This window comes from Pangasianodon hypophthalmus, chromosome 10 (genome assembly GCF_027358585.1).
Source record: "Pangasianodon hypophthalmus isolate fPanHyp1 chromosome 10, fPanHyp1.pri, whole genome shotgun sequence".
Lineage (NCBI taxonomy): Eukaryota > Metazoa > Chordata > Actinopteri > Siluriformes > Pangasiidae > Pangasianodon > Pangasianodon hypophthalmus.
Window position 1 is genome coordinate 10142931 of NC_069719.1, and position 105000 is coordinate 10247930.

General features: G+C 39.4%; 1 protein-coding gene across 5 annotated transcripts; it reads right to left on the bottom strand.

Annotated features, from left to right (window-relative positions):
- Nucleotides 1-16833: 16833 nt before the first annotated feature.
- On the bottom strand, nucleotides 16834-71664 carry esrrb (estrogen-related receptor beta). 5 transcript variants are annotated; one of them, XM_026934394.3, is made up of 8 exons: nucleotides 70994-71186; nucleotides 62626-62676; nucleotides 52832-53253; nucleotides 46709-46825; nucleotides 36418-36528; nucleotides 35449-35610; nucleotides 22734-23003; nucleotides 16834-20285 (listed from the first exon to the last, which is right to left on the bottom strand). In XM_026934394.3, exons 3-8 carry the CDS (start codon nucleotides 53238-53240, stop codon nucleotides 20041-20043), a joined length of 1314 nt encoding a protein of 437 aa, XP_026790195.1. In that variant the 5' UTR covers nucleotides 53241-53253; nucleotides 62626-62676; nucleotides 70994-71186; the 3' UTR covers nucleotides 16834-20040. The 5 variants fall into 5 exon arrangements, with proteins under 5 accessions (XP_026790195.1, XP_026790188.1, XP_026790192.1 ...); XM_026934387.3 differs by lacking the exon at nucleotides 70994-71186 and adding an exon at nucleotides 66887-67345; XM_026934391.3 differs by lacking the exons at nucleotides 62626-62676; nucleotides 70994-71186 and adding an exon at nucleotides 71246-71664.
- Between the last annotated feature and the right edge of the window lie 33336 nt (nucleotides 71665-105000).

Sequence of the window (105000 nt, forward strand, 5' to 3'; positions counted from 1 at the left end):
ACAATAATAACTGAATTGACACAAATGAACCAGTTCAAAAGTTTACATACGCTTGATTCTTAATACTGTGTTGTTACCTGGAAGATCAACGAGTGTTTTTATGTTTTGTGATAGTTGTTCGTGAGTCCCTTGTTTGTCCTGAGCAGTTAAACTGCCCACTGTTCTTCAGAAAAATCCTCCAGGTCCTCCATCTTTTCACACTGAGGACAATTGAGGGGCTCATACACAACTATTACAAACATGCACTGATGCTCAAGAAGGCAACACAAGACATTAAGAGCCAGGGGGATGTAAACTTTTGAACAGGATGATTGGTGTAAATTGTTATTATTTTGTTTAAAGATCTTTTTTTTTTTTTCATTTAGTTTTTTTTAATTTAAATTAATTTTTTTTCCATTTACATGTTTCCCAGAAGACAAAATAATAACAATGTACACCAATCATCCTGTTCAAAGGTTTACGTCCCCCTGGCTCTTGTGTTGCCTTCTTAATGTTTGCACCTTTTGTAGTAGTTGTGTCCCTCAGTTGTCTTAAGTGTGAAAAGATGGATCTCAACATCATATAGCCACTGTTGGAAAGGGGTCAAATAAAAAACAAAATGCAATTTTTATGATCCCTCTTATTTTTTTTAAAAAATTATTAACATTTTGCAGATTCTACAAGTTTACATATGTAAACTTATGACCCCAACTGTACAGTTTATAGGTGACATTATTCACTAAACCAAGGCTGAGTCTTGGGGAAATGCAAATCTTTCGGGTATCCATATGGGACCATCGACAGCAGCAGAAGGTGAGTCCCAAGTGCAGTGGAAGATTGGAAAAGGACCAGACAATCTTCAACTGTCCAGTTTCAGTGAACCTGTGTCCACTGTAGCCTCAGATTCGTGTTCTTGGCTGACAGGAGTGGAACCTGATGTGGTCTTCTGCTCTTGTAGCTCGTCCACCTCAGTGTTCAGCATGTTGTGTGTTCGGAGATGCTTTTCTACTCACCATGGTTGTAAAGGGTTTTTTTTGAGTTACTATAGTCTTCCTGTCAGCTTGAACCAGTCTAGCCATTCTCCTCTGACCTCTCTCATCAACAAAGTGTTTAGCCCACAGAACTGTAGCTCACTAGATAATTTTTCACACCATTCTGTGTAAACTCTAGAGACTGTTGTGTGTGAAAATCCCAGGAGATCAGCAGTTTCTGAAATACTCAAACCAGCCTGTCTGCCACCAACAACTATGCCACGGTTAAAGTCACTGAGATCACATTCTGATGGTTAATATGAGCATTAACTGAAGCTCTTGACCTATATCAGTACCTTTATCTATTCATTGTGCTGCTGCCACATGACTGATTGGATAATTGTGTGAATGAGCAGGTGTACAGGTGCACGTTTGTAACTGTAAAGTCACATGGGTTTGACTTAACAAATGGAAGAGAAGGCACGCTCAGAGGGTGCATTGTAAATGACTTTAAGACTTCAGTGTAACACAGCTGCTCACACTGTAACAAAACACAGTGCTAATTCATACACAGCCAGGACATCCAGCTGCACACACATTCACACAGCATTTTTTTTCAGTTGGTACATTAGAAATAACTACATTATGTTGAAAATCATCAAACAGAAATGCATCTTCAAGCAGGGGCAAGATTTCAGCATGCACCAAGATATGGTGCCAGATGTGGCAAAGATAAAATCAGCAAAATATTGAGTGAAATATCTGGAGAAAAAAATGTGTTTTATTTTTAAATGTAATTGTGTATTGTTTTGGTACACTAAGTGAATGTATAGAAATCCCCTTGTCTCCAAGTTCAAGAACGACTATTACATTATCGTTTAGACATCCTGTATGCCTGTATACACAGCAGTGTAGTAGAGCGACAAGGATGCATGTCTGTGTGCGCACTCACTCTCTCTCACACACACACACACACACACACACACACACTCCCTTCAATCTCAGGCACAAGAATTGAAGCAAATGCTGAATGAATGACCGGCAAAGCATAATCACAATTAACAATTACATGTTAACAAAATTTACAGAATTCAGTGCACTAATAATGTAATCTGATTTCATTAACACATATACACTATATGACCAAAAATATGTGGACACCTTACCATTGAACATCCCATTCCAAAACCATTGGCATTAACATTTACAGCTTGGGGGAAACCCTCATATGGGTGTTATGGTCAGGTGTTCACATACTTTTGGCCATATAGTGTATATGTGTTAATGAAATCAGTAATTTAAAAAATCTATTTACATGACCATGGGTATATGAATCTGATTCCATGAAGTTCTAATTAAGACTTGCTTTGGTTTATAATAACATTACGTGATGCATTAGGCAGCATTTATATCTAATATCTAATAGATCATACGTTCAAAAAAATCCACCATCCAGGGTCAGACAATCTTGTCCAGAAAAAAAGCACATTTCCTCAGGTGGATAACTTATGTAACTCTCCACTCTTCGTTCCTTGTGTAACCTTCAATATCTACAAAATAGCATCAATTTTCTTTTCAGTTTTAGATTAAATGCACTATATTTCATTAAGATATCACATATTTATTTTTCAAGCATCCAATAATCATACCCTTCATCTAATAATCTTACACAGAATCATGCATTTAATCAGACTATGGGAAGGAGCCATTAGGCTACAAATCACTAAAGTCTAATCCATTGCTATTAAACATGACTACATCATCAATAAAGTATCCGGCGTATGATCTTGTGTTTAGGCATGCTAGATCACAGCTGAGCAAGCGAGTGCAAGTGTGTATGACGTGAGCTCAAGTGTCAAGATGTTATCTCATAAAGGAGCTTATAAATGTACAACTCTCTCTAGCCACATAAAGAGCAGCCATGATTTATGGCCATTGATTAGCTGCCGGAGGGTCTGACAGCTTTGTAGACAGCATCAACACCCTTTACACTGGCGACGTACAGATGCCTCTTTAACAGATACAAACAGAGTTTTGAATGGAGCCTCAGATGCTGAACGTCAGTGTCACTGTGCGTCAGTGTTCGGCCCAGAATCTCTCACTACATTCAATATGTAGTGCGAATAGATTTTGAATATTAATCATGCACCACAAAAGGTCCCTATTAAAAGCCAGGAGGAGAAGGAGAATTAGGATGATGATCATGATGATGTCATGTCTCCTGTTGATGAACCCTATCTTATTCCACCAACAACCACCACTCAAAGCTTCCTAATCCTTTAGCACGGTTTCCGCAGGCCAGTCTAAACTATTATGAAGAGAAATTCCTGCTTCACCAATGAAGCCTAATTGTCTCCCGTGAGAATGGATAGCACGTCCGTGGCGTAGCTTAGTTTAAAATGCAAAATGTGGACATTATCTGGCACGGAGATTCAGCAGCATCCATCACACTATGCTAATGTAGGTGGCTGGTTAAGATATTCTAATATAAGCCACCCTGCGGATGTAGAGGAATTAACACAAACAGAGAGGGGAGGCAGGAACATAGAGGGGTCAGGAGATAGAAAGGGACAGGGGAGTGTCGGGGGAGACAGGAACTCTCTTTCTCACTCACACACACACACACACACACACACACACACACACACACACACATTTAAACAACTCTGTATTTCTATGGACACATGTTTGACTGTCTCTTAGGTATGATTTCCAGTTTTCCTCTATTTGAATAAATAAATAAATAAATAAATAAATAAATCCATGCATTCACCTCATGTCTGTGAGCTCTACATGCTCTCCATAAACTCACCCAGAAATTGCCTTCTCAGGTATTTTCCTCCCCTGGGAAAGAGTACCCAGTTTCCCCAGTCCTCCAGTTCAGATCCAGCTCCTGCTTCAGCTCGCCAACGCTGCAAGGGAAGGTATTATTATCATTATATTAATGTGACATTAATTGCTTTTACTTTTTCACTCCATTAAGTGTGCTCTATCTCTTTGGGAGCCAGGCCAGATGGTTTATCACTTCGCTGCTGTTGCTAGCGCCATTAATTGGCTAAGACACTGGGCTATAAAATGATTGCGCTGCAGTGTTGAAAATGTTCATCGCACTAATTGAAAAGTAATTGTGGAGGTATAGTGCAACTGTCACTCCATAAAGGGCCTGATTATTGAAGAGGAGCGGCACTGGCACGTGCAAGCCTGTTGTTTGGCAGTAAGTTCAAAGTAAAAATCTCTCACCGGCTCACACATGTGACCTCCTACAAAATAACAGACTGAAAACACAGCTGTTTCACTGCTCCCTGTATGCAGTTCAGTTCCTTTAGTTCAGTGTCAGGCATATTTTCATCAAACAAACAAGTGCAGATTTCATTTCACCACAGCAGTTTTCCTAAACACATAGATATAATATAGATAAAAATAGTTAGATATAATATACTCAAGTCACATGAAAATCATGTTCATAATGCATGTACATACACAAACCTACTGTATCTCAGTCACCTTCACCACGAGGTAGAAAGCGCTACTTTCATGTCTGTTATGACGTATGTGCATAATTTAGATATTTCTGCCATAAAACGTCAGGGCAAAGAAGATCAAGATAATTAGAACAAATTTAATGGTTGCATTGTGAGCAGTAAGATTTGATTAATATCTAATGAACTTTGAATTATTATGTGCAAGACCAACACATTAAAATGTTCAAATTATATTGCAAAATACCATTAAAGAAACAATTAATCATCTGAAAGTAACTGAAAGCCTTTTCAAGAAATATCCCAAATGCTAGAATACACAGAAACTCAATAGAGTTTTGACTCTTGCACTGCAAGAGTACATCAGTTTTAACAGAGAAATGTAAGATCTAAATAAAAACAAAAAAATCTAGAAAGCTACATTATCTGTAACATTTGTTTAATGTCCCTGCAACAGTGCAGTTATGATGGTCACTTCTGACTCATATTTGTTTTAGTGTCTATATATACTGTCCCAAATGAATTGTTTAGATTTTCTAGATAGTAAATGAATTTATTAAAATTCAATCATTAAAAAAAAATCAGAGAAAGTAAGGCTTGTTAAGGACCTGCTGACACCCAGCATACAGATTAGCAACAAGGGCACTGCTGTTGGATTTCATTCGATTTCATATAAACCAGAGATTTTCCAAGCTTTTTGGGCAAACAACTCCAACTGAACATAATGACAACTTTTTGTGAACCCAAACCTTTGCATGTGGCTTCTTCTTGGTATTTCCCATCACGTTTGTAAATCCATATTCAATAAATGTTTCGGCATAATTTCATTTAATTTTCGTGGCATCTTTTATTCCATTGACTGGGTCACTCAGTGTTGTTAATGAACTAGTCAAGATAGACAGACAGAGAAATGTGTCCATTTTTATTGCTGAACTCCTAGGCTAGTGTATGTCAGGACAGCGAAAAGGACTAAGACAGAACATACGCTCTTCAGTTAAATATTGCTTGTTTGAATGCGACTTCCATAACATTTCAAAACAGCAAACAGCAAACAAAATTTGCCTGAATTGCGAGAACAATATTTGTGATATTCATTTGGTAAATAAATGAATAAAACAAAAGAAGAGATTGTGAATTTCTCTCACAACCCCATTTATAAATCAAGTGAACCCATATGGGGTCGCGACCCCTAGTTTGGAAGCTTCTGGTATCGTAAGAAAAGGTACAAACAGCCTGCTATAACCACCCCTAACTCTACCTCGCCTATTTTCAGTCAAATTAAAAATTTCAAATTTATTATAAATTACTGTTACACAGTGAAATGAAGGAAATCAGAAGTGCCAAATTCATCCTCATTCATAAAGTCAGTGAGGATGCAGTGCAGCCTGTATCTCTGTATCTATACTCATGTGTACTCTCAGTGAAATGCAGCATCGGCGTTCCCGCACACAGAGACAGCTAGCTTTGTTTCCACACATCTATTGATGTAAAATCATGTTTGAAGTGTTGCCTTGATGGTGAGAGGTATTTGTTTAAGCCGACATTACTAAAACAAAGCATTCGCTTGCTTATCAGCCCCTAATCGACTCTCTTCTCACCCATCCAATCCACCATATTGACACTCATCGACTGGTCTGTGTGAGAATGCGATGGTGAACTTGTTGTACAAGGATTGGGGTCAGGACATAAGGGGACCAGTGTGTGTGTGTGTGTGTGTCTATGTGTGCTGGTGGCAGGGAAGATCCTATATATTGGTGTATAGCTACCACTAATCAATGTCTCTGGGTGAACATGAAAAAGATTTTTTTAAAAAAAGGGAATCAGATTGTAAATTTTTTGCATTGCTGACTTCTAACAGCATTTGAGGAGGACACTAGGGTGTATGATGGAGGATATTTTTGAGTCCCTGTATCAGTGCTGATGTGTACGTCTGTCTAGGTCAATACATGCTTCAGATCAAGTTTCCATGATGCATCTTATGTTGTGTGTGCTTTTTTTTTGGACTGTGTTATCTCTAGGTCAACTCAAGCCTGAGTCTTTTCATCAGAGCGCTACAACCAACCAGCACTCTGCTCTTCCCCCCATCTCCCACTCTCCCCTACCCAAGGTCAATATCTTCAACAATTAGCCCAAGGAGGAGGAGGGGAATTTTAAGCATGGCCGCCCACCGTCCTCGGCCCTTCTCAAGGGCTCAGGGGGGCAGCAACAGTATGTCAGGCTCAAATGAAAAGTGTACCCATTTTCTCTTTATGTCTCCATTTGCCACCCTCGTTAGGACCATTTGCAGACACTTAGAGGCACCCTGCATATCAGGACGGCATCCTGCCCTAGCCAGGATTGTCCCCCGTTCCACCTTCAGCTACTTAATGACAAGTACACGGTGTCAAACCTGAACTGTGCTGGCGTCAGGTGCAGCATGAAGTGCGGATGCAAATATAGAGTGGGTTGAGTAAGGGTAAGATGATAAGGTAGGCTAAATCTAAATCAGAGAACTCATATTAACACACACATGCAATCTCATATAGATAAAAATGTATAAAATGCTGCAGCGTGCAATTTTCCTGACTATACCAAGGTTCGCATCTAAACTTAATTTAACTTCAACTCATGTAAATATGAACAAATATGACCACTACTTTTACGTCGCTGTTAATTATTTCTGAACCATAATTTCCTAATTTTATGCCATATTGTTATTTTGTTCCAATATTGCACAATATTGCACAAATACCTCACAAATGCATACACAGTCTAGAGTATGATTATGTAAAATACGCCTAACATTCTGATGGGTTTTTATTGCTTTTCAACGCTATTTTATTTGTTTTTATTTATCTTTTATTTTCGATTGCAACATCTCTGAGAATGCACAAACTAAGACCTTCATTGTACAAGGAAGCTTGTGCATATGACTAAGTTCTTCGATCCTGAATATGTACAAGCAATTTCATAAATTATAATGATTTAGGGGTGTTTGAAAGAGGACTGAACATTTTCTACAACTACTTTAATCAGCTACATACAGAAAAATACCATGTCATAGTTCAGGAGCTAGAGGTAGCTTATAAGGCTGTAAGCACGTGCATAAAACCATATGACAGCTCAAATAGCTTTGCTCAGTCTGGTTGAGCCACAGATAATACACTCTGCCCATTCTGCCCTCTCAGACAATAATGCTAGGCAGACAGAGAAGTAAAAAATGAAACATATACCTAAACTCAATTCCGCAGAGGTACATCCACACTCATAAATCTCTCCCTCACGCACCCCTACCCCCAGCCTTTTGCCACAAGCTTGTCAAACCAGCTGAGCTCTTCCTGTGGAAAATAGAGACTAGAAAAGAAAACAGAGGAAGAGGACAGGGAGAGACAGAGACACAGAGAGACAACACGCAGAGGTGAGGTGATTACAAGTGTTGAGCCAAGAACAAGCAGTCCCCTTGTGAGCGTCGGCATGGAGCAGCGGGGAAAAAACTCACGCTGCACACAGAAACACAGTCATCACACTTTACCATCTGTCCTGATCGTCACACACAATAATTCTACATAATCAAGTTACAATTTAACAAAAAGAACAGTTTACACAAAAAATTAGTTGACATTACTTAGACTGGGTCAACAGTGCCATGACTGATGTTATCCATCCTATTCATACCACAATAACAGAAGTACTTTTATGCATGAAAACAGAGCTGCCAGACATTTTGGAAATCATCTCTCTTGTATTGTTTCATGCATTCTAAGCCAAAGACCCTAACCTCCACTGAACACACAATGAGGGCACTGTAGTGCTGATGTCATGGATTCCTGGTGACTGAGGTAGACAGTAAGCCACCGTCATTTGTAACGCAGGACAGCTGTCCTCTCCTCTCTCTATCTCCCATGGCGAGCTTTAGTGGGCTTTAATTGGAAGGGGTTAGGAAGAAATCGACAAAGTTAAAACAGAGACTTAGTTTGACAAATGAGGTGGAGAAAAGCGGTGCGAGCCTGCTGGCTGCAATTAGCTTCCTCAGAACTTAATGTGCCAGGGCACTCTCCACTCAGAGGAGTGAGACGGTCCAACACCGGAGAAAGGAGGAGAGAAAAGCAGGGCCCACTGTAATTACAGGAACCTGATTTCATGAAAAGTCTGTACACAAGGTGTCTGCAGGTATCCTCTATTTAAATTTAATACCCCAAGGTTTTTCAGTGCCACTTCAAACACAGTTTAAGACTGCAGTGGTTATATATCACATATAAAACATAAACCACTCTTCAAAATAACACGAACATAAGAAAAATTGAATTAAATGCAAATTAGATCAATATATAACTGCTGCTTTTAGAATTACAATCTTTAAATGTAATTTTCTCCTTTTTCACATTTGGCGTAACTTTAAATTTGTTAGAACTTTACTCCAAATTAGGAATGCTTGTAGCCTTAAATTGCAAACACTGAGAAGTCAAATTTTATACAATTGAATATTTAAGGAATTCATAAAACGTCATTTGGAATGTCATGTCATTTCAAGCAAGACTTTCTACCTGCTGACATCCAGCATACAGAACGCAAAAGAGGGCACTGCTTCTAGATATTGCTCTATTTCATACAAATAAAATAGTAAGAAAAGGAACAAACAGTCCAAACTGAACAAACCATGAACCTCAGCATTAACAAACCCAAAGGAACAAAGCAACTAATACTTATTGATTTATGATTATAAAAAAAAAATAATAATAAAATAAACCAATGTTGAATCCATAAGTGAGTAAAATTAAATTATCAGTATGAACTTGAATGGATATGTTTGCAGTAACTAGCAAAATTTTAATATTTACCCGATCTAAGGAGACCAGAGTTCAGGAAGTTACCAACATTTAGGAACAAGTTTGAATAAACATTATTCAGTCCAGGAGTCTTTCATTACCATTAAAACAAATATCAATTAGACTAACATGTTAAATTACCTTGGTACTTTCTTAACATTAACATTAACATTAACATGTAAAACTAATGTTAGTTACCACCACCGCTAACTTTACATTTGTAACTGTCATGTAAATAGCTATACATTTGCAAATGGAAACCATTTTGAATTATTGAAGTATTTGGCCTGTCAAAATAGGTTTATATATTCATTTTAGGATGCAACACCACACAAAACCTTCCAAGTCTGTTTTACTGAGAACTAAGAATAAAGCTCCTGTCTGTCTGCATCAGACTGAACTTTAGGACAAGCTCCAGACAAGACCATCAAGTAAAACCAATTAATTCACTGTTTGAGGTAATGTGATTTACTGCACACACACAACAGGGTCACTTGCCATACAAGCTGCATGTCTGTTTGCCTCAAAGCAGGCACCCTGAAGCTCTGATTGAACATGGCGTCTCTTCATCTTCCTCATAAACAAAACGGAAACAGAAGACAAATGCTGCAGATACAACTTCTCTGGAGGCGGGAAGGATGAGAGTGAGCGATTTGCATAGAAAAGTTCATTGGGACATAAGGATACGGTCGTAAAAATGAAGCAATAAAACTTTAAGTATGACAGAATATTAAAGGAGGCAGTAAATTTAAAGCAGGCGGGTGGAAATAAGACTGTAGAAGCGACAGGCCACAGCTCGGCCTGCTAAAGCAGCTAATGCTCCTGTGCTGAGGGAAAGATGTTCTCTCACTATATACACACTGAATAAACCATTTCTCCATTTCTCCATTCAGACCACTGACACACATGGCTGTTGCTCACTCTGCCATAGCAGGATAGTTAAGATTTAGGATAATGACACGCCGACTTTGGACATTGAGTAAGAGGAGTTAAAAACCGCCCTTTTGCCGGAAACGGCTGTCACGCGTCCGGCTGTGAGGAAGTGGAATGGTGCGTTTCCTCCTCATCACAAGAAACTGTTCATAGCCCTGACTCTCGTACACTCTTTGTCTCAACTCATTTACCCCAACCAAGGTCTACAGATATAAATAAAAGGAAATGTTACTGGGACATTTTAACTCCGTGACCAGCCTTGAGAGCCGTAATGTAACCACATATCATCAAAAGTGCTGAATCTCCCTTTGTCTCTGCACGTGACACACAATTCCTCCAAAACATATTCACATTATGGCTGAAACGTACAAATAAGCTTACAAATAAAAGGAATTGTGTGTCATGTACCCTGAAAAAGCCAAATTCAGCACTTTAATATGATATGTGGTTACATTCTAACACAAAAAACAAAATTAATGATATTAAAATATAATTTAAACAGACCATTCATTTGTTTTTCAGCAGGGATGTTTGTAGGCCTACAAAGCGGAGTGACACTGGTGCAGTTCAACAGGTGGTCCATAGATGGAGCTCTTCTCATTAGAATACATTATACCCATCTGTCCTGCATACAATCCAGCTTCAAGATTCAACTTACCTGTCCTTAAGCAAGTGGGAGAAGAAATGCAAGCCACATACACCCATTCCACCCCAAACAGTTGTCTTCTTATTCTTTACTTAACACACCAGACTGTCACTAGTGAGAGAACTACAGTTGCCCATGATCCCCTGCAGCAGAATGACTTAATTTAGTTATCTAGGGAAATCTAATTATAAAAATACACTGTGTGGACTGGACTGTTCAGTGCTCCATCATATTTCTTTTCTTTTCTATATATTTTTCCTTGTGGACAGATGTCTACTTCACACTGGGTGTCAGAAGGGGAGTTAATACACACCCAAAGGCAGCAGTGACAGTAAAGGCTTTAATTGGAGGGGTTTTAATCAGAATTCACAGGCTTGTAAAGTTACAGAAACAGATGGGACAATATGGGCCCTCAGTTGTGTGAAACATGCTCTGTGATCAATAGAATGCTGTGATGGGTATTTTTCAAAACTACTGTGTTAGTATTAGATTTTGCATTGAATACATTTACAGCATTTAGCAGATGCCCTTATCTGTAATGACTTATAGAAGTGATCTGTAGAGTGCCCATTGAAAAAAAGGAATACTATTAAGATTTTTAAAAACCCTGTTAGTACAGCAATAAAAACCGTACAAGTCAAAGATTGTGTGCGTGCGTGCGTGTGTGTGTGTGTCTGGTACTCAGTTAAGTGTCTTCAGTCTTTATTTAAAGACAGCCAGTGACTCACTGTTTGAGGAAGTTCATTCCACCACAGGACTCCACCACACTCATCTTTGTATCTTGAGAGAAAGAATAAATTAATTAAATATATACACACACTCACACACACACACACACACACACATCAGTATATAAAAATATAAATAATCTAACAGGCAAGTGAATGCAATGGTCTAGTTTCAGACACATGGATGGTGACACTCCAGTGACAGACATAAAACTGCAGTGACTTTGAGAAAAGAAAATCACCCTTGCATTCTCTTTGTTTGTCTAATTGATATTTTCTGGAATAATCTATGCTCCAACCATTCTCAATTAGCTGAGAAGTGACAATGCTAATTCTCCATAAAAGAGCCCCAAAATGCCTGCCGATATGTGAGCTTTAACTACACAAAGCCATTAGGCAGACACAGCAGCTGCAGGAGCCTGGTATTGATCAGTGTGAGGGACAGACAGAGGTATTCTCTGTACCTCTGTATTGTGCTGTGGCAGACTGACATTGTAAAAGACACTTTCGACTGCATTCTCCCTTTATAAAGCACAACGAGCCTTCAAATGTCAAAGTAAGTTTTACTGTGATACTACAGTTGAGGGTTGACCGACCCGTTCACAATCTTGGTTGGGCTACAAGAGTGGAATAGCTTAATAGACTTAGTGTATATGCATTTTTTTTTTTTGTATATGTGCCTGCTGGATAATGTCCAATTTTAAAAAAATAATGCATTCATGGGTGTATTTTTATGCACCTTTCCTTATAGCATCCATATTGACTCTGGGAATGACCTCTCAGACTGACCCAGAATGCATTGCTCCATGCTTTATAGACAGAGAATGGGATTTGGGTGTAGGGGATATGCGCACAGCATAGTGCAGCCTATTTATGAAAGTCTCACTCTCAGAAACAAGGTCGTCGCGGACAGCGAGGAGACAGAAGCAGTGCGCCCAAGGCCATTCCCGTGCAGACGGCGATCATATTGAAATTAGCAAATGGACCGCACACTTCAGCTCTCTGGCCCATTTGTGGGCCCTTCCCTTTCTCAATGATATGCTGACATGAACTGTGACGGAACATCACCATTTGCAGGACATCAGTGTGAGGAAGTGGTGGTGGTGTGTGTGTGTGTGTGTGTGTGTGTGTGTGTGTGTGTGTGTGTGTGGGTGGGTGGTAGGGTGTGGGGTGTCTAACCTCCCCCCACGTCCTAAAATAAAATGGATTTGACTCTTATTTATTTACAGCATGTTTTGCACTCATCCCATAACACTGTAAATTACCTGCATGGTCAAGGTTCCGTTCTCAGGCAAGGCGAGTGAGAGAGGGGGGGAAACGACATAAACCATGTGATCTATAAGACATTTAATCCAGGAATCACATATGATCTGTCAATTTCCATATATCAAGCTTAATAGGTCGTATTTTAAATACAAAATCACATTTATGAATATAAATGTGTGAATTATGGCTGGTCATATGCATTATATGGCATAAAGTATGTCCATGAGCTCAAGACAAGCAAGCGGGCCAGTATTTATGATTTTTGATCTCTTCTGTAAAGACAAAGTGCGCCACAGTGTTTTCAGCTTTTCACTGTTAAATAAGGTCAGATTTACAATGACAGTATGTGTCTGGCTCTGTGCATGTTCACCTTTTGATGGTTAAAGAAAGCAGCATGGAACAGATTGTGTATTTATAAAAAAATGCATGCTCCAGCAGTAGATACACAGAGCTGTCTGTTAGTCACTAGATCAGTATAGCTAAAAAGCTGGTGACTTAACGCATACATATACACACAAAGTTATTTTGACTGATCACCTTTATTTTGTGATGAAATTTCGGAAATAATGAGAGTGGTCTCTTCCAGGATGACCCTGGCTCCAACCACAGGGCACGAGAGAACAGTTTATTGAGGATGAAAATGATGTAAATCAAATCTTGGCCTTCACAGTCACCAGATCGCAGCCCAACTGAACACCTATGAGAGATTTTAGAGCGAGATGTTAGACAGCACTCTCTACCAATATCATCAAAACACCATTTGAGGGAATATCTTTTGGAAGAATGGTGCTCATGTCTCTAGTACAGTTCCAGAGACTTGTAGAATCCATTCCAAGGCGCACTGAAGGTGTTTTGGGAGCGTATAGTGGCTCCTCACCTTACTAAAGCACTTCGGAAGACTTTTTTTCCCTTTAATTTGTCACCCTTCTAAATACATGTATGTGCTTTTGTCATCTATGCAGTAATACTTTAATTATTTAATTGGTGATCATACTGAAACTGAAATATTGTATTGTTTATTATTGTATATAATACTGAAGTATATTATTCAGAAATGTCAAATTCATTGAGTGAAAGTGCAGGAAAGAGACAGAGCTTGTATGCACACCAGAATGTCATGCAGCCTCTCATGGGATCATCCCTAGATTCCTGCTCACTGCAGTTAGGAGGATCTCCAGCGTAATGGCAAACATGTGGATTTCCTTTACGGCCAGTGGAGATTTCTAACCTTTGGTTGACATGCAGAAAAGGTCAGGTCCATCCTGAGCGTCGAGCCCTGAGCGGTCCTCACCAGTTCTGCTCCAGCAGTGCGTTTGTGCATCTCTCTGCTTCTACTCCCCTTCATCTGGACACATGTTCTTTCTGCTTAATACATTAAAGAGCAGAACACCTTTTTAACAGGTTGGGAAAATTTTAATTTAAGAGAAAGTAATATATATTCATTTAAAAATACTTTCCTACTTGCTTTTTTTTTTTTAACCATAATCTTTAACATGAGTCATATAAAGCTGTGTGCATCATGAAAACATTTAGAGGTCTAAACTGTGAATGCGATGTGTTACATGTTTGTTTATGCATGATTTCAGCTGTGTGAGTGTTTTTTCATTGATTTATTGCATTTTGTTGAATATATGCAATTTTTAATTGTGCTATGTAAAATGTGTTCTAAGTAATTTTATCCCATCAGTTTACTTCACTCATTTAGACTAAAACTCCCTTCTAATGCATTTTAATGAGTAATTCTTAATATAGGAATATGGTTTAAACTGGCTTTCCATGGAATTGTTCTAGAATATCTTATGTTTTTCATACTTCCGTATTTTTTATCTTCTTGTAAAGAATTGTGAGGTTCTCTGATTTTATTATTTTTTTTACTGTTTGTAAAAATCTTAAATTTAATTAAAATATCATACATGTGGATGTAAGGTCATGTTTTTCCTTTCCTAAGATAGTGTGGCAAATGTTACTTTATATAACATCTTACATTTTTTCTTTTATTCATCAGTTTTCAGTAACTGCTTTCTACTTTCTCCAGAGCCTATCCTTGGAACACTGGGTGCGAGGTGGGAAACAAGCAACACACAAATACACACCTAGGGGCAATTTAGAGTAGACAATCCGCCTACCTACGTTTTTGGGAGGAAACCAGAGAGCCCAGAGGAAACCCACGTGGACAAAGGGAGAATATGTGAAACTCCACACAGACAGTAACCCGAGCTCATGATCAAACCAGAGACCCTGGAGCTGTGAGGTGGCAATGCTGCCTGCTGCACCACACTGCGGTCTTGGCTGTATCCAACTTACATCCTTACTTTCAGTAAAAATAATAGCATCCTCTTCTCAGTCTACTGGGATTTTACTGTACCAACTATTTATTAGTGCAAATATTAGTACTAATATTATATACTATATACAACATACTCAGTGTGCTCTGTCATGTATTTGTATTCAAGAGCTTATTGTATTCAATTTTAGTACCAATATTTAGTAGAATATAACAGAGAATGGATAAAAACATTAAAAAGAATAGAAATGTGGCAGGGATGCAGAGACAAGGAGGAGAAAAGCAGGAGACTGATGAAGGAGTGAGGCTTATATTTTATTTCTGTGCCACAGGCTCTCAGGGGACGTTCACACACTCCGTTTTCAATCCTAAGTGTAATTTGAGCCATTCCTTTATGCAAAGTGTATACTGCAGCTCAGTTCAAACCCAATCACTCACACTGACATGCAATTCTTTCTCCGGCCATCATCAACACTGAGAATAATGGAGCTCAGTTAGGAAGTATAAAGGCCTTGAACACATACTGATGGGGACTGCATCCTGATGAATGGTAATCTATGAGTGGAACAGAGGGAAGCCCTAACACTGCAAATGGCTCACACAGACACACACATACACACACACACTGTATATTACTAGTGAAATATGGCCCCGTTTGATCGTTTGATAACTTGCATTTGAGTTTTTGAACCATGTTGTATTTTTTTAAACCATATGTTTGATTATTAGTTGTGATTCTACAGTACATATCCAAATTCCACAAAATAACCTGATGGATAAGCACACGACAGTGTTTATAATTAGAACTGCTGCTGTAAAGTGCAATATACTTAGTACTGTTTGACTTTACAGTATACAGTTGTAGAAGAGTAATGATTTATAATGCTACTACACAGTGCCACCTTAAAGAAGAGGAATCCTCTCAATATTTCTTCTTTATGCCATCTCAGCGAGTTTTTCCTTGCCACTGTCTCCTCTGGTTTGTTTAATATAGATCTAAATCTCCATCTGTAAAGCTTTCTGACAATGTCTATTATTAAAAGCACTACACAAATAAAATTGTATTGTATTCTTATTTGTTAAGCATGTTGATGAAAGTTGATGAAAGCGAATATCAATATTAAAGAGGGTAAAGATATTAAAGAGATATCAATATTAGTAGACATATTAGTAGACAATTGCAGATTAGTTTTAGTTTTACGCTAACACAAAAACTAGCTGCAAACTTCAAGTGTTCAGCTGCAAAGCTGAACACTTAAATATAAATGTTTTGCCTGACAATATAATTTCAGATAAGCAGGCCACTAACTGATAAATTTTTATGGTAAAGAAAACAAAAATGAATTATATAGTTTAAGGAATGAACTAATATGAGGAAAGTCTTTATACAGGCATTAGGTAGACTCCAGCACACGCACATAGGGGGTTTGCTGAATTTTTCTCTATATTATTTTGAATATTTTTCCTCTATAATTTCCTGAAAGCATTTTGCATAAGATTTTAATTACTGCATAAGCCTTATATGTGTGTACTTATTCCAAAAACTGTTATTTATTTTTTTTTATCTTACTATTATATAACAGCCTTCCCTATACATCAAACACTTCTGGTGAAGAATTGTACTGATGGTGACAAATACATTCAAATATAAGGTAAAGTAAGATTACAAAGAAAAGTAATAATGGCCGTGACAAAATACATAAACAATTATTTCCTCCCAAACTGCAATGGTGTCTGGAGATGCAGGTTTTAAGTGGTATACATAATTTACAGTTTCTCACTTCCTATATTTTTTGAACAGAGAGATGCAGTAGTGCGGGCCTGCTTAAAAATTTTAAAATAAAAACTCCCACTCTTGATCTTCCTCCATTCATACAGCATCTGAACCTGCAAGTCATGTTCATTCTCAGAGCCTCTATATTGAACGGACAAGCTAAAGGCCGTCACCACCTTATAAAATAGTCAGGCTCTTGTTGATCTCTCAGTACATGCATGAAAGGTGAATTTTCAGGAATGCTAGGCTGTAGCAGGAAAAGTAGGAATCTCTGGACCTGAATCTATAGCCAGGCTGGAGTGAGCTGCTTTAGACAACGGTAACTGCGCTGACATATTCAGTTGTCCCTGGAGAGCCCACTGATGCTTTGAGGACAGTCTCAGGCCTTTCCATATCACCGAGCTTGTGTTGCGCTATGTACAGTGTCTGGTGTGTACTCAAAACAACACGAGAGAAAAACAGCCACAGTACTTTGGGAGTATATCTTTTCTTTGTTCCTTTTTCTCATTTTTTGACATCAAAACAAAAAAAGAAATGTGACACATGAATTCTTAAATGAACAATCAGAGATATTATTGTACAGCGTGACCAAAGTGATATAATACACACAATAAATATATTTTAGGAGAAAATAAAATCCCTTTTCATTTTTGACATTTTGAACACAGTGGACCAATTCTGACTGGAGCATGCTTAAAGGGCTTAGAAGAGTGGGGACTTTTTTTGTTTGTTTGTTTTTCACATAAAAATTGTTCATATACAAATAACTGTCTAACGTGAAGGAATAACTGAAGTTTACAGTGAAGGTACAGTGAAGGCTTTCAAAATTGATGTGCTGATAACATGACTATTCAAAGAGACTTGAATGGTGAGGTGGTTAACTGGATGGTACATGTAATTCAAGTAAGTAGGGTACATACAAATAGACCACAAAAGTGTTTATAGGAATAGCTGTCTTGCCAAACCTGGAAGTGTTAAACACATAGAAAAGTCAAACTGCATGCTGAAGTCACAAATGCACAACTTATGAACTGCAGTATGGAAAAAAAACAAAACAAATCTACAGTACTCAATAATTTAGGAATAGTAACAGCATGATTGTAGTCAGAATTGGTCCTTGTTGTCACCCACATCGTCTGCACAATAAAAAGAAAAATGCCCTGTATTACATTGTCCTTATTTGCTTGGCTGAGTCTCTTCCATACACAGGACTGTGGCCACTTCAAGTTTAGACAGTTTTATTGAACAGGTGCATGCCTATTCTTCATTAAGTAGCCAATGAGTGTACAGCAGAATTCTCCTTGGCCAATGATATAGTGAGTGAGCTGGCCACCATCACCCTTCACTATGTCAGTTCCTTTGATCACAGTATCAAATTGTGACAGCGCCACAATTTACAACATCACATAAAATGACATCAGTAGTATAAGCCATCCCTTTCCGTCTAGACTCTCTCAAATGGAGGAAAATAGGGGTGACAGAAATCTACAGTACTGAACTACATTTCCAATCATGCACCACAAAGGTCAAACAAAACAACATGGCAGCTCTCTTTCGAGCACAATTCACACAGTTGCTCCGATGTTGCTCTCAGACAGGAGTAGAGTGATGCCGGTGGTTTCTAGTCATCCTTCATAGCCACTCACATAGTTGGAAACCTTCGATGGGGGAGGTTTAGGAGGGTAATTAGCTGTTTATGCTCCAAAGCCCTTTTTAGTAATCAATGCGTCAGTGCTGTTGTATCAACATGGGGTCAGGAGCCCTCAATGTGCACACACTATTCTTCAGGCTTCTGCCACCTTCGCAGGCCTAAAAATATCGCTGGTGTGAAAAACCTGCACCTGCTGTTCACCTTCATTTGGATACATTGCTATAAAAGCGCCGCGACTATAAAAAGTCGTGGTCACTTCTAAAACGGGCTGAGCAGATGCTGGGCACCTTTCTTCCTCTGTGCGGGACGGCTTTACCCGCGGCTTAACGCACCCAGAATAGTTCCTTTGACGTATAGACCTCTGATTGTTTGAACATGGAATCTCCTGGACTTATGCCACCTGGCATAAATCATTTAATACCTCCTCCTCTGAACCTCATTCCCCTCTCCACAGCCTACCCCCTACCAATCCCTCACTCATCTTTCACTCTGCCCAAATCAGGTCTGTTTGTCAGCCTGCCAGCTAACATTTAGCACCAGCTTATGCCGCTGACCAAATTTGGGCTGGAGGAAACATCAGCAATGCTAACGACCATCAGCAAATGGGCACAGTGCAACAGCCAAGTGGTGCGATTTATTGCTGAAATGCACTCACTTGTACACATAATGTATGAAATGTAATATGAAATGTGTTCTAATGGCAGCAGCATTGTGAAGCAGTTCGATTAGATCTGTACCATCAGCTCCCTTTATTGCTGAGTTACTACACAGTAAGACGACTGACTACCTGGCTCAACTAGTTTGTTTAAACATGTTTACCAGTTGTGTCACTTTCTGTACATGGTATGATAAAATCCTTGCTGCAGGTTCACTGTTCTGAAGAGGTATATTCAAGAACATTTAACGTGAAAAAAGCTCACATTTTATGATTTACACATCTTCTCATCCCTTTGAGCAGAGCAAGACAACATGGCTGCCATTTTCCGCCGACGTTTGCCAGTCATTAATTTATCGCCCTGTGATGAATATTTACAAGTCCTGGACGAGTCCTTGGGGCTGAACAATCACATGTGTTTGACATGCGATGCTCCACATGTTACATACTGGTTCTGATTTAATCATGACATGTATAGAGTTAGATTTTCAAAAACTGAAAATAAAAAAAATGCCTGACCACCTCATTGAGAACACTCCGACTTAGAGAGATTTCTTTCTTCGTACATAATCACAGACCATAAACAACAAAAAATCATTACTGTACAAGTACATAGGATTTGTTATATATTTTTAAACTCTTCATCATTTATATTTATACTGAGTTTTTCATTTTGCTTATTTTTTTATGGTTGTTCTTTAAAAACATCTCATGTCCGTGAGAGAGATAGAGGGAGACAGAGATTTGAAAAGACAGAGAGGGAGAGAGGTGAGTCTGTAACCTGCTTGTCAATCAACAGTTTGTCTCTCCTCTTGTCTCTCCTCAGTTAGTGTGTCTCTTAACGTCCTGGCCGTCGTAGCTCGGCCTGTTCACACCTTGGCCTCCAGCATTTCCAGGAAGAGTTTGTGCATGGGCACTTTGCCCTGCACCTTGATGCTGTAGAAGTGTTGCACAGCCTTGGTGGCGGTCTGCCGCAGCAGGGGCAGGGTCATGAGCAGCTTGCCTGCCCGCCGCGGGTCCTCTGTGTGCTGGCTATTCTCATAGTCCTGCAGCGCTTCATGGAGAGCGTCCTGCAGCTTCTGAACCGCCTCCACATCCTCTATGTGCATGGAGTCTAACGACAGAAAACACATGTTCATTAACACTACTTTCCATACACCACAGTGATGAATTTCCTCAACATCACAAACATGAAATGACAAATTTAATGTATAAAACAAAATAAGTAATATTTATTCATCATAAACAAAAATGACATATACAATTATACTCATTAACTCACCCATAGTATTTTTATGTCACATGTGACAAGTTATTATTTTCTACAACAGTTTAGACGGTTTAAGTCCAATAATAATTTAAATTAAAACACCACATTGCCCCTGCCGATAAACTTTTTTAAATCAAAACACTCTCCTCATAAAGAAAATCATAATTTACACTCTATGATCAATTTTGATTTATATTTCCTGTAGCTGTCTATATAAATATATAGTCTCAAAAATTTTTAATTTTTAAAAATATTTATTATTCACAATGTGAAATGCTGTGGCACAGGAAATATTGCAATTAACATACAGAATAAAGAATCTATAAGAATATGCATAATAGACCTGACCTGTGTTTCCAAGTATCAGCACAAAGGCCATCGTTAAATAAGCATCACATGGAACACTACCTCTACCAATTAAGATTTTTTTTTAGATTATTTTTATAGGAAACTGGGCTCTGAGTAATACATAACTGTTTTATCCAATATTCTCTACTGTTCTGTACTGTTCTTTAATTATTTTATATAACTAAATACACACAGGCAGGATCATCAGCTAAACCCCTCTCTGTATCACCTCTAACACACACACACACACACTCTCTCTCTCTCTCTCTCTCTCTCCTAGAGAGAGACACACAGAGGGACACTGAGACAGCAGTTGTTAACGGGTGTCTGACACCTCAGATGAGGGATGTGACTGGCTGCCTGGCTGATCTCACCTTGGTGAATATTTCACCATGTGGGACAATAAAAAGGAAAACAGATTTCAAAATTCTAAAATTCATTGAGTGGAACAGCTGCATTCCCAAGACCTTGAGATATTTCTCACTCTGACCATTTGAGACACTTAGTGACTGTTTTTGAAACAAGAGAATGAGGTGATGACAGTCAGTGGGAGAAAAAACTGTGTGTGAAAGTCCATGAATTACGCAAATGAAAAATAACTGTTCTGAGAAAATGATTTTATACTGTTACTCTTGCCAAATTTGTATATGACAATGACATTCACTGGCTTTAAATGGCTTCAAATGTGAGGACTAAACACATCTCATATAATATTGAGCTTGTGCAATTTGTCTTGATATAAATATTTTACAATGTCTAAGGGTTTATTCTCACATGCATTCCCACATGTGCTTTGTTTGTGTGTGTGTGTGTGTGTGTATCAGAGCAGGACAGATAGAAATAAAGGATGGAACATTCGTATATTTGTGCCCAAGAGATAGAGTGTGTATGGGGAGCATTAAAAAAACAACTTTGAAGAAACAATTTCCTTGCAATCCATCAGAGAGGCCGAGTCGATCCGATTGATAAACTGCTAATTACAAAATCAATCGCTATGAATTTTCACAGCTGTCAGACAGAGGCACTCCCATGAGAGCCTTTGCACAGAGCCCTTGTTCGAGCTCTCGGCACGCTCGGCTCTTCCCCCCACCCTGATCCTCCCCGCCCCACCTCTCTGCAAAAGGTCTGTCATCCGAAAGTAAAGCAAAGCCCACCCTCAGCATTTTTCATTTTTCCAGCAAACAAAAAGAGGAATAGAGAGAGAGAGAGAGAGAGAGAGAGAGGGACGGAGGGAGATAGAGGGATAGAGAGTGCTTGCTTGCGGGCTCTGTCCAGACATTGATCAGAGAGGGACAGACCGTGCCTTCTGAAAAGCATGCTGTCGATACGGGCGCCTCGTCTTCTCCCCCGGAACAAACGAGGCCCATCACTCCCTGATACTCATTCCATTCGACTTAACACATTTTATTGACAGCCCCTGTGCTCCTAATGAAATGCTAAATTTATCTCCTGTGGCTGCAGGGCCCCATGGCTACTGTTATGGAGATAGAGAGAGAACGAATGGAGGAATGCCACAACACGGAAGGCGTTCAATTAAAAGCTCTGCGCTCCCTCCTCCCTCGCCCGCTTTCTCTTTCTGTGTGTCCTTCATGTTTATCTCAGCTGTATCAATTTAGAAGGCCACATCAAGATGGAGCAGATTAGGGAACATTCAGGATGGAGTCTATTCTTGGGTTATTTTGTTCAATTTGGTGGATCTCTCAGGGCAGTTTTAGAGTTTAAACAACCATTCAACCACTATTTTCTCACAGAGAAACAAACATGAAACAAACATTAACAAAATACATGAATTCATAGAAGTATTATTATTATAGCCAAGATAGATTGACTGCATCAAACTGAAACTGTAAAATATCCCCACATTTTCTGGATTTCTCTGTAATATTAAAGCTTTCTTATATAATACAATAGTATTGGATGTCATTAGCATGGCCTCGGCTGTACCTGAGTTGGCGAGAGCAATGGCCTTGAGTGTGACAAACTCCTCCTTCTCAACCTTCAGCTTCTTGTACTTGCGAACGAGCTGTAGGATGGAGACAAAGAGGTCCAGCAAGCCGGTGAGCCGGGAGTGCTCTTCGTCCATCACGTAGTCCTCGGCATAAACCAGCTCGTCCTCGTAGGGCAGTGAGCGGAAGACGATACTCAGGATCAGAATCTCCATCCAAGCGCTTTGCAGTAGACTCATCTGATCTCCCAGAGACAAGCTGGAAAAACCTGAGGCCCAGAAGAGAGATGGTGTTCATTTTGTCATGCCTGCTCCAGAGTTGTCAACATTACTAACAAGAAAGTTTTAGTCGGCACAGAGAGAAAAAAAAAATTTTACCACAAAAACCCCTAGCATCGGTGGATGAGTCAGCCCCATGCTAACAGAATAAATGATCAAATGCATTGCATGAACTCATATTTAGTCATGACTAGATGCAAATGCGCCTTTTCACATCCCTTGTCATTTCCCCTTCTATAATTAAATTTTATTCGAGTTTGGTCTGACAGCTGCAGTAGTTGAGAAAGCATAAAATCATAGTTTTCACGTGTCTCCCTTATCACTGTAGTAAGGAGTCAAAAACTGTGAATGCTACAGCTAAACCATAAATGCTGCTGCTCTGTCATATATTTTTCTGTTATTATTTTTTACATTTATTTCTTTTTTTTCCATCATGTGATGCTGAGATTATCAGTTCATTTTTCCAAAAAAGTATATCTGCTGTAAGAGGCAGAAAAGGATCAATTTAATGATCTAATAATTTGGAAACAATTGAAACAAATCGATGCACCAATCATAAATTGATTCTCTATTATACTTGATTATAAATCGATTATTATTGAATAAAGGACAAACAACTGGTGTATAAAAAAAATAATTAATATTTTTAACTGATGTCTAAGTAATTTAAATAGGCTAGCAAGGTGATTTGCCCATAATTCTGATACTTTTAAAATAGATTCACTGGAATCATCAAATATTGAATCGTTCCAGAAGATCTGGAAGAGCCAAAATTGGCAATTATTTTGGAACATCTTTTTTGAAAAGCAATAGTATCTGAGCACTACAATGAATTGTGCAGTTAAAAAAATGAAAACAATGCCTGAGTGAGGCAAATCACTAAGCCCTGGCAAGCTGACTGATTTCAAAGTGGCTAAAGACACAGTGTGTCATGGGGATGCACTGATAACCATCTCATCCCTTTTTTCCTCTGCCCTCACCTGTCGATAAACTCTTCGCAGCCCTCTGCCAGCATCGAAACCCCCTCCCTTCTTTTCTTTCCCCTCACTCAGTGCCTGCAAGGCATCTCCATCTTGACAGTATATTAGCGCTGGTTGCAGCATCTGATGATTAAAATGATTGCTTTTACAAGTTTACCATTGCAGTTCTGTCTGCCCCCACGTGATTAGGAAGGCGATAGATTACAATATTGACTGGGTCACATGGCATACCTGCCTCCAATGTTTTCCCTCTTTCATATAAATGATTTGATTAAGGAAGAGTTCAAGAGGGTGATGTTTATCTGCTCGGCATGTGACACTTTAGAGTGGTGGCAGGGTGAGTGAGAGACAGAATGGAGGAGAGAAGAAGAGGCAAAAGGAAAAAAGGGGGTACCTGAGTGTTTAATTTCCCTTATCAGAGGGGCGAACACTGGCTGCGTGTGCTGGGGGATACATTAATTAACAGATTGCGATCAGCACTGCAGGGACCCTCACAATGTGAAAGGGAATCAATAGGGCCAGAGTGGAGGTGGCAAAGAGAAAAGAGAAAAGACAGAGAGGAAGCCTGACAACAAACTTAATGCATAAATCCGCCCAACTTACTAAAGACTAACGATTAAACACTTAATACGCCTAAACGGTTGCTAAGCATAATTTATTATCTGCTCTGCTGTAATATAAAACATCTGTTTATGTGCAGTGTATATGCATATCGGGGATGTAAACAAATGTGAATACATTATTTGAACTGAACAGATAATCAGAGAAACACAGATAAGAACAGCAAGCACACTACTGTCAGAAAGGTTCACAGATGTGTGCATCTAAACTGATTCTATCGCAGACAGGTAGAAACAAAAATAATGTAGTGTAACATAGTGGTAGGCTTCATAAAAAAAAAAAAAAACAAACAAACAAAAAAAAGAACCCTTCCGGTTTAGGCCCCACCCACTTTGGGTTTAAATCCAAATCTTTGGAGCACTAAACAAATAAAGATACGGATAGTAGTATTGCGTTACACCTCTAATGCATATGCAACAAAGATTTTTTAGCACATGAACTTTGCATGACAATCGCAAAGACAGCTTATCAATGAGCCATGCTTCTCTCCTTGGACCTGACAGGATAAGCAAGGGTGTGCAATGTTCGACATGCACAAAAACACAACAAAACATCCTCCAAGCACCACACATCCTCCAACTCTACACACCCATCAGACTTGGATGCCAGCAATTACACACACTGAAAGGCCCCGCATTTAATCGTCTGTTACGGTTTGTTGTGAGATGGTGAAATGCGGAACGGTGTGTGTTGCCCACCCAGTCTCTCTCTCTCTCTCTCTCAATATACGTATATATATATATACACACACACACATATTTATATATATATATATATATATATATATATATATATATATATATATATATATATATATATATATATATATATCCCCATCTCTCTCTCTCCTGCTCTCTTCCTTCCACAGTACTGAATTATCACTCCAAATGGGATCTTGTGTTTTTCCTCTCGCCTTTTTCCACTCAATTTAATCAAGTAATGAAGTGACTTTCGGACTCTCTAGGTCAAATGGAGCTAGGGCCTTGGCACTTCTGCAGAGCCTTGCTGAAGTGCACAAGTAGCTGGTGATTCCTGTGCTAATGAAATATCAATATTTACATCTTAATTTCCAACCAACTGCCCCTGAGTGCTTTGACAAAACATGACACAGTATTGACCAATCTGGAGAGCCTGGCTGCTGTGTCTACGTCTTTGGCACATTCGCAAATAGAGTGCTTAGTCTCGATGGGCATTAGCATTATAGACTATACACTGATGTGATGTTCATCATCTCAGCTTTAGTAGCAATTTCATTTTGTCCTCATGTAAAGTTAAGGAAAAATGTAAAGAAAACAAATGTTTTGTAGCCACCACTGAGGGTAATAACACAATTATATAATGTCACACATCTCTGAAAGCTTTACTGAAATTTATATCTGACAGATATAAATAAAAGTATGCAATGCTTGTAGCATTTTAGTCATGTAATTGAAAGCAAGCCATTATCAGAAAAAGTACATCTGGAACATTAAAAGAATTCTTGAAGGTTTTATGTGTGTCAGATATTACGGCAGTGTTTACCTATCAGAGAGGCCTCCATAAAAAAAAAAAAAATCAAATTTAAAATTAAAAATTGTATGACAGTGTGTTTGGTGGAAAATGACTGAACGTGATCTCAAATGAATGATTAGTCCACGAGGTTTTCTTACTTCAAAACACAACTAACTCCATTTATACTGTTTCTTATACTTGGCTTTGCATATTTTATTAATAATTAATTTCCTGTGTTAATTATACATTTATGTGGATCAAAATCAAGTCGATTGTAGGTAGTTAAATTATTTTTGATAAATGTTTAATATTTTTAACTTGATTCCACACAATGAAAATGATACAGCTCACGCAAACACAGCAAGCAAAATGTATCTGAGTCTTTCAGTTTGCGAGACAGCCGGTCGATATTGGCCTTTAATTTGATTCTGACTAGTCAGAATTGAACAAATCATAGCTTGAAATGCAGGTAAGGCCCTCTCCCAATGACTAAGACTAGTGATCCATTGGTTACACTGACATAGCTGCAAAACCAGTAAACCAGTGAACCAGTAAAATATATACTATGACCTTACGGTAGATCGGCCGTCTGACTTGACCTATTATTATGCCTAGTTAAGCATTCTTTATTATTACTATATTGAACTGTTGGAAAGACTTTTTAAAAATATTATTCTGCTTTTAGTATATTTTTAAAATGTATTAGTTGCCACCAAAAAAAAAAAACCCTGAAAGGCATTTTTTCTAACAGTGTATCTTTGTGTTCAGGTGAGACAAGTGGAGCTACCCATATACTTACCAGCACATTTTCATATCCAGGCTGAAATGTTTTTGAAAACTCAATTTATCAAGTCTGTGAACAAATCCCCTGTGTGGTCTGTCTTCAACACTAGTATAAAAAGTAATCAGTTTTTAGCTTGTTTTTATGCAGCTCAATAAAGCTCATCGCTCGAAACAGCCGCTATAACAAAGACAGGCTTGGCTGGCTCTCAGTGACATATTTCATGCCCGCTGACTCAAAGTCAACGTTTCTGAAAAGGGGTAAAAGCCTCAGCTCTGCAAAAGAAGAAGGACTTTTATAGCCCCAGAAGTCCTTTATAAATAAAATAACAGCAAAACAGCAAGTTTTAATCCTAACATGTTTACAAGCTTATATATGAAATTGTATTTCCTCCTTGACCTCATGCCCTCCTGAGTTTATGTGGAATCCAGTACTGCTGATATTTATTTCTTTTCAGGGTGATAGACTTACTAACTACTGTTTAGTACAACAGCCATCCACGGCCATTAACGTAAACACAATGTGCTGTATTACCATGTGGGATACAAAGAATAAATGCTTAGGTGAATCCAAATCTCATCATTCAAACTACTTGTATCAGATGTAAACGCTCCCAAAGATATAGGAGCCATGATGTGGCATTTGCACATATCTCTCGTCCTGTGATCAATCAGCAGGATGCGTTTTGTCATTTTGTCCACAAGGAGAGGAGCTGAAATTAAGTACTGCACATTCGTGGTGAGCGGAACTTCATATTCATATTAATTTATTATTGTTTCCGTATCCCTGAGGGCCATTAGCAGTGCTCATAAAAAGAGATGTAATTACGAGGTATAGTGGCCCCCTCCAGCTGCACCCCCTCATATTTCACCCTCAATCTGATGAGAGAGTGAGTGTGCGAGCAAGACAGAGAGAGAGAGAGAGGGAAATGCACAACACATTTCAAGAGCTTCACCAAAAAAAAGGAAAAGCAAAAGAAAAACAAAGCAAACAGATAAATTACAGAGAGGTAGAGTGACAGAAAAGGAGCCATAAAAAAAGAGAAAAGGCTTCACTTCCAGCACTTTAGACAGAGAACTGCTCTATCACGGCTCCTAATCAGACAAACAAGCCTTACAGACTCTTAGCCAACAGCTATCAAAGGCATAACCAGCCGAGGGCTCTTCTCCGCTGTTGTGTTTCCAAAAGTAGCCTGCTGTCTGCTGAGCTTCCCCGGCTTCGTCCGCTTGTCATTGCCGTGTCGTGCAACTTGTTTATGCTCTGAATCTTTTTTACTTAAACAAGCCTCTGTCATTTCCACTGACCTCAAGTTAAGGTCACATTCTATATAAATGTATATAATATAGGAGCACTGCATGTCTGTGTCATTGAGCTGGGTAAGAGTAATGTGTAAACAAGAGGAAAAAAGAGACATGAATAACCACAGAAATCCTAAAGACAGAGAAAGAGCATAAATACAAAACATCATCTTAGTAATGTTCACAGTTCTTCAGGAATTTGCATGACCATATCATTAATGCTGCTTGAGATAAATAATTTGACACGAGTCTGTTCGGAGAGTCAGTGGAAGAGCTAGACACACAGTAGATTTGATATCAACCCATATTAAATGCAACACATTCAGCTTGATGCTAAGATTTTAAAGTACTATAAGAACAGCTTCAAAATTATTTTCAATCTGATTACTAAAATGCATAACGTGCCAAAAAACCATTATATTTAAAACTCTTGGTTTTCACTGAGCATTGTAATAAAACAAAACAAGGCATTGTGCAAATTTCATATTTAGCTTTGACATACAGATCTGTTCGAACAGAAAAAATTAAAACAGAAAGCCTCTTCAAGCTGAGATCTACAGTATCAATGCTTTAAATGGTAAGAAGCCCATTAGACATGAGCACATGCCAGGATGATGGGTCATTTGGCCAGTGGAGTGTGAACGATATGAGGTTTTGTAATGTTAAATACAGTAATCCCCTTGTCTTAATCTGCTGTTTCTGACCTTCTGACCTGACTCCACTGCTACTTAGTCCTCCCCAGAGAGCCACTGCCTTCACTGGACATTATATATCTCTGTTTAGCTCAGTGACAGGGAAGAGACGAGCCTTAATCAGTCATGTAATTACACTTCATTTATTTCTGCTGCCGAGCAGATTCACTGGTTAATGAGTAGCCATGTCCTATTGACTACTGCATAAAAGGTCTGGCCAAAAAAAGACCCAATGCAATGTGTTGATGTTTTGTTCTCAATAAAAAGAAGAAAAAAATCAAATTGATTTGAAAATGAATACAAGTTAAGCTTATTTTACAGAACCCCAGGGTCCAGGGTTCGATCCTGAGCCTGGGTTACTATCTGAGTGAAGTTTTGCATGTTCTTTATACATATGGGTTTCCTGTGGGTTCACCAGTTTCCTCCTACCTCTAAAAGGTTTACTGGTGACTCTAAATCGCCCCAAGGTGTGAGTTAGTATGTGAATGCATTTGTGCATGGTACCCTGTGATGGACTGGTGTCCCATCCAAAGTGTATTCCCACCTCACACTCAGGTTAGGGTGGTTAGGGTATTAATCTACCGATCAGAAGGTTGTGAGTTCAAATCCCAGCATTGCCAAGCTGCCACTGTTGGGTCCTTGAGCAAGACTCTTAACCCTCAACTGCTCAGTTTTATCCTGTCTCTGCTGTAAGTTGCGTTACATAAAAGCATTAGTCAAATGAGTAAATTTAAGTGACTGATGGATGAGAGAGAAGTGTTTGATTTTGGGAAGGTTTTTACAGGACAAATGTGTACATACACCCACAGACTAGCCCCCATGCACATAAACAAACTCTGCTTTGACAGCGCTAACACAACAAAAATAGATCTTGCCCTTTCTCTGAGTGTAACCCCGCCCAGAGCAGCAGATGTCCCTTGCATGGTCCCGGAAGCCCCCCTTCAAATCTCCATCCCTGCATGCTGCATCTCAAGTGTGGGGCGTCAGGCCTGGGCCTACACCTGATTGCTCCATCCATCTTGATCTGGGCTGCTAAAGCCTCCGTCAGTGGGTAAATTGAATATACTAAGGCCTGTCTGTTGGTGTCTATATTTAATAAAGGCCTCTGATGAGGTGCTGATTTATCGGCCGGCAGTATTCACACTCCATTACAAGGAGATTACACAGCTTGAGAGGGATCAGCCTCGGCAACACAGTAAGGAGATTTCACAATTTAATGGCAAAGAGAAAACAGCAAGCTTTGGGTGGGTGGGGAGAACGGGGGGTAAGATAGGAGTAATCTTGTGCCATACAGTGTGTGCTGAGATATGATAGCTGTAAGCTTTGAGAGGTGATCATTTTCAATACTTTCGTATATTAGGTCCTCAGCTTTCTATACCTGTGAAGAATATGGTTAGCTGATTTCACTAGATATAACTTGCCTTTTCTAGAAAGCTTAAAATTTTGCTATGCATTTTAACCAAATTTCCAATTATTTAGAAAGTATGAAGCATTCAAAAAATAAAAAGGTTCACAGTGTGTACGCTCATATAAAACTCTTATAGATGCCGCTCATAAAATGAGAGGCATCACAGGACAAGAATAGCTACTATGTGGCTGCGGCAAGATCATGTGGGAAACAATTCTGCAGACTCTCTCAGCCCAGAATTCCCTGGTGGAAAAATCCTGCCCTCTGAATCTGGGGCTTGGAGGCAGGTGACTAACAGCTGTCTAATGTGATGAAGCAACTGGGTTGCACAAGATGCGGAGTGTAAAGCCTTATTCCAAACCATGGCATATGACATTAATATTCAGTGTAGCACTCCACCCACAAAAGCTGACTACTGACACTGTGATAAGTTCTTGCAATAACAGCATTGCCACTATTTTCCATTTTCCATGCTTATTATGATCACCATAGCAGAGCAACGTACTTGTACCTTAGAGTGGTTTTATTTTTTCAGCTGTTGACTTTCTTTGTACTTTCTCCAAATCGGTAATCAGATTGCATTTTATAGTGTGTCAGGCTGTAAGTAACTACAGTAATGCTTCTGTCAGTTGGACACTGTGAAATTTGAGATGGAGAAGAACAAGCAACGACTGTATGTATGTCAAAGGTCTTTAGCACCTCGGGAGTAAAAAAGCCATCTGTCAACATTTCCCACACATCGACCTTAATAAGCACAGCCATGCCCGACGTCACTCAAACTATTTACAGAGTGCACTCTCGCATTGCCAGGTCAACCAGTGCTGAGCTGTTCAACTCGGGGATTAATTATCAATTCAATTTGTGGCAGAACTGACAATATATAGCGCCCATCCAGGATGGTTAAATGATCCGACAGACAGAACTGTTTACTGAAACCTATTTATATAATAAATGTGACAAACATAGAGCACTGTACATAAGCTATGTATGACGTCTAGTAATGACCATTCATTTAATAATGAAGTGCAACATATAAGAGACATGAAAGAGAGAAAGAGTATAAACTTATTTAAAGATGTAGGCAGTCATTTTAAAACAGCTAGCAATTTTAAATTCAAACTAACACAGACCTTCGGTTCAGCTTTTCTATAAAGCCACACTCCAAAACACAGAATACACACTGTGCTAGAACTCCTGAATGACAGGCGAGTTCAGATACCTCCTTGTCCTAACTGGTTGGTTGCTGGTGAAGCTCCACACTTTTTTTTTTCCTGTTTACACAACCTGGGTCATGACACACACACTTCAGCAGAAATTCACAGAAATTTAGCTGGAATTAGGAAAAAAAAAATTCAACTGCGCAGATACCACTGACCCAGTGGTGTAACCAGGAATTTCAGGAAATATAGAAAATAAATTCACAGCATGACCTGTACAATCAATTGCAATGCACTCATGTACTTTGGGTGGACGCCAAACAGTAGTAGCTGTAGAAATTCGGTTGATCTACTTTCAACTGATTTTGCAATATTAATATTGTTGCTATAAAACACCTCCACAGACCCACTGAACATGATTAAACTAACATGTTAATAACAGAGGGAAATGACTTTCTCATTTTTTATGAAAATAATATAAATTCTTAACTTCTTAATTGAACTTCTTTTTCTCCTGCTGCAGTAAACCTCCAGTACTTCATCAACTGTCATCATGATATATACTCAGAGTGTAGCTGGCTAGTAGTTTTCAAACAGAAATGTTAAATTCAGATTGGTTAATTCTGTTTCTTGTTTATTGTTATGGTGAATAGTAATATTAGCAATATTGCGGATCATACTGCATAAACTCTCAGACCCAGTATATGTGAGGATGATTACACACTGCTGTTGCCCAAGTGCACTCTAGAGAAATTTGCAGCTTTTTTCATAACCCGTTTTCTCAAATGTTATCCTCACAAAACGGACAATGAAAAATCAATTGGGGAAGTTAAGTGTCAATTTTCTTGACATATAAATTGTTACCTCTGGACACTGGTCAATGGCCATCTGTCAACGTCCTAATCAGTGTTTCCGACTTTATAATGAACTGTTAATCTTTTTTAATTCCATTGCCAAAGGGCTGAAAATCTATCAGAACGTAATCAGTAGCCTCGCAGTGGGGAGGAGACACCGCCTGCCTGCTCGCTGTTGGGGTTGAATCATAGCGATACAACAGCGATACACAAACTCAATCAGCCTCCATATGCAGCATGATGTCACAGGGGAGAAGACTGAAAGTACAATGTAAATTTAACTCTAACCATCTTTTCCTTTTGGCCAATTACTGCAACCATATTACACCAGTTTAAGATTCGCAGAAACTGCATAAGGCTCATTTTCCACTCAAATACATCAAATACTGAATTACATGCAAAAATAAGTAGTTATTAGAGATATAGATATAGAAAATTTGAATAAAAATTACCTAGGTATTAATTCCAAAAGCTGAGTATCAGTATGAGGTTGGATTTCTGTGAATCATGCATGAGTGTGTGAAGCTAAGCACCCTGTCTCTCTATGCAGAAAACTGAGTCTTAGGGTTTTTGGTATGGAGATTTCCACTGTGTTTTCCGGTGTGTTTTTAGCAGTTCATTGCTTGTGTCTAGAAACTGAAGACTGAAGACATACTATATACTTTCACTATACATATATATATATATATATATATATATATACATATATATATATATATATATGTATGTAGTACTGGCAAAAGTCTTAGGCACCCCGCAATCTTTTTAGTGCAAACATTGTTATAGATTTTTACTTTATGACTTCTACATTATTGATTCAGTACAAAAACATTTTAGATTTCCAAGCATTAGTTTTCCAGAACAAAAATGTTACAGAAGAATGTTTGTATGTCAGTAAAGAAAGCAGCATATTACATAAGAGACACTTTTCAGACAAAAAAAACATAATGAAGGCTGCTGGGTTTTGCTGCAAAAATAAGAAGCAAGTGTGACAGTCAAAGTCAGCAGAAGAACTGTGTCTGCTTCTGCAAGATGCTCAGTAACACTTACAGCTCATTTCCTTATAAAACTGCACACATTGTACCTGAGTCTGCTATTTTTTTTAAAGCAAAATGTCGCATGCCAAATATTGACTTTGTTTCATTTATTACTGTTTACTGCTCTTTATAGTATTTTTTAAATGTAGAAACATTTACTTTCATTATTTTTGAAGGCATCTTTGCTCTACAGCATTTCTTTGCATGTGCCTAAGACTTTTGCACAGTAGTGTGTGTGTGTATATATATATATATATATATATATATATATATATATATACACATATATATATATATGTAATGTTGAACAAGTAGTTAAGATAAAATTATTGATGAGGAGCAATTCTTCTGCATGTATAAGCAAATGTTTAAAGAATTGCAGGTTTGACAGGATAAATAACTTGTGATGAGTATGGCAGGAGGAGGGGACTGTGTTACTGGGTCATTAGTGATCTAGATGTGGCTAAGCTTCTTGCTAAAGTCTTTCTGCGCTGACACAGCACTGCACTTTGTGTGTATGTGTGTGCATGTGTGTGTGTGTGAGAGAGAGAGAGAATGACTGAATGGGGATCAAAGTGTTCTTAATCTTCTTACTAGATAACATTTCACTGAGCTTCTGATTACCATCTTCCCCAAAATCGTAACTGAGCTGTGTATTGCTGGGTCTTTCTGTTGGTCAGTTTCACATTTTTAAATCTCACACAGAGAATTATCATTATTGATATGAACTATATGTAGCCGGAATGCATAAATGGTAACAGACCCTTTTTTAATGTGAATTCTAGGTGATATATCCTTCTTATATATAAAATATATTAAAATTACTTTGGGCAATGTGGACAGGTGCAGAAACATAAAATGTGGTATGAAATATTGGAGCATTCTAACTTCACACAAATTCACTGTAATTCATTCATTCATCATAATGTCATAATTACAAGATACCCTGCTAATCTCTTCCTTTCTGAAGTAAAAGAAATAACTGATTCAGTCTGGGTGAGGCAGTGCTCATATTTTGAATTTTAGAATGAGTGGGAGACTGCTAGACCAAAAACCATGCCTAGTGGTACATGCCTTGCTAGGTAACACACTAATACCTAATCATTCATAGCTGCCAGTGCTTGCAGCAAATTTGGTGTTGATAGTGACATAACAAAATACAGAATTATGTCACAACATCTAATATTAGATGGAACAACTAGCCAAGGGTAAATGTTGATCCCTGGTTAAAGCTAGCTGACATTAGAAAAAGCTGACATTTTTCAGTATGAAAGCAAGCATTTATTGCTGTGTTCAGTGCTGAAATGTTTATCTGCATTTTTTTTTTTACTGACAGATCCCAAAATGGCACCATCTTCACATGTAACTGCATTTATAGATTTGAATAGACTTTTCTTCTGTCATTTTTGGCAGTTAGACAAAAAATATCCCATTTTTTTTGTGTGTTGTATTTAATGTCCTGTGTTGTATTTATTTTATTGTCCCACTGTTTATATTTATTGCTCTGTCCACCTTATTGTATTTACAGTTTTGTCTATTGTACTGCCACTCTGTCTTCTGTGATCTCTGTAATGTCACACCGAGGCCATGGAGAGCGCTATTTTGCTTATACTTGTATATGGCTAGAATGACAATTAAAAAATCTCTAAACTAAACACTCTAAATTCTAAACTCAGTAATCTTCTGAACCAATGTAACAACAAGATGCTCAATTCCCAGAGCCAGTAAGTATCCAGTGTAAGCATCCTGCTGCACTGTGCATCAATATATTAGTTGCATACACGTCCTTTAAAATCCTTTAAAATCTGTAACATAATCGTTGGTTCTTTATAGGACCAAGTTTTTGCACCAGCCATTTCATCTCCAGGTCATGATTTAAATGCACACATTCTAGAATATATGCAAAGATGCAGAAGTAGAAACTTACATGACAATAGTCCTTCTATTTAACATACTAATAAACGGCTGAACCACCTCTTTTTATTGAACAGAAAGTTTATTCGAATTGACCTCTGCCTAAGGTTTATAAATAAACACTTTTAATTCTGATTGAAGTATCAGTCTAACTCTTTGCAGATTATTTGTCTGCATGTAAACACAGCTAATGTGAACTCACCTGGGATATGCTTGGCCCAGCCGATGATGACGACCAACTCGCGGTCAGCGAGATCACACAGCGTGGTCAGTGCCTTAATGTCACTCTCGGGCATGGTGGGATCTGGCATGGCATAGATCTTCTCTGGCTCTGCTACCAGCAGATGGGACACGATCTTTGTCACTGAGGAAGAAGAGTAGCAGAGGAGACACAGATGTATATTCTGATTAGCTATTGATCCAAATAATCTTTAAAGGAGCAAAAAAAAGTGAGCATACATAATCACCTCATATGAAACAGCACTTCGATACATGATCATGTATCTGGAAATTTTATGAACTATACTGCCATCGTGTGTGTTAGTCAGTAATTATGCAAAGAGCTGAATTGTAAATATTAAGGTCAGGTCAATAAATGGAAATGAATTTATTAATTTCAAATGAAAATATTACTTTAATATTATATTAATGTGATGATTTCTATTTTACTCTGCAGAAGTCTCAACAGGTCATTAGTTTAAATCCAATCCAGGCAGCACAAAGAGAATGAAAAAACAGCAACAACAACTGTGTATTGATTCAGGAGACTTGTAAATATGGAACAATGTTTGAGCCTGTGAGCTTTCTCTGATGAGAAAAGAGGCAGTCAAACAGAAAAATATCACTTACTTCCATGTCTGTGTTGTGCTGTTGTGAAAAAATGTGCATTTGTCAGTATTACCAGGTCTGTGTAATGGAGTTTTTCTGAGTGTAAACTGTGTGTATATGAGACATTCACATTTATTCTTTATTCAGATGAAAATCTGGTGTGTGTGCATATATTTATCTCTTTGTAAGGACACAATGAAAGGACAGTGTCAAATGTCCTTGTAATGACCCAGCCCTTACAAAATTACAGTATGTTTGCAGCTTTTATTTTAAAACAGCCTGAAGATAGCCTTCTAGTTACTGAGGTTAAGGTATGAAGTGCGTGTGTGTAGAGAAATCCTACATGGTTTCTTTGCTGGGGGTGGCAGGGTGAGGCCGAGGTAGGCGCTGTTCTCTGTGTCAATCCTCCTCTTATACTTTTGTCTGCCTCCTCGGACACGATCCAGACGAACACCTGGATAAGCACAGAACAGCGGGTTATACACCGATCAGCCATAACAATAAAACCATTGACAGGTGAAGTGAATAACATTGATTATCGCATTACAATGGCACCTGTCAAGGGGTGGGATATATTAGGCAGCAAGTGAACAGTCAGTTCTCGAAGTTGATGTGTTGCAAGCAGGAAAAATTGTGATGGCTAGTCGACTGGGTCAGAGCATTTCCAAAACAGCAGGTCTTGTGGGGTGTTCCCAGTACACCGTGGTTAGTACCTACCAAAAATGGTCCAAGGAAGGACAACCGGTGAACTGGGAACAGGTTCATGGGCGCCCAAGGCTCATTGATGCATGTGGGGGAGCGAAGGCTAGCCTGTCAGGTCTGACCCCACTGAAGTACTACTGTAGCACAAATTGCTGGAAAAGTTAAAGCTGGCTATGACAGAAAGGTGTAAGAACACAGTGCATCGCAGCTTGCTTCGTATGGGGCTGTGTAGCCGCAGACTGGTCAAAGTGCCCATGCTGACCCCTGTCCACCACAGAAAACACCTACAGTAGGCACGTGAGCATCAGAACTGGATGATGGTGCAATGGAAGAAGGTGGCCTGGTCTGATGAATCATGTTTTCTTTTACACCATGTGGATGGCCGGGTGCGTGTGCGTCACTTACCTGGGGAGGAGATGACACCAGGATGCACTATGGGAAGAAAGCAAGCCAGCGGAGGCAGTGTGATGCTCTGGGCAATTTTCTGCTGGGAAACCTTAGGAATCCTGGCATTCATGTGGATGTTACTTTGACAAGTACCACCTACCTAAACATTGTTGCAGACTAAGTACAGCCCTTCATGGCAACAATATTCCTTAATGGCAGTGGCCTCTTAAAATCCCCAGATCTCAATCTGATCGAGCATCTGTGGGGTGTGCTGGACAAACAAGGTCCATGGAGGCCCCACCTTGCAACTCCCAGGATTTAAAGGATCTGCTGCTAATGTCTTGGTGCCAAATACAACAGCACACCTTCAGAGGTCTTGAATGAGTCCATACCTCAACTGGTTAGAGATGTTTTGGCAGCACAATGGGGACCCACCCAACATTAGGCAGGTGGTTTTAATATCATGGCTGTGTACATACACATACACACACACACACACACACACACACACATTATCTTTCCTACACACAAATAAATTCACTCAGAATGTCTACAGAGCACAAAATTGTATGCACGATAATTGTAATGATAAAATGTTATATTACCAGACTAAATTCATGAATAAATTCATGAAAGATTGACAATTTATTTAAAATATCTTCATTTTAATCCTATTTGCAGGGAATTTAGAGACAATTTGTGTGATTCAACAGTTTGTGAATCCAGAATTCTCTCTGCACACATTCTTTCTCACACACACATGCAAACACACTTAAAATCCTCTTAGGTAACACGATCAGAGTGTAAATAAATCATTTCATCTCCTTAACAGTCATTTAAAACCAAAGAAAGACAGAGAAAGCAGAAGTACAACAAACACACGCAAACAAACCCTGACCCGTGTGTGTGACAAGTAGAGAGGGATGGAGAAAGAGAGAGGCAGTGTGCAGAGGCAGGCTGGTGCTTGTTTTAGTGGAGTGTGTCACAGGAGTGGCAGTGCTCCATATGTGAGAGCAGTCTGCTGCTTCTGCTCCACTGTCCACTGCACAACAAACACATGAATATTTAAACGAAGGTCAATGATCTCACAGACCGGCCTTCTAATTATTTAGCTTTTCTGCAGAGCCGCTGAGCATGCTAACCACGGAGCTGAGACACTTACTCATTTCATATACACACAGCTCGGCCAGCACCTATACACCCAAGCACACATTACTATGCTGTGCTGTACACACACACACACACACACACACACATACACACACACGGTCCAATAAATCAGCCTGGTTTTATTTAACTAACTCTAGCAGGATGAATGTAGAAGCTTATCAGTGCATTTCCCCTGCTTCCCTACTGGAGTCACTTCAGAGCTAATGTAGTGCAGTAAATGCCACAATGCTCATCACAACATCTGTTATTTATTAGTCAATTATTTGATAAGAATGTTAATACACTTTTATATTTCACACCATGCAAATTCATATCTCTGTCATTCATGTAAATGCATACTGTTCCAAAAATCAGTTCTATTTATTTCAGATGAATTATTAACCTGAAAGTCAAAATTACATGGATGAAAATAAAAGCACTGTAATGTTCTCCTGAGTTTAAAGCACGGTTTAAAGCTCACTGGTTTGAAGCATGTCCAACTACTTGAGCTGTCGAATGGGGGAGCACTTGCTAAATGATTTCATCATATTAGAATCGCGGAGCTATGGGAAATGGGACTGGAGTGTTACTACTGAAAATTATGCTAATGTCATCCCACCATTGCCTTGAAAAAAAAAAATCAACACAATAATCACGAACATCTCGGAGAACGGCCTCGGACAAGGATGGGTGGGGAGAAATAGAGCTGGAGGAGAGAGAGAGTGAGAGAGAGAGAGAGCAGATAAAATGTTTGACTCTATTACGCTACCAATGAAATCCACAGCAGAGTATAGTAAGGTGAATGATGTACAGTTAACCTCTAGAGATTTTTGTTTTAAAAAAGTGCGCAGAAAAAAAATCACAAGATCAAAAACATCTATTTGTTCTCCAGAATATTTATAGTTCCTGTAAAATTGCATCCTAGACATTTTCCAACGTGGCCTGATATTCAGCAATCATTTAATTTCCCTTTGAGGACCAGTTTCACTTAAAATAATCACATACACAACAAAGGACAGCTGAAACAAACTGCATTATTGTTTTACCAGAGGAACGAGCTGATTTCTGCTACTTATATAAATTATTTGATTCCCTAGAAACAGGAATCTGATTAGGATTGTCTTTCAATTTCCTGACACTGACAACCCACTAACCTAATTACCCACTGGTCCCTATGGTACCTCCCTTCATAGCAAACACTGGGAAATCATTTGACGGTTGCTAAATCGCAGTAAAAATCTCATTTCTTCTAACTGAAACTTTAATTTCACTATGATAATCGTGAAGATGAGCATTGCAGCAGAGAGCAAAGAGTAAATTACAATTTACAAAGTAGATAATTACACTATTCATGACATCAACATCTAACATCTAACACACTGCACTCATTCTATATTAAATCTGAATTCCAAGCTTTTATACATAACCTACATAAAACGCATTTAGCTGATCTGTCAAAGCACTGATGTGACATATTTTGCACATGCTATGCTTTCTTGTTAAGCATGTGGCCCAGTGTGAGTCCAGCCCTCTGAAACATCCCATGTTCATCTCTATGTCACATGTTAGTGTCAGCCATGGCAAAGCCGGTGTGAAGATTCCGAGGTACATGGGTGCCTGTTTTAATTAGAACAGTGCCCGCCATAATTAACAGATGCTGACAGGAATTAAAGCTTGGCACTAGCCAGTCTCTCTTACACTCAGAGAGGGTCAGAGTGAGAGAGCAAGTTAAAAACAGAGAGAGAGAGAGAGAGAGAGAGAGAGTTCTCCAATGGAAAATTAGTGGCTTATCATAGGACTATTGTGATCTCACTGATACTTCTTTGAAGTGATACAAGAGATAGAAGGTAAAGGCAACTGGGCACTTGACTGTCAATACTCCATTCTGAGTTGGTGTTTGGCCAAATTAAAAAACAGAATAAAATGAGATATATTACTGAATAAAACATAATAACCTCATAGAGTATCATAAGTGACTATAATTAATACGATTAATACAACTGATTAATATTGAATACCAAGTTTAACAAAGTCAACCAAGTCCACTACAACTGTAGTGAAAAAAAAAAGTGTGGCAGAGAACAAATTTGGAAAGTTGTCATTCAACAGCAATGCAATAGAGGAAGTGATGCGGTAAACACTCCTGACACCAAAGATTACAACCGCAATGCCATAATGTGACTTTAGCCAATTCCCAGTAGTTATCACAACCAAAAAAAGCGCAGACAGCCAGGTCACTGATGACATGCAGAAATGCAAATGAGGAATTGAGCATGTCACTCTTTTCTTGTTCTTCAAGCATTGCTTCACTCAGATGAGACTACAGACACACCAGCTGTAAGCTTAATCAACAAACACGTGCATGTATACGTGTGTGTTGTACAGCTCTGACCACTGCTGTTGGTGCAGAGCAGATAGCGCTTGGCTCTTGGGTGTCAGTTCTTCAAAGCAAGCGGGGTGCCAGTGGAGAGAAGAAGGACTCAGTGCCAAAGCGTTTGGCATTTGCATGGGGATTATCCCCGTGCTTGGGGCCGGACAAGGGCCAGCTGACCCTAGGCTCCTCTTTCTTACAAAAACAATAATAATCCCTCTCCAAGCACAGCCCCTACAAAAGGGCCTGTCCCCACTCACTTTGTGTGGGCCGGACTGAGAAGGCCAGTGAGGGTTGGTGGGGAACCTTATTTTTGGGTCTATCACCTGTTCTGGGTGCCTGTCCCTTGGGAGAGGGGAAAGTGTCAGCATGGCTGGGATGGTTGGCAGTGCCAAGAGGAGCTTAGGCGGACTTGTTTTTAGCTGGGAAAAGCACAGGGCCATGTCCCAGGGCCAAACAAACCCTGCCTTTCATGGTTGCCGCCGCTAACCCCCTCGTCAGCACTATTTCACACAGCCCCTGACTGGCAGCTCCTGATGCCTGCAAGCATGTCATGGCATTCATTCTCATGAGTGACGATGAGAAGGAACTGGAGGTAATGGACAGGCTGACAGTCTGAAAGAATAACCACTGAATCTTGAAAGGTGTAAGACACAGCAAGTTCCCCATACTCTAGCAGGTTAGATGGCAATAGGATGGCTTTTGTCCAAACTGGAGGTGTGTTCTTCTGCCAGTGCTTCAGATGTTTGAGAGCGTTTCCATTCAGGATGACTGATCACATTTACATCTAACAGGTCTGGTTAACAATGAGCATATGGTATGATCCTGCCCAGAATCCATGCAGTTTCTCTGCAAGTTAACAACCTGTCAGCCTGAAATCTTTCAGAATCACAAACTGAGATGCACAAATGCATCACAAATTCACAGTCATTACTCATGCAAATGCTTATGTCAATGTATCTGTGATGCCCACTGTATCTTTTTCCTTTAGGATTGGAATACAACAGGCACTTTAAAACTGAAAAAAGATCACACCTACAAATACAAATGATGTACCAACCACCAGCTGGGTGGATGACGTCATGGGCTGCCGATGACCTGAAGTACCCACTGAAGACTTTTAGCCACTCTTGAGCACCCATTTGAATCCCAAAATGAGAAAACTGACACCCTGTGGCTTAGCGGCCCTCACAGGCATGAGCAAATAAGAACCACAAGACCACAATTGCACCATTTGGGACAGTGGCTATCTCACCACATGGCACAATTTTGCTGCTCTCTGAATTCCTGTTTATGTTCCTTGATTATTCTCTTGCTGAATTTAAGAGTGCCTGTGTTTTGTCTCTCTAGGGCATGCATGAGTGTATGTGAATCATGCAAAGCTGCTTTCAGTTGTGGTTGGGCAGTCATTCATATGTCTGTCTTCCAGTAGAGATGATATACAAGGTTTAAGGCCTCATGAAGAAGTGGGCCACACTGCCCGCTCCCCCCCAACCCTCTCTGGTGGAAAACATGTGTTATCGCCTGCTGTAATCCTCTCACCTGTTAGGCTGAGTAACTGGCCAACTTCAGGGGAACTGGCAGCCAGACAGTTGACAGACTCGTACACCTCTTTACACTGGGGGGAATGAACTGCTGAGGGTACTGGAAATCTTTTGCAAATATATCAGGTCATTTAATTCAGACTACATACTGGCACAATTTAGGTAATTAGAAAATTCAATTTCTGTATGAACTAGGGATGTAACCGAATACGTATACATTATTCGGAATAAATAGGTAATGTTTTCTAAACAAACACAAATACAGATATGAACAGGAGGTGCACTATTAAGAAAGCCTGCCAGTTGTGCAAGGCATTAGGCTGGGACTAGAGGTGTGCATCAGGGGACACAACAAAAATGTCATGGGAGCGTGATGAATGAACAATAGGTGAAGGCAGTGCAGTCCTGGATAAGACCCACAATGTTTAAAAAAAAAAAGTCAGTAAAGGAACAACACCTCTTAGGCTTTATTATGGGCTTCAGTATGGTGGTAGCTTCCATCAGTACCCCTCTTAAAGGTACATAAGCTCCTCTGCACTTAAGTTGGTGCCACAGCCATCCACACTCCCAAGAAAAGGTTTGCTTCAGCCATTTTCCTGAACCGTCCAGACCTCACCCAGCAATTTGTGGTAAAAGCAGATATCTCTAAAATGGAAGTTAGTTACGTCCACCAATATGCTTACATTTACTGTGCATACTGACCCTTGTCAGATAAATGCTCCTGTGATGGACGAGTGGTTACATCTGCTGGCAGTTTGCCATTTGTAGGTACAGGCCAATCACCACCGGAAACTGCAAATTATCCACCCATGCTTATCTTACCATGGACTGAGTTTATGATTAACCGAGCGCTCTTCTTGATCCTTAGGAGAATCATTTAGAGAATGAATGCTATTATATACTATGAAGTTCTCATGAGTCTTTTTAGGCTTGTCGTTCCTGGTCTACTTTATGAGGCAAGCTCTCTTTGCAGATCTTCTAAGAGTGCTGGACTGAGGATTCTCCAGCATACATCTTCTTTAACTCTTTGAATAGCTGTTGAATTCAGTATCTGTGTCCTGGGAGATTTGCGGTATTGGGGAGCCATCTTAAGCACTAGCCACAGACATTCAGGACGCTGCTCTGGTGTCAGTGTATCTCTGAGATCATCAAACAGACCTGCCTGTTTCTCAGCCATGGGTCACCATGTGGCTGGGGAAGACCTTCCCCACATCAGTGCCTGGCTTCCTCAACCTCTGTATGTGCATCACTTTGCTTTAGCTGTTATCCTGCGTATGTATCTTTTTTGTTATCAGTTTGGATTCTGTCTAGGATTTATATGCCTGCACATGCTTACTAAATTACTAAACTGGTGACTAAATTCTACCTACATGTACATTCCTGTTGCCTTACCTTTTTTTGTAGCATGTTCAGTATTTTCTACTCTAAATATCACACTCCATGTATGGATAAGAGACTTGTATGGATCTGCTAGTCAGTTAAAGGACTGTAGCCATTGGATTACATCAGTGTAATCTCTCAATAGAATCTTTTCCTATCATCTCAGCTCTGATCCTCCTCCATTGATCAGAGGAAAAAACTGTAGTCCTTGACATTTGAGTAGATCTATTGATCACTTCCTCTTTTATACAGACGGGAGGAAATGAAGCAATTTCACAGGAGTTTCAGGCCGACTTCTGTTGCATATCTCTAAGAACAGCCGCCGCATTACACTGTCTGACCACGCACCAAAACACAACCAAATATTGTCACATCATATGATTACTATGACTATTCTATAATTTTGAATAGGATAGATTTTTATAATGTTTAATGAATTCATGCAAATCGAAGACCAAATTGTGCATGTAAATTTGGAATCTTTCAGAAATTTACATTTGTCTGAGCCTATGACAATCCCTGGAATCTCAGAGGCTTAAAGACAGTGCAAAAACAATTAAGTACCAATGGAGGTTTATGGTCTATGCTGCACTTTCTACAAGCTGTATAGTTATAATTAGGCTTGATCGTATCCATTCACTGCATGACCTTTCCACTTCTAACCTACTAAAAGAGCCCAGACTGGAGGCAGCCTTCTCCTCAGCGGTTACCAAGCGACAGGAAGAGTTTCAGAGAGATGGACACGGGTCTCTGTTTTGTTCTTGTCTCCTTGAAATGCCTGATTGATTTCGCGCTCACGTAGCGTAGGCAGGAAGACAGACGCACGACCTTGCATTGAGGAGAGAGACCAAATGCACAGTAAGATGCCTTTCACGTCTTCATATTCATTTGCAAAATGTATTTACTTATTTTGATAGTGTTTGGAAATTATAGGTGAAGGTGGGAGTGTGGGTACACGCTGACTGGCCCGGCACTGATGTGGATGGAGCTTAAGAGCTTCGTGTTAAGTGCTACAAGTTACTTGTTCATAAGTAATAAGGGGTATGCTGAGGACAGAAGTAGAGTCACATTGAAGAAGAATGTAGGTATCTGCAAGCAGAATGAGTAAGGACAGGAGATATGACCTTTTCTAAATAATAGAGGACTAGAGGAAAATTAGAGAAGGTGTGCTGTGTTCTCCACACCGCACTATTCTCTGGCACAGCATCTATCCGGTATAAATCAACCACCTAAAAAGCTTCTATTAGCTCATGTGGTAATGTTTGACACATTTATACATCTGGGTCCTGTGAGCAATAAACTATTTTGAGTACTGTTTAGGGTTCATTTATAGACTACTCTTATTGAGAAATATCCCAGGGGCAAAAATAGTCTAAACAACAGAGAAGATATAGGTTGATATCATATGTTTGTTCACTCTTTCATTCATATGCAAAAGAGAACCACCAATTCTAAATTTTAACAACTGTTAAATAAAAGAAAAAGAAGGAATGTAATGTGCAAGGGAGAGACTACAATCATAATTTCATAGTCTAAGAATTATTTGAATTCTTTATGATTTTCTCTCAGTGCATTATCCACTGCTAGAGCATCCGCTGAGAGAAATGTCTGCTCGTCATTCCGTCTCTACCGGCCGCCTACTGTCATGTGTGGTACATGACTATGGGCATGTAGTCGACTGGCTCTTGCCTAAGCTAAGCTTCATTTTTTGCACTGACACTGGTGATTCATTTATGACCATCTCTCCCTATTTTCTAGTCTCTTATTCCTCTAGATAATATATTTCCATTAATTTTTCATCAGCTAGTAATGCGATTACTCCCTCATTCTCTCTCTCTCGCTCTCTCTTGCTCTCCCTCCCTCTATCTCAACATGCAGTTGAGAGATTTCGTTACCTCACTTAGGTCCATATAGATTGCTCTGTGCTGCTTTGAGGAAGAGCCATTTACAGACACTAAATGGATGGATTGGGTGTATTACACCACCACAACGGATATTCTATTCACCTGTTCTCAATGTATGCATGCAATATTGCCTACATATGTATGACTGTTTCGTAAAGCACATTATATAACATTCCTCTTGCATTTCATTAAAGTTAAGAGATAAATATGCAAAATATATTATTGAACCTGTGTCTGATCTCTGCATTAATGTTCACTTCTGTTTTCCATTTAAAAGAAATTTTACTTTATTAAAAAAATACACATTGCTGGTCAGGCAGAGACAAACTAGCAAACACAGGCCCTCCAGAGAGCTGAACTGGAGGAAGAGAGAAACCTGTCCAAGACAAAAAAAAAAAAAAATCCATGACCAGCATGTTTAATTGTCACTGAATTCCCAAGTGACATGACTTTAAAAAAGCATCCACAGGAAGGGAGCTGAGATGTTCGGAAAACATTTAGCGGATCAATATGCCGGGGAGAGCTGAGAGCGGCTGGAGTGTGTGCTCAGGGACCGCGCTGAAGCCCTTCCAGTCGGAATACTGTTACACTTCTATTAGTCAGATGCAGGGATCGACCTATTCAGCATATTTCTGTCTCTCTGTCCAACAGGCGCATTATTTACTGCTCTGTGGCTGGGACATAGGGGGCGGAGAGCTGGGCCATGCCAACAGGGCCCTTAAACTTCGTTCTGGCCTGGCATTAGCCCATTGGCAAATCAGCCAACTACTTTTTTTTACACCAGCATCAGAACTGTGTCTTGTTCTGTGTCGGCAAAATAACTTCACAACAGCTGTTTTAAATGCCAGCATGTTGTATTATTAAGTGAAAATTAGATACTAAGGCTTTGCTACCAGTAGGTTGGTAAAGCTGTCAAAGGGATAACTTTAAGCTTCATTTAATTTCAGAACAGCAACAAAAATAGCATCCCAAGTATCAAGGATTACTCTGATTCGGAATTCCAAAATGGTAGAATAGTATGTTCGGACACCAGTCATGTGATACACTTCTGGTCATATTGTTGTTATGAAGTTGTCCTGGAATAAAGCATTCGATTCAAGGAGGCTGCACAAGTTAATCAGGAAAATGTCTGTCAGATGGACAGGGAAAAAAAGTAGAATATGATTTCCAGGTAGAAATGTCTAAGAAGCTCATTACCTTCCTTTAGCATGCCGACTTTTAGACACTTCATGAAGCGGCAGGCTTGACAGGACTTGCGTCTTCGCTTCGTGATCTCACACTCGTTGGTGGCCGGACAGCTGTACTCTATGTTACCTGAGCAGAAGAAAAGATAAAGAAATATCACATCTGTCTCCTTTTATACATGGTTTTCTTGGAGATCACATAAATACATCCTTAATGTAGAACAGTTCTTGGGAAATGTATTGCTTATTATGGCACTGAGATGCATCTATTCAGACATTACATCAATATGTTCATCAGGTCAGACATTATTCATCATTTGTAATTCATACATAAACCTGTAGAATGATCTCTTATTTTCTTCACTAAATTGATTTAGTCATAAGAAATGACAGAAAGCAGAGAGAAGAACATGGACGTAAGCAGAAAGGCCAAATCAAACAACACACTAAAACAAATCCACTGACCTACCACAGACGTCCTTTACTGGACAAGTCCGATTTGACACGAATCAGAAACACACCGTGATTGGTCCGTGTTTGGTTAATCCTGGTTCACTCTGATTTGCCCCATAAATGTACACCTTAAGTTTAGCAGCTTGCATACATCCGCAAGAGTTATTTGTATTTCATCTTCAAAAAGGCATTAAAACTATCACTCTGAACAGAATCTAGACACTGCGTGATCATCAGAAAAGATGATGAAAGTTTTTCATTTCATGTCTTTGTGAGCAAAAGTGAGCAGAGAAGCCGAAAGTGCCCTGACAGTCAATGTCTCGAAATTCTGAGCAGTCATGATCCTGAGATCATGCCATGACATCCCTTTGCACTCTCCAAACCCCTCCACCGACCAGCAACCAGGATCAGACTTACATGCACCACCCTAAGCACTTTATATTATGTTCCACCAAATCTGAACCTGCTCTCACTGTGGCACCCCCTACGCCCCCCCTCCGCACCCCCCCCCAACTATTTACATATAGTGTGTCTACTGCACTGATGCATTATTCAAGTCAAGCACTACAGCGCTTGATACAAATGAATAGGGGTTTCATTGGTACACAATAAAAGAGCTGTTTCTGCTGTATTGTACGACTAACAATAGCTAGAGTGCTTGATATACGATCCCATTCTACGTGTGTCCATGTAGGTACACTTAACTAGAGGGAGGCATTTCAATTAGGATGTGTATGGGTAATGGCAAGGGAGAGCTCTGAATGCAGAATAACAGTCTGCTATAAATGGGGGAATGATACGAAAGCACACCTACAATACCACACCGATTCAGCATGGGCGTGTTTTGAATATCTTTCAAAAAACCTATATGAACTGCATATAGTCATCATGTAAATCTTGAGTTTTTACATGATTAAGGCTGAATGTTATATTCAACACCTGCAAAAACATCCAAATATATATGGACTACAAGTTCATACATTATACTATAAACTTACTCTTTCACTCATACTCTAAACTTACTGAATTTGCTAAAAAAAATTACATAAAATATAACATGATATATTCAGTTGATAGCACCACGTTTACATTTCATTCCTTCAGCTTTGGTGCTATCTTCCACGTAGGAATAGCAATGCTATACGCTACCATCTTTTTCTCTGCTTCCCTCCATTTCCCATTCCTCAGTCTGGCAATTATGTTAACATTATTGCACAGATCAAGTGGAAGGTCCCTAGATATATTAAATAATTAGAAATTCCACCTCTTATCTGGGTTATACAAATCAGTATGCAAATTCCACAGATCTCTTTGGGTTTGGAGTAAATAAAGGTGTGAAAATTAGTGTGATGAAGTTGGATTGCTCCTCTTCCTGTTTTCCCTTTTGTTGATGTGAAAAAAAAAAACAGTTATAATCAAATATATTTCCGATGTGCTTCTTTGCTAGCTAAGGATTGGTAGATGCTTTCAACACATCTGTGCCCAGATTTGTTTTTTCATTTCCAGTTTTCAGAGAATGGCTTAATCCGGTGTACACTATCTAAAATTCTGTGACATATATACAAATCTATGGTACAGTCTTTAGCACTGTCTTGGATTAGTCTACCTACATTAGTTAAAGTCATTTCACATCTCTGTGGCCTTCAAGGATTCTTTCTGCAACACCAGACTAAAATGTTGCATGAAAAATTGCATTTTCTATTGTTTTGCATCTGTTCCTTATTGTTGAATGCATCTTGCATTTCACTGTTGGTAAATGGAGCCCATATCCTGGCTGCCTGACTGGCACAATTTATCAGCACAGCAGGAAGTCCTACGAGTCCCTTAGGATGTCCAGATTGCTCTAGTTTACCTGTTACATCCGTGGACTCACCAAATGCAGCTCTGCTAAAATACATTAATCCATTAAAATCCACTGGCCAAGCATGTACACCCAAAGTGTACTCAATCAATGTTCAATAAAATAACAGAGATCAAGGTCTGAGCACAATATTAATATGTTTTCTACTGGATCAAAAAAAGCAGACAAAGCTGTTTTGTTCCCAAACACCTGTCTATAGCTAGAGATACAGGGGAAGCTACATAAGAATGGAAACAATAAAGCAATGTTTATTATCCAGTCAGTCATTTAAGCTAAAAAAAAAAAAAAAAGTTAAATATACAGCTTTTTTTTTTTTTTTAATCTCCAGCATTTTCAGTTGATCTGGTTTCATATTAAGTGTTATTTTATTAAGCATAAAAATAACTGGAGTGGAAAAAAGATTTAATGCAAAGAGTTTTATCTTCTCAATATTTATCTGTCTCAATTTCTTTTATGGCTTTTCAGGACCTGTGCCAGGGCGTGGTGTGGGGCAGACTCAGGGCGAGTAAGTAAATTACAGTAAAATGGCAGGTATTTCTCATCAAAATCTAAACTGACTTTTACAGGCTTACTGTCAAGCTCTATTACTGGAGAGAAGAAAGAGTGGGCCAGTTGATATGGTTTAGTTTTCATCCTATACTTGTGTTCAAAGTGAGTAGGAAATTAGAAGTAGAAGATGTATGGTGTTTGATTGGTGGTCTGCACAAGGTGTTTGGGGCAATGGGGGGTTGGGGGGGGGGGGGGGGGGGGGGTCAAGATGGCGGTGGTCGTGGATGGATGGTGATCAGAGATGACTTTATAATTTGGGGCTTGGCTTTGACTTGATGTAACTATCTCAATGTGCAGGATCAAAAGGGCCTTACATTGGTTGAATAGGTGACAGGAGATGGATTTGATGTCCACCTTTGTGTTGAAAAGGTAAGGCCAGAGGAGTCTTTGTCTGTAGGGAGGTTCAGGGTTGGGATGAAGTGAACCGAAAAAAAAGCTAAATGAAGCCAGGAAAAAGGGAGAACGAGAGAAATAAAGAATGAAAAGAAATTTCTGTTGAACTTTATGACAAGGTATTCTTCTCTCAATGTGATAACACATGCTAGGAGATACCATCCTACATCAATAATTAGACAAAAATACTCCAACTTATTGCCAGATTATATTTCCTTTGACCTTATTTCAGCTTGGTATTAAACTACACTGGTTTATAGAAAAGTGGTGGCTCAGTTCAGGAAGGTGTAGAAAGAGATAAAGCACATGAAATATGGAACAATAAAAAGTTTATTCTAGGTTTGGATATACAACATGTATCATGTCTTTACTCGCAGGCAGAGTGATGTTTGGGGGAAAAAGCACACAGCGTACTGTATATATTGAATATGCTCAGGTATGACTTCTGAAGAGTTTAAATGCCTGCAGTTTACCTGCTAGTCACTGTGAGGCTTTAGATCACTCTCTTTTAACAATACCTTCTTGGTGATAAAGAGGCAAAAGCAGCATGTGCAGCTGTGACAACTCATTTTTCAATAAGACTCGTGAATGTGGAGAAGGTATTACATGTTTGGCAGTAAAAAAGCCATTTTGCAGTGGCGTTAAGGCTGAATGGAATTGATTAAAATGACAAGGCAAATTAAACGCCACCTCTCCTGCTTTGTCCTCATTAAAGGGACGCTGGCTCACACTTACAACCCTCGTCAGCTTCATTATTTACTTAATTAATCACGTCTAATTCACATCACTTACCCTGTTTTTTTCTTTAAGTGCTCTTTGTCTGCCCATTCTCTTCCCCACTCATCCTCTCAGCTGCCCTCTGTGCTCTCTTTTCTTTTTTTACTTTATTTTACCCCTAAAATCCTCCCGTGTTCAGTCTGGGACCATGTCTGCTTATTATGCCATTAGCCCGCCTCTATCCCGCTCTCTCAAAAGAGGAGCAGTGTCCCTCTCCTATCTAAAGAAAGTCCACAGGTTTTTTTTCTCTTTCCTCTTTTTTCATCCCTTCTTCCTTCCCCTTCACTGAAATTACCCAGCGACGCGTGCCTGCGTTTCTAATTGCGGCGGTCGTCCCCAGAGACAGCCCCCTCCCTTTGGCCTAATGAAAAGCCTCGGCCTTAATTACTCCTTCTGAACGCTGATTGTTATTGACAAAACTCCTGTGGCTCGGACAAACGGCACAAGATTAGGTCCATTACAGGCAGCCCTCCAAGAGGAAGAAAGGAGCAAAAGAGAGGGAGAGACAGAGAAGAAAATTTCAACTTGACATAGAGAAGAGGAATAAGCAGAAAGGTCTTTGACATTTTCTTTCTTTTCTTTCATGGAACGCTCCTCTTCTTAATTGTTTAGGCCATCACTCCACTTAAAATGGCTCGTTCTTTCAAGAGTCTTTTTTTTGTCTCTCCAGTGTAATAGCTTTTTGTACCTCGCTGTAGCAGACTAAAAAGCCTGTTTCTAAATATGTGACTTGAGGGAAAATACTCATCTTCTGTCAATAGAGGAGATTGCTGTGGAAGTGAGTGCAAATAGAAGGATTTGGACGAAGGCAGCTGTTTGTCTGCAAAAAGGTACATAGACTGTTTAAAGCTGATAGGACCACTGGGCCAATTTCAACATCGCGGACAGAACAGAAATCAAACACCTGAATAAAAACTGTAACTTTTCCCATTTGTAAATGCACACTGAATCTCTTTCCACTATCTAATAGTGATATTTAGAACATTAAAGCACAGCCAATAACCTTCTGTGTAATAAGGCCACTCAGACCTTCAGATTCGCTTTAGCGTTACCATGTTGTTAAAAGTTTACAATGGCAGAGCAATGAGATCAGGCTGTAATTATGGGTAGTCATGCTTTATTCTTACTCTCTCTCTTTTCCTTATACACACATACACACCTGTGTGACGTCATCTGATTAATATCTGGGTCACAACACACTGACTGTACTGCCTGTGCCAAACGTGTCAAATGTGACTGCTGGCTGTTAGTACCTACGCTGCGCACACGGATCATATATATATATGTATATGTATGTATGTATGTATGTATGTATATAGCTCAACATGTGCAATTGATGGACAACACTCACACAAATTAAACCTCAGTTACAAAAAAGTCTCATGAATAAACACTGAGCTTCAAAACACATGGAAAAATGCAACTCTGACTTATTCAGAATAATCAAATCAGCAAAAAAAATTAAACTGGATTGACTGGATTAAGACTTGTCAATGGACAGTCTTACCAAGGCTAGGCAATATGTACAAAAATAGCATATTATGTTTATATTGTTGCACCTTGAGATTCTGATATGCTTTATATATAAAAACAAACTGCTGTACCTGTCTAATGTCAAATGTTTTTTTCTTTTTTCAATCAGTATAATGACTCAATTTATTAAAACACCCACTAAAAGTTTATCTGAATCATTTTTTTATTTGCAGTCTTCTGCAATATCAGTATTGTAATCTTCTGAAAATAAGTTAATCTATATGGTGCATTTAGTTCTAACTCTTTTAAAAATTTTTAGATCTTATGCTATTTGAAGCAGCGAAGACTAGAAAACAGTGAAAAATGTACTGTCTTTGATTTCTATTCATGTCCGGTCAATGTGGTCATCTGATCATGTGTCAGTGTAATAATACACGCCTTGCAGACAAGCTACTGAATTGATTATGTTGATGATGTCACCAGTGTTGCCAAATGGGACACTATCCACTGTGTGTGTGTGTAACACTGACTGAATGGAGTTGCATCATTCAGAGATCTGAAATCTGCTTATTATTTTAAATAATAACTATTTATTTATTTGTTTGATTGTTTGTTTGTTTGTTTGTTTACCTTGTATGGTCCTTTTGAAGAAGGCTTTGCAGGCCTCACAGGAGGCCACGCCATAGTGGTAGCCAGAAGCGATGTCTCCACATACCAGACACAGCCGTTTGGGGATGGAATTGAGCATGTACTCGCACTTGATTGGGCCCGAGTCATCGAGCAATGTGCTGGAGCAGTCATCATAGCGCTTGCGGCAGCCGCTGCCCGCTGCACCGAGGGGTCCTGCTGGCGTGAACATGGGCGGAGAGTCAAGGCCGTTGGAGTGGCTGTGGATGGCACTGCCGTAGCCGCCGCTGGCGTCTGAGTGTGCCCCGGGACTTGGGTGGCTGGCCGTGTCCACCAGTGAGGACGGACTGGATGGCTCTGTCTTTATGTACGAGCCACAGCTGGAGGGCAGGTGCCGCTCCTCAGCGGCCATCCTGTTCAACAGCCTGAGAGAAAAAGAGAATAAAAATGAGGAAATTCAATATCCAGGATTCTAATATTCCAAATGAATTGTCCAGATCTGCATATTAATAAAATGTACACAAGACTTTACTGTCACAAGCATTGCTAGAAAGTGATAAGGAGGTGTATTTCATTTTATATTACTTAAGCCTAAAAAGAACTACACTACTGTTAAATTGCATCAGAGAGAGATGCTTTCATGCAGCTTTGAAATGGACATATATTATTAATATTATGAAGAACATCAGTGTTTGTGTGCGCAAGCTTGTCCAGACATTTCCCTTTCTAAGAGACTTGCTGTCACAGTAATCTAATCATCAAGCTCGGATTCTGGGACAAACGACAGCATGCTTATAGATTAAATGTTTAAAAAAAAAAAAAAAAAAGCAAAAAAGAAGAGAAGAGAAAAAATCCACCCATATTGTAAGCTTGCCAAAGAACTACACGAGCTGAGGAATGGAAAATTCAAACTGAGTAGGAAGAAAACAGAAACACAGAGATGTGGAAGGTTCAAGGTGTTTCCTGGGTTAAGAGAAGTGGAGTATTGTTTAAACACAAGCAAATCCTGCATATTTACTGATTAACTGATGAAAATAAAAAATGTGATCATACATCTTGTTGCACATGTATGCCACACACAAGTAAAAATTTTCATTCTTATCATAATAAAAAAGGGAGGATCTGCATTGTATTACACCTACGTTACTCATACGTTAGTACTGGGTGCAGACAGTGGGGTGAGAGGTCAGTATTTGCTCACATTATTGAAACTGAGCTTCACTTAGCTTTATGCAAATCAGGTTGGTGGGGTTAGTTTTTGAGTGGCAGGCCCACACCCCATGCATTTTGTTTTAGTGTATTAGCATAATTAGCATACTGCTAACTAATGGCAAATATTGACACACAGGAGCTTACATGTCACTGTCAGGATTCCCCATCATCAGCAAAACAAAGTGTTTCTCTCAGGTAATATATAAACAAAGAAAATGCAAAGAAACAGAAGAGCTTTGAAGAAAAGAAAGAGAAGAGGAAATGAATGTGCTATAGGACAGAAAAGAAACCTATATCCCTTTTCTGTCCCTCGGCTGTCACTCTCTTCCTCCCTGGCTGATTTAATTGTAAGTGTGGGTTACTGTAGGGTTCAAGGCCTGAGGTCATGGGGTCACCTTTACTTTCTCATCCCGGTTTCCCATGTCTGCGGATACAGGGTCAACGTGTCAAATTAAATCATTGCTAGGCTTTTCTCTCTCTCTCCCACCATGTATATTCATCACAGCCACAGCTGCCGCCACCTCTGGAAATTCACAAAAAGGTTAACTGCTAAAATAAATAATAAAAAACTGCCTCCTGTTAAAACCGTTGACCTTGCAGAATAAGGCCTTTGAGAACTCAAAAGCTTTTTTGGGCCACTATATTAAGTAAATTTTTTATTATCGTTAATTTTTTATCAAAAACAAAAAAAAGTTTAGCACTAAAATCATAAACCTTAAGTCATAATTTTTTTAAATTCTATTATTTTTATGGCAAAAGACTGACAAAAATATAAAACCTCAGCACATTTTTTGGATTCTCAACACCAATACAATTCTCAGTTTCTGAATACAGATATGCGTGTGTGTGCGTGTGTGTGTGTGTGTGATAGAGAGAGAGGGAGATCACCTTTTCACACATTCACTATTAAAAGCTATATATTTCAAATGTCAGAATACATGACATTTCCATTTAGCCTTTATTTCTCAAATTCAGGGGACTTCAGGGAGGTTCAAAGGCCAAGGGTTAGTGTGGAGGTGACACTTAACATAATTGCATAAGTGTTTTAACTCCCAGCACTGGGTTCATAATGAAAATATTGCTCTAGATCAATGCACCATTCTCACACCACTACCATCACACCTTAAATAATCAAAATCTTTTGCCATTGATTTTTAAACTTAATTCATGTTTTAAGCACATCAAAAATGTTTTGCAACAGATTATACCAACCTTAAAGAAAGTCCAGCATTTATGTTTAAAGTTCACGCTTCCCTGTGCTTTACCTCACCATGCTCTGAGCATCGAAGACCTTTTTTCCTCTTTTTTCTCCACCCCCCCGAGCTTTTGATCCCCTGTACCCCCATCAAAATTCATGCTGAGTGGTGGCCACAAAAGCATAATGTTCAGTTTGAGGCTAATCTGATTCCTTGCGGCGGTCCTAACAGAATTTTAGCTGCTGTAATGTCATTGTGCCACGGCGGCGGCGCTGGAGATTAGCTGCTCTAATGATCCCGTGCCCTCCGTGTTCCTGTAGGCCACGGACGAATGCTGAGTCTCTCACCCTCAGTGGCATCTTGTTTCTCTAACCTCACCGTGCCATGGCAATCCTTACACCTCTTACAAAAAAAAAAAAAAGTGCCCACGCATGGCCACTAGTACCACGTCAGTACACTTAATGCAGTTCATACAAAAATTCACAAAATAATTCTGAATTTATGTATGTGCATTCTGTACGCAGTTCCTTCACATTCAAGTGAGCAGAATGCACTCCACCAAGCTCTTTCTGTCTTCCTTTCTCTCCCTCTCTCTCTCTCTCTCTCTGTTACACACACACATACACATTCACACACACACACACACACACACACACACACAGTTAGAGCGGGAAGTCCTTTGCAGACAGGGCGCTATCAGATGGCCCTCTGAGGAGGCAGGGGGATCAGTCAGAGGACCCCAGGCGATGTGCCTGATAAGGGTCTGGCCTGGGAGCAGCCACTAGAGGAGGAACTCAATTAACTCCTGACAGGCACTCACACTCCTCTGGGCTCGCAGGCAACAGTCAAGCCTTGCGGGCAGCTGCCACACTGCTACGTTGCCCTTTTCCTCTGGAGGCAGAGAATGGTGCAGAGAGCTCACACTGAGGCAAGGCAACATTTACAGCAGGGGTGAATTTACTAAACAGTGAGTGTAGAGCAACTGACACTGTTTTCACAGTAAAGTGTATTTGACAAATACAACAAAGTGCATTTTGTGCTTTAGTCATTGTGTCTATGTGTGTAGACAATATTTAGTTTCAACACAAGACCATGCAAATGAAATGAGGCTCTTTTTTTTTAGATGAAGTGCATTCTCTAGAGGGAGGAAGGGGGGAGGTATGAGCCAGACTGGCCCAGTGAGGACCACTAGGAAATATGGAGAATGCCTCTGCCTAGCCACATAAATGCTTTGGGTTAACAGCTACCAAGGGAATATTGGGGCCCCAGACCTAGGGGGCAATTTTTAAAATTGTGTGCGTGTGTGTTTGAGACAGAGAGTGAAAAGCAAGTGCACACTGAAAACATCAATACGAAATCAAGGCAGTAAAGATAGCCACACTTCCTGTGTTCCACCCGGATCTGTCTGTATCCCTAAACAAGATTTCATTTTGGAGATGCTCATTCATTATAATTTTCTAAGCAGCGAGGCACAGAAATTGAAAAAAGAACATTCTAAAACACTGCAGCCAGTCAAAGATTTACAAGGCCAATAAAATATAAAAACAAAAGGATTAAAAAAACAAAAAAGATGAGTGAGTGAGTAGTGAACACACTGAAAGAGAAACTAAAATAAGAAGAGCAGACGGCGCACCACAGAAGTGGAGAATAATCTGGATGATGGAGCAGAGGAGCAGAGCAGGCCAAATAAGAGAATGAGAGAAACGAGAGAACGAGAGAAAAAAGAAAGAGAGATAGGGCAGTGGATCAATAGTCCGTGTGGGCTACTCGCAGTGGCGGCTGGTGCTGGGTTACCACAAGGGGGACTGGCCCGGCCCAGCAGCCCAGCAATTAAACTCGCGCGTCTGCAGCCCAGGATTAAATTTAGCCCCTCTGCCCGGCTTCTCCACTGCAGTCTTTATAAAACTATGAGCTCACTCACGACAACATGAGCCCTAGCCGTGCTCACTGCCCCTGCCTGGTCTGATAGCCCCGGCCCAGACGCAGATCACATTTATTGATCTTTTCCTTCCTTCCTGTTCTGAGGAGAGGGGTGAGGGGGTCGTCTTCAGACAGGAACACTCCGTACACTGACGTAAGCCTTTGCACATATGAGAAGAGAGAATAGTAGACAATTCCACAGCTAGCTGAAGTCACTGATCAGCTGGGAGACTTGCATCATGTCGCAGAATTGCACAAATGGCGGGAAATGGTAACACTTTAGTATACGTGTCACCTATTAGACTTTAATATATCTAATAAGTGTGTATATAAATAGTGAAAACAGCAATAATAACAGCCTAACAGTGCTTTATTTAACATACCTATATTTTTTACACCTTACAGATTCTTTCCTGCTTCCCCTTAATAAGTTTTTAGTAAAGTATGTAACAAATGTATGTCTTAATACTTATATGAAGTTGAAATATATTTGATATCCCGCTTACACCCAATTTGATTCTTGGTACTTTTGTACCATCTTTTAATGAACAGACCAACGCATTACTGTGGAGCACTTTGGAGTTTGCACTGTAAAATAGTGTTTTGTACTGGACACATACATCTTTCTTCCACACGGACTGAGAGCACAACGCTAGGTTTACAATGATTTGACAAATCATTTACAGCTGCACATTGAGTGAAACAGTAGTTATTAAAATGAAGAAGGTAACACCAAACCAAAGCAAGAATAATATGAGAACACTAGATAAAGCACTATTAAGCAACCCATGTTGCCAAATACCTGCTTTATTCACTATCTGTACACATAGTTATTAGCTATAAATTAATAATGTCTAATAAGTGACCCCTATACTGCACTTTTTGTGACTGTGATTTTTCTATGTACAGTTTATTTTGATTAGGCCTAGTTTGTTTACCTTTACACTGTTAATGGTGCATACATGCAATGCAAAAAACCTGCATCTTATAAAGTGTGTGTGCAGTACATACTGCTCCGCTCACTCTGTGGCAGTGAATGGGTTAACCTGAAACTGTGCAAGCCCAGTGGTAAAGCTCCCTATTGAATTGAACAGCTCATCATATGGAAAAAGTAGTTCAGTCCTCGCTTGGCACACACTAGGGAGGGTTTTTTAAATCGCTCCCTTTTTTCGTTTTACACTATAAATTATGTATAATGGTGCTTTTCCTGCTAAATAATTAGCTGACATCAAATATATTCCGGGCCTCTGAAACGAAGTGAAATGAGTATGTGGGTGTCCCTTTGTAGAAATCGTTCAGGGTGTCTTTGGTTTACTAAAAAAAAAAAAAAAAAGTCTGTTTGACATAAATCACTGTGAATAGCTTCAACATCACTCACCATACGGACATCAAAATCTCAGGTGGAGCATGAGGCCCTGATATGAATTTGTTCTTCATGCAGCCTTCTTTGCAGGCCCATTTCCATTTTACTCAGTATCACTATTCCTGACGGTGATGTCTGACTTTTCAGAAATATGTTAACCTGATTTCTGATCAGACTCCCAAATCCTAAACACTATCAGATTGATGTTACAGAAGCACAAAAGCGCACTGCACATTCAAAAATAACTCCTCTAGATACCCAAAAACGAATTCTGCCATATTGGACACAAAGGAAACCTCATTTCCTAATCAAATTTAACATCCACCACAGTCAATTCAAGATAACTAAACATGCATTAAATGAATACGAGGCTCTTTGAGAGTTAATGCATATGTACATAATGCTGAGCCCATCCATTTCCAATCCCAACAGATGGAATTATTATTATTATAAAGGCACACCATTATGTGTATATTACAGGTCTGAGTGCATAAGCTGGAAATAGACGAAGACAGAAGCAAGGAACGATGCATGAAATTAGTTCATTAATCTTCCTCTCGTAGGCTGTCCTTGTTTAGAGGGGAACTCTGCCTGCTATGAACAAAGAGCCCATCGCTCCATAGTCATCAATTACTCTCTTCATCACAGGGAATGCCCAGTGGAAAATGCAACACACATACATATACTGCGGGAGAGATGAACGCATCCACCTGACTCGCCCCCGTGCAACTGACAATTACTGAACAATCAACTGTAGGAATGTTTGCACCTTCACTCATGCTCAGTCATGAAGAAACAGAGCTAAAGAAAAACACAATAATGACTGCATGAGAAGAAGCTGTTCATTACACACTGACACTAATGTCAACTAGATACACAGATTCTGGACAAAAAAAAAAAAAAAGCTTTCAATTAAATCCTGAAACTTTAAATAGAGCAGCATTTTCTAACATTTAGTTATATTAAATAGTTTTAAAGGAGAATTTGTGGTGGTACACATGCATTTCAGATATTGTGTAAATGTGTGTTCAAGTATTGTGATATGTTTAGCAGTCTTTTTCCTATTAATTAGGTGCTTCTTATTCATACTATAAACATTTCTGGAAAATTCTCTCTATTGTTCTACATAATGCACATATTTCATTCCTATAAATAGTGAAGTGAATATTGTATACTTGTTGTCCTGCTGAAAAAAACTAAACTCCAGTCAAACTTAATTAGACTGAGGGTTTTTTCATTTTAACTAAAGCAATTTAAGAGAAAATTCACTTCACGCAGCAAAGGCTCAAATCAAATTAAACCATCTTACCTCACCGTAGGAGTGAACAATATGGCAAAAATATCATATTACAATACTTAAACACAACCTTACAATATACAATATGTATCAACCTATTTAATTTAGCTATATGATAGAAAATAAAAAATAGAACAGGATTTTTACTTAATATTTTCTCTATATTTTATTTACATTTTACACTAATCTCCACAACTATACCTAATATACTCAACTATATCTCAATATCTATATCATACTGTCTCCCAGTCCTAAACACATTTAGTTCTCATGTTTTTTTTTTAACTATAAAAACTATAATAAAGTTTCCCTTAAACAACTTAAGCACTTAAACTTAAGAGGGTTTTTTGACAGATACCCACAATTACACGCCATCTCGACACACTGATGTTTGAACCTTAATAGTAAATATCTTTACAGCACTGCTACAGAAATGTATCTACATACTGAACCTCAAATAAGAACACATGAGAGCTACAGCTGGGGCGGCTGTAAACCAGAGCTCTCATCCAAGCACTCACTCACTCCCTCACTCCCTCAAGCTGGCTGGCAGTTTAACCCTAATGCATTTGCCAAAAAGTTTCCAGTGCAGCACCCAGCATGACTCCCCTCTCTGACATGCGTCAGATACAGGAGCAGTACAGCTCGCATAATGCTGGTGTAGGATAAGATTTACATTATAATACACTCTGCTTCGCTGCTTGCCATTGGCAGGTCAGCACCAGAAGAACAAACGCACCTGTATAATGGACTAAGATTTACATGGTTGAGATAACATGCTGACATTGAATTAAAATAAACAGACTTGTTAACTTTTCTAGAAGTTTGAAAAGTTAGAAGAGTAAGGTGCCTAAGTGATAACTCTCAGTGGGAACTCTCCCGAAGCCCTTAATTTTTTATATGATACTGTTCTGTTGTCATGTCTAGTTATCGTGCACTATCCTGTGTGTTTGTTTTCCTGTGTATTTATTGTATTTTTCTGCACGTCCCATACTGACATGTATTTGCACTTTATGTAATCCTGTGTAACATGCTACCATGTTATGTGGTGCACCATAGTCCTGAAGAAATAATGAAATACGAGATATATGGAGGAATAAATTAACAATATGGACAATAAAAACCCAATTAACTTGACTTGTAGCTGGTTTAAATGGGTATGAAGAATTTTGCTAAACAAAAATTTATAAAATAATTAGAATAATTAAATAAAGGCTGAAGAAAAGTTTCCACACATCCGGACTCAGTACATCAACTCATATAAGCAATATTCATCACTGTATACATTCACTTTTACAGTACAGTATTAATTACATTAATGGAGTTTATGGATAATTAATTATGGATAAGTAATGGATACTACAAAATGTAAGAGATTTTAGTCTACTCATTCTCAGTCATTTCCGACACGCTATCACAACTCAAACTATGCTACTGAAACCACTGTGAACTTTCACTGCAAAGTTTCCATTCTGTTGTTGTTGACTCTATGTGTGTGCGTGTGTGTGTGTGAAGAGACAGGACAGTGTGGGCTGTACAGGCCGAGTTGCTGGGGCTGAACGGGCTGCAGGAGCCGGGTGCAATGTGCACTCGGTTTGGCTGTCAGGAAGAATCAGAGCCTGTATTGTGACGGACCATTTCAATATTGATTTCATAAATAAACAGAGCTAACCATCGATCCTAATGTTATTTTGCATTTCAATTACTGCTCAGAAACATAACCTTCAAACGGCTGAGCGTTCAATACCAATAACATTCTCTGATAAATGCTCGCACAGCCACCCAACACACGTTGTGGCTCGTCCCCCTCATCCTCACAAAGTGTAAATTAGCGGACTTAGCATTTTCCCCTCTATAAACATTTAATTAGGGAGCAAATCAGAAAGCAGGGCGAGGATCGTTTTCGTGATGTCTGTGGGATTGACAGTGTCACTTATGCAAACAGAGACAGAGGGGTTTGCACACATCCACACTATTGCTGTGAAACTCATACATACATTAAATGTTATGCACAGCACTGACTGTTACACTGTTGTCAGTTTTTATTTGATTTCATCTTGGATGCAGTGGAATTTATTTTCTATTACATTTGAAAATAAAGTCATTTACACAGTTTTTTGTCCTGTATGTTAGAACGTGTGTGTGAATCGTGACTGCCCTCTTGGTGTTGGAGCAACAGGAAGATGTGCTGACGCACAGTGTCAGTGATAGCAGTTGCTTGCGGGTGGGTGGAGGCAGGCGGATGCGAGGCCCCCAGACTGCGCTGTGATCTGGCCCCAGCTCAGGCAGACATTATCCTCAGCGCGCTAATGGACCCCACTTTATTTTTAAACACACTGTCACAGCGAGGCTCGGATGCCAAGGTAACCTTCGAGAGAATGAGAGGGGACGATGACGAGGGCTTCTTTGGTTGCTGCCGCAAGGTGTGAGAGTGCTGAATGAGGGAGTGAGACTGCAGAGCTCTCAACCAGAAGAAGCTCAACAAGGTCACGTTATAACCAACTAACCCTTAGTGCATAAACAAAGACATGAGATGTCCATGAGATGTTCAGAAAATGAATACTGGTTGTATCAATCCATGAATAAATTTCATAGAACTATAAAAACGCTTGTATGTGTGTGAAAGAGTAAGCGACAAAAACTCTCATTGAAACATGTGCAACACAAAATGCAGGCGTGCAACGGTCAATACAGAGCGCATCCAAAATCACCTCGGGGAGGCAAAGCTCCCATGTGGGCCACACGGGTGCACAACCACTAAGTCAATTCATTTACAGTGCAAGGAATGAGCGTGCTGTGCACGGCTTACCAGAAGCGAGAGGGCTCCTTCTGAGTGGCCAGAGAATGGGACAAGGAGGCCCTGTTGGTAAAGGAGATGTGTTTAGAAACAGAGTGACAGCAATGCATAAAAAAAACCAAAAAAACAGTTTTGTCATTTTGTCTATTAAAAAAAAGACATCTTGCACATGTCCTTTCATAGCACCGCTCCACTGAGGGTGTAAATTGTAGTGTGTGAGAAAGAGATTTGTGATGAGACACGTGCCATAGGTCAGTCAGACGGCTGTGGGCTCGTACACATGCGGCCTGGAGTTGTCAAGCCCCTCGGTTTAGGGGAAAGGTAGGTCGAGCGCAGCCACAGGCCCGTGTGGGTAATGTATTCTGAAACCAAATTACCGTAAGCCGATCCCATCTGGATAGTGTCGGAGTGGGGGGCTGCTCTGCTTAGCTACGATAGCATCTCCACGCAGACAGCAAAAATCTGATTAACCCAATAGCACTGAAACACTTGGTCAAAGAGCAAGGAGCTTTTAACTTAAGATACACTAATATAATTCCGTTGCCTTGTTTTCTCTACAGCTAATACAATAAAAAAGGAGCCGAAGGGTGGGGAAAAAAAAGAGCAAAAGCAGTGGGAAGGATGTGCATTTTAAGCATTCAATGCGCCAACTCGGGAATGAAGTCAAACAAATTTAAGTGTAATTCATCATTGAGTGCTTATGGAGGTTCGCCACAGAAATACATAATCGGACTGTCAGCCGGCTATAGACTAACACTGGAGGGGGACTGGTGTGAATGAGAAAACAGGATAGGCTTGTCAGTAAGTGAGGAACACACAGAAAAGTCTTGTCTCTATTCATTCTTGCTCATTGTGAATGCTAAGAGCGAGGAAAAACTCAAAGTGACAAGGCACAATATTGCCAGATTTTGGAGTGGTAAAGAAGCGCCACAACAACTCAAGAGGGGCAATAAACAGAGACATATCCCCCCAGCTGCTGCCTGCACTCTGGCATGCAAACTTAACAAAGAAGACACTATAAAAATAAGCGTAACAGACAAACACGACCCCCACATGGGCCAAACACAACTGTTACATTTAGCAGAAAACCAGATCCACAAACATTTCATGCTCATTGGTGTCGTTTCTCTAAAATGTCATGAGTAATCATCAACGATATCTCTACATCTGATACTAATGAACGTATTATTTACATTATCAGTGTGAATAGAGCGATGGGTCAGTGTATAAGATCTATACTGAAGTCACCAATATCACACTAATAACCTACTCAACACACTCACACTGAATAACAGCATTTCTGTGTAGATCAATCTCTGCAGTTAAAGACGATTTATTAGACAATTTAAAGACGATTATATATTTCAAAACCTAAACTGAAACAATTACTCTATTTTTCCTAATCTTAATTTACTACTAAGTAAATTATTATTAGCCTATTTTTCCAGTTTTACAATTAGATAGTATTTTTCATTTTTTCTAGTTTTCTAGTTTTACTACTATAGCAGTAGCACAAGATACAGACTGAATAGAGAAATAAATCGCTCTGAGGTGTACTTTGGAACGACATCAGACACGGGCACCTAAAAACCCTATCGACACAAATCTATACACAAAAGGCATATTATTATAAAAACATTATAATTAATTTAACTAATTAATTTCAACCCTAAATAACTTGCAGCTTTCACACAAGCACACACACCGAACACAAATTGAGCATTGATGCTGAGCTCCTTCATTGATTTAGCACAAAACAGAAACCTAAATGTAATATTTATATTTGGTTAAAATTTTCTTCCCTCCTTGTAAGAAAATTTCACTTCACTATTTCACTGTTGCATGTTATTATCACACGTGTTAATAATGTCTGTGTGAGCCAGTGATTACACACTACCTCGATCCTGCATTACTAAACACTTTACTGTAGTGTGTGTAAGCCAATAATACAACATCTCAATTTTTATAAAACGGGATACGAAATTATGGATTCGGTCTATGACTCGGCTTTATCTGTAGCAAACTGTTTCAGTGTACACATACGTTTGATCAGTGTGTGTAAATATTAAAGAAGCTTCTACCAGTCATTATCTTGTAGGAAAAAGTATACCTAAATATGTTTATGTAACAATTCAAAACATTTTGGTCCCTCTGTATTTGTGAGCATGTTATAAAATTAAAATATGATTAACACAATTAAAAATAAATACATGAACAAATTAACATTAAAAATAAAATATTAAAAAGTAGACAGACAACATAAGATTGTAAAATGGTATAAAGTGTATATAGGTTGTATATAAATTATTGCAGAAATAGAATGATAGGGTAAGAAAAAATATTTATTTACATTTAAATGCAGCGGTCTTTGCAAATTTCAAGGCAGCTTTTCCACAAAATATGCAAATTAAACATTTTCCTCTCATTACTTAGAAGTTCTGAAAAACGTAGATACCAAAATAAATGAATTAAATATGAACATAGCAAATACATTAAATATTAACATTAATTTGTATTCAGACAGACACACTTGTTAATGAAATATAAATATATACATATGAATTTATAAATTCAAGAATTTATATAATTCAATGAAAAAAAAATTTGTGTTCCACCAGCATACGGGGAAAAAAAAAACACAACAACAAACTATACCTACATGCACACTCGGACATATTTTCTACCATTTTAACATGCAGAACACTCTCAGTTTTATGAGTCATTTTAAAAAGTGTGTGAGTGTGTATGTTTGAGTCGAGGCTGTCCTGTGTGTGCCTAGAAAAGAGCTCTACTGAACCTTTCTAATCCTGCTTAGTGCTACAAAGAAGATTAAAATATGCGTGGCTAAGGAGTTAACGAGCTCGGCCGGGGCACAGCGTGGTCAGCGGCTGGGCAGACACACTTCCCCAAACACACACACGCACATACACACAAACACACACACACACACACCATCCTGCAGCACTGTCAATTTAGCCCTGTTTCATTCCATTCCTTTGGTGTCTCTGTAATCCTACACGTCGCAGAAAGCAAAAAAAAAAAAAAAATCCATACAGCTGAGCTACTTGCCATTATTCTTTTCAATCATATCAATCTTTCAGGCTGCCATGGTGTGTATCATTTTATGATAATCCAGCCACAACAACACACACATTTGGCTGATTGGATTTTTAGCATGAAAAGAGTTATCGTCTTAAATTATGAGTGCTTTCAATATGGCTTATGATTGTTCTTTCAACATGATATATATCCGTACATGTAGAGATTACTTGGTGAGCACAGAAATAAAGAAATAAATTAACTTCTGACAGCTATAAATTGTGAGAAATATTGCACAAGGAAAAGAGAAAGAAACTAAAATGCTTTTAATTTAATATTTATATGTAGGTATTTATATGTCTGATTAAACTGATTAGGTATTAAGCATTTAAAAAGAAAAAGTAAAGCAAATATGTTTTAAAAATAAGACTTCCCAAAAAATATGTGCAGAAGAAATACTACAAACAAAATTTTGTTAAATTATATCAAAAAAGTATGGGAATGAGAATGCACCGGGGGCTGAAATGCAGAAGTTTAAAAAGCGCCGTAGCGGGACAGACGTGAGAATGTGGAGTGTGTGAGTGTGAGAGCAAGTCCTGAGCAGCACCGCAGTGAGCCCATCTCCCCGCTATCATCCTCTCTCCCTCTCCACCAACAAATAATCCCAGCCAAGCCAATCTCCATGGGATCTGTTTAACCTCGTCTCTTTCCCTTTATTTCCACGTCTTTAACAGCATGCATGACTCTAAGTGCCGCTTTCCGGGTTCTTTACTCACTCCTTTTGTCCTGCATGAACAAGTACCTTCAGAACTGTTTTATTTTTTCTCTTTTAATGCACACACACTTACACACTTACATAAAAATAAAAGGAAATCACATTAAGGAGCCTCTAATTGATTGGCTACGCACTTAATGCAGTGTGCAAAGAGTGCCACACACAGCTAACAACCGGCTTCTGAAGACGGATTTCTTTGCGTCCTACACAGAACAAGCTCAGAGCACCTGCTATCCTGTAGTTAATAATGTCTTCAAGCCTCATTTACCCCAAAACAGAAAGACTGAGAATATGTGTGTGTGATAAAAGTACAAAGCCTCTACAATAACAGTTAAAAGTTGTTCCCAAAAAAATACTTTTACAAAGTAGAAGAAAAGCTGAGAAATAAAAAGAGAGGTAAAGGAAACGCAGTGAGTGAGGTGGGTAAGCAGAAATGAAAGAGAGGAAAGATGCACCTACTGGTTATGATAGCTGAGAGGATCAGGGATGCAAAGTTCTGAAACGTCCATCAGTCCAGTTTTAGCATTCCAGGAAGCAGAAAAGGAGGAAAGAGGAAACAAGTGACACCTACTTCTCTCCCCCCAAAAAAGGAGAGGCAGACACCTTCAGAGGAAAAGGCAAAAAAAAGAAGCGCCCAGCAGCACGGCACCCCCCAGTCTGCACAGGTACAAGTGTGTGTGCCTGTGGGTGAGTGCACGTGTGTGTGTGTGTAAGTTAGTAGTGTGTGTGCACGTGTGTATGTGTCTGTATGTGGATGAGGATGTGCGAGAGTTGGGGGGGGGGCGAGAGCTAAAGGGGGGGTGAGAGCGAGAAAAAGCGAGAGAGAGAGAGAGAGAGAGCGAGAGAGAGAGTGAGAGAGGCAGCAGCAGAGGTGGGTGAGAGCAGTAAGATGGAGTGGCTGTGAGAGAGCGAGAGAGAGAAATGACTCTTTCCATGCTCGGGATAGGGCTCTTTAAGACTGAAGGGCTTGATGAATATGGAACAGCTGCTGTTGGCTGGCTCCGGGGGGCAGGACTTAAAGCGACAGAGAGCGCTGGTGGAACACATGGGAGGGGGTGGGGAGAAGGGCCGGGAGAGGGGGGGTCTTAAATGCTCCCACAGACAATCACATAGCCCACTACACACACACACACACACACACACACACACATCTGAGATCTTGCTGCAAGTCATAAGATATTGTATGATTACAAATTAATGCTAAACCTATCCCTAAAAACAAATTATTTTTAAAGGTGTTATTTCGGTCAAATAAACACATGAACTTTTGAAAACCAGAAAAGTCATTTTCACATTTCTATACATATTTTGTATTGCACTATATAGATTATTTTTGTAGAAATACAATTAAAGCAACTTGTTTTAATATCGCAAATGACCAGATTGAACAAAAGGGCTGTTGTTCTCCGTAATAAGAAAAACATGTACTATTTACTTCATAAATATTGTTGTTGCTTTTTTTTTTTCCATTTTGCCCCACATTTAACCAAAGAGTTATAGTTTATAACTGAACAGCACTTCTGTATATTCTGTCTATTTTTGAACTGAGTATTACATTTCATTACTAGTATTTAAATGTAATTTATGGTTTATTTTGGATTTGCCTGTATTGTCATTTATTTCTATTTATTCCAACATTCATTTCTGAATTTGATCAAAATGAGTAAAATAGAAAACAGCTCTTTTTTTTTTTTTTTTTTTAATCCACACACTGGACATTAAAAAAAAAACCTGCCAAATCAATAATCAGTGTATTTCAGCTCTGGCCTTAAATCAGAGTGTCTGTGAAGTTTTTCATGAACAACATGATACAGTGACCATCGTGTGGAAGTTTCAGAGCAAGTGTGAGAAATGTTTCGAGTAATAACTCAAACTGGACACCCATCAGCTTCTAAGGCGGCAGAAAATCCTTGCCTGTCTTCAGTGTCCCACGGCTTCAAAAACACCAGTGTCTCACTGTTGATCAAGCCATGGAAATATGCAGGGAATGCAGATACCATTTCACAGTTGATGAGCGTTTCCATGTTACTGTATCCCATTTTATAAAAGCAATGGTACACCGTATCATCCAAAAAGGAGCTTTAGCAAAGCCAGTGGGTAATATGAACAGATGTAACTGTCTGCGTCCCACAAAACCAAACTGAATAAATCCTATAAAGAATTCGCAGTGACATCACAGCAAAATTCGGAAACTGTTCGTCTATCTATTTCATAAGCATACTAAATGACTAAAGCGCTGCATGTTTTCTATTTGTTTGTGCTCGCTTTCTGCTGAAATATACCAGAAGGTTCTGAGGGTGGGTGGGTGGGTGAGGGGGGTCACTGTCTCGTTATTAGACGGTTCAGCATAACCTTAAGAGAAACCAGTCCTCTCCTATTCATCTGCTCACGTTTCCATAATCAATACTAAAGCATCATGCAATCCCTATTGATCATCGCAGACCCCACTGATGCTCTACTGCAGGCCTTCAAATGTACTTTGCATAAAAAACACCACTTATTCAGGTAGACATCACAGCTAGTTTCAAGCGCACGATAGTTCGGTAAAACATGACAGCCAGGGATCAAAAATATTAAGAAAGTGTAAATCAAAGTCTTGAACGTCATCTGAAAATCTGAAACAGCACCCAAACTAAATATTCTAATAAAATAATTACATGTATCTAGATAAAATCAATTGCGCAGACATATTTTTCCTTTTCCGGTAAATATTCTCAAAACTGCACAGAATAACTACACATTTACAGTGCAGTACTTTTACATGTCCTCGTATTTTATATGTATATATGTGCTATAAGATCAAACGTTGACACCAAACACTCATCTGCTCCAATATGCATGTGAAATTGTTACAAAACCCCCGAAAATAGTGCAAAGCTATTTTTAAACACATCAACATTGTGGTTCATATGGAGTAGGTGACTGATGTTTCAGAAATTCAGGAACATACTGTAATTTAATTGCAAAACATGGGATTAAAGGTCATTCATCCGAGATTTTAATCCACCTGATTTGGTTTAAGGGGAGGGAAGAATCCCTCTGGAATGCTTATTAAGTGGCAGGCGTTTGAAAAAAGCGCTGCCTCATGCATTTTTTGATACACTTTGCCTTACACATGTACTCCACACTATTCACTAATATAGTAATTGATAAATAAAGAGATAAATTGCTTTTAGGCAGCATTGCAGGTCCGTGTTTCAGTCAAAAAGAGATAAATGGGTACTAATTTATCCCTGATTCAGTGAGAAATTGCATGGTTTTGTCGAAATCTGACAGAAATCCAAATGCAGGAAAACTTCATGACATTCCCAGCATATATAATGTTTGGCAAATTACAGAACTGGCGAAAAAAAATGTAGGTTTATTGTCATAGAGCGATTAAACGAATAGCAGTTTTGTGTATTGAATCAGCTATCTGCTGTGCTGTAGTGTGATTGAGCTGTTCATTTTTTGTTGGTAAACTACACGAATTTAGTCAATTAATCAGGAATAAAAAATGATGTACTGAATATAAAAACTAAAAATCCAGAATGCACAGATCTAGAAATTGGATGATGAGCTGTTTCAGTGTAACTGAGGTCACAGCAAAGTGTTTACTGTATGGGTTTGTACAATATAAAATCAGGTCAATTGTGTAAAGCCACACAGGCCACTCCAGTAGCCAGAAACACTTAGCCATCTAGTGCACTGGAGCTTCCTAATGAAGTGAGCACACAAAAGCGGAGGGAGCAGACAGGGGTCAGTGTACAGTCACATTCTGACTAAAATCAATTCCTCTTCCTTTGTGCTCTTAAATGATGTCAGTGCTACATCACAGCTATACCTGAGGTCCCGAGCAAGTAAGGTAACTTTCTGTAGCCTACTACACGTGAGAGAGAGAGAGAGAGAGAGAGAGAGAGATCACTGCCCTGCTTGATGTGACATGACACTGATCATTAACGCGCCTTATTTTATTTCCAAAGAGATATTTAGATCTAATAGCGTCATTTCCGTTCCTCTCAAAGTTTACATTTTCCACGTCATGCGCACGTGACGCGCATATTTTAAAAACCCGTTAAGAAATATTGAATAAAAAAAAAAGGAATTAAGACTGTTTCAATGAATTAAATTAGACACTTAATTACAAGCCTCGTGTCCGAAATTGCACCCTACTCCCTATGTCCTTAGGAAACTCTCTGTAAAGTGCATTATGAGTGTATTAAGTGCATTATGAGTGTATTAAGTGCATTATGAGTGCTCAGCATCCCCTAGACCTCATCGTTTGGACACTACAGTTTAATAAGAGCTGTAATAAGTGCGCTGGATACTCCACATTATTGATTCAGACATGTGAAATGCTCTATAGTGCACTGGAAAGAGAAGAAGCTGTGTTTTCTGATATGCGCAGAACTAGAAAACTTTTCGCGGCGCGTCACCGCGGCTCTGCGCGCGCACAGCCTGCCAAGCTGAGCTAATTCAATTTTTTTTAAAAAAAACGCACCTTTTTAAAAATGAGCCGGTTTGGTAAATAACTTAGCAAAGTACACAGAAAGAAAATAAGAGAATGGTGGAGGGAAATTACTCTACCTTCTCCCACATACAGGCCATTTTCGAGCTCCCCATGCAGGTGTGAGTGCGTAAAGAGAGATGTCTTCCTCCTGTCCAGGCTGCGCTTACCTTTTCAAACTGACTCCTCGTGCTGTACAAGTGTGTGTGTGTGTGTGTGTGTGTGTGTGAACCCCTCCTCCAGCTCCGACTCACTGCATCCCAGCACACACTCACCCTGAGCACACTTTTCTCACACCTTAATTGCTCGAGTAGTTTAAACTAAGCACTAACCTTCAGCATTAACTTCAACTTCAAGCGCGTTCCGCCTACTTTCTTCCACAAAAAATCCTTTCTCCTGCTTCTTTCCTAACAGTTACGTCGGTCGTTCGTGTAGTTTCACCAAAAGGAAAAGGAAATTCGAGTTGACAGGGTGACAGGCTGTGCCCATCTTGAACCGTGTCGTAGTTCTGGGGGAAAAAAGAGCGGGCTTTGACGCCGCCGTCGATGAATAAATAACGAGAGAACTGTTAGCGTCGCGTCTGAGGCCAGGTGAGCTAAGAGTTTGGCAAAGGTGTCGTGTATCATTCGTCTAAACTTCTGGACTTTACTCCAAAGTAAAACAAATAAATAAATAAATAAAATGAGTTTAAAATGTCAGGTGGCTCAGTTTTCTGTGTAGAAAGTTAGCATTTGCTAACAGAAAACACTCCAGTATGCTGAGGTAAAGTGTGCGCGCGCAGGTTCCAGTTCCACACGGCGCGAGATCCAGAATGATCTGTATTTATATCAGGAGGGAAATCATTTCTTTGGTGTTTCATATTCTACTTTTACATTTTCTTAACTAGCTTTATTTATTTATTTATTTATAAATTTATTTATTTATTTATTTGACTGTATTCATTTCCTCTTCTTCAAGTGCACTAGCATGAATGGCAGTCTGCTCAGTTGACAGACTGACCTAAAGGAGAAATATTGTTATTATTATCATTACACATGTGATTTCATTCAAAGCAACCATGTAGATAAAAGAGCTTATAAACTGATAAAGGATCCCAGAATCAAAGTGAATCATTTGAATAGCTCCACTAGAGGGAGCACTATTTCACAAGAATCAAAAGGAGTTCAAAAGAGGGCTTTGTTTATGAAAGCAATCTCTTATATTTGTAGCTGTTTAATGAAACCCCAAAACCCAGTGTTTGCATTTACATAAAGCAAGGATTTTGTGATTGTACAAAGAAATAATGCAGTGATTTCAGAGGAGTTTACATTTTTTATTTGATTTTCATTTCATTATTTGATGTTCATGTAGAAATCATGCAATAACAAATAATAATGATAATAATAATAATAATAATAATAGTAGTAGTAGTAGTTGTAGTATACACTCTCAGATATAAAGGTACCAAACGGTACTGTTCCTTCTCACTGACATTCCCATGTAAATGATACATACAAAAGGTACAAAAGATCCCAAAAGACCCTGGTGACAAGGTAAAGAACAGCTTGGTACCTTTAGTTCTCAGAGTGTATTTAGCCTGAACATCTATTTAAACTGCACATCATCATCATCATCATCTTCAGTAACCACTTTATCCTGGTCAGGATTGCGGTGGATCCAGAGCCTCTCCCAGGAACACTGGATGTGAAGAGGGAACACACCCTGAATATGACACCAGTCCATTTCAGGGCACCATGCACACACACATTCACACACTCATTCACACCTAGGGACAATGTTAGCATAATCAATCAACCCACCTTCTGGCATGTTTTTGGACAGGGGGAGGAAACTGGACAACCCAGAGGAAACCTACGCGGACACAGAGAACATGCACTGAAGCTCCATACAGACAGAAAACCAAACTCAGGATCGAACTGTGCTACCCTTAAATTTCACATTTTTATAGAAACTTATCTATAGTTACTAGTTGTATTTCGATACTGATAGGCCATGAATTGAGATTGTTAGACAGATTTTACTATTAAATAACAACACAAATTTGCTGTCTCAGTTAAAGACAGCTTATTTTATACAATTAAGCTCGGTGACTCATATTTGACTGAAGACTACACACACAGTTTTGAGAGGTCTTGTATGGCTCTTATTTATAGTTGCTTTACAAAGGAGTATCTAGCTATTTTTCCTCTGCGGTTGTAAGCTGCTCCCTAAATGAATTACAGCATCATGGCAAACCGAGTTAAAGTCACTCACATTTGGAGTGGATAGACGGGTAAAATATGTTCTCAGATCAAAAGGAATCAAGCATTCATCTAAACTTGCTCCTTTGAAAATTGCATAATTCAAAACCCGAGCATTTTTCTTTGCAGCGCTCAAACAGAATCAGACACCAGGCTCTTCTCTAAACTCAGTCCTCTGTCCACTGCTCTCAGTCCTCTGCATCTCCAAATTTCATTTGGAAGACGCTCTCGCTCACCGGGCTTGCGCAATGGTGGTATCTTGCTTCACTTCACCTCATCCTGTAGAGTTACTTGGTTAACAAAAATGGACAGCAGACTCTAAGTGGTTTTTGAAATCTTTGAATGGACTTTGGAGTAGATGTGTAGTGCAGCTATGGCACATAACCTCCTCCTCTTATATACATGCTTGTTCTTCTCTTTTTCTTTCTTTCTTTCTCTCTCCCTCACTCTATCATTCTCTCTGTCCGTTCTGAAATGAGGCTGTTTCACACGAGAGGTGGGGTTCCAAGGCGAAATGAGGATGTCTACCTCATGGGATCTGACAGGAAATCCATACATTGCAATGTTTATCATTGAGCCATTACCACACAGCCAAATGAAAGGACAATAAACCAATTATTTAAAGCAGATTTACCTGAGGAACATTCACAGCTTTTTTTAAACAGTGAAGCATCAAGTAATGCACTGAAGAAAACAGAGTGTTAGTTCATTACGGAAGTCTGTAGTGAGTCCTGTCACTTGGAGACACTGAGTGTTAGGACACTATGAAGGATCCATAGGCAAAGTGTTCAGACATACTCTAAATAAAATGTGCTTTTCAACTCAACTGCAATTATGCATATGGCAATATGGGCAACAATATTGTGCCATACACTGTTCTGAATGACTGCAATGACAGTGTGATGACATTGGTGTTCATCAGAGGCTGGAGTTTGCGAACAATCCGATTAAAATCCCTATAACTTCACAAGAGTTTCTATACACTCAACTCTTTTGGCTAACGCACTGCAGTATGTTAATGACACGTTAACAAGACATTGTGGCACATGGGCCACAATTAATGTATTTGCTTGCATGTGTGGTCAAGATGAAGATGAAGAAGAGAAAATAGTTCTGCTAACGTGTAGGACGTGACTCAGTTAGGACATTATATAGCTATCATTAGGGAAAAGTCTGATTGCTTTTCTGTTTTGGGTTCACCGGTTTCCTCCCACCTCCACAAAAACATCCTGGTAGGTGGATTGGTGACCCTAAATTACCCCTAAGTGTGAATGTGTGTGTGCATATGTTGCCCTGTGATGGACTAGCATGTATCCCAAGTTGGTTTCTTTAATGTTTTGCCAAAAAGCTGGACAGAGTAATTGCCAACTGTTTGTTTAAGATGCATTTAACACTGTATCCAAGCTGTGTTTGATCTATAAGTAGCGCCTGGTGTTAAAACCATTTATTCAGCACTAACAAGCTACTCATTATGAAGTCTTTCACGGACAGTAAGCATGGGTGGCCTCTGAGCATGGAAGAAAGGCAAAATAGAAGGTTTATCTTATTTGGGAAAGTGAAGGGGGCCTGGCCTTATCTGTCAATAAACAGTAATTAGATTTCGTGGCCGATAGTGTCGATTGGTTTCTAATCTAGCTGTCGGCTGGGATGTGTATAATTAAAATCCTGATTGATAAAGGGGCTCGAGACCGCCTACACCACCACATAGTTACCCCCTTCCCCTCCACTCATCAGTGCCCTAACGGACGCACATACCCCAACCTGACCCCTTATGGACGCAAGAAAGCATGGAGATATGAAAGAAGGCCAGGGAGAAAAGTGGGAAAGTGCACCTCTTATTGATCAGAGCTATCTGCTTTCCAATCAGTGGCTTTTTTTTTCTTCCAGCAGAGAGTCCTGAACAAAGGGTTCATTTGCAGTTGCAGCTCGAGGGGACCTTTATCCACTCCCAATGTGCCAGAGAAATGCAGGTGATTCAGTTCAGCATAATAGCAATGGTCAATCAAATTCTTCCAGCTCCTTTTGATTGTGATTTTGTAATTATTGCCTACTATTGGAAGTTGATAGTTCCTTTATCGCCAGTAAGATCGTGGGAGTTAAAACCATGCCTCTACAAAACACATTTATAGTATTGATTAAGTTGTAAATTTCACTTTGAATGTGTCTGTGTGTAGAGAGTTAGAGAAAAAAGGGGAAAACAGAGAGAGAAATCCTCAGATCAACTCTCAAACACGGGGATGAAACAGTGGCAAAACTAATTAGGGGACGTTTCAGTAGGTTTCACGCAGACAGAGAGAAGACAGCCCTGAGGGCACAGAGAGAAAGAGAGAGGATGAAAACAGAGCAACACACCTTCATCTGCTCCAGTGGCAGCTCAGATGCCTGAAAATGCACACATGCAGAGGAGCCAGCTAAACTCTGAATAACTCATGTAACAAGATTCCTGAGAAGTATGTGGACCACTCACACCAGAGTGCTGTTGAACTCAAACCGGATTGGTCAGAAAGTGTTGATTAATTGACAGGATTAATAATGCTGATTAATCCTATAACAGCAGCTCTGACACTAGGTTGACTGCAAGGTTTATATTATTATATCATTACGCTCGTCCTAATACATTACTATTTCTATAGTAGCAAATCACACGGGGACTTGTACGGCAGACAGTCATGTAAATGGATATGATAATGAAATTTCCTCTGAGGAGATGTTTATTTTCGGAAGGAGTCTCTAGTGTCAGTGTAAGAGTCAGAGGTAAAGTTGTAACTTTAAGTTTTCACATGACACATGAAAGTCTTCAGGATGGAGAGCTCTGAGGGTTCTCGGTAACATGACAAGCTGCATTGTTTGTCTTATCTTATTTAAAAAGATGCTGATGAACAACATTAAGCATAACTATAAATGGGCAAAAAATGTGATGTGAAATTCTTTAATAATAAAAAAATGTTCTTGGAAAAATACTGTGGTATAAGAGGAATTAAGCATTTCAAGATGCGTTGTTGTTGGAAAATAATCAAATTCACAGTGGTGTGATGCCATGATCACGCCATCATGATCATGTTGAGTATTTTTCTATACGAATACACCCCATCATGTTTTATTTCTTATGTAAAATGCAGTGAATGAAGCATGTCTTCCTCCTTTATTCAAATAATCTACACTTGCATTTTCACTGGTAACATGGTCTTTCAGGTCATAACAATTTGCACAACTAAATTTCTAGAAGAAGTGTATAAGCAAAATCCAACCATGGCACATTTGCTCATTTGAACCTGAATCTCTTGTGATTTGGTTGAAATACTGTATATTTAATTCTCACTTAATAGTTGAAGAGACAAATATGGGTAGAAAACTGGATGGACAGAGGGACTGCTGGTCTGTGACCTTTGCTGTCTGCTTCTGGTCACCGAACATGTCACATGCAGAGCTGAGCCATCAACATGATTGATGGCTCTGCACTTTTTTTCTTATTTTAACTCTCATGTTCTGCACATGTCTGCATATGTACACATTAAATCTTGTGTTACTATCTTATGGGGTGTTTCCACTGACTGTTATATTAGTATACTTCAATAACATTATATGTATTCAGTATGTAATCTTTCAAATGAAAGCAAAAAAAGGGACCACTGTAACGTGCCCACAATGTCAAATCTGTATTCCTATCATTTGGACATTTGGTTCCCACAAAGGAGCTCTCTCTCTCTCTCTCTCTCTCTCTCCCTCAATCATGCCAATCCTGTTGTTACTGGAACTTAATAAATCACAAATTAATCATGTGTGTGTATGTGTGTGTGAGAGAGAATGAGAAGAGGTCCTGGAAGGGGGGTTAATAGAAGTTGGAGCAGTGGCCCAGTACTTAATTTGCTTCTTAATGGAATGCAAAGTTTCCAAAGGAAAACTTCCATTGGGCACAAAATGCCTTTCTTAGTTTTTAATTTGTGTGGCTTTGAGATGGATTGAGATTGATACGTGCTTACAGAAGCTTCTCAAGCATCCCTTCCTTTAGAATTTACCTAATTTAACCGATTTGCATCATTTCCCCTCCAAACAATGTGATCCTTTAGACTTAATCTGATGTGAAAGCTGAATTTGCACTGAATCTACATTGTCCTTCGACAAGCTCACTGTAAATTTGAACAAAAATGAAACTGATTCCTGTGAATGACATGTTTAAACATTTATTATTTATCAGTGCCAGTTGGTATGATGAAAATTCATATTGTATAGTAACTCAAACATTTGTTTCATTCTCTTTATTCTGGTTTGGATCCAGAGCCTATCCTGGTACACCGAGCGTTTGGCGGGAATACACTCTGCATGGGATGCCAGTCCATCACAGGGCACTATCCATACCCACATTCAGAAATAGAGGCAATTTAGATTAATCAATCCACCAATCCATGTTTTAGGGGTTCTAGGAAACTGGAGAACCTGGAGGAAACCGACAGTTTGGAACAGTCCAAATTAATTTGTCTATTAAAGAGAAATACAGACCACAAGAAAATTCCACTGGTCAAATTCTGGTCTTGGAGGGCCATAAACATCCTTCTTCTAACACACCAAATCTGACTCATTAAGTTTATGTGGTGCTTTATATGATGAAGGATGCTAAACTCTGTAGTGCGGTGGCCCTTCAGGATGGAGTTTGACACCTCTGCACTAGACGACAGTACCAATTCTACCTCTGACTAACTGCTTGAAGTTACACAGGTTGTGCTTGACAGATCTTCCAGTGCACAAATTCTTCAAGAGAATGCACACACACAGCTAACACAATCAGCGTACCAGTCTTTGAGGTATTCAGAAGCATCAGCGGTGGACTCAAAGGAGTGTTAAACACACGGAATTAAATCTCCCCACTGATTAAAAATGGATGTTACCATGCAGAGCCTCTGGTGTGGGAGTTGGCGGTAAAGGGACTCGTTAATATTCCCCCCCATGTCTTGCTAATGTCTTAAAGTGATAAATAGCGGGGGGTAGGGGGCTGTTTGATTGTTCTTCACAGGCAGTCTGTGTGTCACAGAGTATGGACTGGAATCGCAGGGATTTTCTCTGAATTGTGGATGAAACATTAATACGGTCATTGTATATGGACATGTAAATTGTAGATGTAGGAAAATGTCAGTCATGTTACAGGAGTTCTAGAGATGAGCCTGCTGTTTCTATTCACTAGCATAGTGATTCCTATAAGCGCTCTGTTATGTATCTTGATGCCTTGTCCATGTCAAAATATCACCTAGCTGTAGGTCGTGCAAACAAGCCGTTCATGCATAAGTAAATCCGGACCTGCATTCATACATAATATGTAAATCCTGACAGTGCTGGATAGAAATTGAGCTGTGAAAGCATTGAGGGAACTGAATAATTTCTCTCATCATCATTTCAAATCATTTCAAATGATTGAACTTTGAACAGCATTAGCAGGTCTTTTTTTAATATTTTGTGGCTTATATAGAGGAAATCTTATATGTGATACGTAAAGAATAAAATACGATGGGGTTTGTTGTTTAAGGAAAATAATCAAGGACAGGTGGTGTGATGCATCCTGGGATGAAGTGGAGTTATTCTTAACAATCGGAAGTTGATTATTTTTCAAATAACAGCACGTTTTATTCCCCTTATACCACCGCAGTTATCAGAAGATTACAATTAAAGATCAACATATTGTATTTTTTTTTATCATTTATAGTTATATTTAATGTTGTGGAATGTTTTGTTGTGATAAAGTTCCTCTTATCACTTACATTATAGCAGCTATAAACAGTTGTTCCCTTACCAGCCTCTTTTTTTCTTATCTTTGAAGATAATAAGACAAAAAATGTCATGTTAGATCAAATTTGCTTTGTCTGCTTTACATAACGAAATCTCATTCAATAAAACACAATGGGGGGTGTTGTTTTAGGAAAATACTCAATGACAGGGTTATGTGGTACAGCTCAACACAAAGCAGAGTTACTCTTACCACCCTGAAGTTGATTATTTTTCAATTCCAGCAGACAGACAGAGCAAAAAATAAACTCTAGAGACTGTTGTGTGTGAAAATCCCAGGAGATCAGTAGTTTCTGAAATACTCAAACCAGTCTGTCTGGCACTAACAACCATGCCACAGTCAAAGTCACAGAGATCACACTTTTTCTTCATTCTGATGTTTGATGTAAACATTAAGTGAAGCATGTGTTAACATGTATCTGCATGATGTTTTGCATTGCGCTGCTGACACATGATTGGCCGCTTAGATAACTGCATGAACGTGCAGTTGTACAGGTGTTCCTAATAAAGTGGATGGTAGGTGTATATGCCCATAAATACAATAGCACATTCTGGGACATTTACTGTATATTACTGGTTGGACCTCTGTTTGTCTGTCTTTACAACTTCTCCACTTCTCCAACTTCCATACAGGACAAGGTGAACACAGCCTTCAAAACTTCTGCTTGTGTTGACGTTAGAGGATGAGAACTCTGGTTTGTTCATTCAGTGTCAAATGTGTGATACGTTTTGTATTTGTAACCATTAATAGGTGTATATATGTCATAGTGTGCAGCATAACCCTTTTATCAGTGTTGCTACTGGCCTACTTCACTCGTCACTTAGTCTTGCCTGACTTTCTTAGACCGATATCCCTCTCACCTTCAAGGGCTAGGAAGACAAACCATTCAGTACTGAGGCCTTCACTCAGGCTCGGACAGCAAGCCTAGCTTTAAAACAGCGTTTCATGAAGCGCCCTTTGGAAGGACATTCCATGAAGCATTGTACAAATACAATTGAGTTGAGTTGAATTGAGTTGAGCCCATCAGAGAGCTGGATGGTGGAGTCCTTAAGGACTTCTTTCAGTCACAGCATAGAAGTTACTACCATGATAAAGCACATATGGTACACAAGGGAGATTTAACCATTTTGTGACATTTTGAGAATGGAGGCTGTAGGCTACTCACACACACATATGTGTGTGTTCATACAGCCATTTATGCTCAAACATGCACTCAGACACAAATACTGTGTGTTCACTTATAGGATTTTTTTCTGTTTATGTCTAGAGAGTGACATTATTCAATGTTTTTTTTCCACATCTATCCCTTTCTCTTTCTCACGCTGCTACATTTCCTTCCAGTTGCAGGTTTTGATATGTCAGTCTTTCATCAATGCCAATGTACAAGGCATTCCTGAGTTTCATCAAAATATAATATGACAAAATTCATTACATTTAGGCCATGGATGGTGTTTAAGGACTCCCTTAGTGTCAGCTCATGTTGAGACAAGGTTCTACTCGACACCCAGAACCGTTCCTCTGTGAGAACAAGCTGAAGAAGCACTTTGTAAGAGTCTCCAGGGACAGTGTTCTCCCTCTGCTTCATGCAATAACTCCCCCTTTCTCTTGTCCTGCTGTTGTATCTCACACTCCTCTGCTTTCTCTCAATGCTTCTGTTTCACTGTTCCGTTGTGGGCCTGTGTTATGGCTGAAGTAAAGGGCTGCCCGCAGTGGGAGAGATCCTAATTAACAGCCTTTTTCATTGGAGTGTGGCTTTCTACTGCTGCTCTGTGCGAGCGCTTGTTTTATGGCTGTGCCGGGGAGCCCCGTCCGGGGATTTGGAGAGGGATAATTGCCTTTGCCGCAGGCTGCAGTAATCTGCTGGGCTAATTCATTATTTTAATAAGTTAGCTTCTCCTAGGGGGCGAGCGGTTCGGCGACGCGCCTCACGGCCCTGACAGCGGGCCCTCGTTACCGTGGTGCTCTCTCTCCACGGCGACGCCCGCGCGGGGTTAATAACAGTTATTAGCCCCTCTCCGCGGCCCGTAATTTCTCCTTTAACTGGGAGCATTCAGACCGCAGCCTCCGTCAGCGGCTCATCATCAGCCCCACCGACTCAACCTGGAGTAATCCTCCTCCTGGAGCTTTGAGAGGGGGACTGATGCGCCTCCACCTCCCTCCCTGTGCCCACCATCCTCCTTCTAATCCAAACCCCCACCCACCCACATTACCCCAGCTTGTCCTCACCGTTGTTTGTTTTGCTGTTTTTTTTCCTCTCCATGCGTTTAAATTTCATTTTGGCTAAAATATCCATCCAGCGCGAGAGGCAGATCAATCCGATTTATCCAAACAAGCACTTGGTCGTGGGCTTTGCGTAACTAATGACTTCATTTTAGAGACAATCTTCTGTCTGGCCTGCTAATGGACTGCTCAGCGTGTGTGTCCAGGTTTGATGAGTGCAATTCATATGGACATTTTACACAGCCCCTGATTAAAAAGCATGTCATTTGAACAGGGAGAGGAATACAGACGAGGACCTGATGCATAAAAGTATTGGAAGAATCCAGTAGTGGAGATGATGGTCACTGCGGGCATTTGATAGGTTTTGCAGTTAAAATCCAATTACAGAGCCAGCTCTAAAGTGGTTAAATGGCTTTCAGTGCAACTGGAGGTACATTATTTCTACTGTAAGGAGCATAAATGCTCAAACGAAATGGTTAACGGACATTGTGCGGTGCAATATCAGTTGAACGCAGTGCAAGAACCAAACAGATATTATTGTCTAATCAATGCAAAAACCACATTATATTTATATAAAAGGATCATTTAGGCTCTGTACCATTGCATGACTGTAGAAAAACATTTGGTACAGAAATATAACTAACACATATTCACTATACAAGTAATTACAGACTTCACATAGATCTTGATGGCATAACTGACACAAAGCAGGCCTCAGTCTGAACTGCGCTCTTCTTCATTGCATTTTATTTTTTTTGAATGCAGTAGTTATGAGTGAGCTGGTAGTGTTCAGCATGGTGAATGGAGTGTGGCAGGCGGAGTGTGCCGTGCCCAGGGCTCGGGGTCATGTTCTCCTCTGTAGGCTCAGCAGTCTTGCTGTCATCATTCAGCATTCTGCCAGCTTGCGTATTAGAGAAGGAGCTGCTGGATATTAAAGCTGCTCTATCTCTCTATCTGAGTTCCATTCTGACTGGTATGGCCAGTGCTGGGCCTTCAATCCGGGATTAAAGAGCCTCAGATAAAATGAAATGATGAAATATTACAGACGGAAAGCATCTGGTTAATCCAGTACTGAGTAACATCTGTAAATCTACTGTATATCATCATTATGAGTGCACAAAAATACTTACAACCTGATGAAAATGAAACAGTCCTAAATTCATTCTCTTTTTTTATTTGGAGTTATAGTTAATGCATGCAAAAAGTTGCTGAAAACACTGAAAATTTTCAAATAATTATTCTGCTGTCAGTGTAATCCATATTTGATTTATTAATCATAACTGTAAAGCATTTGCAGATAACTATTAAAGGTCCTGTGAGTATTTCTTTTTCTTCTTAAGGTCAGGCATTTTTTTTTTTACAAGCATTCTGCTTCACTTTGATACAGTCCAACTTTGGTGAGTTAGAGGCAACCACAAACAGAAAAATGAATAAGGAAAAGTAGAGACAGAAGATCCTGAAAAAGGTTTACTGTGACAGCTTAAGTATACAAGGCTTTATGGCTTTATGAAACTGATGATAAATGTATAACTATTATAATTCTATTTAAAATATGTTTAAGGAAGTAATGTTAGTACCTCGCCTCTGTTCGTGAACTGAATATTTGATGAAGGCCCAAGGGTTGAAGTAGTGTATAAAGTTAAATAAATAACCTGGGAACACATGATATTTGACAGAGAAATAAATGCTACACCTGTGTTAATGTGGAAAGTTTTTTCCTAATGAGCTCATACAGGCCCAGGTTATTCTCATGACTCATTACTCAATGTTTGGTCAAGCCTTAAAAAGTGTATGAATGTGTTTACACTGGCTCAAATGTGAATGTGGAAGTTCAGCCATTCACTTGAAAAAAAGTGGATGTGCTCCATAAAACTCCACGTGTGATATCAATAAGCTAGTACACCATTAACTAGATAATGTCTGCGGTGGGCAGCCACATGTGCAGGGGGAGGTGGTTAGTGCACAGACCTCTGGGATAGCCTGAGGCACGTTGGAGGCCATCGTTTTTCAAATCCACATGATGCCATCTGCTATTGCTGCTGCTTGTTGACATGACTGCTATTGGCTAGAACTGTCGACTACTGACTGTTCACGTGCATGATCTTAGGTCACTGGTAAAATGCACAAAATTTTCAGTATGATATTGCAAAGTGTAATGCAATATTCATTTAACTGTCTAAAGTAGGTGTTGTATCATATACCCATATTATAAATAGGGAAAATAAATGCTTTTTTGTCTGCATAGTGCACTGATCCATGCATGGCTTTTTAGAGAGGTGTATACCCTATCAAGCCCACAACCCACAATTCCACACACATTAACCACACCCTCTCGCCTTAATCCATTTTCATTAAGGAAAATCATTACATGGAGCACAAACTTTTGGCTAAATATTCATCATTGTCAACCACCAGGCACAATGTGAGGACAAATATATTGAGATTTGTAGTTTTAAGCCTACAAGGTTGTTTCCGTATTTAAAAAAAAGTAATCAATTATTTTCTCCTTATACCACAGCATTGTTGAATTCTCAAATTGGTCAGAAGGTGTTGATTCATTTTCTATAACAGTATGGCTCTGACAACAGTTCAGATTGTAATTTAAATGATAGGTTTATATTAATGCACTTGTTCTAATAGTAACAGCTCATATGCAGGGACTTATGGCAGACATACCACATAATCTGAGTCTATTTATAAACAAATTGAAAAAAACCATGCAATTTAACAAAGAAAACATATAATCGTTGCTATCATGAAGGTTTCTGTTAGGAGACATTTATGGAAGGAGTCTCGTAACAGACAATAAGTTTACCACCACAGGAGAGTCTTTAGGGCAGAACACTTTGCATTTTCTGGTTTCTCAGTAACATGACAAGCAGTGTTTATGTCTTATTAACTTCAAGAGAGGAAAAAGAGAGAGGCTGGTGAGGGAGTGATGGGTTATAACTGCTATAACACAAGTGATAACAGGAACTTGTCCCACAGAATTATCATAACATTAAATGTAACTATAAATGGTGAAAAAGTATGGTGTCATTCATTAGTAAATTAAAGCTTCTTGGGAAATTGCTGTGATGTAAGATGAATAAACCACTTCAGGATGTTTTTTTTTTTTTGGAAAATAATCCACTTTGGGGTGATAACGGCATAACATTACCCTGTCATTGCTTATTGTTTGAGTCAACAATACATGTGGAACAACTAAGCAGAATATAATGCAAATTCAGAAAATGCATACGTACTCACTATGGCTGACAGTTGATGAGAGTTAGTACAGCTCACAGTTAATGGCATGCATATAAGAATATGCCATATATAGCAATGGCTGACTACAGGTACTGCTTACTTTGCTGGCTAAGGCTTGTATAAATAGATGAAGTATATAGCCATCTCTCATTCACAACACCAGGGCAAAGGGAGCTGTTATTTTGGATCAGCAGGTACAGAGGTCATGTGAAAAGGCAGCCATGTTGTTTCAGTGCCAATATCAAAAGTTATGCTCAAGAGCTTATCTACGTCATAAGGCATAATGCGCTCAAAGACAACAAATTCCCCTCTACTACCAAAATAGCTTGTGGTGCATCATTGTCATCCAGGCCAAAGGATCAATACCTTCATTCCTATTTCAGCCTGTCTGCCCTGTCCCAGAATAGGACAGCTTGCAAAACCCACATACCGTGTCAGCTAATCACATCTGTGCCATGCAGGCCAACTCCAGCAGTCTTGCCAAAAGGTCACCAGGGGTCTAAGAGGTCTAAAATCTACTCATCTTGCCATTTTGGTCTAAAGGATGTCCTCCAATTTGGCTTAGAGCATGTGGCTTAGTTTCAGCCAATAAGCCAAGATGTTATGATCTGTTAAATAAGGGGCCTTAACAACAATTATGTAATGTTATGTTAATAATAATGTTATTTAAATATTTATATTTTTGATTAATATTTTGTTGTAAAAATCTCCAGTTTATGTAAATAACCTCTTTATGACATTTTGTGCCCTAACATCAGTTATAATGTGTAGTTATGTGTGTTTATTCAATGTGTGTTTATAATTTCACCAAAAATGGAGCAGAATGTGAAAAGAAGACTTTAGCATAAATTAATTACTACACAAACAAAAAAGTATTGAAGGCTTTAAAAAGCACCTCCCTACCCAAGTGCTAGTCCTAAATGTAATTTTTCATTTCAATGTTACCTGTAAAGTGCTTTTAACAATAGACAATGTCACAAAGCAGCTTTACAGAAATCTGTATGTAGCTTTAGATGCCTAATGAGCAAACCACAGGCGACAGTGTCAAGGAAAAACTCCCTGAGATGACATAATGACACAAACAACCAGACTCAAAAGAAAACCCATCCTCTTGTGGGTGACACCGGATAGTGAGATTATAACTCATCATACTTCTACAGCTGTACACTGCACTGATACTAGAGATACAGTTCTAATTGTGTTGAAAGGATGTTCACAATAAGTATATTGTGTATAAGAGTCCTGGAATGAGCACAGGACAGTCTTTATGACTACAGCAGCAGTTCTTAGGTGCAAATCTACAGGATCCACATGAGATTATCCAATGAAGAAAGCATGAGTCATGAGCATAAACTGTAGAAAGAAAATTCTTGTGTTGTCTGTGTGTTTTTTATACTATATTACCTCCCGAGCAGAGTTTTTATTCTGATAGTACTCTTAGTCTGTGACCTAGTGAACCAGTAGCAGGATGTATTTATTGATAGAGACTTTAAAGCACTTCTGTAAGTCGCTCTGGATAAGGGCGTCTGTCAAATGCCATAAATGTAAATGTAAACGTAAGCTCCAAGCAGCTGTAGATCATGAGGATGAATCAGCATCAATGTGCACTTGTGTTGATTTGTACTCATTTCTACACACTTGTGCAGGTGAGATCTTCTGTGTCAGATTAATAGTCATGGTATTAAGATATGATTTATTAAAATGATTTCATAATTTTATGATCATTTTTTAAATGTTCATTTCTTTTAATTTATTACTTTACAACCAGTTAAAATGTAGTGGGTAGTTACAGTAGTTAGTTAGTACTTTGGAACTACTCTTTATTTACTAGTTGGGACGTTGTCATAAATACTATGTAAACTGTGGTACGGTTTATGTGCATGTGTTGAGACTTTGACATCAAGGCATTACTGAGTATGTCAGGACTGACGATGATGGACAACATAAATCATGTTTGTCTAAATCTATAAGCTCTTATTTTGTGTAAATGTAAAAATATTTCTTCTATAAATCACCAGAGATGGCCAACTGGCATGCCTTTAATTTAATTCAAGAGAAAACATCCAATAGTCAAACAATACAGAGTATGAGTTGACTCAAAACAATTCTTGCACGATCACGTACTGAAACACAACGACATCCTCGACCCTCCAGCAAAACGTATTCACACTACACGTGTGTGTGATTCTCCAGGAGGAAGCACAGCATAAACAATGTTTACTAGTGCAGCATGATTGTGTTGGCATGAGTGTATAGTCAGAGAAACTGCACTAAGTTGTCTCTCAGGAGGTGCATTGGTGGAACTAACAAATCTGTGTCATAAGGAAGCCCAGTTGTACTTGATGCAAAGGAAGATAAACATGCTGTGACACACACACACACACACACACACAATTCAGGTCAAGAGCCATAGCGGGCAGCATATGATGCCCTGAGGCTATAGAAGAGTGGAGTATGCATCAGTCAGTGCCCTGAAGGCTCACACACACACATACACACACACACACACACACACACACACACACATACACACACACACACAATACAAATACAAGGTGAACTCCTACTATGAGGAGAATCCAGAGCACATTGAGTTTATTCCAATAACAGCACAGCATTTCTCTTTTTAACTGACAGTATAGTATATGTATATCTCTTCCTGAAAAGAGGTTATACTTCTTGTAAAAAACAGTGCTAAATACATTTACAATTTATGATTTATGTAAAAATTTACTTTAAATTCTGATTGATTATAGTTCTTTGTATTAAAACTATGCCTTCACAGATCCATGCATGATTTGTGTTGTAAGAGAAACGTCCTCCCAGCTGTGGACATCTGTGGAAACCTCCATCACACACTATTATCTTTTATACCACTGTTGAAGTCTCAAATCTGATTGGTCAGAAGGTGTTGATTAATTTTCCATAACAACAGCTCTGACAATGTAGTGCTGGCTATAATTAAAATTACAAGTTTATATTAATGTGTTCATTCAAGTAGGTTAGAGTTTCTATAATCACAGCTTACACAGAAATGCGTAGGGTAGACACTCCATAAAAACATATCATCTTTGATATGCTGAAGCTTATCAAAGATGGTGTGGAGACATTTATTTTGGAAGGAGTCTCCAGTATCAGCTATTTGTAACAGTCAGTAAGTTTTTTTACCATGGGAGTCTTCAGGATAGAGGAGTTTGAATTTATGGTTTCTCAGTAACGTGACAAGATACATTTTTTCTGATTAATGTCGAGAGAGAGAGAGAGAGAGAGAGAGAGACTGGCGACAGAATGACTGTTTGTAGCTGTTGTAACATTAATGATAACACAAACTAACTTCCACAACATTAAATGTAACTATAACCTGTTAAAAAAAAGTATGACATGTTGTTCTTTAATTCATTTAAAAAATGTAATCACTGGCAAATTGCTGTAGTACAATAGTAATAAAAAGTAATAAAGCAATAAAACACTTCAGGATGTGCTGCTGTGGATTATTTTTCTGTAACAGCATGCCCCATTGGGTTTTATTCCTTACATAACAAAGTCTCAGGTCATGCTGTTGGAATTTATGTATCCCACACTCTGGCCGAAGTGCACGTCTGTCTTCCCGGTGATCAAACCAGCTGGATTGCTCTTTCTTTTACCTGGTTCCTAGATCCAGAGAATTCCCCCAGGCAGGGGTGATTAAACTGGAGCAAACATAAGTCACAAGTGCTACAGTAGCCCCATTCACAGTACAGCAATGATGAAGAGAAATGAGTGGAGCTGTATGGTGTTTTAAAAATCTCAGTCCCAGTTTTTGACAAGGCATGCTTCCTCTCCACGCGAATGCGATAATTAATTTGTGCTCTGATCTTATCATGAAGTCACATTCCCTTCAGTGAGATACCATCTGACCGTCCAAACACCATTAAATGAAAAAGATTTGAATCATTTTTAAGGTTTACATTTATCAAGCAATTTACACTGATAGTGACTCATTAACACCTTCTGTAACAGTAATAATAAAGATAAAACTGCTCCTCTTACTAAAACCCTGCTTTAATTCAACCTGTCTCCAGCTTCACATTAGTTTTTTTTTTTACCCCAGGCCCCCCTCCCCTACGGGGACATTAACTCTTTCAGGAGTATAATTTTAATCGGATGCTTTTTGTTAAATGTTTAACTTAAATTGGAGCCCTCATAAATATTCCAAATCACTCGCCTAGTGTTTGATGAGGAAATGAGACTCCTACCCACTGAGATTCCCCAGGCTACGAGATGAAAAAGAGAAAAAATCCTACAACTTAACACTTAGAAGTAGTCATTCAGGCCATATTCTGATGCAGAGAGCCTACTCAACACAGTAAGGGATGCCCGTGCACATAAATGATGATTGAATTTTTCTTCCATAGTGCCAGCATGTATTGACCAATTGAGACATCACTTTGAGCTTTGTAAAGAAAGAGTAGGTGTGAGCATTTTATATCCAACTAATTGAGTGCACTTTAAATAAGTGTAACTCAACAGTTGAAAAGGAAAACATGTGAAATGTTACCTGGAATTTTTTCAATCAAGCTCTTCTGGTATTTTATATCTTATATCTATATTCACTTCCAAACTGTCATGTGAATACTCATCATAGAACATTTATAGAAATATAGAAATAGAAATTCTGAGATTTATTTCCATTTGTCTGTGTTTACGTTTCATTATGCTTTGGAACAATGCATATACAGTACATGTTATAAATCACAAAGGATAATGCAGGATCTTCTCATACTAAGACTTTTCCCCTTTTCTCTCTCTCCTATCAGTAACAAGTGAAAATAGGTAAAACAACTCTTCCTCCCATCATTTCTCCCCCCCCTCCCTCCTTGTCTCTTTTCCGACTCCTCTCAGCAGACAGGCAGACAGGACCGTGAGCCTGTGCCATGTTCTGGGGTCGTGACCTCAGTGTGGCAACCACACCAGGAAGTCTCAGTTACACGCTGCAGGAAGCCTTCAGTCAGCAAGCCGGGAGATTGTGCCACCTCGCACAGCCCACACCATTTACATATGCAACGCTCTCAACACTCTCAGCCTCGACAGCCGCGCAGCCACGTGGCCAGTCAGAATACAAATGTCACTCAGGGCACAAAGAGGGCAGACCAAGACATGTGGGGAAACTCTTAATGTCGTCCCGTGGTGAGCTGAGAGGACTAACAATGCAGTGAGTTTCCATCAGTGCTACATATGAACTGAGGTGAGGATTATCATGTAAATTACCTGCATGTATAAGCCAAATAAACACCATCTGAAAGACAGTATGACTCTACACTCTGCAAAATTAACTGTTAATTAACCACTTTTTTAAAGAAAGAAATAACTACTCAAGTGTCCACCACTTGACATTTTTGCACAATGTTCCCTTGCCCTCACACATAAATTACTGCTTTTAGGGTTTTTTGTTGTTTTTTTTGTGAGAATGATGCAGTCAGAAGAGTATATAGAGGTCAGTTAGGCTCTCCACTATTTGATCTTTAAGATTCTACTACTACTGTTTGCTTTGCATGGAAATATTAAAATTGAATCCCAGGTTAAATTAACCTAGCTAACTATGAAAAGTAACTTAAGCTACCTTTAGCTTCCAGTGTCAAGAAAGAAAAGCTACATAGCTAGCCCTATCTACACAATTCTGATATAAGACCAAGATCGAGCACTAAGGCTAGTTAATGTTAGTAAAGTCTAAAACTCTGTTTGAAATTGTACCCTCACTTAGTTATTCAGTAGATACTGTATAGAGCACTATATCCTTACATTTCCTCTGACATCAGACTGTGGAATCGCTGCCATTTGGAGGACCAAAAGGGGACTGAGTGCATCAGTGTTATTGTGTCTGTGAACAAGATTTATTTTCATTTATCCTGATAATTGACTGCCCTTATACACTTGAATACATACATCCTCCCTGTCTTGTAGCTACAGTATGTTAGCTAGCTAGCTGGATTAAGGGACAACTGGGTATCCTGGCAGCAATACTAACATCAGCAAATAATAGTCAGCTGATATCAAATTACCCTCCCTATAATGACAAAGAGGTTTTTTCTCCTGATGAAACACTCTGACATGAAGAGCTAGTAGGATTCTGTGCTCTTAGATGATTTGAGGAACGCTCCAAAATAGGCAGAGGGGTTGGGTATGAGAAAACACAACAAAAAAAAGTGGATTCAGCAGTTCAGGGGAAAGTACATAAGGATCATAGTCTATTTTATCACCTTTGATGAAGTACCATTTATTCTCTTTCAATGTAAAGTGAGTAATTTCACCTCTAGTTACATTCGTGTTGTGCGGCAAAGCCAGGCATTTGGTCTAAATACTGAATCTTAAAATCTCTCTCCTCCAATCCATTGCAACATATTTTAAATATATTAAATTTCCATGTATAGTTTTTTCATCTAGTACCAAAAGAGCCTCATATTATTGCATATATGTTGTCCCAGATAAACAATATCTATAAGAATGAAAACAATTTACCAAGACCTACATATTAGGGGTGTGTTTTTAATGATTTTGAGGACGTATATGGCCATAAGAAAATTATTTATTTTGAATAGAAGTGTTTTAGTATATAGATATAATTAATTAAATGTATGTAAATATATTACTCCAAAGTGGTTGTTACCAAAACAGTGCACAGTAGATAGGTATCCAAGATAAGGTCACTGAGAAGTTTTTAACTTTCAGTGAATCCTTAGGTGATGTTTGGTTTCTCTAATGAGAATTAAATGAACACATATGAATTTATTGAGTTTGTCTATTTTTCTTAGCTTATTATGGTGCACTTAGGCTAAAAGATATTCAGATGAACACAGATTGTGTGTTGTAAAAAAAAATCTAAGCAGGCTTTTTGTGATAATACACTGGTGTGTACTAAATGTAATAAATTTTCTGAGAGTTTTTTAACACAAAGTTTTCAAAATTGATGAAAACTGTAGTCATTTTCATATGTTATTGAATGAAACTGTTCAGTGAGACATTTTTCTTACAGCACAGATCTAATGGTTTAATAAGAACAGAAGAGACATGTTAGTTACCTATGAGTCCACTGTATAGAGGGTATGAAGATGCTTCTCTCTCTCTCTCTCTCTCTCTCTCTCTCTGTCTCTCTCAGGTCACCCCTGCTGGTATCGCAAGCACAGCAGTCACATTGTAGCACAACACAGACAGATTGCTTATAATAACCATTAGAGACCTTTCATTTTTTATTGTCAGCAATTTACAGGATAATTTTGGCACACTTAAAGGATACAACTCTACTAAGAAGAGGATAAAAATAAACAAGCTAGTTGTGAAAGCTCTATATCAGGACAGACTAATCCTGTTTACAAGTCTGAATGCATCTCTGCCAATGATACAGAACGACACCAACATGCTTAGATATGACAATTTTCACTATTTTTAAAAGCAAGGTTCACTTGACCCAAAAGCTTTTCAGTGCCAGAGAGGATAAGAGGATCAAACGTCATGATTCAAATTTCATTATAAAAGGCAAGCTAAGAAGAAGCAATTCACCTAATAGTGAAATACAGCCACCTCTGTTTGCAGTCAACCATATCATCAGCTGTTTTTTCATTTTTGCTATTATTGATCAGTCATGCAAGGTAATTCAATGAAATGCCCTTATAGTCCCTAGCACTTGACAACAGGATCGTGAAGTGGAGTCCAGAGAAAGTTTTAAAAGACCATAAAAATATCAAAAATGAAAAACTTAGTAGCACAATATGTAACTGGATAATTTATTCATAAACTATGTCCTCATCAGCCATATTATTGGGAAAACCTGTACACCTGCTGATTCATGTATTTTTCCAAACAGATAATCATATGGCAGCAGCACAAAGCATAAAATCATGCAGATGCAGGTCAAGAGCTTCAGTTAATGCTCACATCAAACACCAGAATGGGGAAAGTGTGATCTCAGTGGCTTTGATTGTGGCATGGCTGTTGGTGCCAGACAGGCTGGTTTGAATATCTCAGAAACTGCTGATCTGAGAGTTTCATACATAGCAGCCTCTAGAGTTTACAAAGAATGGTGCGAAAAACAAAAACATCCTGTGAGTAGCCGTTCTGCGGGCTTGAGAGAAGTAAGAGGAGAATGGCCAGAACGGTTCGAGCTGACAGGAAGGCTACGGTAATTGAAATAACCACTCTTATAGCAACAGAATGAATCCATGGACATAACCGGCCTTGTGTTGACAGTTCAGGTTGGTGGTGGTGGTGTAATGCTGTGGGGAATGTTTTCTTGGCACACATTGGGCCTGTTAATCCAAACCGAGCATTGTTTGAATTCCACAACCTGGATATTGTTGCTGACCACATGCATGCCTTTATGGGCACAATAAAATCTGGTATTTGTCTGGTGTTCCTAATAAAGTGGCTGGTAAGTGTATGTATAATTTTATCATTTTTGCTCAGCAAACAGTGTATGATGTGTAAGAGGCAAAACACTATATATAGCTATTTATTTTAATTTTAATGAAACGTTTGAAATATCCAAACACTAAACCAATAAAAATCACTGTTCTTTAGGATTAATATCCAGTTACTTTGCAACATTATTGATGCTTTGCTGTTTTCTTTTCTGTCATTGCCTTATGTCATTTATTTAACAATCTGTTGTGCTTTTGCCTGTGCCTTTAGTTTAGACTGACAGTATTCAAACTCTAATGTGTAGAGTCACACACCAGCTTTTCCCAGGACATACTGTATCTTTACTGGAACAAAATGAAATAAAAACAAATGACATTCATTTGTGTGGGTTATACACTTCCATTCCTGCACTTTCTTTTATGTATCTAATATTTCTAATTTACCACCGGCCAGAAAAAGCGACACAAGAAGCCATAAATTCCCTCCTAATTCCAAATAATTCCGATTACATGGACGAGTAGTTTTCAATCAGAAAGATAATCTTGGTGATAGATGGTGGGATAATTGGCTGTCTCGGCGACGTAAATATTGTGTCGTTCTATTAATCTTGCCGAATGAGGTGTCAACCTGTCACTCATTCGTCAAACTGAATTAGGAAATATAACGAATAAATAAATGCATGCAAGTCAGGCTTCTGGAGGAAGAGCAAGCGTGTGTATGTGTGTTTGTCTGTGAGAAAGAGAGAGTGATAGTTACTAATAAGAGAAAGCATCTGTGAGGTTGTGTATCAAACGTCCGAAGAATCTTCTGTGAAAGAGGTTTCCCTTCAAAAAAGATCACGCATTCTCAAATTCAGCCTTGAAATTCTTCGAGTTCTCTAAGTTATCTTTCTTATCTAAATAATGTGACTGTCATCTAGAAACATATGCATATGCTTATGCATGCATAATAAATTGGTTTGAGAAATATTCCCTTCCCACTTTGTGAGCCTTAAAATTTTTATTTAAGAAATTCATTTGCTTAAAGTAGAGTATACCTGTAGTAACATGTTAATTTCTAACTGATTACTTTAATATCAGATTAAATTTGGGTTTGGGGAAGTCTCTCTCATCCCAGTATGGACGCTGCATGCTACTGGAAATATCTGCCCATTCACTAACTTGCGAGCAAAAAAAAAAAAAAGCACTGACATCTTCTTAATTTAATTTATAAAGATCATAATTAATGACCTCCAGGCAGAAGAGCAGCCCATTTTAATGTGGCAACTAAAAAGGCCTGTGCTATAAGAATAAAAATGAAGTTTTCATTGAATTCAGAATGAAATCTCAAATATCAGTAATGTAAAGGAAAAGGTCAGCCCTAATAGAGTCCCTCCCTGCTTCTTAATGGCCCATAATTCTCTTTAAGGAGCTCAACTGGCACGGCTATGCTGAGAGCTAATTGTAAGCGATTAATGAATTCAGCATCAGGTGTTGGTAAAGGCAAACAAAGGCTGCGGAGAGACGAGCAGCGCCACTGCCCTTCGACATCATCATTAGCCACCATCAGGTGAGCGAGTGCGGGGCTGACGCGTGACAGATTACATTTTCTCGGACGACAGGCTGCAGATTTATCTGCGTTATAAAGTAAGAGCAGCGAGCGGCCTTCAATCACCAGAAAGGGAAATTGGATTAACGAGCTAATGATCACAACAAGACACAGAGAGAAACCAATGTGATGGCTATTAATGCATGCTGGCTGCTCTGCCGCAATCGAAGAAAGTCCTTGTGTTCATATTTGTGTTCAGATATTTGGGTTTTTTTTTTTTCAATACAGCTAAGACTTATGAAGATGGAAACATTTCATTCTAAAAGTACATGCAGAGGTAAACTAGGTCTGCTCTCAGTCAAATGAGTCTTCTGGTTTAGAGGCAGATTCATTTATCCTATTTTCATTCTGTCTGCATATGTTATGGCCCCCTCTTCCCTCCTTATTAAATCACTAAAGCAAAAAGCCTATATGTAGACTCAGGCTGTCATTCCATGGGGCCACATCCCCAAATTTACAGTGAGTGTCAGAAGCTTCTGTGTGTACCAACCCCCAACTGATATGCCTCAACACCCCCAAACATGGGTCACGCCCTTCTGCTCACACACACATGCACACACACACACAGGCACACACGCATCACCAGTGCGTGCAGGCTGTGTGGCCCAGGCCTCATAAAGCTGACATCTTCACTAAACTATGCTAACAAGGCTCGGTGATTTGTATATGCACAGCCAGGTGGCACGGCTATGCTGGAGGTGTGGAGAGCCACGGGAAGGCTCGGGAAGCGTGCTGGAAGTGTGGGGAAGCACGTGCTGAGGAGATTAGGAAGAGAATCCGCTACACAGGGGGCCAGCCATGATCAAAGCACTGTGTCCCTGCATACTAGTCCATCCTGTGGTACAGGGCACAGTGCGCAACCCTGTGGGATCTCGCCCCTGAAGCACGGAACATTCCAGCACTGATTTAACACACTGAGCAGAATTTATGATGCATCTTGCCTTGTAGTGAATGCAGGTGGAAAAGCAGACAGCTGCTCTCTTCAACATGGGTCTGGATCTTATTTTAGGACTGTCTCATTGAGGCTTTAACAGTATATTATTAATGTATATATTTAAATATTTCATGGGAAACATTTTTTAAACTGGACTCTTATACTTTCTTATTGTAAGAAAGTACATTTTGAACATTTATACTTTTAACTTGAGTAAAAAAAAATTTAAATTGTATTTCAGCTATTACCAAAGCACGTTTAAATGCATATTTGCACTTTTGTGTACTTCTGTAACCTTTTCACTGTCCTACACTGACCTGGACAAAATAAACTGCAGTTTATAGTATGTAAAGTCTCACTGTAGCCCCATCTCCAGTCACATCATGTACATAACCAATTCAGATCCTCATTCCATTGGTGCGTTTTTCTCTCCTATTATCATTTTCCTTCTTTTTCATCCATATTACTCTCCCCATCACTGCCTATGCTGCACAGGTGCAAGCCACAAGCCCAAGCACCATCCACCTTCCTGACTCGCTGCTAGATTCTGGAGGTCCGTGCTCTCAGCGCTGGTGACTGTCAGCAGCTGTGGAGTGAAGCCATGCAGCGCCGTTGTCAGACGGTGTCACGTTTCCAGCCCTGACACTGTCCTCCTGTGTGCTGCCCATGGCTCTGCCTGAATGGGGCTTTTGATGGAGCTAGCCCGGGGTCTTTCATCACCTCCTGCCTGCCCTGGAGCACAGGGGTGCGGGTCACGGCACACAACACCTGGCAGGTATACCACACCACGTGCCACGAGCCTGAAACAAAAGCTACTCTGTACTGGACGTTTATTGCAAATTAATTTCCTCTCTCGCTTGCCGTCTTCTCATCGTTTTCACATTCATAAAATGTGCCAGGGGAAAGGCAGATCACATAAAGTGAATCAGTCTGGGATTAACTATGACAGGAAGCTACCGTTATGAGGAGTTCATCTTGACTCCATGATGTACTCTGACCTAATGCAGAGAAATTGGCCTATCTAGATATTTTAGGCGTAGTTATTTTTGCCAAATTCCTCAAAGCTAAATAACACAAAAGGGCAATCTTTATGCTCAGCACCTGTTCTTAACATATATAGAATCATGCCTCTGCAAGTGAACACACAAACATACAAAGGAGCATCACTGGACCCATCCTATAACATGCTTATCTGTGGTTCAAAGCCTGATGACTGAATTATCTCTGGCTGGGCTGGGGAGGAAGCGGATATCGGTATCCTCTCAGTGTGGTGGGCAGCTCAGTACTCCCTCTGCTCCTGCTTAACACAGCCTTGATGAATAATCCACATGAAGAGAGATTGCTGAGGGAAGGGGATGAGCAGAGGCTACCGGTGGCAGAGGCATGATCACAGGGTCTATTTTCTCTATCTATTTCTTACTGTCTTCCTGTTTCCATCTCTGCCTCACTTTCATTTCCTCTGAACTTGAATGTTTTTGAAAAAGGTGTGCGAGCTATGAGTGGATGGAGGGAATGAAAGCTTCATCTCATGTTTGAACAGAGAAATTTCAGCTGCTGAAAGACAGGCGATTATCACAATCTGAGCACCTGCTCAAGAGACACACTGCCCTGAGCCTCGGCTGCATTCTAAGCTCTTGGAGAGTAAGAAAGTAGATACTAAAGATAAGTTGGTAACATTAAAAACAACATGTTTTTTCAGGGAAATACGCATGACTTAGTCCATCCTAGTGCACCTTCACAATCCAACCTAAACCACTCACAAATCTCCATCAGCCATTAGCATCACCTCTGACACGCAAGGTCACCTGCCAACGAGTCTCCACTCTCCAATTAACAGCCCTGATGGACACTGCTAATTGAGAGGATTTATGGCTCTCTTTTATTGGACTTTATGAGGAAGGCAAGTGGAGGGCATTAGCATTTATGGGCCCCAGGGTCCACGTTGAGAGCGTGGTGCTGTACGCCACTCCTTAGCCCGGTGAAGATCCGGCCCATTACTTACTGAGGGAGAGGAGCCAAGAGTGCCGCACTCAATAGCTGTTGGAAAGAGAAGACCAGAGAAGAAAAGAAAAGATGAGACATGCATGTAGATAATATATAGAGAAAAATCAAATGTGGAGAAGAAAGAAGTAGTGGATGAGTGAGAACTGTATGAGAGAGAGAGAAAGAGAGAGAGAGAAAGAGAGAAAGAGAGAGACAGAGGTCATGTAATGTGTGTGTGGTTATTGATTGTATTGTCAGCAGGGTTATGCAGGGTCTTGAGTGGCGTGGACTCCAGTCCATCTGTGGACAATAGTCAGTTACAGCTCACTGCTCTGTCTAATAAAGCACAGACAGATTCATATCACACTATTGTGTGTGTGTGTGTGTGTGTGTGTGTGTGTGTGTGTGTGGTGGAATACTGTGCACCTCAGAATGGGGACGAGAGCAAAGGTGAGAGATTTCATTTCTAAAATGTCATTGGCCTGTGTTTGAAAACGTGGGGCTCTTGTTGTGAAGGGATTCCTCACTGGCTATAAAAAACAGAAGAAAAATTTCATAATGGGATGGAAAGTGGAAATGGACAATACACTTAATTACAGCTCAGCATTTCATTTAATAAAGCACAAATATAGCAGAGGCAATTTGCAGAGGCAATTTGCTTGGATACTCTATGTAATGTTGTTGTCTGACTGCCCCACACACACACACACACACACACACACACACACACACAGGGCAACTAAGGTGAGGCCTGAGAACACTGTCAGTACAGTACCTTTTTTGTGGCCTAGTGGAAAGATGAGAACATAATTGTCCATTCAAGCTGAGAGAAGAGCTGAGTCCTTAATGGAGCATAAAACAACTTCCTGTTTACCACAATGAAACTCAAAGCTTATACAGGCATGCACGTTCAATGCACATTTTTTTTCTTCCACTGTGAAAATGTTCCTCAGAGGGAGTGAACAGCTGTAGCAGTCTATCACGTGTGTATTGAAACCCTGTGTATTTATTGAAACCAATAAGGAAAGGTTTTATATATGGCAATTAGCCATTTCCGGATGGTACCATAGTCCCAGAGATGTTGGTGCAGAAGTATCTTATGTGTGGTCTTGGACTGAGTGATGAACCTAGATGGCATGAGTGATTGCCCACGAGCAGCCAGCCAAAACCAAAAAATCAATAAACAATCTCAATGTTTCTGAGGATCCCATGTCCAACCTTATAAATGTCTCCATTCACTGTTATGACTTCATTTCTCTTTAACATCTTCTTCATGTGTATCCTACACTGATCAATTATGAAAAAGGGGTTATTTTGTATCATGACACCCTACCTGGCATTCCTCTCTCACTTAAACACACACACATTTTTATTCATATATAGATTCTCCAGGCACTTCTTTACTGCTATAACATCAAACATATCCACATACCTTGAGCCATTGATAAGAAAAGACATTATCCACCCTGCATCTGACATATCTTGGTTTGAAAAGAGAAATACTTGTGACAAGCTAATCCCTAAAAAGGCTCATACAGAGAAGGATGGGTTGTTCTCATAGCTATCACTGAGGAATGCAATAGGATATATTTTTTAAAAAGCCTGATATGTTAAATTCTACATGTTATCTAGAGGTAATGCTTTCAGCTAAAAAACTGACAATAACAATCAAGAACCAGTCTTTAATCATCTTGAAATTGAGCTTCTAGTGTTTTAGAAGTCATGGATACTTGTACACATGGCTAGTGGTAACAATAATAAAGTTTACTTGAGAAATCTACCAATAAATGAATGCACATTTTGAATTCTGAATCCCAGAAATAGAAATAAAAATGCATTAATATCCATGGCTATATCCAAAAATTACAGACTACTGTACCTACAGTAGCAAAACAGATTAGTCCCCCTCCCTTGGTTATGATCATTTAGTAAGATAGTATTCGGTTTAAGTGTTACTTTTTGACATCATGTTGTTGCATCCTTTTTAGAATATTTTCAAACAGTAGCTAATGGAAGCCCAGAATTTGTTGCATCCATAGTTGTCAACTTTCCAAGACAGTGTATAAAATTTGTAATGAAAAAATGGATGGACACAGGCATAGTAAAAGACAAACCTTCTCTTCTAGCATGTGTCCCCTATTACCTGTGCTGTCTCAAGGAGAAATAAGAACAGCCAGGTTGAGTGACAGACACATCAGAGACTTCCTCCTATAACTCATTCACAGGCCAAAGCAACCTTTCAATCGCTGTTCCGCTGGTGAGAACAGAACACACACTAGAGTACATTCTTTCTCTTTTCGCCCATTGATCCTGCCACTCCCAATTACTGTCAATCAAGCCCAGAGCATCAGAGAGAAGGGGGCCAAACAAGTCTGGATGCAAAGAAGCAGTGAGCTGTTAGGAGTCCAAATCACAATGTTAAACAAGATAAACTTTCAACCATCACACCACTGCACCATTACACTTCCCAGCCACAAGTCCACTGTGCCTGTGCACCTCCCAACAACCACAGCACTGCAATTTCACACCTCCCAGTCATCACACTACTGCACCTTCACATGTCCAAACCACATCACTTCACCTTCATGCCTCCCAATCACCACTCCATTACACCTTCACATACCAAAATCACCATATCACTTCCCAAACACCATACCAGTGCACCTTCACATGGACAAATCACCACCTCACTGCAATTCCACATCTCCCAACCACTACACCAGTGCAATGCAATGCCTATGTATGCAAACCAACACACCTACTGCGATTTTATGTGTCCAATCCAAAAACACCACTGTACCCTCATACCTCCTTGCCATCATACCCTTACACTTCCACACCTCTCAGCAATCACACTCCTGTGCTTCTACTCCTCACAACCATCACACTACTGCACCTTCACCCTTTGCAACCACCAAATCACTCCACTTTCTTACCTGCACACCACACTGTGCACCTCCACATTTTCTACCAGACCACTGAACTCCCACACCTTTCATAACCACCAGACCACTGCACCTTCACACCTCCAAACCGTCAAATCAATGTACCTTCACACCTCCAAACAACCACACCACTGCATCTCCCACACCTTTCATAACCACCAGACCACTGCACCTTTGCACCTCCAAACCGTCAAATCAATGTACCTTCACACCTCCAAACAACCACACCACTGCATCTCACACACCTTTCATAACCACCAGACCACTGCACCTTTGCACCTCCAAACCGTCAAATCAATGTACCTTCACACCTCCAAACAACCACACCACTGCATCTCCCACACCTTTCATAACCACCAGACCACTGCACCTTCACACCTCCAAACCATCAAATCAATGTACCTTCACACCTCCAAACAACCACACCACTGCATCTCCCACACCTTTCATAACCACCAGACCACTGCACCTTTGCACCTCCAAACCGTCAAATCAATGTACCTTCACACCTCCAAACAACCACACCACTGCATCTCCCACACCTTTCATAACCACCAGACCACTGCACCTTCACACCTCCAAACCGTCAAATCAATGTACCTTCACACCTCCAAACAACCACACCACTGCATCTCCAACATCTTTCAACCACCACACCACTGCATCTCCAACATCTTTCAACTACCACACCTTGGCACCTCCACACCTCCCCACCTCTAAATCACCACACCACACCACTGCACCTCCACACCTCTAAACCACCATACCACTGCACCTCCAAACTACCAAATCACCATAACACTGTACCTTCACACTTCCAACTCACAATACCACTGTATACCCATTTCTGGAATTTTATTATAAATCTGTCACATATTGATGGGGCAGCAATCTACTTTAGTTTAATCTTATAAGCATTGTGCTTAATGACTTAGACATAATGCTTATGATAATATTAAAGTGCATAGTGTGCTGACTGTGTACATGTATCCATACTGCATGAAAAAGAAAGAAAGAAAGAAAGATTTTTAAAGCTAAATGGTTTATATTTATTTCCTTGCAAGGTACTTGTAATGTACTCATGTCCCTGGTGTGTCCCCTGGTTGTGTGTGTGCATGTGTGTGCGGTAGGCTGGTGTGCTAGGCTTCTGCTCCACCGACAGCCATAAGTGCAGGAGATTGATGGACGTGCAGCTCACCCTCCCCACGCTGTAAAAGATTATGCGCTTGCCCGCTGGAAACAAAGCTATGATGGAAATTCGTCGCGCATCATCAGCAACAAAATATCTACACGCCAAGACAGGAGTCTCTCATTTTTCATGGGCTATATATTAAATAAAAAGGGCATTAATGAAAGAAGGGAGAGAGAAGGAAATGACAGAACATGGAAGTGGGAGCTGAGTGATGGCACTAGTTAGTGTTTTTTTTAAAATGAGGCCACTTGAATTGAGGAGATTATGGGGTTTTTATTGGCTGTCAGAGAGCACAACTTCCTGCATACCTCATATTCTCACATACCGTGGTCTGATTAGAATGCCAGAAAGAATGAAAAGGGATGGGAATCTGATAGAAAAAGGTGATGTGAGAAAGCAAAAGCAAGAACAAAATGCACAAGCAAGTGAAGGGGTAGACAAACCAGGAGGCTAAATATTCTCAGTTCTTGTGAGAAATCAACAGAATAAAAATTTGACTCATTTAGGTAATTCACCTAAAGAACTCAACTGCATAATTTAAATGTAAAGTGCTGAATTATTTAAAGAGTGAATCACCACAAACCTCCAAATGCAGTGTCTACTGCTAAGCACATCAGTGTGTTTGAAAACAATAACTGACCCCAGTGGACCCTGTCACCCAACTAGCCCAATTCACCCCCACTAGCCATATTGTGGTAAACCTGCCCACTTAAAACTGCCAACAACTAAAGACAGGGGAGAGCAGGACTAAAGACAAAGGTTAAGGGTGTCAGAGAAAGAGAGACAGATCCAGAGATTAAAGTGAAGCAAAGCTAGCCACTCTGTCATGTCTGCTTGTCCATGCCACTTTCACTCGGCAGCTTTCAAGAAGTAGCAGCAGCAGAGGCGAGTCAGGAAAAAGCTGCTCCTACACATCAGGTACTCTTAAACATGACAAAGCTCACTCACTGCCACTGCAGCAAACCATTGATTTTTCTTCCATCTCTCCATCAATCTTTCAAAGGAGAAAAGCAAAGCGGGGAGAGAGAAGAGCCAGAGTGAGAGACAGACAGCTGAAAATGTGATTTGTAACTCTGAACCAATGGTAAGCAGAGAATCGCCAGTCTCTTCCAGCAAAAGTAAAAGGGGTGGAAGGCATCCTTAGTGGCTGTCCAAGATATGATATTAACCACATGCCACCTAATGATTGAGCTTAGGCCCCAAGCTTGGAGTCGTTTGTCTGTCAGGGCAATTTAGGAGGCACAGAAGATGTACTCGTTCCTTATAACAGAAGCATGCACTGTAGAGCACCAAGTGATCTGACATCACATGGATGGAGTTTGACTTATAGCTCACGTGTACTGTAGGTCCAAGTTTTCAGAAATACTTATACTTATCCTGCAAGACCACAGCATACTGGGACTCTTTCAAAAGTCTGACACAAAGCCAAAAAAAAAAATAGTGAAAAATATGCTGCAGCAAACTGTACATACTATATGAGAGAATGTACAAGGATTCCGCATGACTGGTTAAAACAAAAGAAGGTAATCACGTATCAGATGTTTTATTTTTTATTACAATCCTTCAGTTCATTCCAAATCTACTGACAAGCTCTCACTGATATACAATGACAAATGCACTGAGATTTATATGCATGCTTTCTCATCCATAATACACTTATACTGTAGTAACATGTTATCTTTGTGCAATATTTAATATACAAAGAAACAGCTGCCCAGATGACACTGACTGGATTCGCTCATGTGTGCCACACAACATTCCATCAATAAAAGAAATGTTTATACTGTAAGGGCTGTATTCAGAGTCAGCGAATTATGTCCAGCAGTCACATGGATATTTACACAGGGGAACTTGTGGAGTTCGGTTATGCACCTCCTTAAGTCGATTTTCTGGATGTAGTGTCATAATTATGTATTTAACATTTGCAAGGCATAATTTTCGGAGTGTATTTACAGCCCAAAACATGAATTACCATGACGTATTGTGATTATATCAAACTGTCAGACAGTGGCGCTGGACTTATATCAAACACTGCTCCTCAATCAATCCGATATTGTGCTTAAGTTTAGCACTTAAATCTGGATTACGTCTGAAGTCTGAATACCAATTTTGGGATTAAATCTTCACTAAGCGTGCATAACTCAACTCTGAATACAGCCCAAATTCATACATATCCAATTCTTAATACATGACCAGTGGGTACTGTCTTATACTGTTAACAGTTAAATATTTACTTGAAATTTGATAGTGAAGATGGCTTGCAGAATTTCAAAACAGTTATCCAAACAAGCAGGCATTAAACATGTAAGATTATTACAGTACAGCATTGTATACACTGCTATACAATACATTCATAGCAGGACATGCAATAGTATTTTTTTAAATCAGTAATGGTACCACCATCTTTCCCTACTTAAAGTCCATACACAAGTTTAAAAATAATAGGAAGTATTTTTTTTAAGGTTTTATAATGTTAAGTATGATATTTCATAACCTACATCACTCAGGCTGAATACTGTACCATTTATGGACCAGAAGCAGTAACTACTCAGCTTTTTTTTTTTTTTTTAAACCAATATCAGAGTCTTTTTTAAACACATCCTGTCACAACTCCATTCAGCATCATTACCTTTTTATGTCAGATACAAATCAGATACAGACACTTCTTACTTTTTTTTAATCATTATTCCTGCTCACTTGAAATATGACAATTGCAAACGCTTAGCTGTACGTTTTACTGAGCATCTTGCAGAAGCAGACACAGTTCTTCTGCTGACTTTGACTGTCACACTTGCTTCTTATTTTTGCAGCAAAACCCAGCAGCCTTCATTATGTTTTTTTTGTCTGAAAAGTGTCTCTTATGTAATATGCTGCTTTCTTTACTGACATACAAACATTCTTCTGTAACATTTAATTTTGTGCTGGAAAACTGTTTGGAAATCTAAAATGTTTTTGTACTGAATCAATAATGTAGAAGTCATAAAATAAAAATCTATAATAATGTTTGTACTAAAAAAAAACAAAAAAAAAACAGGGTGCCTAAGACTTTTGCACAGCACTGTATATATGTGCCAAATATAATTTTTTTGTGTAGTAATTGCATTATACTGATGGTCATAAAAGGTCAGCAGCGTCATCATGATTCCTCCATATGTAACTGCCCCAGATGTCAGATGCATCCCTTAGTTTGCTTAATCATATTTTATTGACTACCAACAAAATGACACATTATGAATACTACCACCTTCTGTCTGGCATCCATCCAAAATGCAAAAGGGCATTGCACTTATTAATTTAATTGTAAAAAACATACTGTGATTTTTATTTAGCCCATTTCCTTTAGTTATCATATTGTCTCATCCTCCCCTGAAATGAATTCCTGTTTATTCCACTGCAGCCTACTGTTGAGTAACAAAACCTGAATTTTATCTAAGTAAAATAGCTCTGAGTGTGTTGGTCATGACTTGATGCACAAGGTCATGCAGGGTTTATGCTGACATTATCTTCAGGTTTAAGTGGGCACCAACTGCCCCATACACAACACAGCAACACCCCCCCCCCCCCCCCACACAC

Coding starts and splice junctions, on each gene's coding strand:
- esrrb (XM_026934387.3), bottom strand. CDS start 66,936: ATGGACGTTTCAGAACTTTGCATCCCTGATCCTCTCAGCTATCATAAC. Junction 23,004..35,448: donor CTGGGCCAAGCATATCCCAG/GTGAGTTCACAT, acceptor TCTGGGCCTCAG/GTTTTTCCAGCTTGTCTCTG. Junction 20,286..22,733: donor CATTGCTCTCGCCAACTCAG/GTACAGCCGAGG, acceptor TTCTGTCGTTAG/ACTCCATGCACATAGAGGAT.